This window comes from Zootoca vivipara, chromosome 2 (assembly GCF_963506605.1).
Source record: "Zootoca vivipara chromosome 2, rZooViv1.1, whole genome shotgun sequence".
In the NCBI taxonomy this organism is placed as follows: Eukaryota; Metazoa; Chordata; class Lepidosauria; order Squamata; family Lacertidae; genus Zootoca; species Zootoca vivipara.
Window position 1 is genome coordinate 61259406 of NC_083277.1, and position 144179 is coordinate 61403584.

The following is a 144179-nucleotide window of genomic DNA, read 5'->3' on the forward strand; positions in this document are numbered from 1 at the left end:
GCTCACACACAAATACAGTCAAACCTCGGTTCTTGAATGGCTGTTTTTGAACGTTTCGGCTCCTGAATGCCTAAAACTCGGAAATATAATCTAAAAGATCATACACTGCATTATGAACACTAACCAAATAAAACATATTCTCCCATTTTTTCTTTAAGGAGTTATTTCTTCCTTGGAGAAATAGGTTTCAGTTGGGTTGTGACAGTTATGGTCTAACCTGTGGCCTACTCATAGGGCAACATTTGAGATTCTGCCAGGCTAAATATCCTGTGCTCATCAAGTTGTAATTGTTCCATCACTTGTATAATAGATTTGCTGAAGGTTAATTACACATTTCCCCTTTTAAAAATCCATTGTTCTGTACAGAATTGAATTTTATGAAAACTAAATAAAGAACTTCTGTAAGCTCAGCAAAGGAAAGGGGCATTTTGTTGCTAGGATATATTAGCTGTAGCACAGTTATTTCACAACAACAGATCTCCGGACCTGGCATGAATTGTTTTAGATGGTCACAGGGCCATCAACACGACAAGCCAAATATTTTATTATATGACCTGAAACTCAAATACTCTAGCAAACGTTCTTTGATTATAGGATAGGTTTGCTGCAAGGTTTATTGCAATTAGCGAAAGCCAGCTCTCCAAAACCTATATTGGACAGCTCATTTTCCTGTCATTTTCTGGCAGGGAGACATGCAAAAATCAGGGAAAAAACAGTCCAAACTTTTAATAATGGATTTTATTCTGGGGGGGAAACCCACCACCTTATTTTTATATGAAAGTATGAAATCCTGTGCTGTTACAGAAAATTGACACTGCCCCCTCCAGAATGCAAATTACAATATCGTTTTAAATACTATTTCAGTAGATCGTTATGATTGCCACAAAATTCAGAGGCTAAGGAAACAAGACAAGACAACTTCATGATTGACAAGAGACATTAGTTTAAGTCAAGCATCGGTATAATTTATACTCAGTGAGTCAGTGGGCATTCTGCAAGTGACTCTTGCCTTTTGTTGGCCATCTGAGTAATCTTACATCCATTTTTAGTTAGCTGCATCAAACAAATGCAAACACAATCAATCTTCTCCATATAAATTAACAATATCACAAGAACATTTTGCAAAGCTTATCCACGCTCAACAACAAATTTATCATGCATCCAGTTTTAATACTTTTCTTTTTACTTAGTCTTGAAAATATACTGTATGTTTCTGTTGCGCCTTTGTTGCACAGGCGGGGTCCTATGCCTGTGTCATAAATGTAAATTATTTACAGAAGATTCCAGAGAAAATAAACCTCACAGTTTCTATCCTGGAACAGAACAAATATGGACTGTCTACCAGCAATGAGAGTGCGGGTTGGTGATCATGTTCTAGGTTTCAGAGGAACTGCTTTTCCCATTGCCCACCCCCTTACTCCTGGTAGAGGATATCAGTTCAAAATATTTCAACGGTATACCTGAATGTACATTATATTTTCATACACAGAAATTGAAAAACAGAAATAAGTATTATTGTCTTGCGCAGATCTTATACCCAGGTTCCAGTGTCATATGATTTGGAATTTTCCAACGACTTTTCTATGGAAACGTCAGACATTGCTATATTGTACCTGCTGGGTTGGAAGCCCCAAATTTTCTAGTTGTGCCTCCATATTATACGTAGAACATCATGTTCTACAGATACACAAGGACAATTATGATAATCTGACTTGACTATTAGGCCTACAAATCCATTCAGCAATTACTCTGTTGCCATGTAAGCATTGCAGTGCTAACTGGGCACAGTGGAATCCATATCCTGTAGAATTTACTGCTGTAAACAGTAACTGTAGGAATAAATTGTTGGGATTGAAAACATTTAATCACTTGTTTCCAGAGTTAGAAGAGCCTACGCTTCTAAATTATTAAACACCATCTCCTCTCAATCAAAACAGTGAACTGTGTGCTTCAACATTCAAGGATGGGGCTGCTGATAAATGCTTACTTGCAGTATTCAGCACGATGCAGGGGCCACATTCTAATTTCTTCCTGCAGACTTTCTTCATCTAACAGACACACTGAAAATAAATTGACCTGTTCTTATGATCTAGGACAGAGTGGAATCCCAGAGGAATACATTTATCAGCCAAGCCTGCCAAAGTAATTTCACTCATTGCTGCCAGATTAGCTTACGTAAGTGAAGCTATTATGCATCAGTCCACAGATTCTATCTTTAGGATAGAGCCAGGTAGTACAGGAAACATTGTGGAAAGCCCAGGAGTCAACAGATGAATACTGCAGCTTTATTTACATGTAGGACAGGCATGTCCAACAGGTCGATCACGAGCTACCGGTCGATCGCAGGGAGTCCCTGGTCGATTGCGTGATCCTTGCCCTCCCCCCCCAACAAAGCTCAACAACTTTGGTCAATCCAATGGGTAGATCACTGCCAGTTTTTTTATAGTGGGAGTAGATTGCAGTCTCTTGGGAGTTGGACATGCCTGATGTAGGACACAGCTGTGTTTCCTTGAAGTAGGGTATATGTTTTTAGCCCTGCCCCCCGTGATGTCACACCTCCTTCCTCAAACAACCAAGTTGCCCACTACTGAACAGAAGCTATAACATGTGACCTCCTGCTTGTCTGCAATAGTTTGAGGAAGGAGGCATGATATGGGTGGGGCAGGGCAAAAAGCACAGCCCTGCTACATGGAAACACAATTACACCCTACATGCGAGTAATGAATGAACAGGGCCTGGGTGGAGTGTAGATGTGCTAGCTCCTGACCCAGAGGTTCTACCTGTTATTTGCATTCCCAAGCAGGTGTCTAGCTTATGCTTCACAGCAAGCAGCAGTCAAGTGGAGAATGGGCCACTTGAGCATGAAGCAAGGGCCAGAAGCAAGCAACTTAATTTGAAGAGCACTTTTGGAGGTTAGGGGAAACTCAGATATATCCCACTGGCAAGTTAGTGTCTGCACCATCTCTATTTTGCTTTAGGAACTTTTGTCAGAAGAAATTGAAGCAAAATTCTGACAGGTAAATATCACTTACTCATTGTATGAGTTACACAGCAAGCATTACTGCCAATGACTCCCATTTCCTAGGTAGAATTACTGTTGCTGTTTGCCATCCACTTCTACTGCTATAGACGTAACACTAAATCTGCCTGAAAATTGTGTTTATTCCCCTTCAGCGATTGCTAGTTCAAATGAGATTCCATGAATAAAACAGCAGAAGAAGAGCTGTAGGAAATTAATGGGAACTCCCGTTGCCCAACTGTTGAAACGATATGGCATTATGTTTTAAGTAGTGAAAAAATGTAGGCAAGCTTTCTATGTGTTAAAGCAAAACTGAATATAAGATGCAATTAAAGTGAAACACTCTTAAAGTATAAAAGGGGGGGGGAAACAAGCACCAAATAGCGAAAGCTAGAGTCTGCCTTTATTTGAGCTTAATGAGCAGCTAGCAGAGGCACATTTCTATCACAAAATTGGGTTTGCACATCTATGGCCACATGAAAGACAAAAAAGAACATGGGCCAAGTAGGAAGCCAACCAGCTACATTATTCAGAGTATTTAGCCTTTGTTGCATTCATCAGATTTTACTAAAGTGCCAAAGAATGTCATACAGCATATGTTCATGCAAAAGCCGGCCACAACCTCCTCATCCACCTGCACATTTCCTATACCCCAATCATTCTCCACCCATGGCTGCATTTCATCAAACACAAATGTACATTAGGAGACCAACACAGCTACCTACCTGAATCACTAGGAGAGTGTTAGGCATGTCCACTGGGTGATGACTAGTTCCAAAGACTCTGGCCCCACACATTTGCCTCCTATAAATATTGTTCAGAAACAACTGCCTGAGAAACCCAAGAGGTTTTATTTCCCTTTTAAATGTGAGAGTTTACTGCAAACTCTTCAACAAGATCATAACTGTTTAAGTTGTCACTGCTTTCCTCCTAGCAATACTGATGGCACTAGAACACATTGGAATTTCAGCAGTGTCAGAGAAGAGAGAATACTTGAAATGCTGACATCTGGAGCTTTACTAAAAAAAAACCCAAACAGACAGGGCCTTTTTTGAACTGCTTGGCAAGCAGCAGCACATTTAAAACAACCAAATTACCACTTCTTGGCTGCTATGAGAAATTCAGATGCCAAATTTTGCATTTGGTTTCCATTTTCTAGTTCAAGTATTGCATGTGATTGCAACGTACGCGAACATGAACAACATGACAAACTGGCAGCTCTGGTAATTTCATAGCTAACTGACATAAGGCTGGGCTCAGGATAACTTAAGTCACTGATTGCAATAGGTCTACTCTAAACATGAGTCAGTCTGGATCCAACTCTTCATTTTAAAAGTGTAATAACCCCATTTGTAACAAATGCTAAAAGGTATGTTTCTTACAAACTCAGATAAGCTTGATCAGATATTATAAATTCAGACAAGCAAGACACAAGCACTATTCTAGTGAACTATGCCTTCACACTATGAAATCACCACTGGACATATTCAGGAATTCAAGCTTCCCTGTAAGAATGGCAAAAACAGTTTATGCCAATGTATTCTTGCTTTTTTGTTGATGTTAACTGGAGTTCCCAAAAACTGGGAGAAACTATCCCCTCTGTAAAATGCCCCCAGCAGCATTCCTACCAAGGAGAATGTTTTAAAATGTTTAAAAAGCATGATTTAAGCTGTTTTCCTAATTGGTTGGTGAACACTGAGATATGTTACAAAAGAAAAATCCATACTTTTGCTAAATGTTCAGCACCTTATAGCCACTGGAGTTTTTAAAAAGAGATAAGGTTTTGTGCATTTGTGACTCCAGCTGCATTTTTTTTTGCTTCCCCTTTTTTCTTGAAGTTTCCAGATGAAGCTTTCATACACCTGCCTTTGCTGCTGTACTGGATTCAGCACCTGCATCATCTTCAGAAGGTATGGAGGGAACACTGTCGTTGGAAACAGTGTCAATGCTTTGTGCTTCTGACTGAAGGTGGATGGATACCTCAACAGCTATTTCTTTACCATGGTCATTTATAGAACCATCATCCGAGTCTGCGGTCGGTGAATTACTGCGCTTAATTTCTGGGTTTAAGGGATAGAGTCCGTCTTGGACACCGAGGGCTTGTGTCTGTTTGACTCCATCTCCAATTTCATCAGGGTCATCGACTCTCACTGCTTCAAATATCTCTTCCATAAAGGCCCTACAGTTAAGGATTAGTGGCGGAAGAGGGATACTTCTGGCTAGCTCTTCAATGTATCGAGCCAATTCCATAGTCTTAAACTGGGTGACTTTGGCCAGTTCCAGCGTTTTGGCAGAGGTAATGATTGGAATGCGTTTGGCAATTTCAAAGGCCTTCTGTAGTTTCTCGGCCCCTTCAGTCCTGAAGAATTCATTGATGGCCTTCTCTGTCTTGCGGAGGTGGCTGCTCATCATGCACAGACGTGTTATATTTAAGATCAGGGTGATAGTAAAGGCAACCAGGCAGACAATCATGTAGTAAATGCCCATGTCCCCAGATGTGGAGACCACCCTGAGGGTGACTGAGTAATAGAAAGAGCCATTTTGGGTAGTGACAACACAACTGTATCGCCCCCGGTCACCAAAGGTTACACTTGTGATATTAAGGGTACTGTTAGAGATCAGCCATCTTCCATCTAAAACACAAATACAAAAAAGATTTCAACATTGGAGTTACAGCGCATACTTGCATCTTTTCTGATATATATAGGCATGCCCCGTGAACTGTATTACGAAACCAGCAACACTGGATTGGGAATATGGATAACAACATATGTCCGATCATTTGCCAACCTACTAGTCAAGAAGGGTTGAATACTGGTCTTCAACTGGTGGGTTGAGACCCACTTCTGGGTCACTGCCTGATCTAAGGTGGGTCACACAGCAGTACTCCCAACATACAAATACAGTCGTACCTTTGCTTATGTATCCCTCTGGATACGTAAACTTTGGGTTGCGAACGTGGGAAATCTGGAAGTGTATACTTCTGGGTTTTGCCGTGTGTGCGCGCAGAAGCGCTCAATCACGCCGCGTGCTTGCGCAGAAGGGTGCCTCCAGTTACAATGTTTTTGGGATGCGGCCGGGCCTCCAAACGGATCCCGTTCGTAACCAGATGCACTACTGTATATGGTAAAAAGGAAGAAATAGATCTACAAATGCATGTTTGGGTTAGAGCTGGGCCCTGGGCCTGATTTGGACTGTTGTTTACATTATAATGTTGCTATCCATTTGCAAAGGCACTCATCCCTACAGGGTGGCCCTTCCACCCAACTCCAGTGCTACTTGTGAAAATTATATTGTTAAACTGCAAATGTTTCTATTAACAAATGTAGCAAGATCCACTGGATTGTGACAGCAGGCAAATGTGTACTTAAAAGCTTGGTGGGCTATAATCTGCGTACAGTGCTATCTCACTTTTTCATGCAATGTTTCTGCTTTCCCAATACCCTATTCTGGCAACAGCAGCAACAAAAAAGAAAAGAAAAGAAGGGTAAATGTATTGCTGGATTGGACAGAGCCCAGTGCCATGATGGGGATGCAAACCACTCCCTTCCCCAGTCACCATTTGATGACTGCAGAATGGACAATAACTCCCTCTCCCCAGCTGATCCGCATGGCTCAGATGAGGTGACTGCCTGCCCATATGAGATGGTCACATCTTCTGCTGGCATGCAGCCCCTAGAGGGTTGGGTCACAAAAAAATATTGTTGCACTATCTCTCCCCCCCCCCCCCAAAATCTAAATGTAAATCTGGGTTTGATGAGGTGAGCACTCTCCCCTTAGAAGAACCATGCAATCAGCACATGGATTTGGATTAAAATATCAAGTAGCTATACAGTGGAACCTCGGTTTATGAACACCTCGGTTTACAAATTTTCGGTTTATGAACGCCGCGGACCCATCTGGAACGGATTAATTCACTTTCCATTACTTTCAATGGGAAAGTTCGCTTCAGTTTATGAACAGACTTCCGGAACCAATTGTGTTCATAAACTCCTAAAGCAACTAATTCTGAATTAGAACTACTAGCTTCTAGAATATTACGTAACAGTACCTAGATTGCAAGTTGTGTTTTAATGTAGGTATGTTTGGGCAGAGGTGACGAACCTAGGGAGAGTGGCTTTCCCTTCAACGTCTCCTAAAAAGTGTGACATTCAAGAGAACTTCTGTGATCATTACAGCACACCTGGTACATTGTGTAAAGCAAGTCAAACAGTTGTCTCTTACCCTCTCCATCCTGCTTCAGTAGATGCCCTTTTGAGTTGAACCAAAGGATGGTGTTATGCTGACTGATGTTCAGCTTACATTCAATGAAAGCACCGTTACCTTCTTTCACTATGATATCTTGAGGTACTGCCGATTTTGTGAAGGCTTGTAGGGTGGGAAGAAATGATGCAAGAGGAAGGAACCTTGACCCAGTAGCAGCTGTCAGGTTGGAGGCCACATTTTCTAGTGCAGAAACACTAGCACTGAGAATCAAAGTCAATAGGCAGCAGCTGAGCTTCATGAAAGCTTGAAGTATAAAGCACGTTGCAAAAAGTTAAGCAGTCTGTATTGCACCAGTCACCGTGGAAGATATTGATGGATTTGTCAACTTTGAAAGGGTTTTGGGTTTTTCTTTACAAGTAAAGGAGCAATCCAACTGAAATGTAAAAACAAAACAAAAACAATGCAAGTCAGGATTCTTAACAACACAAAGCTTTCTGGCTTTCAAACTCAAATAATTAACAATACAATTCTACCATGGAATTTGAAATAGGAAAAATTCCATATTTATTTATTTTATTATTTATTATGGCATATAACAGGGAAGGCAAACCCACAGGCCAGATTCAGCTTGCCAAGCCACTTACACTGGCTTTCTTGTCCTCTGTCAAAATCTGCCTCTTCTTACATTGGAAAAGTCCCTTTCCCCCCTTAAGCAGAAGAAAAAGGCTTCCGGAAATAGGAAGGAACACTTTTTTTCCTTCGCATATAAGTGCTGGGTAAGAAAGAGGGGAACTACTTCCAACCCAGTGATGTGATGAGAAGGAAACCACCTGATCCTCTACTGACTGGCAGAAGAGCGTGCAGGGGGTGGGCTGTTTGAATGTGTCTGCATGTCTGCCTGCCTATCAAAATGTGTGATAAGTGCACATGCAATTGAGTATGCACTGGTGACTTTAGCCATGCCAGCCACTGGTATGCAGTCCCCAGAGAGCTGTCACCCATCAAAGCAGCCAAAAGGTTAGCCACCCCTAGTATAAAATGTTAGTTGTCTAGAGCTGAAAGGAGCTTAACGTAAATACAGTGGTACCTCTACTTACGAATAACTCTACTTATGAATGTTTCTACTTACGAACGGAGCTCCGCCCGCCATCTTGGATGCAGTTTAGATAGGATTTTTTCTACTTACGAACTTTTAGATAGGGTTGCTTCGACTTGCGAATTTTTTCTCCCATTGCATTCCTATGGGATTCGACTTGCAATTTTTTTTGACTTACGAATGTGTGTTTGGAATGCATTAAATTCGTAAGTAGAGGTACCAATGTAGGCACAAATACCCTGTTTCTCATATTTTAAGACATACCCATAAAATAAGCCATAGCAGGATTTTTAAGCATTCAAGGAATATAAGCCATACCCCGAAAATAAGACATAGTGATAGGCACAGCAGCAATGCCGGCCGCAGCAGGAGGAGGAGGAAAAAAATAAGACATCCCTTGAAAATAAGCCATAGTGTGTTTTTTTGAGGAAAAAATAAATATAAGACATGTCTTATAATATGAGAAACACGGTAGCAACTTTCCAGGAAGGAATGGGACCTAAAAACTAAGTATTCTTTCCTTTGGCAGGCTCCAATTATAAACAGAAACAAAATTAATAGGTCCACTGCATACAACATTCAAGGTTTTGTTCACCATTGGGTTGAAACTGAAAAAGGCAGAGCAACCAAAGGAGCAGCTGCCAAGAAGCACAGCTTCTTCTTCGCCTGCAGAAGGTTGATCACCAAGTAGGGTGGGGAGAGGCCAGAAACCCTGGAAAGCCATTGCCAGTCAGTGTAGACAATACTCTTTAAACTGAGCCCTTAATGCATTTCTACCCTTATCCAAGCTGCTTCCTTCCTAACTCCACCTCTTCCTGCAATGCTATCTAATTTCCCAGTAATTCAGAGTACAAAACAGGGCAACTCACAGTGCTACTACATGGCAGCGTTCTCAACAAAACTTCAAAGTGCTCTAAAAACCTAGAGTGAACTAATTCTATCCTGAAATATATGCGTCTAAACTACAGCAATATAAATTTAATGAGATTTGGTTCCACTTTTTTTTAAAAAAATATTTTAAATATATATTAAGTTTAACCCTGCTGGCCTCCTCCATCACTATTCTGCTAGGGCAGAGCTCTCTGTTCTGCACACCAAACAGGTGGGTGGGCAGAGGTGGTATCAGTTCCAAGCAGGGGTGCTACTGAGATGCCTTGGGAGCTGTTGGATCTCAAGTACAGACGTACCTTGGAAGTCAAACGGAATCCATTCTGGAAGTCCGTTTGACTTCCAAGGCGCAGCTTCCGATTGGCGGCAGGAGTGTCCTGCAGCCAATCAGAAGCTGTGCTAGACTTCTGGCTTCAGAAAATCATTCGGAAACCGGAACAATCACTTCCGGTTTTCAATTGTTCAGGAGTCGAAACATTCGAGTTTATAGGTGTTCAGCTTCCGAGGTTCCACTATAATACCAACTACCATCATATAACAGCATCGACTCAGATTTGGGTGGTGGCTGCAGACTCACAGCTTTGTACCTACCTGCCTTATGCCACAACTAGGGCATGCAGTAGGACTGAGATGGCCCTGCCACTCTGTTACGCCTGACCAGGCACCACCTAGGGCTTGGATAGCACTCTGAGGCTGTTATTTGCAACTGGAAAAAAATCCAGTTACATTGTCCTTCAAAGACCTGAGATAATTATCAACAGTAATTGCATATGCTTTCTACTACATTGTATACTGTTTGCATAATGCACAGCAGCAGTTGTGATGGGTCATTGGATTTTGCCATTAAATCATTCAGTGTTTGATTTATTAAACTGTTTATCCCATTTTATTTTATGCAAACCCATTACTCTAAGCAAAGATCTTCCGCTGCAGGGTTTTTTTTTCCTTTTGAGGAAAAGAGGTTACATTTTTTTATGACAGAGCCATCATATTTATATAAAACAGCTTCTGTGGCTGATAAAACACCAGGAAGATAAGACAATATAATGTCCTAAATTCTTCAAGAAAAGCACAACCATGCATATCATATAGTAGCTGTTATGAATGAACATTAACATAGGTTCAACATGCTCCATCTGAGCCACAGATGCACTATACCTGAAGACAGATTCAATCCAGAGTAAATGTGCAGTACTGAGAAGCAGAACAGATGTCTTTCATTTTCATCTGCACACTTAAAAGCTAACATATGCTCAATTTTATGCAGTGTACAATCATCAGGACTATCAGAGAACAGAAGGAAGCATATGCTCATGTTTCTGCAGCACTTTAAAAATACCTACAACATTGCTGCCTAAATAGATAGTGGGAAAGCAAAAAGTTTAGACTACGGTTCCAAGAAAACAAAAAAACAAATGTTTCCTATGTTTACTGGATGGCAACATTTTATCAAATTGCGGTTATCCTTCCAGAGAGTTTCACTTTTATCAACTTCAGCAACTCCAGTATGCACAGAACTATTTCAAGAGCAAGAATTTCACTTAAACACTTAACTTCACTTGAACACGGAGATCACTGCAAAAACTTACCGGTTGCTAATATTCCAATGAACAGCAAAGGATCTTACAGATATTTGAATCACCATGTTTCAACCCACCCTGCTTTAAGAGCCCTTAAGAATCACTCGCCACATTTGCTAGTTTACATTTCTTTTTAAGAATGAAAATGTCAAAACTGATATATCACAGAGAGTTGGGTGCTGCTTCATTTTATTGCAGTGATCCGGAGAGACAATATTTACAAAGGTGAAACTAGGGGAAAGAGCATACCCATACTTTTGGAATTTATATTTCTTTTCTTTTTTAAAAAAGAAGCTCACACACCAAATTTCCAAGGTGTTTTAAAGCTGAGAGTAGATTCTTCAGGAGGAGCTCCTGAAACAGCCCAATGATATGCAGAATTGTGCTTACATATGTACAGAATCTGGTCCATAGGGTCACAAAGAGTCGGACACGACTAAACAACAACAACAATGTACAAAATCAGGCTTGAACTCCAATAAACATTTTAGGTATACATAAGAAGGACTGAGAGGGATGTGGTCTAAACCACAGAGCCTAGGGCTTGCCGATCAGAAGGTTGGTGGTTCGAATCCCTGCAACGGGGTGAACTCCCGTTGTTCAGTCCCAGCTCCTGCCCACCTAGCAGTTCGAAAGCACGTCAAAGTGCAAGTGGCGGGAAGGTAAATGGCGTTTCCAAGCGCTGCTCTGGTTCGCCAGAAGCGGCTTAGTCATACTGGCCACATGACCCGGAAGCTGTCTGCGGACAAATGCTGGGTCCCTCGGCTTACAGAGTGAGATGAGCGCGCAACCCCAGAGTCGTCCGAGACTGGACCTAATGGTCAGAGGTACCTTTACCTTTATGAAGGACTGACAGTGTTCAACTTTAGACTTTGCAGCTTTCTGAGTGTTTCCAAGACTCCAAGTGACAGGGGCAAGCTGTTTATTTAAGTTCTAAGAGTAATTTAATGAACTTAAGTGATCACCACACTGATATTATTTATTAGATAAAATATATATTTTCTAGTTCTACATAATATGGAGGATAGTCCCTGCAATTAAAGCAAAAAGGGAATCTTGCTGGACTACAATTCCCACCATTCCAAACCACTGGTCGTGTTATTTGTTACCGATGGGGGTTGGGGGTCCAACAACATCTGGAGTATATTTTCCCACCCCTGTTTTAAAGGCCTAGACAAAGAGCCCCAAATACCGGTACTATTCCCCCACCATCGTGCAGAAAACTCTATCCTAATAAACTCTCTACTGTACCTAAAATATGCTGTTGATCCTACATACCTGTAATTTTTTTCAACCATGTCAGAGACTTTTTAGAATGCAATGCTTATATCTAAGCACTTCAGATGTTTCTACACAAGCCTGACACAGATGCAGATTACACCACAGGAATATGATGCTGAGAAGATGGAATAACACAAAGAAAAACGCTGAAGGTTGATTCCAGATTATCTCTTTGTTGACCATTCATCCTGATTTGTTTGCACACTTTGCAGGAGTGGAGGGTGTTTGTGTTATACAACACTGGTTGTTTATTAGGCATTCTTTCTTTTTTGTTTGTGGGGAGGTTACACAACATCACATCAAGCAATGGTTACCCCAGACTTTCTCTCTTCCTATCAGTTTTCTTATCAAGTGTTATTTTCGGGAAAGTGGGTTTGTTGAGGAAGACCACCAAATCCAGGATCAGCTCAAACCGTCTTGCCCTGGTGAGCAACCTGGCTGCTGAATTCTGCAGCTGTTGAAGTTTCCAAAGCATCTTCAGAGGCAGCCCCATGTATAATGTATTGCAGTAATCTAACCTAGAGGTTACCAGAGGATAGAAACAGAAGTTAAGCTACCCTTGTCTAGATGGGGTACAGCTTGGCCACCAGCTGAAGCTGATGGAAGGCACTCCAGATTAGAAGCCACCTGAGCCAGAAGTACCCCTGAGCTATGTACCTGCTCCTTCAGAGGGAGCCTAATTCCATCAAGAGCAGGCAACCTCCCATGCATCTGATCTAGGGAACCACACTCTAACAATGTCTTAATCTGGATTGAGCTTCAGTTTGTTGGCTTTCCCCAATCCAAGGCAAGACAATGGTTCAGCACCTCCTGCAAATGCAAATGAGTAGTACAGTTGTGTGTCCTTTGCCTCAGCAGAGGGGGAAAGGTGCTGAAAGCCTGAATCTCAGTAGAAGTGATTTGACCATGACAAGGGAATGATGTAAATACCCCCCCACTTTCAGATCACCTGCACAGTTGGGAAAACAAGGTCCAGAGTGTGGCCTGTGCCATGCGTTGTGTCAGTAACATATTAGGTTAGCCCCATGGTCATCATGGCAGTCATGAAGTCCTGAGCCATCCCAGAGCCAATCGCCTTGGCATGGATGTTAAAGTCCGCCAGAACCAGCAGTCTGGGGTTCCTCAACACTGCCTTCAAGACCAGCTCCATCACCTCAGGCAGGCAGAGTGCTGGGTAGGGAGACAGGCAGCAAACCAGCAGAATCCCTAATCTTTCCCAATTGCCCAGTGCCAGAAACACACACTCTAGATCCCCACACAACTGGACAGAGAACTTGGAGACAGAGACGGAATGTTTTGGAACTGCAACTCCCATGATCCCTAGCTAACAGGGCAGTGGTCAGGGATCATGGGAGTTGTAGTTCCAAAACATCTCGAGAGCCAAGGTTGCCTATGCCTGCTCTATAGACTGCAACAACTCTCCCCCCTCAAGTCTGCCCTGATGCTGCCAGAGGTGGGCACAGCTGGGTAAGACCAACTCCACCCTGTTTGCCCACCCAATTTCAGTGTTACAGACCAGATCAGCCTCCTCATTTGTAATCAGATCATGTCACAGTTTGCATCTAGCTTTTAAAAAGGAAGCCCAATACAACTAGCAATACAAACTCTATTTATGGTAGGCACTTGGATTATCAAACAGTCACATTTTCACTGGTCCAACTAGTAAAATTGTGTTCAGCGGAAAAACCAACACTGGAGCCTGAAAAACTAGTAATGCTTCATGGACTTCTCTCCACCATAGATGCCACCAGGCTCTGCTCTTGGACCACAAGTTTCCACTAGCTCCACCCCAAACTACGAGATCTGAACCTGCTCTCTCTCTCCTCTCCCCCCCCCCCCAACTTGTCTAACTCTGTCCTAACCCATTAGGGAACCATCGGGGTCTGCCTTAACCTGCCAGGTACTGTTCTGACTTAACCGCTTTCTACTGAGTCCATGTCACCTCCAAGCCTATGCAAGCTTTATCTGATAGCGCTGCTAAGGGAGTAAATATGTGTGATATTATTAACACGCATTAAGTGCCTGTGTTGTTGTTGTTTTTTCCTGAGCAGCAAGGTCTGCAACCTAATAGGCAAGAGGAAAAGGGGGAAAAGGAATAGGGAGGGACGATTAAAGGAAGTACTGTAGAACCTACATCCTGACTAGCTTATGACTTGGGGCCGATTTGGTCTTTCCTTTGCCCTGCGAGAGAGCAGGCGCAGGTTCCCAGGAGCTGGTGGCGCAAGTGCACGCTTCCTTTCAACTCTGCATGCATGCATATACATGTACACACACGATTTAGAATAGGTATGCGCGAATACACCACCCTGCGGGCATTGCATAGCTCCCGGCAGCTCACCCCCGAGGCCAACGCCCGCGACGTCATAAATGCGCCCACTAAAACACCGGCGCGTCGCTCCGGGTCCTACGACACGGCCTTGAACTCCGAGCGGGAGCGGCGCCCGTGACGAGTTACCTTGGCAACGCCCTGTCATCCCTCGCTGGGCCCGTTCAGTCCGCCTCCCGGTTCCCTCCGCTGACGGGCCCCCGCGCACGGCTCCAACCAAGACTCCGGACCTTCCGCCTTCCCTTCCTCTCAGCAGCCTCTTCTGCTCCTGCGCGAGGTCCACCGAGGGAACGGGAGGAGAGACGCGACTTCCGCCCGTCGGGCGTGTTTTTTCCTGGAATGATTCCTCCACCCCCACCCCCACGCGCCGCCGTTCTTTCCCGCTGCCTCTATGGTTCGGAGGACCGTCCGTCGGTGTTTGTGCTGGGGGAGCGGCGCGTGTGCCTGACTTGCTGAGACGGGGCTGCGGCTTTTAAGGGAGGCTGCGGTGGGGACGGGGAAGGCCTCTAGCGGGTGGAAACCGACGAGGCGGAGGCGGCGGACCGAGAGTTGCCCGGTGGTTTGTTTGTGTGGCATGTAAGTTGTGCGACTCTTCTACGTGTCTCTGCAACGCCGCCCTAGTGAGCAGCAGCAATGCCTGGCCGAAACATTCGCAGGAGATGTTTGGGGGCGGAGGACGCCTGTCCATAGCTGTCAAGTTTTCCCTTTTCTCACGAAGAAGCCTATTCAGCATAAGGGAATTTCCCTTAAAAAGGGGGGAGAACTTGACAGCTACGCGCCTGTCACCGTCCCCCAAACCAAAGGGCGGGGTCAGGCTTCCCCTTCAGGGGTGGGGTGGTGTCTCTGTTGGGGTCCGTCCCTGTCGTGGGGATTTCCCGTCCCGACCTCTTGAAGCAGCCGTGGGCCTGCCTGTTGAGCATCCGAGGGAGGGAGGAGCGAGAGCCCCGGTGCGAAATCCCTGACCCACTTACGGGTTTCCAGAGGCGCTGCGGGTTTTGGGGGTCCCTCCTCTCTCTTCCCCCCCCACTAACCCACCCGCACGGTTCTCCATTTGAAAGCAACTCCATAAAGCGGGTGTTTTCTCTTAAGTGTGGAAAAAGCAACCTCTCTCGCTCTGTTTGCCAGCTGTAGCTCAGGTTGATCAATTTACAGTATCGACACAGATCTCCGGCTGCATTTCCAGTACAGTACTTGCTGTCCGCCACTTTCCGGTAACAATTGTACTTTTTTGGATACTTTTGTTTTGCTTTGTTTTTAATGGTTCTAAGACATAGCTCTTAGAAAGTCCTTTTTGATTCACGTTTAGCTTAGCCTTGCAAATAAGCGCATGAAAGTTATCAGCCTGCCAAAAAAGGAGGTTTTTTTTAGTAGCCTGCTGGGTGGGGCAGAGATCTCTAGCCCTCCTGCAGCAGCACCTTGTGTTTCTGTGCTAGACACGGGGGGGGAGGAGAAGGCAGCATCCCTGGTTTCTCTACAAGGTGCAAAGTTCCTCCTCCACCAGCTCCCTCACTCATCCATATGGTATTCTGTGCACTTGCCTATATGTCCTTTCTTGCCACCTGTATAGCTACTACCAGCTACCAAGCTAGTGTTTAAGCAGAAGGCTATTTTAGCTGCTGCCTAATACCCTCACCCTGAATAAAGCCAGTTTTTCTCCCTTCATTTTTATTATTCACAACAGTGTTGCATACAACTGAACACACTGATGTCATTCAGTTAAACTGTACAATGTTAAACTGTACAATGTTAAACTGTAATAGAAGGCTGACAGGTCACTTGGAGGTAAGTGACATGACCCGAGAAGAGCAAATGTTTGGGAAATGGGCTGTCTGCCCTATGTCATGAACATGGACAGAGAGGAAGAGACATATTTGTGGTTGTGCGTACCGGTATGTGAAGTGTGTGTTTTTAAAATGTAGAAATAAGTATGAGTAGGGAAAACACTAATACATTTCTCTCTGCGCTATAGAATACACCTTGGAATGTACAATAACCTTAAGAAAAATGTTTTGAGTAGCTAATGTTACTAACTGGGCCATGTAATTTCATTATGTAGAATTTCACACCTGGACGTAAGCTGGATTTTAGATCCCCTATATGCTGGGACTAGTAGTGAGCAAAATGAAATTAACTCATTAACTCCCACATTCCCACGACTGTCCTTGCTAGGGAAACACATACTAGGATTATTTTTTTTGTAAGGAGTGTAGATTGACACCAAAAGTATATATTACTTTTATAATATGTATATATTACATATTAAATCACTCCACAACCTATGTAGTCCACTGGGGAATACTCCAGTAAAGTTTATTCCTGAAAAAAATGCTGTTTATCTTGTTAAACTTCTTTTATGTGTTTTAACAATAATTCTTTATAAATCTAGGGTATGCTGTGGTCATGTCTCAAAAGGATAATGAACCCTTGAATGAAGATGCTTGTGAACTAGAGGGAAATGTTCAGAAAACAGAGGAGGCAGAACCCACTGAGACTAATGGAGAGGAAGCTGAGCTTGTGGCTATGACACGGAAAAGGCCTGAAGCGAAAATCTGTGAGCCCAGTATTGCACAACAGCCACTGGGTCAGAATGTACAGGTATTGGTGCTATCAGTAAATTCTCATTTACCCCAACAACATTCACATTTTAATATTATACATTCCTTAGCAGGATTTGGGGGCCAAGAAGATCCATTTGAATGAAGTGTGGAACTGATAGATGTGGATATCTATGTTCTACATTTGTCCTGTGTGCTAAATAGTAAGGTGCATTGTTAACATTCATCTTGTTGGACCTGTTTGAGACATAGGGAAAGCAGGAGTCAGACTTGTGTAACTTACGATGGGCTAAGAAGATGTGGATGGATGTAGCAGCGGACAGCACAATGGCAAATGCCTGTTGTTCATTTTGCTAGCTTACTCTGTTGGTACTGTGACAGTCTGTTAAGGCTAAGACAAACGGGAGTGCTTTATGGAAGACAGAACCTGTCAAAAGGGATACAAGCAATGACATGCGTTCTTCTTTGCTTAATTTTTGCTTTAATTAATTCATTGTTTTTAAAAATTATTTAATAAAACGATATATGGTGGAATCTAACACTGCATGAACGGGTTCCTGCTAGTGCAATGAGACTTCACCTTTCTCTCCTCCCCATACACACCCACAATCTGCTCTGGATGGTACCCAAACCCCCTAGAGCCATGGTTGCTAACGTACAGGGGGGCAATTTTGTTTTTAAGGGGGACAATTCTAGAATGACTTATTAGCAGTTAATGGCCTTTTAGGCTTCCTCCACATGAATAGGAGTTCACATTTTGAATAAGAAGAATTATATGTCATGGGGGGCATCAGGATTTTAGAGTTGCTTAGGTGGGGCATGGCCAAAAAAAGTTGGGAATCACTGCCCTAGCCCCCATATTTTGAGGGCATGTGCTTTTTACCAGCTTTGCCTGGTTTGCCAGCCATGACCGTGTCTGGATTGGGATAACTTGGCCGCTGTAGACCATGCATTGGTAAGTAGCTAGTGCAGAATGCAGCAGCTAGACTGCTGATGGGATTCCAAGAGCTCTGGCCAGGTAAAGGAATAATTTTTAGAAAGTTTTAAGTTGAGAATAATAAGACAAATTCCAGTAGCAATCCAGTTTTTAGAAATCCAGGACAAGGCCCTGTTTTGGTTTATTCTTCATCAGCTGGAATGACAAAGAGTCTTACATTAAAAATGTGTCCTAGAGTATTATATTACATTTTGTCTTCTTTATATATACAGTTATATACAGACAATTCCAACAGACAGAGACAGCACACCTTTTGTCATCTTTACATAGGAGATATATAGAAAATTATATATAGACGTATAACAATCAAAGAATGCTTACCTCTAGTTTCATAGTTTCAAGGTCAAAGCGTACCATTCATGTTTTTCTAACCAACTCAATCTGTTTGCAGTATTTAAATAGAAAACTAGGTGTAGTCTACTATCTACTTAAAGGAACAGTACTACATTTGCAGATGCTGACTAGGGCTGCAACAATTTAAAGTTGCATTGGCATGATTTAAATACAGGCTGTATAAAAACACAATATTGATTATAAGAATGCTGTAAAGTCAAGACTGTTATTCAACCCCTGCGTATGTAACGTGTTAAAAAGATGTATGAACTCTTGTTAAAGGAGAAGTCTGTTGTTGTTCTTCCGGTGAAAGCGGGCTGGAGGTAGTTTCCATATTATGAAGAATAAAAAATCATCCTCTGTGTGTTTGTGTTGAGTGTAATGTTCAACCAATGGTGCCTCCATGATCTGATTACGAGCGGTGTTTGCTAATTCTAAGTTTTATGGGTCTGGAACATTTTCCAATGTACATTTTTTGGCATGGACAAATCCATGCATATATGCAATTTTTAGAGTTACAGTTACTGAAGTGTCTTAAAGTAAACTTGAACTTAGATAAGACATCAGAAAACTCACTCACCTGTAAAGAACATTTGCATACATTGCATCCTCCTGGCCACCCATATGGCAAGGTTCAAGACTCTTGTGCTGCTATAAAAAATCCAGAATGACTTGGTTTTCTTGTCTGGAAATGAATTTTGGTTAAGCTGGATGTTTAATTTCAATAGTACAGTTGGCAACGTCCTTTCGTTTCTTCCCCAGAGTTCCAGTTCCATGGAAGAGTCACAAACAGGATGGGGTTACTGGGGGAGCTGGGGGAAATCATTGCTCTCGACTGCTTCTGCTACAGTGGCTACCGTAGGTGAGGCTGCCCGAAACCTAAGCTGTGCAATCTGAATTGAATAAATTGGGTCTGTTCAAATTTGTTTTTCTTTTTCTTTTTTTCTTTTAGAAGTTAAAAGTGACAAATGCAAAATGTTCTAAACAGAAAACAACAGAAGAAAAATAATTAGAGGCAGATTAAACATGGTAAAAATGTAAGCAGCAGCACAGAAGTTGAGAGATTACAATGTGTGCTGTCTCTTAAACAGAGAGGAAAAAGAGGGAGATATTAAGCTACTGGCTTAATTTTCAACTGCAGCATACTGCCTGGAGCAGTTCATCTTGCTGACTTGGCCTCTGCTTGCTTGGTGAAGTAATTTATTTTTCCTTTGGACTAAAGTAATATCTTTGCTTTCTTTAGGACACGGAATCTCAAATGTCATTGAAAAAGCAGAGACATCCCTTGGGATCCCCAGCCCTACTGAATTATCTTCTGAGGATAAAGATGTTGGGGAAGGTTGGTTTCTATTAAAATATATGTAAACTATTTGAAGTTTACCACCTGTGGTACTATGATGGATGTTGTTGTTTTAACGCTACTACTTCTTGTACAAGGGAATCTGATATATATTTCCATAGAAGCTGCTATCTTGCTGTCACTAGTTTACTTACAGGTTGTGAGGCTCTTCATAAGTCTCATCTTTCCCTTCCTCCATTTATCCAAGACATACACACAAGGAATGGGAGCTACAGCCCATAGCCTATGAGTCTTATCTAGCACTGGCACCTCCTGTATGGCTGTGGGAGATGCCTTTGCACCTGAGGATTCTTTGCTGTATGGTATAAATGACTACTGGTCCCAATCAAATTGAATGCATATTTCTCAGCTTATTGCATGTGAAACTACTGTCGTAGATTGGCTGGGATCCAAATAATTGCATTACTATTTCCATGTACTTTGAGCTTGTTTGAAAGAGCAGTTCCCCATGGCAAGCTATTGAAAATTAAGGGGACTTTCAAGTTAGCTTGTGATGATGAAATATGTGTCTGCTTTTGGGTGGGAAGGGAGTGTCACGCTACACCGGCCTTGCCCAAATTCTTGAGTGCACCTAAAGAAGCTCTTTTGATTCCAGGTATTGTCCTTTTGCAGATGAATATCTCTGCGTCAAGCCCTAGATACATTGCAACGCTAAGCCAAAGCATGGCTAAACATTGGCGTGTTGGTGTGCAGGTACTAACAGTAAAAACTGCAACCCGCTTCACTCTTCCTGTGATCTTCATGTTGCTGGAGCTCAGCCATGGTCTGGCTTGCTGGTATGTCCAAATCCAGACGTGGTTTGTCTCACTCCAAGGTTTGTTCTTGCGTTGCCGCTTATGGTTTGGCTGGAAAAGACAAACCATGACTATGGATTTGGTTGTAACACTAAGCCAAACCATCTCTCTCTCTCTCTCTCTCTCTCTCTCTCTCTCTCTCTCTCTCTCTCTCTCTCTCTCTCTGTGTGTGTGTGTGTGTGTGTGTGTGTGTGTGTGTGTCAAAGCAGACCTTCTTTTTACTTTTAGTACTTGCACACTCATTCATGGTTTGGCTTAGCATTATGTGCAACCTGAGTCCTTGCCTAGGATGGTGCTGTTACCATAACACTGGATTCCTTCATTGTAGAACATCAATTGTAAAAAGTAGACATGGAGGCAGAGGGCAGAATCCAATATTTGCATTAGGGGACTTTCACTTCCTCTCATCCCCACTGCAACTTCCTATGCACACCCCAGTTCTATTCTTGAGGTTCCCCCAACCCTCTGGAACAGAATTGGAGCTCGTGGCAAGGACTGTTTGACTCATGAACTCAAGCTTTGGATTCAACCCAAAATAAAAATAGAACTACTTGGCCATATTCAGAAAACGTCATTTGGGAAACAGAAATAAAGCAAAGATCTGCTGTTTCTTAAAGACACATGCTTATCCAAGTCAGTTTTCAAATTATGACCTCATGGGTCACAAAATGTTGAACTGCCTTTTAATCACAAGTGTCTGACACAAGACTACAACTCACTTCAGAATTCCTAGATTTCTATCAAGTACCTGTTTTAACGCTGACCTGACGTCAACTATGGATTTTGTCACACGAAGATCAGATTGGCAACAGGTTTTTGATATAAAGCGCTACATCTGTGATGTTCTACATCCATGTTGGCACTACATCTATGATATTGCATGAGTTTTATGTGGCATTATCACAAATATATTAAAAAAGATGCTTGGGGCCTTATTTGCTGCCTCTTTTTCATAGGAGCATCAATTTTATGCAATTCAGCGAGAGAGAGATCTTAGATTTGGTATACACCTTTATTTATTTATTTAATGAATCGCTTACTTTAAAGCATCTTGCAGCAATTTCACAATGCTATAGAAACAATTACATATATTAAAACGGGTAAATTAATTGCCCAGCAGACATTTTTACATTTCTCCTTCCCTTTTTTTTGTTCTAAACCAGGGTGGAGAACAATTTTGGCTCTTTGACCAAAGCCTTATCAAATTAGACAGGTAGGTGGTGGTAACCACCTGTCAATCACTTGACATCACAGTGATGTCAGCTGTTTGTGTGCTTTGAAGTAGGGACTTCAAATCACCACGCACAGCCCTAGGAGTAAGGAGTGCAAGGGAACTTGTTCACCTGACCTAGCAGCCTTTGGCTCTACTGCTCACCAGTTGATGGGCAGCAGAATCAGTCTGCTTTCCTTTGCCAATGAACAATGGGGGGGGTCAATTAAGGAGCTTGATTCTGCATTGGCAGCTGCTGCATCTCTGCTTGCCCCACACCTGGCACCACAAATGAAGTCAGGTGTGGAGAGGTGTGCACGGTTTGGGGAAAATGGCCTAGTAGGTCAAATTTAAATCCCTCACAGGCTAAGTTTGGCCCACACACCACTTAAATCCTATTCCCTTCCCCTTGTTTCAGAAATCCAAAACTCTGAAGAAGGCAATGATGGCAAAGAAGAGACTGAAAATCCCTCGCCTATTACTGGTGCATTTGGAATGTTTTCTACCATCTCAGCTGCTGTTCAGAGCACAGTGAGTGAGACTGCAAGGAATATCAATTAACATCAGCTTATTTTATTATTATTTATTTATTTATTAAATTTATTTATTGAAAGCTTGTCTTTCATTTTGAATTCTGGGTAGTGGAAAACTTGATTTAAGCGGTTGGTTGATGCTGCACAATGGCTCATTAAAACACCAAATGATTCTGTAGTGCTGTGTAATATGCATTATCATAACTTATTTGTTGATAATTAGTAAGATGCTTGTGACCTGTCTAGCAGCTGTATATGTCAAGAAAAAGTTTTTGATTGGCGTCTGAGTAGAAGTGGGCATTCTATCCTTGAGATGTAAAATCTGGAGTGTCTTGATGGCATTCCTTCATAAAGGAAGATTTCCTGCTGCGTGCTTAAGACCTGGGCAGCAATCTCGGTGAATTCCTTAGTCTAGAATTGATGTTTAATTGGGGTGGAGTGAAATATCCTGAAAGTATACAAGTACATTAGCAAAAGGTACAACATATGGTGCTTTGTAGTGGTAAGGACCTTTGGCTAAGCAATAAAGATTTGGATTTGTAGTATCCCGTGGACTTTGCTAGCAATTAGTGATGTTGCTGAACTTTGTAACGCTTTATTTCATTTAGAGAAGTGATGTATTCCTAACATGCTGGTATTCTGAAGTAGCCTATATTTTCTCCCCTAATAGCTTTTTCCCACTACAGTCTACAGTCTGAGCCAGAAACCACAAAGAATAAAGGGGAGGAGAGAGGGAACATCCATCCCTGTCATTGCTGCTGCTGGGTAGCGGGAGTGGTGTGTGTGTGTGTGTGTGTGTGTGTGTGTGTGTGTGTGTGCTTCTCAAGGTTGGCTTATAATCTAACCTGAGAAAAGACTGTAAGGTGTTAGGTGTTAGGCCTGGTTTGGACTAATGGAGCACATAGTAGTTTTCTAGTTTAATATCTTCACCTTCCACCTCAATGTACTATATGGAGTTCAGTGTAAAAATAGCAGGGGGACCTATACCTGGTCAATGCAACCTAACATGGCTTCTTAATCATCTGGGTGTTTTTTTTTGGGGGGAGCATTATTTGGTCACATTCACATCATACATTTAAAGCACATTCAGTGCACATTTAAAGTGCATGGGTTCCCTCAAAGCATTATGGGAACTGTCGTTTACCACCCACAGAGCTGCAATTCCCAGCACCTTTAACAAGTTACAGCTCCCAGAATTCTTTGGGGGAAGCCATGTGCTTCAGATGTGTGTTGAATGTGCTTTAATATATGATGTGGATGCGACTTTTGATTTATTTTCGAACGATGTGGAATAAGCAGAAAAAATGCGTCTCACTGTGTTTGTAAAACAAAATGAGAAACAGTCAATGCGAACTTATCCACTTCTTACAGCATATAAATTATATGCTTTTGAAAATTTGTTTGTTGTGCTTATGATTGTTCCAGCATCAAGATAAAGTCATGTTAGGCTGTGTTGTTCCTTCTTATCGCCACCTATTATCATTCTTCCCTAAGACAGTACTTAAAAACCCACTCTGCACTTTGAACACTTGACTCCCAGAGCTCTCATCATGTGATTTATATTTCTGACTTGAGTTTTGATCTCTTTTCCTTTAAATTTTTGAATGTACTGACATGCTCTGTGTTTTGTATACAGTTGTACCTCGGAAGTCGAACGGAATCCATTCCGGAATTCCGTTCGACTTCCAAAACATTCGGAAACCAAAGCACGGCTTCTGATTGGCTGCAGGAGCTTCCTGCAGCCAATCAGAAACCACGGAAGCCTCATCGGATATTCGGCTTCTAAAAGTAGGTTCCGCGTTTGTGGCGTTTGGGAGCCAAAACGTTCGAGAACTAAGCTGTTCGAAAACAACAAGGTACGACTGTATTTGTATTTCCAATGCTCTGTATTTTGATATTTTAAATATGTGCTGTAAGCCTCTTTGGGTGCAGGTCAGTGTGGAAACGCAGCACATAAGTAAACTCCATCAATCAAATGTTTATTCTCTTTCTCTCTCACTCTCCCACCCCCGCCCCACTTTAGGGGAAGACTGTTATTAGTGGAAGTTTGGATGCATTAGAATTCATTGGTAAGAAGACCATGGATGTGATAGCTGAAGGTGACCCTGGTTTTAAGAAAACAAAAGGCCTGATGATCAGAAATTCCACACTTTCTCAGGTATTGGCTTCCTTCAAGCTTCCACACAGCAACAAAGAGTAGTTTCTTTTTGGATTCCCTGAATGGCAAATTAGCAGTCCCTAGAGCCGTTCACAGCAGAACACCAGATATTTCAGGATGAACCTTTCCTTTGTGTATGTTTCTATATACATGCAGCAGTGTTGATGCTTCAACCTTTCCATTTGTAGATCTTGCGAGAGGCAAAGGAGAGAGAAGAACAGCGGACAGCTACTGAGGTTTCCATGGCTACAGAGAAGAAAGCCCATTATGGGCTACTCTTTGATGAGTTTCAGGGTCTTTCTCATTTGGAAGCTTTAGAGATGCTTTCCAGAGAGAGTGAATCAAAGGTAATGGCCCTGAGCAATTTCCTTTTTTTACAGTTGAGGAGGAATAAAAATGAATATTTCTTTAAACTCTGGCAGATGAGCCCTTTTATAGATTCCACACAAGCACCAGTAAATGAAAGCCAATAAATGCAGGAAAAGCACCCCTCCCTGCCCTCTCCTGCTGTTTCTTTACCCCTTGTGTAGTGTTTTTTATTAAAATAAGAGCTTTCTCAATCTTTGTTGCTCTGAATGAGCCGTTTCTAGTAAAAAATCAATGGCATTGCGAGGTATAGCAAGTTTGATATTTTTACACACCCACCCTCTCTCTCTGCTGTGAGGGAATATGCCGAACACAGAGCTCCCCTTCTCAAAGAGTGAATTGCTTTCCATAGTCAGCTTGTCATTAGTGCTGCCACCTTAACTTTTCACACCAAATATCAAGCATTTATGGCTGGTGGGTTTACAGTTCTCTTTGTGGCTTTCTTTCCTTTTAAATCAGGTGAAGTCGGTGATAAGCGCCCTCTCCGGAGATGAGTTAGATACTTTGAAGGCCGAATTGGAACAGCTCAAAGAAGCGTTTTCGTTAGCTGAATTTTATGATGATGAAGAGGAAGAAAAGAAGGGTAATTACAAGAATTCCCACTTGCAAAAGTAACAGTAGACTGAATAGCAAAGTAAAATGACCGAATGGTGAGTTCAGTCATTCCGTTACGAGTGTGGTGCAATAACACATGAAAGATGGAAAACTAAGCACATGAACCAGTCTACTAAGTCCTATCAATGGTCCATCTTGCATTATTCTGTTTCTGACAGTGGACAGATCTCGGGAAGCTTTGCAGGAGATGCAGACAACACAGGTTGTTAATTGAGTACAGTACTCTGTGCACTTCCAACGTCTTCAAGTGAATGCCTTTGGCAAGATTATCTATGTTATCAGCCTCTTGGTTAATCATTACTGGTATTCTGACTCACTCACTCTTTGAGTCTGTGATCCAAAACTTAAATGGACATTGCAGTTGATCAGTGGGATCATGAAAACCACAGCAGAAGTCTTGTGGACCTGCGCAAGAGAAGTACTGCTAAACTCCACAGGATAATCTCCTTCATCATTCCTGACTTAAAGGGGAAGAAGACCATTATAATACAAGTCCTTGATCAGGAGGCTGTCCCTCTTGGTAGATTTTATGGAGACTAAGATATTTGTAAAGCAAAGCTATTTATACATAAGGACAAAAATGAGTACAAATGCAAAATTCAAATGCAACTTAGTAAGTTTTAATGTCGATGATTAGATGTAGCATTCAGCACCTGTCATCTCTTGCTTTCAGAGGAGGAAGACTTCACAAAGGAAGTAGAAGATCTCTTTTCACAATTACGAGTCTCTACAACGCCAGCCAAATTAACCCAAGTGAGTGAATGTGTTTTTGTCATCTTTTGGCTGTTAGGGTTATCTCTAGCATAGTTCTAGTTGTATGGAGGTGATTTTTTTGTCAAAAAGAACCCCATACATACAATGCGCTAGAAAATAGATAAAGTTAATTTGATTATTTAATTTTTATATCACTTAAAATATTAAAAATATCTCTAAATGGGGTACAAAAAACTGAAGCAATAGTAGAGAATTTATACAAAATATTACAAAAATAAAGAGTTACATATAAAAATGTTACATTAATGCAAAGTTACTACTATATAGAATCATTATCAGTTCATTTTCCTTCTGACACACCCTCCCTCTCAAGGTCCAAACAAACTCTCAACTCACCCACAAAAGTCTCACAACAAGTTCCAGGAAATAGTGAACATCACCCTAGTATCTCAATCTAGACTTGCTTTTTAGGGGCAGGCTATCCAAGGTGGATAGTACTTCCTCAGGCTGCCCACAGCTGTGTCCCATTCAGCTGCTGAATAGGCTTCCTCGTGAGAAAAGGGAAAACTTGGCAGCTATGGCTACCACTGTACTTCTATGGGGATAAAGTGAAGTGTTGCAATGAGAGCATAGCTTCCTTTTGTGGGCATGGGTTTTGCTGTGTTTCTGAAAGGTGTTAGATCTGCCTTGGTCAAATCTGTAGAATAAGAGAAGCATTTGGCAAAAAACAAAAACAAAAAAACCCCAAAACCAAAAACCCCAACCTTGGCTGCTTTGTAGTTTGCTGTGAAGTTTTGAAGGCTTTTGCCTTTTTCTCTCTCTTCACAAGGTAAGGACAATCATGGTATGCAGGCTGAGACCGTATCTGCCCATGGACTGTCTCGCTAGAGTGGTGCATGCTCTAGTTATCTCTCGCTTGGATTACTGCAATGCGCTCTTATGTGGAGCTACGTTTGAAAGTGACCCGGAAACTACAACTAATCCAGAATGCGGCAAGCTAGACTGGTGACTGGGAGCGGCCGCTGAGACCACGTAACACTGGTCTTGAAAGATCTACACTGGCTCCCAGTACGTTTCCGAGCACAATTCAAAGTGTTGGTGCTGACCTTTAAAGCTCTAAATGGCTTCGGTCCAGTATACCTGAAGGAGCGTCTCCACCCCCATCATTCTGCCTGGACACTGAGGTCCAGCACCTACGGCCTTCTGGCGGTGCCCTCACTGCGAGAAGCAAAGCCAAAGGGAACCAGGCAGAGGGCCTTCTTGGTAGTGGCACCCGCCCTGTGGAACGCCCTCCCATCAGATGTCGAAGAGAAAAACTATCTGCCAGACTTTTAGAAGACATCTGAAGGCAGCCCTGTTTAGGGAAGCTTTTAATTTTTAACAGACCATTGTATTTTAATATTTTGTTGGAAGCCGCCCAGAGTGGCTGGGGAAACCCAGCCAGATGGGTGGAGTATTATTTATTTATTTATTTATTTATTTATTTATTTATTTATTTATTTATTATTTCATTGCACTGCCTCCATGTGCAGCATGATCAGGATAGTCCTGCCTCTCGTTTTGGTGATGTGTTGGTGTGTTTCTGCTTCCTCTTGGACAGGCAAGGAACTCCGCTCATGAATTGACGAAAAGCCTCAGCGTGCAAGCTGCAAAACAAGAAACGCCGAATGAAGGAGACCAGCAAGTGGGCTCCGGGGATGCTGAGCAAGAGGATAAAAAATCAGTAGAGGTAATCATTTTAACCGAAGGAATGTTGCACTGCTGTCTAGCTGTCAATGCGCTTATATAATCTAAGCTCACAGCTGACAGCATGCTGCTTCATGCTTGCAGTTGCAATCTCTGCATGAAGCCTGTGGGATGGAATTGGATGGGAAAGTAGCATATTTTTTTATTTATTTAAAGCCAGGAGACTGACATCTTTTTCTAACTTCTGCAGGAAGTTCACGCATGTGCGATCAGGAGCCTGGCTGAATTGACAGCTTATTCTATCGAAGCATTCCACAAAACTGCAGCTCTGGTTCTTCACGGGCAGGAGCAAGAGGTGTTAGCCCTAGATCGGGCCAAAGCCCTTTCACAGTAAGGTTGATTGCTCTTGGCCACTCAGGGCCGTCTTAAGTATATTTGGCGCCGTGGTGCGACGGATCCCTCCGGCGCCCCTGCCCCGCCCCGTTTCCCAGCACGGCGGGCGGGCGGAGCTGCACGGGCGGGGCGGCAGGCACAGCGCAGCTGCCGGGGGTGCAGCTCCGCGGCGGGTGAGCAGGCGCAGCTCCGCAACGCCCCCCTGGTGGGCGGGCGCCCTGGTGCCCTGCGCCACCCAGCCTGGCTGTAGGGCCGGCCCTGTGGCCACTCCACTGTGTATAAGATGATAAGTATAATCCTTCTTGCTGGCTTTGATACTACAGTTCCATTTCTCTTGATTTTGATATTAGAGAACTATTAGGCCAAACTATACTGAGAGTTGTATCCAAAGTAGCTCCACACCACTCATTCTGTTGATGCAAATATTTTTGCTTGTGTAATGGAACTCCCACCCTCTCCTCCTCCCATGCACCCCTTTAATCTGTTCCAGTGCAGATTTGGGGAGCGGAGGAAAGTTCCCTGTGCATGCATAAATTTTTATGCCAATGGAATAAGTACATTGGATACTGCCCTCAGTTATATGTCATTTTCCTCTGCATTTTCAAAAATCAAACGCAGCCATGGATGCTGCAGTCTGGAGCAGAGAACTAGGGGTGGGGGAAACAGGGAAGAGGCAGATTGCTTAATACTTCCATCTATTTCATTTGTGAATCGCTTCTCACAACACATCTAGAAACAATTAACAACAAAAACATACACAAAAATAATTTCAAATCCAGTAAGTAGCAACCAGTGCAATGGTGTAGATGGAGTTGTGTCTCTGCTGCAATGGTGGCAAAGTTCTGACTTGTCTTCCTGCTTGCTTGTGGAGCCAGGGGATCATATCACTCCTTTGGTGCCATTTCACTCTACAGGGGACTTTTTACTTATCTCACCACCCAAAGTGGTGGATCGATGAGACAGAACAGTGATGTCCAGATCAGCCCCCACTGAGGGGAGGTAAGAGTGTGATGCTGAGAGATTATTCGAAATATTCCTGTTCTCTCCACCTTCTGTCTACAGGCATGAATTAAGCTTGAAGGAGGCGGATTCTTTCATATCTTTTTACAAAAAGAATGTTAATTCATCAAATCACTTTTGTTTTTAAAGAACAGCTATTGAAAAGCATTTCTTTCAATTTGTGTTTACTATGTGCTATTTGTTTTTTCTTAGAATGACCATTGTGTTGTGCAAAGAACTATCGGCTGTATCTAAAGGCTTTGTGATGTGCTTAACAGCTGCTGGGGTAAGAAATCAAGTTTAAAGGGTTGCTAGACAATGGTATGATCTTATGGCAATCATCTGAAAAGCTGGCTTTCCCTTTGCTTTGCTTTTTTAAAAGAAGAGGCACCCTATGGTCCCTTGTAGCTGCAGCAGTCAGTTCTAGACTTTACTCTCTATTAAAAGGTATTTTAAAAAAAAGAAAAGAAGGGGGGAAATCCATTGGGTGATAATCTAGTTAGTCATAGAGTAGACTAACTAAAATCATTGGATTCAAGTCCATTAATTTCATAATATGACTTAGTGAGGTAACAGTATTTTACAAACTGTTGTTTGGCAACATCTGTGGAAAATGTCCATTTTGCACTATGCTTATTTTAGAGATATCTTCTTGATTTCTATGCCCCCCCCTCCCTTGGCGGCTGACATTGATTGCATATTATGAACTTGCTATTCATAATTTCTGGTAGCCCCCTCAGTATTCTTGGTTCATACCAACCTTTTTTTCTCTCAAGTAGCATGATGCCCCAGTTGTTGTTTTAATTGTTGCAAGCTGATCTGAGAAACTGACTTTACTTTGTATGTAACACGTTCTTTATGTGAAATACATCAGAGATGCATTTTTCGACAATGTGAGATGGATCAGCTGATCTAATCAGTGTAACTTTATTAAATAATTTTTGGACTGGAGATCAGATAATATTCAAGAGGTTTTGTGCTGTGTTTGGTAATGCAACCTAAAATATCCAATCTTTCCAGGTGGAAGAGAAGGCAGATGTCCTTAACCCTTTAATCACTGGGGTCTTTTTGGAGGTCAGTTGCAATGCATACTTGCAAATTTTAGCTAGTTAAAGAATGTATATTTTTACTGGCTATGACTTTGTCTGAAGTGGGCTGGCTGATGACTGGAGTGAAGAAAGAATAAGTTGAGAAATCTTGTGTGTGTGAATATTGTCATAAAGTTACAGCATCTGGTTCATATTATGTAACTAGTTTCTGAAATCTCATTACTGAAAGAGCTAAGTGTGGTGTAATCTTTCTGTTGTGCTGATTGGGTGGCAAGTGGAGGATAAGATGTTGAGAAATATTTCTGACTGCTCATTTTGACTGCGGGAGGTTATGCTGTAAAACTTTAATCTGGATTTTTGGAACAGAAATAATCTTTAATACTCCCCAGATTTATAGATTGCAGATGAAGAAAGTATATGAACTATGACAGTTGGTGGAGGGTGGGTATAGCTCTTCAATGAACATGGTATGTAGGCTACCAGATGGGACATGGCTATATCTCAACCCTTTCTCTTAGATGCCTTTTGTTGCATAATGTCCCATTATTCCATTGAAGTGGTTGATTTGGGGAGTGGTGGTTTTGAGATGCTGAACAAATGCTAACCTCTGGGATTAGCAGGCACTCTTTATGGAAAGGGCCCCCCAGCGTGATTGCCCTTTTATGTTCTTCTTTGCAGGCTTCAAACAGCGCCTCTTACATCCAAGATGCCTTCCAGCTACTCCTGCCTGTTCTACAGATTTCTCACATCAAGGCTCGAACAGAGTTAACACAGCAATAAATCAAATCTCTGCACCTAGAGCAGCACCCCAGCCAGCATAAACGCACCTCCCCGGTTCAGCAAAATAATAGGAGCTTGTAACAAAAGACAAACGTTTTGACTGTGTTTCACTGACCAGTAATAACTTGCTCAATGGCCATCATTTATCTGCCTAGGCTAGCAAGGAGGATAAAGTGCAGACAACGCTGCAAGTTCAAGGCTTTGTCACTGTGCTGGTTAATGTTTTCCCCCCAGAGGTTCCTGGAGAAAGAATCATTAAGGTTGCAATACTGTGCACAGTTACACAGGAGTAAGTTCCATAAGACACAGTGTGACTTTGTTCCAAGTGAACAAACATGAGGTTACACTACAAGTATGTGTGTTTTAAAGAGATTTCATTAAAGGCCTGGATCAGCCCCTTATCTTCCTAGCCTTGTCTCTTTTATTAATGAAACCTTAAAGACCAATTGGGAATTCTAAAAAAAACCCCACTCTTCAAGTGACACTGTTTCTTTGAGCTTACTTGTTTGGCTAGAGCAAAACTTAGACCAGATTTGGCCAATATACTTGGAACATCTAGCTTTCCAGTGATCGATGAAAAGTAGCTCAAAGAGAACTAGCTAATGAAAAGCTAATATAGGCTAAATGTACATAGTTGGTGGCAGTATTTTGTTCCTCTTGGCCCTATCTCAAGTGGCTGAATGCTCTTGTGTTATTGTATTCAGGAGTGTGGGATCCCTGCCTAGGTGCCCAGGCAAAGGTTTGGTGGTGATTCATATGGACAGACCCCAAGACTTTCAGGACAGAATTTCTTTTTTTATAGAATTACTACTTTGCATTGTTTATATCCTGCACGGCTATGGGAAAGTTCCCCCCTCCCCCTTTGTGCTTGCAATCTAAGTTTGGGAGGAATACCCTGAATATTTTTGTATTAAACAACCAAGCAACTTGCTATGATTTGCCCCACTTAGAGAATAAAACAAATGCTTGACTAGTATGGGAAAAGGCTTGGGTTGCATCCAATTAAGTTTTTCTCATTGAAATTAATGAACGTAAGTTAACATATCTGTTAACTTTAATGGGTCTACTCTGAGTAGAACTAGCATTGGATACAGGCCTTTGAAATGGTATCATGGAGTTGTAGAGTTGGAAGGGTCATCTAGTCCAACCCCCAACTTTTCTGTTATTTTAAGAGTGCATTTTTCACCATCTTTATCAGGATTGGTCTGTTGCCAGGGTAGTGAAAATGGTGCCCTCTAGATGTTGTTGAGCGACTCCCTCCAGTCCCAGCCCGCATGGTCAGGGATGATAGGAGTTGCAGCAGCCCAACCACATCTGGAGGGCCCCATGTTGCTTATCCCTGGTTTGTTGTAATACTTTTAGCATCTTTTTCAGCCTTCAAACTGCTCTGATTTCTAAATCCTCTGACTACTGGCATACCTTGTTACTCAGAAAAGCAAGGTTGCAGCAGCACACTCAAAACCGTGGCAACAAACATACGCACTTACGCCGCCTTGTACATCAGGGCAAATGTCTTTCAGCTTTCGATAAATGTTCTATTGTTTGGGACAGATTCTTTTTCTACCAAAGAATCTATATTTTAAATATGTATGTTTGTGAAATCTGCACTATTATTATATAAAGAGAATAAATGTTGTTCTGTGATTCAATAAAGAGAAGGTTTTCCATTAAAACCAGGCTATTTATCCATTGTCTGTAGGATGCAGGCATGCTTACTCCAGGATGGGTCAGCAAAAGGTGAATCACACTTCTTGCTGCTGCTCTAAAGCTTGCTTCCTTGCATGTGCTTTATCCTGCAAAGGAGTAGCGGGTAACAGTTTTATGTATCATAATCTGGCAGTCCTGCATATGGTGTTTTGAAATATAAAGAGAGGTGAGAGTATATATGCTCGATAAACTGACTCTGGAACCTGCGAACAGAGAATTTTGCAGAAATTGACAGCTTCTGCGTAAACCATGACTCACAGCAACACAAATACACTCAAAATGTGTTGGGAAATCATGTTGTTAAGTGATTTATAATTTCTTGAACAACCAGCAAGGCTCATCACACTACAGATCTTGGATGTTGCTTGAATATTTTTCCACTAAAATTATCAATGCCTCTTGGGAATTGTTTTCCCTTTCCTGCAATTTAACAATACACCCCCCTTTGTTTGTGTTTATAAGGCTTCTCCCAAGGCACCAGGAGGGGGGGAAATAGTTGTCACCCCCTCTTCTCTCCTCCATCCCCTGCACATTAGATGTAATTCTGCAGTCACTTAACAACATGATTTCCCAACACATTTTGAGTGTTTTCCTCTTGCGTTTTTAATAGTGGGAACATGCAACAGCAGGCCTCTAAAACTCTTACTTCATGATACAGAAAATATGTTTCTAACTGGGGGATCTTCTCAACCTCTTTGGGATTTCCCAGTCCCAAACTGGGCTGCTTCGCTCTTCCAAGTTCAGACTATTTATTAACTAGCTATTCCGTAGCAGTAATACTAATTTATTTCTTTGGTGCACTCTACTGTTTGTTTCCTGCTGTTGTGAAGTACCCAATTATTGCTACCATCTGCTTCCCACACAATTTTGCATTCCCACCTACTCCTTTTTCATGGCTATCCTTCCGCAGTGTAAAAGTAGAACTGTAAATCGGTGCCAAGAAAAGGAGATAGCAGTGGCAGTTGTGAATAAACATCAACAAGATCAAATCATTTTTCTTCTCTTCCTGTGTGGAATTGTATTATGCTCTGGCTTAGCAAGCACCATCCCTCCTGCTGCTGCACTCATGAAGAAAAGAGAGAGAATTTATTCAAATGGAATAATGGTGTGTTCTCTCCAGCAGTTTTCCCTGTTAAATCTTGTTCGAATAAAATATAGAGCACTAGAAAATGTTTTGCACCCCCAGGGAAGAGTGGTCAGTATCCTGCTGCCTTCAAGAATTAAAAACAAATCCTTGCTTGGACACAGTAGGAGGGAAATTGCACTGCCAAATGTATTCGGATTAAATGAGTGTGGAGTCAAAGTTATATAAGTAGCAGGAAGGAAATATGATAGACTAGCTTCATTCCCAGATTTGGAAGGGCATGAGCAGGGGCTAGGTGAGGATGGTGTTGCCAAGGTCTCCTGCTAACTCAGGAGATGGTCCTAAGGGTATCTTTCCCCTAAAGAAAAATGGTTATAGATTTCCATCCTTCAGCATGTTCAGTAAAAGCTAGTCGCAAAGAAAGTTAAGTTGCACATGTTGCGTTGTGCAATCCTGTGCATTTGGAGAAAAGTCCAAACGAAGTGTGCTCTTGAGAAACTTTGTATGAGATTGAAGTTTGGACCTGACTTATGCTAGCTGGTGTTATTGGGTGGTCGGGGCTCTTTTTTGTATAAGGATACTCACAGAAAAGAATTGTAATGGTCTGCCACCACAGGCTAATCCTAGACTGAATATTCTAGCTGTCAAGTCCTACTCCAGCCCAGCTCTAGAAATGTTAAAACAGTAAGGAGCTTTTACTATATTTCCTAATGCCCAGAGGACACAGGACGTAAGAAAGCTTTGTAAAATTCTAGCTTAACAATCAACCTTTAAACCTTCTTCTATTTATATTTTACTTGCTTCAGCAGAGTATTGGGTTTCAGAGTAGAAGAGATTCTAAGAGTGACTTTGATGATTATAGGAAGAAAAGAAATACTGAGATGAGGCTTCATCTATTTATGGGGATTTGAGAGCAGTAAAAGCTGGCCCCTTGATGGAGAGGGACAGTTATTTTGTCCAATTGTGAGAGGTGCTGCATCTCTGATTACAGGTAGGTAGCCGTGTTGGTCTGACATAGTCAAAACAAAATAAAAAAATTCCTTTCCAGTAGCACCTTAGAGACCAAATAAGTTTGTCATTGGTATGAGCTTTCGTGTGCATGCACACTTCTTCAGATAGATCTCTGATGTCAGTCTCTGTGGCCAATCAGGATTTACTTTAAAGGCTGTTCCCACAATCTTAATGCCTTTACTGGGGGAGTAGTTCAATTCCATTCACACTTAAAGGTGAACTTTACCTGATTTGCACCAATCCAAACCAATATGTGAACCAAAAAACAGACAGTCTCCAAATTCACACTTCTCTGTGTTTTGCAAGGCCAAGTGATGTGTACAAACATACGTATACTAGGATAAATTCACACATTAGTGAAAATAACGCAGAGAGGGTTTTTTATATTAAAAAGATAAGTGAAAGTAAGCTGCATTTTAAGACCATGGGTTAAAAAACAACAACTCCCCTAAGAGGAAAAGATGCATTATTTGGGGACTTGTTAGTAGAGAAAAGGTGAGTAAGAGGGTGACATGACATGGGATGGAGAAAGTGGATAGAGAAATATTTTTGCTCCCTCACAACACCAGAACTTGTGGACATTGAAGCTGAATGTCAGAAGATTCAGCACCGATAAAAGAAAGGATTTATTTATACATTGCGTAGTCGAACTATGGAACTCGCTCCCCGCAAGAGGCACTGAGGACCACCACTTGGATGGCTTTAGAAGAGGATTAACCCAGTTCATGGAGGACAAGGCTATGCATGGCTACTAGCCACAAGGGCTGTGTTCTACCTCCACTGCCAGAAGCAGTGTGCCTCTGAATACTGGTGGCTGGGAATCACAGGTAGGTGAGCAGAGTTCCTGTGAGCTGAGAGGGTTAATAGCTCAGCAGTCGTCCTGTATCACGAGGGGCCCTGTGACGTGTCATGTAAACAGGAAACAGGAAGTAGTACCTGTTGCTGTTGTGTTCTGTAATATATGACACCATATGTTTCTGTTCTGCTGTTGTGTGTCGCAGCTTTCAGCCGGGATGCAGCAAAATACTCAGGGCTGTTAGCCTTAATAAATCTTCTTTGTTTTAATGAACAAGGAGTCGACGCGAGTTATTTTTCACAGGCACGGGAAGCTAGATAAGTTTCCGCTGCTACGGACTGCTACAGATTGTTATCTGAACTTGGAAGGAAAATTCCTGGACCGTTTAGAAACAAGGCTTGATATTTGGAAGCGTACTGGGCTGAGTTTTTGCAACGCTTCTACAACACAGCTAATAGTTGTCGTAGGCAGATCGATTCTCTGCTATCCTTCTGTCTCACAAAGTTGTGTTTATTGTTGTTTCCCAATTGGATAATTGGACAACATTCTACAGTTCCATTGTGCCTCATGTCCTGCTTCTCACAGGTCTTCCCCCTGTGAGAACAGGATGCTGGACTGGATTGGCCATTGGCCTGATTCAGCACGGTCTTGTGTTCATTAAAGTAAGGGTAAATACTTTGCATTTGTATATATTCTCAGTTGCCAGTATTAACAAATTGTGTCTGTTTCTAGCCATTCCCTCCATAGCTACAATCTAATAGAGAGTTAAGCATGCTTAAATTTACTGTAATCCATCATCTGTGTCTAGGAAGTGGCCCTAAGCCTCTACATTTAAGTAGTTGAACCTGCTCGTACCTGCCTATTAAAAAGTGGATTATTGTCATCCCTGGAGACATGGAGACTTGCTGGAGGGCTGGAGTTTGCCTATGTTACAGTCATACCACGGGTTAAGTATGCTTCAGGTTGAGTACTCCGCAGATCCGGAAGTGTTTACTTTCAGGTTCTGCCCTGCGCACATGTGCAGAAACAATCTGCGCGCTTCGCGCATGCGCAGAAGCGCTCTATCGGCGCTTCACGCATGCGCGCTATCGCTGCTCAGGTTAAGTACCTTTCGGGGTGCGAATGACACCCCGTAACCAATTAAGTACTGAACCCAAGGTACCACTGTAAATGTTAATTTTTTTCATCTACAATACTGTCTTATTTGTTTTATAGTACAGTACATTGATTATTGCCTTCATTTTATGGATCAATGGTCTCGTTAGACAGTAAAATTCATGTTAAACTGCTGTTTTAGGGGGTGTTTTTCATTGTCTGGAACGGATTAATCCACTTTCCATTACTTTCAATGGGAAAGTTCGCTTCAGGTTAAGTAGGCTTCAGTTTAAGTACAGACTTCTTGAACCAATTAAGTACTTAACCTGAGGTACCACTGTATAGAAGTAGTAAGGTGGTTCCATAAAACAGGAAACCTGATTTATGTTGAACAGGGATTCAGCAAACATAGGCTTGTGTATGTCTGCGATACCAACCATGCAAATTTGAATTTAAGAAGACAGAACATGCTATTCTAAAGCAGGGACAGGGAACCTGTGGTTGGACTCGAGCTCCTATCACCCCTGACCATTAGCCATATTTGCTTGGGTTGATGGGAGTTGGAGTCCAACATCATCTGGAGCAGGCATCCCCAAACTGCAGCCCTCCAGATGTTTTGGCCTACAACTCCCATGATCCCTAGCTAACAGGACCAGTAGTCAGGGATGATGGGAATTGTAGTCTAAAACATCTGGAGGGCCGAAGTTTGGGGATGCCTGATCTGGAGGGTCAAAAGTTACCCGCTGCTGTTTTAAAGGCAGGAAATATCTCCCCAATGCAAATATAATTGAACCATTTGTAGGCCACATAACATCTCTTTTCTATTATGCAGCTAATAAAAGCAATTCCATAGCACTATTTGCTTGTAGCTTCTGTGCATTCGTACACCCATCCTATCCCTGTTGGAGGTCTGGTACCGCCTGAAACAACAATGGCTTCTGACGTGGTCAGCTCTGCACAGTCTTCCCCCAAGCCTTGCTGTTATGTAGGCTCTTCTCCTACCTGTACACACCTAATCACACCAGAGTGGGGAGAGGGGAGCAAGCCCATTCCCTTTTGTTTTAACGACTGCTCCAAAATTAATGGGGCAGCTTGGTATGTTTAGTATGCGACTTACTAAGTACAACATGTAATACTTAAAGAAAAAAGGGCAGAAGTGCTAAGCAGGACCAGATGCATCAGATTTAATAAGCCTGTTAAGTAGATTCCATGGAAATCTATCCACTGTCAACAGCTGAGAAAAATTTGAATTCATGTCATATTACGGAGCTGTCAAAAATGTTAAGTGATTTTTCTAACCTGAAACAGAAATTGTGTGTGAAGTGTTGTGAATGATTGGCCCCTCAAACAATATGGCTACTGGCCACATTTTCTACGATGAATGACATGAATGTTGTCAGTTATGAACATCTGCTGACAGCGTGGGCTTCATCAGCCAGGCAAGCAACTGGCAACACTCAAGAGTGTCGAGAACAAATGGTAAGACTAGAAGCACTTTCTAAAAGTAAAATGTAGTGAAAGTGAAACACAAAGGTGGATTTAGGGCAGTGCAATGGGTTCTGCCCTGGGTGCTGAGCCTAGGGGGTGCTGCAGGATGTCAAAAATATGACATAGTGAATTGAGCAGAATGGAAGGCGGAAGGGTGCCGAGTTTTAGTCTTGCACAGGGTGCCATTGAAATTTGAAAGACCAAAGTCTGCCCCTGTGAAACACATGTGTTACATGTGCTTGTGGTTAGGTTGATGCATTTTATGATGGTCAAATTAGATGAGGTGATGGAGATGTGCAAGTGGGCCTCCATTCTCCCTAAACGTATTTCCCTCCCCCCCCAAAAGCACCTTCAGTTGGAAGAGGAGAGAATTGAGATTGGCAGCCTGGTGCCCGGGAAGGAGGAGAGGGTAGTTTTCTGATGCAAATGTCATCTAAGCAACTGTCTGCCCCACAAGGGGAAATATACAGGTGATTGTGTTTTCCCTAATGTGACAAAAGGCATCTTTGGGGTGTGGATTTTTATGCAGTAGTATTACTATCCCTATGGGACCCAGGTGGCGCTGTGGTTAAACCACTGAGCCTAGGGCTTGCTGATCAGAAGGTCGGCGGTTCGAATCCCTATGACGGGGTGAGCTCCCGTTGCTTGTCCCAGCTCCTGCCAACCTAGCAGTTCGAAAGCACATAAAAATGCAAGTAGATAAATAGGAACCGCTACAGCGGGAAGGTAAACGGTGTTTCCATGTGCTGCTCTGGTTTGCCAGAAGCGGCTTTGTCATGCTGGCCACATGACCTGGAAGCTATACGCCGGCTCCCTCGGCCAATAATGCGAGATGAGCGCGCAACCCCAGAGTCGGTCACGACTGGACCTAATGGTCAGGGGTCCCTTTACCTTATTACTATCCCTAGAATGACCTCATTCAAAACCACAAACTGTAGTTAACACACCCATTCCTTTTCAGTATCACACCCACCACCTTTTTCCCGGGGTCACTATTTATCTGATGATCTGCCTTTCCATGCAGATAAATAGGTGATGTGTTGCCCACTGCTAGCATGGAGGGAAGTTTTGATTATACACCAACTTCTGTTGTTAATAATAATAATAAAAAGTATACTAGATTATTCCTACAGTAGTTCTCCATCCTAACATTTCATAATGAAGTGGTATTTCTGGGCAGAAAGAAACATAATGGCTTCTTCCTCTAGCTCAGGCATAGGCAAACTCTAGTCCTCCAGATATTTGGGACTACAATTCCCATCACCCCATAGCTAACAGGACCAGTGGTCAGGGATTATGGGAGGGATAATCTGGAGGGATCCCTGGGGCAGCAGCCACCTAGAGCAGACAACAAAGTCCAGAGTGAAGTTGCCTAGCTCAGAATATTTGTTTGTTTGTGGCCTGCAGGAACAATCCTTTAAAGTCATATCTTGGATCTTGAACGCCTTGGCTCCTGAACAAATCGGCTCCTGAACGATCAAAACCTGGAAGTGAGTGTTCCAGTTTTCAAATGTTCTTTTGGAAGCTGAACATCCAATGGGGCTTCAGCAGCTTCCGATTGGCTGCAGGAACTTCATTTCCGAACATTTTGGAAGTCAAACGGACTTCCAGAATGGATTCTGTTCAACTTCCAAGGTACAACTGTATTACATGCCCCAGAGATGTGTCTATCCTTAGTTCAGATCTTGGACCAGCTGTTCTCATCCTGACCTACCTTGCAGGATTGTTGTGAGGATCAAAGAGGGGGGGAATATCTTATATGTTACCCTGAGTTCTTAGGGGAAGGGTGGGATAAGAATGAAATGAGTGAATAAACTCTATGAGCCAGGAGAGAACTCTGGGACATTCTTTTCCCAAAAGGGATTTCACCCATCACAGCCTTATTATTAGGCAGAGTGAGGAAGCCAATGCTGAGACTTGCAGCTAATAATAATAATAATAATAATAATAATAATAATAATAATAATAATAATTTAATATTTATACCCCGCCCATCTGGCCGGGTTCCCCCAGCCACTCTGGGCAGCTTCCAACAAAACATTAAAATACAGAAATCAAACATTAAAAGCTTCCCTAAACAGGGCTGCCTTGAGATGCCTTCTAAAGGTCTGGTAATTGTTCTCTTTTTGTTGTTGTTCTCGCTTACACTACACTCCTTCAACCAGCCTGCTGACCTTAGGAGATTGGGATCTCTAAGGTTAGCAAGATTCAACAATCACTGCAATCAGCTCTTGTATGTGGAATGGGGAGATGCAAGATTGTCCTTTGCCTCAGGCGGCAAACAGTATTGGGCTGCCCTGCAGCTGACCACCATTTGATTCAGTGGCTTAATTCTAACTGTGGAGTGATAATGGAGATATCTCAAATGTGATGCAGGATTGTACTAACTGCTTTAAACCAGAGCTTTCTAGTAGATAGAAGATATGTCAGGATTACTGAATGAGGTTTGCCTGAGCAAAGACAGCATCTACGAAAAGGACACTCCCTGATTGTGTGCGGTGCCTGGGGTGGGTGGAACAAGTTTTTCCTCTTGTCCATGTTGCAATATGGGTGGAGAGAGCACAAATGACAAGGCGGAAGGGACTGAGGTTCCACAGGTCAAAAGAACATTGTTGAAGAGGCAAGGCTGCTTTTCTGTCTTCCCTACCAGGTAAGGTTGCTTTCTTTAACCAGCTTTCCTTTTCCCCCATTAAGAAAATTTAATTTGATTCTCGTTCTGTGCTTATAGAAGACACTGTATTTTGAATGTGCACTTTGGAGGAGTCTATTGATTTTAGGCTGTTTGCATTACATATCACTTACTGAACTAAGGTTTGGGACATTTTGCCTTGTGGCATAGGTTCTTCACCATTTAGGGGGAGAAAGATGCTGTCTCAGGTGTGGATTAAGACTTCACCCAGAGACAAATCTACAGCAGGAGTAAAAGTTAGGGCTTGCCAGATTTACATAGGAAAATAAGCATATGCAGGATGGTGAAATTTGCATTGACTTTATGTGCCTGAGTTCCTCTATAGTGGTTTGGCTGGTTTATTCGGCCTTAGCTGGGGAACTGGGATGAACTAAACTTTTCCTCTTTTGCTACACAAAATTAGCCAATTTGCTTACCCAATGCTGGCTAATCTGTCCGTGTATGTTATATCGTGGTGGAGGTGAGTGAGGCTAAACAGGGCCGGCCCTACGGCCAGGCTGGGTAGCGCAGGGCACCACGGCGCTGGCCCGCCAGGGAGGCGCCACGAGCTGCGCCTGCCTGCCCCCTGGCCGGTCTGCCGCGCAGCTGCGCCCACAGCAGCCGTGCTGTGCCTGCCCGCCGCGCAGCGCCTGTGGCAGCCGCGCTGCGCCCGCCCGCCCACTGCGATGGGAAACAGGGCAGGAGGCGCCGGAGGGATCCGTCGTACCACGGTGCCAGGGGCGCTTAAGACGGCCCTGAGGCCAAATCACAACAGGCAAAACCAGATTCTTTTGTATGTGCTAGGATATATACTCTCTCAGGGCAAGTGTCCTGAAGACAATTTAAATCAGGGTGTTTGGAGCAACCCCCATGCCAGAAATATTTTGTATCCCATGTAAAAATCCCCTTTCCTCCAATAACCTTTTCACAGTCTTTTTCTCCTACCCCTTCCAAATCCTTACCAGTCCCCTTGATATACAGGGAATGTGGATTGTGTGGTCTTAGGAAACAGGTTTAAATACTAATACATCTACATTTCCTCCTGGCAAGAGCTGCTTCACGACTGAAGAATGTCTTCCATTTTAAAAGGTGGGTCACTTTTGCTTTCCATCTATACTGAGAATACTTCTGTTAACAAAGAAGTTACATGAGGCTGGGTGAGGCAGTTGCCTCAGGTGGCACCTCTCAAGGACCATTACCCTATTCTGTTGCCCAGCTTTGCCGTTGGTCTTCCCAGCCTCTAGGGCAGGCATCCCCAAACTTCGGCCCTCCAGATGTTTTGGACTAAAATTCCCATCTTCCCAGACCACAGGTCCTGTTAGCTAGGGATCATGGGAGTTGTAGGCCAAAACATCTGGAGGGCCGCAGTTTGGGGGTGCCTGCTCTAGGGGCAGAGACGGTCTAGTGGCAAAGCTACGCGGAATGCCTCCCCTCCTACTGAGTCAGCGAGGAGGGTTCCACCACCTGGTAGTGTGGTGGGGCTTTGCACTGGCTTCACCTGAAAGGAGATGTCTTGGCTGGTGAGAGGGAGGGGATCTGGAATGGATTTCCCCCACCGCCTAGCAGCGGAGACTTCTTACCAAGCTTGTTCCCCCATCATGTGGGCAGCAGCAGGATGTTTCACCTCAACAGTTAGAATCCCTTGTGCTGCCCTGAGAAGTTAACATACCGGTAATAAAACATCTCTCATATCACCATCACCTATTTCCACTTGTGCAGCATTCTGCAGGTCCAATTGCTATGTTCTACACACCCACTGTCAGAGTCTGTTGCTGTGAACCACAAGTGGGAAGTGCTTTCAGGCTGATTGGCCACTATGATGAGTCACTGCACTGGATGGGCCTTTGGCCTGATCCAGCAGGGCTTTCTTATATTCTTATGGACAAAAGGCTGATGTTTGGCATTCTGAAATACACCTGATCCCTGCATCTCAATAGAGCAGAAAGTGTCATGAACAGCAGTTACGATACTGAAGTCCTCAAATAAAAGGTAAAGGTGCCCCTGACCATCAGGTCCAGTCGTGTCTGACTCTGGGGTTGCGTGCTCATCTCGCTCTATAGGCTGAGGGAGCCGGCGTTTGTCCGCAGACAGCTTCCGGGTCATGTGGCCAGCATGACAAAGCTGCTTCTGGCGAACCAGAGCAGCCACGGAAATGCTGTTTACCTTCCCGCCGGAGCGGTCCCTATTTATCTACTTGCACTTTGACGTGCTTTCGAACTGCTAGGTGGGCAGGAGCTGGGACCGAGCAACAGGAGCTCACCCCATTGCAGGGATTCGAACCGCCGACCTTCTGATCAGCAAGCCCTAGGCTCAGTGGTTTAACCCAAAGCGCCACCTGGGTCCCTGAAGTCCTCAAATACTCAGTGCCATATCTGAGTTGCCCCTGTAGTTTCTAATCTTGGGAAATGAGCCTATAATGCCATTCATAAACTAAAGCAGGCTATTTTCTGGCAAGACTAATATGCCCAGCTGGTCTGTTCTTTGTTTCCTCTTGACTTCCTGAAGGCTCAAGGCTGACAGAGATAGCCATCTACTTGATTATAGATCCTCTGTGAAAAATCCAGACAGCAGAATTAGTCTCTTGTAAAATGTACAGCTAATTTCTTGCTTGTTTCCCGCCCCCCCCCCCCTTACTGGTACACTATCAAGGGTTAGCCAACATGGTGCCCACCAGATGCTGTGAACTCCAGTTCCCATCAGGCCCAGTCAGAATGGCCCACAGCCAGTGGTGATGGAAGGTGTTGTTCAGAACATCTGGAGGACGCTAGTAACTACACCTGGACTATCCACTAAAGCAAGGGTGGAAACTTGTTGCTCTCCAGATATTGTTGGAGTACCGCTCCCATCATCTCTGACCATTGGCCATACTGGCTGAAGCATCCAATAGCATATGGTGAGCTATAGGCTCCTTTTCTTTGTAATAAGCATGGATGACTAAGTTGTGGCATATGCAACGGTGGTTTGTGGCATTCCTAGACTGAAGGCTGAAGGGCCTTTGGTAAAGTGCCTATAGCAGAGAAGCAGACCTGCAAAGCCTATGGACTTGGCGAAAGCAAGGATAGCCACCATTGCAATAGTGTTTGGAAGTTTTCTTCGCTGGGGAACGCAGACGAAGGTGATGGATCTTTGACGGCACTTTGTAAATGTCACAGCATCCCTGCTTCCCGTTTCTCTGTTTTCTTTCATCTCATAACCATTAGTGTTTGGGAGAGACGAGAAGGAAAAGGAAAAGGAAAAGGAAAAAAGCAAGAAAGAGGGTGAGAAGAAAGACAAGAAAAAGAAAAAGGAGAAAAAGGTAAGAAAAGGGATGCTGAATTAGAGGTGGCTTTTCTTACAGCTGGCAGGCATGTCTCCACCCAATGCACATTTACTTGCTTGGTTCCCTTCAACTGAAGTCCCTCAACTGAAGTTGTCATCTGTTCATGAGTTGTCATCTGCGAATGTCTCAAAGGCACACACCTCAGCTTAACTCTGAAATTTGATGTAAGCTGGTTTCAGGGAAAACACATCAAACTACAGAACAGGTACAGACTGTGGTGATTGTCAGGGTGCACATGGCTTCAAACATCAGTGGTGAGAGAGCACTGGAGTTGGAGTGAATGTCTCTTTCATTCGTTGAGACAGATGATTCCTCAGTTCAACATCCTGAAAGTCTTTGAGTAGTTTTCAAGTAAGTTTTACTTAGAGTAGACCCACTGAGAGTAATGGACCCAACTTAGTCATGTTCATTAATTTCAGTGGGTCTTAGTCATGTTCATTAATTTCAAGGGACCCAGGTGGCGCTGTGGTTAAACCACTGAGCCTAGGGCTTGCTGATCAGAAGGTCGGTGGTTTGAATCCCTGTGGCGGGGTGAGCTCCCGTTGCTTGGTCCCAGCTCCTGCCAACCTAGCAGTTCGAAAGCACGTCAAAATGCAAGTAGATAATGCAGTAAACACATTCCAATTTTATGAAGTAGCATGGAAATCTTTAATAGCTCATTCACTGTCTGTGCCATATGAAATCATCACATCGGAGCTACTGCAAGCTCATTTGTTCTGCTCAGATGGCAGAACTATTTATCACTTTGCGGCAGCAGCTGCTCCTGTAAAGCTGCATTGATCCAACTAATTGCATGATGTTGCAGTTTGTGAGAATTTGTCCTACAATGGGAGTTCAAATTATAGGTGATGTCAGTGGCTACAAAGGACTGACCACATTCTACCAACATCCTCCATGAGGAATACATTTACGCAGATCAGGAAATTCATTTATTTGTGCAACACTTCAAAAAGATATATGCAGTAGTTGCTTCAAATTTATATTCTCTGTGCCAGTGTGAGTCTAGCTGGCAAGAAGAAAGAGGAATGTGAAGGGTAGTGATAGTTTGGAATAAAGGCCTATGACTGGAGGCTATGAAAGAAGGCTTAAAATTCAGAATCTTTTACAGACACTGGCTCAGATTGTGCATCTTGGTAAACCACTGTTGAGAAGAAGTGTTTATCTAACTGTGAGGCTCCCACACAGTGGGTCTGCAAGACATGACATGCCACAATCACTATTTGGCTATGATTCACCGCTTGTTTTCTTAAGACCTTTGAAAGCAATGCAGTAGTTGGCTGTTTCCTCCCTGCTCTGTATGCGAGTCAACCTGGGCCCAGCTTGGATAACTAAAGGGGAATTTTTAATCAGGAAAATGCCTACATAACTCAGCATTTAAAAGGGAGATAGAAAGACGCTGTTGTGAAATGTAGGGAAAAAACAGCTGGATGGGTGTGTAGCATCTTTAAAAGGGCACATGATGAGTGAGCTTTTAAGCTAGAATGAAAGTGCAGCGATCCCCCCCCCTTTAGAATCCACTTTCATGTTCCCACATCATAGCATAGAAGTCCAAGACTGGCACAAAGTGCATCAACATGCATTGAAGTCAAGATGCTAATTCGGCCCCAGGTGCCTTCTTTCAGTTACCTGCTCATCCTGCAAGATGCAGTAGGCTTTGTTCATTTCTGTACGCTTTGGCAAATGTCGAGGATTCAAAATCTCAGAAGATTCCCATCCATTTATCTGCCACATTAAAAAAAAACATTCCCCAAATTTGCCGTATGTCTTGTGATGGTAGCGATGGATGGATCTGTCAATTTAGGTTCTCTGGTCTCTCATTTTCCCCATTTTGACTGCATCCACCCAATCCATGACACTGTATAGCTTTCGGCATAGGCTGAAAATACTTCTCTTTACCCTGACCTCTGACAGCGGAGGAATGTTGTTTTTATGACCTGCCTGAAAAGCATTAATTTCTGTATGGCTGTTTGGGGTTGGTGGTTTTTAAATGGTTGCTTTTGTTTATATTATTGTTGTTGTTGTTGTTGATGATGATGATGATGATGATGTGACCTTACAGAGAAGGGTGGGTAAGAAATTGAAGAAACAAATATACCGACTAGCTGTAGCTCTCCATGAGTTCCCAGCCTTTCTAGAGATACTAGGATTGAATCTGATACCTTCTATATATAAAGCTGGGTGTCCCCCCCCTAAGTAATGGGGGTGGTTGTGTCTCAGAGGCAGAGCAGAAGCTTTGTATGCCAAAGGTTGCCGATCCGATCCCTGGCATGTCCAGGGTAGGGCTGGGAGAGACCCCTGTCTCAAACTTTGAAGAGCTGCTGCAAGTCAGGGTAGATGATGCAAGCCAGGTGGACCAATGGTATGTTCCCGTGACTGCCATGTTCTGTGTTCTGTACCACCACTAGACTAATTGCTTGGTTTTTGCTCCCTAGCATGATGGGAAAGATGATGGCGGCAGCAGCAGCAGCTCAGACAGCGATTCTGAAAAGGTAATTAGATGCTTGGTAGACTGAATGGGAAGGGGTTCAGCTGCTGGCAGGTAGGTAGGGATGCTGATTTTTATTTTTATTATTTGGTCCCATATTATTTTAGTGGTCAACACTTTCCGCTCCACCTTTTATCCAAGCTAAAGAGCGACTTTCTAAATGTTTGCCTTTCAGTAGGCCTGCTAGAAAGCTAGTTGACAATCCTGTCTGTATTCACTGCCAATGTACTAGCAGCAGACACTGTCTAGTCAAGGCGTCCCCAAACTGCGGCCCTCCAGATGTTTTGGCCTACAACTCCCATGATCCCTAGCTAAGAGGACCAGTGGTCAAGGAAGATGGGAATTGTAGTCTAAAACATCTGGAGGGCCGAAGTTTGGGGATGCCTGGTCTAGTCCTTCACAGAGGTGGTAAACCTTTGTCTGGGCTGTACCACTTCAGACTTCAATTGGGGACTTGCATGTTGCAAGGCACTCCATGGTATCAACAACCATCCATCTCCTTGACATGCCAGTTTATGATGTGGGGGTTTCATTGTACAGTGGTACCTTGGTTTACGAACTTAATCCGTTCCTGAAGTCCGTTCTTAAACAAAAGCTGTTCTTAAACCGAGGCGTGCTTTCCCTAATGAGGCCTCCCGCCACCGGTGCCCTTCCACTGTTCGGCTTCCGTTTGTAGTTCACAAACTGGAACACTACTTCTGGTTTTGCAGAGTTCGTAAACAGGGCTGTTTGTAAACCGAGGTACCACTGTATGGAGAATCATACAATCACATAACACCCCCATCCACACCCAATGGCAGTCCTAAGTGGTACAAACCAAGGTTTTAATACCCCTGTGAGAAGTATTGGAATATTTATATCCCACCTTAAGACTGGATGACCGTTAAGGCAACTTACAGTAGACTGCAATAACATATGGACATTTACAAGCCTGAAACCCACACCACACTTTTAAGTCCTGTTGCCAATGGATGGTCAGTCGGCAGATGATTCCTTTGAAGTCCCAGTGCAATTGGCGGCTGAAGTTGAATGTTCTTTTTTTTTTTTTTAGCAGGGAAGGGGGTAAGCAGCTTCCTATAATTGCTCCTTCTTTGGCTGGTGGATGGGCCAGACTGCCCTTCTTTTTGCTATCATCACCCTGTATTTGCATGCTTTGGGCATAAACAGTGAGAAACTGTATGGTCTTAGGTGCAAAAGCACTTGTGTCTCTGAAGAAAAGAGAAGCAATGGCAGCGAGGATGAAAACTGTCCCTGATAAAAGATATCCCTGCTTGAACAGACAGAAGCTGCTGCTTTTTGGAATGTGGTTATCATAATGAAAGGCGAAAGAGGGTTGGGGGATTGTGAAATGATCCTTGGCTCCAAATTACATTCTCTCTTCTTGTATGCCGCAGGCTCGCAGTGGTGACAAGAAGAAAAAGAAGGAAAAGGATTAAATTTGGGGCAGCCAACAACTAGCAGAGGACATGAGCCGAGTTGCCTAAGAATGTCTTCAGGGCATTCGGAAAGGAAGGAAGAAGTGTCTGGGTTTAATGCATGTAAAACAAAGTGTATTTGTTTTGTTTTCCATTAAAACATAATACTATCAAGCCTTAGTGAAAGGTGATAATAATGAAATACCATTGTGGTAGGATTCACATTGTGGAATACCCTGTTGCAGGAAGGATGGTGTAATCAGCTCTATAAAAGTCACCAGCCACTATGGATGTGGAATCTCTGTATACCAACATCCCACACAATGGTTTACAAGCCATAAGGAACACAATTTCAGAAAAAATCACAGCAGACTTTGCTACCAAGCTCTGCCATTTTGTCCTTACCCGCAACCACTTCAAATTTGGTGATCACCTGTTCCTCCAGATCAGCGGCACAGCAATGGGCACCCGCATGGCCCCACAGTATGCCAACATCTTCATGGCAGATTTAGAACAACATTTCCTAAACTCCTACCCACTCAAACCTCTCTTGTACTGTGATACATTGACAATATTTTTATTATCTGGACACATGGTCAACAGACCCCGGACACCTTCCACCAGACATTCAATGAATTTCACCCCACCATCAACCTAACAATGAACCAATCTATGCAAGAAATACATTTTTTGGACACTACTATAAAAATACAGGATGGGCGTATAGACACCACCTTATACTGTAAACCAACTGACTGACAAACATATCTACATGCTTCTAGCTACCATCCCAAACATACCAAACAATCCATTGTATATAGCCAGGCCCTACGTTACAGCTGCATCTGTTCCAACTCTACAGACAGAGACTCTCACCTAAGAGATCTACAGCAAACCTTTTTAGAACTAAAATATCCACCTGATGAAGTTAAACAACAGATCAACAGAGCCAGACTGATACCCAGAGAGAACTTGCTGCAAGACAGATTCCCCCCTCCAAAATAACAGAACACCACTAGTAATCACATACAGCTCCCAAGTTAAAACAGTCCAATGCATCATCAGAGATCTACAACCTCTCCTAGACAATGACAGCTCTCTTTCTCAAACTCTGGGAGGAAGACCTTTCATTTCCTACAGACAGCCACCCAATCTTAAACAACTCTTCTCCCACAATAATACAACCACCAGACTTAACATGGACACTGGTACCAGAGCCTGCAATAAACCCAGATGCCAACTTTGCTGCCACATACACCCAGACAACACCATTACTGGCCCCAACAACATCCAACATACCATCTCAGGACTATTTAATTGCTCATCTTCTAACATTGTGTATGCCATCAAATGCCAACAGTGCCCTTCAGCTCTCTATATTGGACAAACAGGCCAAACCCTACGCCAAAGGTTAAATGGACATAAATCTGACATCAGGAACCACAAGACAGTGAAACCAGTAGGGGAACACTTCAGTCTCCCATGACATTCTGTACAAGATCTCAAAGTAGCTGTCTTATTACAAAAGAATTTCAGAAATAGACTAGAAAGCATGGGTGTAGGCAGGGGGGCAGGAGGGGGCAACTGCCCCCCTAGAAGCAAAGGCTGAGGGGCGCAGTGTGGCAGCCCCAGGCTCCCGCTCCCGGCGCGAAGCTCCAGAGTCGCGCAGGGAACGCGAGCCTGTGGCTGCGTCCTCCGCGCCTCCCAGGTCTTCGGAGGAGGCAGCCCCAGGCTCGCGTTCCCTGCGTGACTCTGGAGCTTCGCGCCGGGAGCGGGAGCCTGGGGCCGCCTCCTCCGAAGACCTGGGAGGCGCAGGCCACGTGGCCCCGCCCACATTTCCACTGTGGCCCCTCCCCTCCCACCCCTTGCCCCCGCCCCTTGCCCCCCCAATTTTGATCCTGGCTACGCCCCTGCTAGAAAGAGAAGTTGCTGAAACTTAAAACCATGGAGAGACCTGGTCCGAATAGAGACATTGGATTCTTATCTCATTATACATGATAAAGCTATTTTTAGCCATCTCACCCCTTGCTTTTTCCTGCAAGACCAATTGCAGTCGTTAACAGTCGTCAACAGGTTTACCACACCTATCAGCCAATCACCCATTCCCACCACCCTTCTGAGTAATACCCCTCCCCGCCCTCTCACTATATATAAGGGTCTGGTGACTTCTGTTTCAGTGCATCTGAAGAAGTGTGCATGCACACGAAAGCTCATACCAATGACAAACTTAGTTGGTCTCTAAGGTGCTACTGGAAGGATTTTTTTATTCTATAAAAGTGAAGTAGCAGTGCCACCAGCTGGTGGTACAAAACTGCTGCATCTATACTCTAAATCTTATCTAACGGATGCTTTGTCAAGCCTTTTTCAGCATGACTCCACAGTGCCCAATGGAAAACAAAAATGCATTAAACATGCAGGCTAGGCTTCTGGGACTGGTTAAGTAATTACGGAACATGGTCCAATCGTGCAATGGGACTTTCCCACCCACCCCACGTCTCCCACCCCAGAGTCCTTAAATCTGCTCTGGCAGGTTGGGGGGGGGGAACCCCAGAACAGAGGACAAGAGAGGACACAGATTTTGCATATGCTAATGGTTATCTGCACATGTAGAAACAATTACTGGATCCCAGGCAAGGTTTTCTTTATATTTGTATTCTTATCTTGAAACCCAATTAGAGAAAATGTTGTTTTTTAAGTCATGTGGGTTGACAGTAGAAAGACAATTTGGAGAGAAGCTCTTTGTGCTTTTAGGCGTAGATTCATTTATCATATTTATATCCTGCCCTTTTTCCTGCAATGGGATTGGATTGAGCTAGATGACCTTCAAGTCCCTTGCAACTTAATGGCTCTATGGCTCTGGGGTCTGGACAGCAGAACTATTCAAGTCAGGGGTAGCCAATGATGTTGGACTCTCATCAGCCCCAGCCAGCAAGATCATGGATGATGGGAGTTGGAGTCCAGCAACCTCAGGAGGTCACCATACTGGCTAACCCCAGCTTAACCTACCAAAGGAGCCTGTTTTTTGCTACAGTGGTACCTCTGGTTAAGAACTTAATTCGTTCTGGAGGTCCGTTCTTAACCTGAAACTGTTCTTAACCTGCAGTACCGCTTGGGGCCTCCTGCTGCCGCCGCGCTGCTGGAGCCCGATTTCTGTTGTCATCCTGAAGCAAAGTTCTTCATCTGAAGGCAGCCCTGTTTAGGGAAGCTTTTAATCTTTAAGAAATTAGTGTGTTTTAATATTTCTGTTGGAAGCCGCCCAGAGTGGCTGAGGAAATCCAGCCAGATGGGCGGGGTATAAAAAATAAATTATTATTATTATTATTATTATTATTATTATTATTAACCTGAGGTACTATTTCTGGGTTAGAGGAGTTTTTAACCTGAAGCGTTTGTAACCTGAAGCGTTTGTAACCCGAGGTACCACTGTATTTAAATTGGCCAAGTGTAGGTGATTGGTTGCTGTATAACCTGGCTGTATAATATAACACCCTTTCCAGGGTTCTAGCCAACCAGCCAATCCCTTTACTAGGACTGAAAAACGCCCCCATGTATTTCATTACTCCCTTTGACACACAACCTTGCAGAAAATAATCAGTATATATAAACCAAATGCCTGTTATATAAGGCATCAAAGGGTGGAGCAGAGAAAGCAAGAGAGCCAGTAATGATTACTTAAGAGATATCTTGTTTACATGCATCCACTCATATTTATATAACCATGTCATCACACACAGGTTTCCTTTAGGAGTCCCTGAACAGAACATCTGAACAACAACCATAGCAGCATCTTACTTAATTATAAGAAATACTCAGGCGAGCTCATGCATAGAGGAATAATTACAGGGTCTCTGCATCAGGCACTGTCTGAAAAACAAAGTCCATATTGTTGGTTTGCGTCTATGCGTGCATGTCATGATGATCGAAAACTCTAAAAAAAACACACACATTTCAAATAACATCTGGGTAGCAATGTTGTGATTGTATTCTAATGGATTTCTGTTCCACTCAGAGGAATGTTATGGTAGGGCACCCTTATGGAAGGGAAGATATCTGTGGTTTTGGCATTTGGATAGCTATCATGTAGCTGCAGCTAGTTGTGAAATGGGATGATTAATAGTAGCAGCAACAGAAGCACATGGGCCTATTTGGTTTGCAGCAATCGTAATCAGTGTGTATAAAATTTGTCAGCTGGCCAGAAAGCTAAGTTCCCATGAGGAAGAAGAATCAGGGAGATTCTAGTGGCTGGCATCCTTGGGCATCCGAAAGCCCATGACCCTAGCAAGAGGGTCCAGCACTGATCGCCAGTAATTTTCTGTATGACATGGAGAGAGCCAGACAGATGATTTTTTTCCCTTCAAAATTAAATGCATCTATGCTTTGCTATTTCAAGGGATTGAAAAGGCACACGGTCAGAGGCAAGGGTTTGAACCAAAGGACAGAGAGAGGGAGAAAGAGGACCTCAAAGAAAGCGCATGGCTTCCTTCAAAGTATCTTGGGGAGTATAGTTTGTTATGAGTGCTGAGAATCGCATCTCTGTGAGGGGTGAACTACAATTCCCAGCATTCTTTGGGAGAAGTCATGTGCTTCAAATGGATGGTGTGAGTGTGACCAAAGCCACATGATGAGCCATAAAGAGCTGCACTACAAGCCAGGTCAACCTGACCTGACTGTCATATCTTTGCTGAATCGGTCGTCGCCTGCACTTGCACAATGCACATAATGATTAGAAACTATGGTGATGGTTTTCATGCCAGAAGCGAGTTCTCACAGCTCTAATGCTAAAAAGAAAAACAATCAAAATCCACTTCTGCTAGCAACAGAGATCTTGATTCCCCCCACCTTTTAATGGGCAACATTACCTGCAAGAATTCCTTTTCCAAAATCGATCAGATCTGTAGAAACATTTCTGTCTTGTGAAAAGGCTGCATGGTTCCCCCCATATTGGTGCATCAATTGCATTCTTTCCCAGAAAGGTTTCATTTTTCTACAATTGGAACCTGGCTTTTAAATGCACATGAAGGTACACGTTGGGGAAGGCCACAGGGTGAGTCACGGGTCTCTAGGCTTGACCAAAGTGCTTTGGAAGGACATAGAACTCCATAAACCTTTTGTTCTCCCCTTGCTGAGATAGTAGGCTTCGCTGTGACATAACTTGAAAGCTCCTGTTATGTAGCAACCTCCCAACGTGTGCAAAAGCTGGTGTTCAGACTCCCTGTGATTGCTGAATCATTAAAGCAAGTATGATTCACTCAGTGCCTTGAGTACATGACGGGGATGGTGGTGAGGAGAACCCCACAGATTACATATTTGTCCCAATTTAAGAGCTGGTTAGCATCTCTGTCTACATTGAGTTCTTCTAAATAGCAGTCCACCCACCTGCAGGCTTTGGAAAGATGAGGATTTTGCACAGATGATTGAGTCTCATCAACAATTCCCCACGATTCCCTCATGTTTTGGCTTGATGGAAGCCTGCTTCCACTCCCACAAGTGGCGAAACAGACAGGGCAAGGCTGATGTGTCATGTAATCCCAAGTATTTTATTCTAAGCCAGGACTGCATATGCTTACCTCTATTGAATTCAATGGGACTTCCTTCCAGGCATGGTGGATAAAAATCAGTGATTTAAAAAAAATAAATTGGATTTTTTAAAATTTAAATTGGATTTTTAAAATAAAATGCTTTTGGAGAAAAAAAATCTTTCTAAAGATAGTGTTCTGTTTAAGTTGCATCGTAGTCCAAAGGCAATGCATCAGGAAATAAGGATTTGTTTCAAGTTTTTCATGTGTGTTAAAACTCAGTCTAAGTCAGGCATAGGCAAACTCCGGCCCTCCAGGACCAGTGGTCAGGGATGATAGGAACTGTAGTCTCAAAACATCTGGAGGGCTGGAGTTTTCCTATGCCTGGTCTAAGTTTTCTTTTTAAAAAATTGTTTAACCACATCAGTTAACAAACATGGATACATATGCTATAATGCTATTCTTTTAGTTATATAAATTGTTTAATTGTTATTAAGGAAATGATTATTTTTCTCCTTCCAATAAAGTACAGCAGAAAAATTGTCCAAATATAAACAGTTAACTTATTAAACCTCACAATAATTTCATAATGATCTGTCTATGTATTTCTAATAGTATAACCAAATCAGTATTTTTTTATTTAAATCAAGTCTTACTGACTAGTAATTTAAATTGTGATTTAAATCAATTTGATTTAAATCAAATCCACCCTGCTTCCAGGTATGTGTCCCGCTGAGAACTGCAGCTTTAGTTTCATTTTGTTGCAAGAACTCTGGGACTTAAGATGCCATTGCAACAAGCAGACCAGAAGCATACAGACTCCTGTAAAGCGACATCAAAGCCGTTGATCTGTTATCAGATTCCAAGAGGTGCTTTACTTTCAACCAGACTCTTTCTCTCTCAATCTCTCCCCCCTCTTGGAGGTCACTTACACATCATCCCCCACCCACCCACCCAAGGACAGAAGAGGAGACAGACTTGCATAAAATCTGCATACAGTATTCTAATTTATATATAAAAATGCAAACTTTAGAATGAATTACGATAATTTAGATGGGGTGAGGATCCTCTGGCCCATGGGCCAAATTAAACCCACCTGGGATCATCAACTTGCCCCACAAAACCATTTCCACCAAAACATGCCCCCTACCCCTCATCTGACATCATCAGGTATGGGGCAGCAAAGGATGTGGCCACAAACTTAACCATGAGTTTAAAGTTACACGTAGGTAGCCGTGTTGGTCTGAGTCGAAGCAAAATAAAAAAATTCCTTCAGTAGCACCTTAAAGACCAACTAAGTTTTTATTTTGGTATGAGCTTTCGTGTGCATGCACACTTCGTCAGATACACTGAAACAGAATCCACCAGACCCTTATGTATATTCAGAGGGTGGGGGTGATGGGAATGGACTGATGGGAGTGGTAAACCTGTAGATGGCTTTAACGACTGTTGATGACTGCAATTGGTCCTGGGGAAAAAAAGCAAGGGCTGAGGCGCTAAAGAAAGCTTGATCATGCATAATGAGATAAGAATCCAATGTCTTTATTCATCCCAGGTGGCTCCATGGTTTTAAGCTTGGTAATGAGTTCCAATTCAGAAACTTCTCTTTCCAGTCTGTTCCTGAATTTTTTCTGTAATAAAACAGCTGCTTTGAGATCTTGTATAGAATGTCCTGGGAGATTGAAGGACCAGGAACTTTCTATCTTCTACCTAAAATACACAAACCAGGAAATCCAGGACGCTCCATCATCTCAGGTATTGGCACCATTACAGTGGGTGTTTCCGGCTATAGGGACTCTGTTCTGAAACCATATGCTATCAGTGCTCCCAGCTACGTACGTGACACCACAGATTTTCTGAGGAAAATACAATCTTTGAACAATCTTCCTAACAATATTATACTAGCCACTATGGATGTGGAATCTCTATACACCAACATCCCACACAATGATGGTTTACAAGCCATAAGGAACACCATTTCAGATAAAACCACAGCGGACTTTGCTACCAAACTCTGCTACTTTGTCCTTACCCACAACCACTTCAAATTTGGTGATGACCTGTTCCTCCAGATCAGCAGCACAGCCATGGGAACCCGCATGGCCCCACAGTGAGTTTAAAGTGAGCTTGAAGAATCCTACTGCTCCTACTGCAGTAGCAATTAGAATGATGGAAGATGGTACCGTCGAGAATGAATTATCCACCCTGAATTTTGCTCTGAGCAAACTTTCGTCAGTTGCACTTTTTAAAAGAACCCCATAATAAATCCTTTTGATTTCAGTCACACAATCAGGGTTGCGACTGTATCTGAACATGGATATTCTGAGTATTTCCTGAGGCCCCTTGACTTAACTGAATGAAGGTGGGTGTGTCTGTGAAAAGGAACAAAAGAGAAATTGCTCCTTGAGACTCAAGCCTGGAGTTGTAAGCAAAAATCTGATGTGGGGCAGTGAAGATGCTGATTTGGGCATGTTTAGTTTGTCTCCATCCATGTTCTACATGCATATTTGTAAAGAAACTCAAATATTCAAAAATATCATGTCTCCTGTATTCTCTGCTCCAAAGGAAACCAAACCCAGGTAAGTAGTGCCACTGCTCTTATTCACACAGATTCCTCCTTTTCCACCTCATCCATCCATTGCTTGTACTTACAAGTCCCTTGACACTAGTCGATTCTATCCACACATGGCATTCAGCAACTGCAGACCAGCACAACTTGCACCCCAAATGGAAAGCAGGAAAGTTCAATGAAACCTGACATTATATCAACTAATTAAGAAAGTAGAAGACTTTCCCAAAAAAACATGTGCCCATTTTAGAGATGGAAACGTAACATTTAAGCTTGATGGATGCAGCCGAAGATTCTTATTTAAAAAACAAACAAACTCTAAGAGACTATTACAGTTTTATTGCATTCTGAATTCAAGATGGTAGATACTCCTCACCCTCTCAACTTTGGCAGGAGAGTGGGACCACCTACCTGCCAATCACCTTATGTTCTAATCACATTGGACTGAACTTTAACAGCTGACAAAGGAGATCCCCGTAACTGACCATCAGGGCCTACAGCAACTTCCTCTGACTGCCCCATTAACTGGAGCATTTTTTCTTTCTTTCCAAAGCGAAACTCTCTAGTGCCACCCATCTTCAAGCAATTACAATCAGCTGATCGTTGGTGCTTGCAATTGGCACTTTAAAGCTCAATCTGCTCGTTGGGGCTTCAAAAAATCTTCCAATTCTCTCCCCCCTTTGGCCCAGCCCTGTGTTTACGTGTCCCACACCTGATGTCAGGGTTGTGCCTTGGCCAAAATGGTCTGGTGGGCCAAATGGGGAGGCCTGGGGGACCTAAACAGGCCTATGGATTGGCCATTCCACTCCTGGGATGGGGGACAAACAGCAGGGGAACTGAATTATCCTGATGGCTCACCAGATACATGTTATTTAAAGGTAAAGGGACCCCTGACCATTAGGTCCAGTCACGGATTACTCTGGGGTTGTGGCGCTCATCTCACTTTACTGGCTGAGGGAGCCGGCGTACAGCTTCCGGGTCATGTGGCCAGCATGACTAAGCCGCTTCTGGAGAACCAGAGCAGTGCACGGAAACTCTGTTTACCTTCCCGCAGGAGTGGTACCTATTTATCTACTTGCACTTTGTGCTTTTGAGCTGCTAGGTTGGCAGGAGCAGGGACCAAGCAACGGGAGCTCACCCTGTCGCGGGGATTCAAACTGCCAACCTTCTGATCGGTAAGCCCTAGGCTCTGTGGTTTAACCCACAACGCTACCCGCGTCCCTCACATGTTTCTTTAGTGCATTTCTACTCTGGCCATTTGTGCAAACATTTGAGGCAGTGTTCTTTCCTCCATGTCCATTTTAGCCTCCTCAGAACAACCCTATGAAATTGTTTGGGTCACAAGGGGAAGGCTGCCCCATGGACTCCCCAGTAAATTATGCCGCCGTTGTCCCCTACTGCTGCGTTGCAGACGCCACACCCAAAAGGCCACTTCCACCAGGTTCTTCCATGGGGCCTGCTCCCTATAAGTAAGGGAACAGCTCACCTACCAGCTACGCCTTTCCCTGGCACTTTGGTCCTTCCGAGAAAACTTGCTAGGGATTGCTCGCGCTGCTCATTTCATGAGCAATCATTTCAGATCCAGAACATTTTGTACTCTGCATGCAAATGCTTTCCGGGAGCGTCATTTCACCGGGAGAAGCATAACGACGAAGAGGCAACGCCGAGCTAAAGGGTCATAGGTTGCCTAAAGGCTGCCTGCGAGTACATGCAGAGCTGACCCAGGCGACTTAGCCTCTTGCAATGCATCAACTGCGCTTCGCAAGCAATCGCCACTTCCTCCTCCTGGTTAGGGATGAGAGCTATGGGGACTTCAAAACACATCGCAGCCCCCTGAAAAAGTAGGGTGTTGTCTCTCTCTTTCGTCTTCCCTTCCCGCCCCCACCTCCAAACTCCGAACTGCCCATTTCAGAGGTTATGAAACGCGCTCCGCAATGGCTGTTTCACAACAGGGGCGGGCCGAAGCCGGCAGCCAATGGAGCAGCTCTCCGGCTCCATCACATGGGGCTACTCCACATTTTATGTAATATTCGGACCTTTTGTTGTTGTTGTTCTTTCGTGTTTGTGCGCGCGTGTGTGTTCAGAAGGTAACCAAAGGGGTCGGTGGGGGTTGGGGGGAGCAATCTAGCGAGGGAGCAGGAAAAGAAAAGTGACCGATCGTGCTTTTTCTGTTTGAAAATCCTGCCTCCGCGCTTCTCCCCTCCTTCCTCTCTTCTCCTGCTAACTCGCCCCAAGTTGACGCACGCGGAGAGGCTGCCGGTGCGCCGTGCATGAATCCAGAGGCAAGGGAGGAAATCGGATGCTTTTCGCTTCTCTCCCAGCCTCTTGGAAAGGGGAGCGGATGGGCAGCGCGTCGGCGAAGTGGCACGATCGCAGCAGGACCCGTCAGAAGAGTTTGAAGAGAAGGGGGCGGGTGGAGCTCGCACTTACACAAGCAACCTCCACTCCGCCCCGGCCGGCACCTCTCCAAAAAGTAACCTGCTCGCTTAGTTTCCGCGCAGACGCGGCAAAGGAGCGGCGGGTGGCGCGCTGCGAGCGAGCTTGACTTTTCCCCGGTCGTGGTGGGGACAAAGGGTCATTCTCCCCTGCGCCGCCGCCTCCCTCTGCTGTTTTTCTTTTGGTGTCTTTTCTGGATGCATTTGAAAGCTTCTATGTCTCGGGCGACGAGGCTGAGCAGGCACCTCTTGGGTGAAAAGGGATGAAATAGGGGCAATTAAAAAGGGTGCGAGGACGACCCGCAATAAACAAAGTGAAAGCGGAAAAGTGCTTACATTGCACCAGCTGCAGCTGCTTCTCGATCCGTTGCAAAGTTCTCCGGAGCGCGCTGTGCGTGGGGAACCTCCGGGGAAGAGCGCTGCGCCTTTAAGAGCGAGCGAGCCACTCGGCTCGTGGTCTTGCCCCCATAAAGCAGGAAGGTGAACCTCCGGGCCTTTTTGGGAAAGTGTCCCCGGTTGCTGCAGGAGGCTGCTTCGCCACGCCAAGTTGCTCCCACGGGAGACTCGGTTTTCAAGGGAAATCCTCTCCCCACCCACCCACCCATCCCCGCCCCCGATTCCATCCCCGTCCCTTTTCGATGCCGCTCTTCTTCAGAGGCGATAGCCCTTCGCACGTAACCCTGGGAGGCACCCTTTAACCAGCCCCGCTGCCTGCCTGCCTCCCCTCTCTCTCCGTGGCAGGAGCCATGGAGATTTTCCTGTGCGCCTCTTGCCACCGGGCCCTGTGGGACCCAGTGACCGTGTCGTGCGGCCATACCTTCTGCAGAAGATGCCTCGGAGGAGACGTGCCCTCCAAGTGCCGGCTCTGTGGGGGGAAGCTAGTCCCGCTGGGCTCGCGGACGGTGTCCTGCAACGTCCTGCTGTGTGACTTGTTGGAGAAATGCTTGGACAAAGGCACTCAAGTGGCCAGGCTGAAGACCGACTTGCAGGAGCTGCTGAGAAGCGGAGACTACCGGGGAGCGCTGAGGAGCGTGCAGAAAGGGGTCGCGCTGGGTAAGCATTGCATGCCCCAGAGATGCCTTTTTGGGGACTGGGGACACTGACGGGTCTGGTGGGGGTGGAGGGGCAAGGCAGGTTAACAGGGGGCTTTGACGGATTTCTTTCGGGAGTCTTGCATTTGAAGACACATACACACCCAGCCGTCGCCGGTTATGCAACTTGTCACCGTATCGCATTGTGTAAGCAGCGAGGGACAATCCTCGATAAGTTTGTCGCCGAGTTCCTCGTTTCCTGCTTGTTACAGGCAAGAGACTTTGCGGACACGGAGCCGCCTTCCGCGTACAGCCACATATGCTTGCCGCATTCTGCCCAAACGGCTCTTTGCATAAAAAAATACTTTTTAAAAAAATTAAAAGTTAACTTTTGGGAAGTTAAGTTTGCTTCTTTTGCAGCTTTTTATGCTGCACGTGTGTCAAGGCGAAGAACGCGTCCAGTGGCGATGGTGACATCAGAAAATTACTTATACAATGAGTTTGTTGGTTTGTCTTTTTATAGAAAAAAGCACGGCTTTGCCTTATATGGCAGGCACAGCCCTTTTATAGGGCACCTCGTGGGACCTTTGAAAAGCTGACCAATGCGAATTGTGCTGCCGGAATTGCTGTATCTGTTCAGGGGTGTGGGGGAACATGTGGTCGCCTTTGGCTCCTCTTTGTGGGCACAGAACACAAAAATAAGATAGGGTAGGATATGGGAGCAGCCAGGATTTTTGTTAGGGGGACAGAACCTCAGTTTGCTATGTACTTTTATGGAATTTTATTGATGGGGGGGGGGAAGGCTGCTGCCCCCCCCCCCGGCTATGCCTATGGGATAGGACTTAGTCCAAGTTCAGGGTTACTGGTCATTTCTGTAGCTGTCCTTTCTGAACAAAGTGCAAGTAGATAAATAGGTACCGCTCCGGCGGGAAGGTAAACGGCGTTTCCGTGCGCCGCTCTGGTTTTGCCAGACGCGGCTTAGTCATGCTGGCCACATGACCCGGAAGCTGTCTTCAGACAAACGCCGGCTCCCTCGGCCTATAGAATGAGATGAGCACCGCAACAGAGTCGTTCGCGACTGGACTTTACCTTTTTAGGCAGTATGACTTGCCCAAGACTGTGCGGGGATTTGAACCCAGTACACGCTCTGCTGTACTAAATAAAAGTGTAGCGGGCAATGCTATTTCTTCCCTGATCATAGAATTGCAGAGTTGGAAGGGACCACAAGGGTCATCTAGTCCAACCCCCTGCCACGCAGGAATCTTTTGCCTAATGTGGGGCTTGAAGCCACAGCCCTGAGATTGAGTCTTAGGCTCTACCGATAGTGCTATCCTTCCCTAGAGAAGACATACACTCCCTCTTTCACCTCATCCTTTACATGCCCACTCCCCAAACTCGATTTCCACCCCCAGACTTTCTTTAAATAGTTGGCTGAAATTCAACAGGCTCCTGGTATAAAGAGGCAGTGAAAGAGAAAGCTGGACCTAATGAATTAGCATGACATTGTCTTGGGGGGTAACCATAAAACTGAAGAGGAGGGAGGAAGTCAAGTGGAGGCTGGATGAGCTTATTCCACTGTGCTAGGCTCACCTGTTTTATGAAACACCTGTGCGTGTTTGAGTCATTGCAGACTCTGAGCTGGTGTTTTATAACAGGCTCTTAACAAATGAAGAATGATGTGAGGGCCTCAGCAATTCTGTAAAGGTCTGAATCAGTGAAGTGATCCAGCTGCTCTTGAATCCCACAAGCTCTAGGTCACCTCAACTTTACCATCCTCAAAGGCAGTCCTAGATTCCTCTTTAGGCTTATTCAGGAGGGAACATGTTGTGGGGTGCAAATAACTCTATGGATAATATAGATTAAAGCTGTAAGTCTATGCATGCTTACCTGGGAGTAAGCCTCATTGAACACAATGACTTGCTTCTGAGTAAACCTGCTTAGGATCTCACTGTTAAATCCTTTAATTTAGCACTTGGTTTTGAGGGGTGTTTATATAACACAGCACAAAGATTTCTGTTTCTGTGACAGTAATCAGCGGTTAGCATAAAAGCTAGCCCTCACTTTGGGTCATGAATTTCTTGTCAGGACTTGCCTGTAAACAGCATGTTATGTTATTTATGTTTTGTAAACTCAGCAAAATATGCATGACCGGCAGTAGTCACAAGGATTCATTTAGGAATTAGTTGAACATTTATTCAGTTTATTATGGAGAGATTTATATTTCTTGTGTAGAAGCCCAACTATATTCCTGGTTTCACAATAAGAAACTGATCTGAAATCAACCTTTAATTCTGCCATGAGCTATAGTAGTGGATTCACTTTTGTGTCTGTAACCATTTAAACCACTCTCCCAAACTGCTTAATGGCTTGTTTGTCACAAAATCCCTTTATTCTTGTATGGTATTTGCATATACTGTAGATCAGGCATCCCCAAACTTCGGCCCTCCAGATGTTTTGGACTACAATTCCCATCATCCCTGACCACGGGTCCTCTTAGCTAGGGATCATGGGAGTTGTAGGCCAAAACATCTGGAGGGCCGCAGTTTGGGGATGCCTGCTGTAGATAGTGTTTGTGTGTGTGTGTGTGTGTGAGAGAGAGAGACTTTCCTGAAAAGGCTGGTCCAGATTAGTGATTTTTTTATTCAGTTGTAAAATCCTCACCCTTTCTGCAAAACTTCTAGCATGAAAAGCTGGCTGTGTAGTTTGTTGGAGTCAGTTTGGGTTATCACATTTTTCTTCTGGAGACTCTGTGCCTTTGACAGCCATGCAGCAGGCAGATATTCAAGAGGTGCAGCTCTCCCAACCACTCTGTCTTTGTGCTAGGAGGGTTTTTGCATGTTGAATTTCTGCCTGTTGCTTTGCTAGTAGCGGTTAGAGACTTGGTCAGGAAAATAAGGCTGCCCTATGTATTTAGTTAATATTGCCTGTGTGATAGAAAGTGCTCTTTTTTCAGCTCACCTCTTAAAGCAATTTAATGCATTTCACAACAGACAATAGTTTCCTAATAGAAACTCACCAAACTATGGCATTCTGTTGTTTTCAGAGCCACATTTATTGCTTGATTCATCTTCACTTCATAATTTCTTTCTATTATTGCTTTGGTTTGCCAAAGAAACAGCATGCAATAAAATTCAGGGAAATTGAAACCTTTTCTTTTTAGGCTAGTTTAATGTTTCTTCTGTTCAAAATTATGATTGCTAGACTCCCACCTCAGTCAAATATTTTCCAGTAGACTCAACTTAAAACAAACCTTTGGGGTCTTCTCTGCCTTAAGCAGCAATCCTTTACCTGCGAGTAAGCTCCATCAAATTTAAGTGGGTTAGAAATCGGTTTCTACCAATCCCATGTTTTTGTGTGATCCTAAACCTGATTTCCGAAGTCTGAAAAGGATTGTGAACGATATTATTTTGATTCGTTAAATTTCCATCTTGCCCTTCCTTGAAAAGGAGCCCAGGGTGGCAAATAGTAATGTAGTAAAATAACTTTTTTTTTTTAAAAAAGAATGTTTGTTTCCTCACTGGGTGTTTAGGAGAGATGGAGATGCATAAGCTATAATTATGTGGGAACACAGGGTAACTGGAGAGAAATAGTATTGGTCTGGGATGTGCTCAGTGCACCCCCTTGTGTTCTTAATAATTCTCAGACACACCGTTTAAGCAATTAAATCTTGGTGCCCATTTTGAACCATGCATCAGTCACCTATCCAGCAACCCACCTTCAATCATATCAAATGATTTAAGACAGTCAAACCTTTATTTACATAGAAGACCTGGATACAAAACAGAGCAGTTGAACATCATAGAATCATACGAGTTGGAAGAGACCACATGGGCCATCCAGTCCAACCCACTGCCAAGCAGGAAACACCATCAAAGTATTCCTGACAGATGGCTGTCAAGCCTCTGCTTAAAGACCTCCATAGAAGGAGACTCCACCACACTCCTTGGCAGCAAGTTCCACTGTCGAACAGCTCTTAATGTCAGGAAGTTCTTCCTAATGTTTAGGTGGAATCTTCTTTCTTGTAGCTTGAATCCATTGCTCCGTGTCCGCTTCTCTGGAGCAGCAGAAAACAACCTTTCTCCCTCCTCTATATGACATCCTTTTATATATTTGAACATGGCTATCATATCCCCCTTAACCTTCTCTTCTCCAGGCTAAACATACCCAGCTCCCTAAGTCCTTCCTCATAAGGCATTGTTTCCAAGCCTTTGACCATTTTGGTTGCCCTCCTCTGGACACGTTCCAGCTTGTCAGTATCCTTATTGAACTGTGGTGCCCAGGAACTGGACACAGTACTCCAGGTGAGGTCTGACCAGAGCAGAATACAGTGGTACTGTTACTTCCCTTGATCTAGATGCTATACTCCTATTGATGCAGCCCAGAATTGCATTGGCTTTTTTAGCTGCTGCATCACACTGTTGACTCATGCCAAGTTTGTGGTCTACCAAGACTCCTAGATCCTTTTCAGGTGTAGATGTTGGGTGGGAGACAGGTGAAGAAACAGTAATTGATTAATTTGACATGTGGCAAGACCCTAAACTCAGGCTGTTTCCCCCCCTTCATATTGCAACCTTCATACAAGCAGAAGGTTGCGATGTCGCATGTGTGACAAGCAGAAGAAAGAGTGCAGCTCCACTTACAAGTTAGATCTATATTTATAATCTTCTTGCCTACAGTAGCTTTAGGATAGGGATGAGGTACCTGTGATCTTCCAGCTGCAAGTGATGCTGGGCTCTATCATCAGCCTCAGCTAGTATAGCTGATGGCCAGGGACCATGGGAGTTGTAGTCCAGCAACATCCCAGGTACCCCATCCCTTCTTTAGGTGGCTTTCACGAGCTTCCCCCCCCATATAATGCCCCTGTAGGAAGGCCTTGGCTTGAAGCTGTACTTCAAACAGGATGCTCTAGCAAAGTGACATATGAGAAATGGCAGAATGTAGCCACTAGAAATGGGAAGGAATCTTGTCCTTCACCTCAAGCAGCAAAATGTCTTGGAAGGGCACCAAAGTTGTACAACTGCTGCTTGTGCCTCCAAGTCACTAAGCATAAGCAATACCATCCACACAAGATACCAAGTCACCTCAGATTGTTTTAACACAATCAAGACTTTACTGTGTCAGAGGCAGAAAGCAAGAACTGAAAGTACACGCAGTTGACCTTGACTATAAACTCACTTCAAATCACCTCTCTTACCTCATGTTTTCAGCATTCTGTCGAGCATTTAGAAGACACCGACCCATTTTACAGATGGAGAGTACAGAGATAGAGATGACTTCCCCAGCACAGCCGGTGAAACTATGGTGGAATACTCAAGCACAACAAACACTAGATCTTGCTGAGCCTGGCTGTGGCATAACTTTTCAGTAGAGCATGTTGTGGATCAAGTCTGTAGGGCTATGTAAGAATAGCCCATAAACTGTCAATGGGCCTGAAGAAGTCTGGCAGTAGTCTGCCAAACTGACAGAGTCCTAAATTCTGTGCATCCGCTCTTGGCATGTGGCTGGTCATCACCAAGGCCCCCGACAGGAGACAATGTGGCAATCTTAAGTAAAAGAGTTGGATTCTGCAAAGCATGGTGCTGCTTGCAGAGGTAAGGTGCAGAGTTGTTTGGGTGGTGATCTCGATTATACTTGACACAAAGCAAGAGTGGGGCTCAGATTTAATTGCTTATTATATACTGTGCTTTTCCCCCTGACGAGACTCAAGGCTGCTTGCAGATTCTGTACCTTGCTACCGGGTTGCCTTTAGGCTGCTTTTTCAGTCAACCAAGTGGGACAAAATGAACGGTCTCTTCACTACTTCCTCTTCCGTCTTATCATCTAGGTTCAAAGACCCAACTGAAAGAAGACATATTTGGGTGCTGTGAAGAAGCAACAATGCACCCCCCACCTTAGCCCGGTCCATACAACCCCTTACAATGTTGCTTGGCTAGGAAATGGCAAAGGCACTTAAATATTTTGTGCAAGGCGGAGGCTTGGCGAAGGCCTTAAAGATACAGGAAAACCACAGGTTAGCCTTCCCTGCTATTATCCCAAAGGGATCTAAGGCAAGGATAAGGATATTATTGTCTGCAGAGTCCAGGGCAAACTTTCTCTTGCTCCCACTAAAAAGTATTTTATGCAACAACATGCCCTCAGGGAACCTGTAGCTGGCCTCTGAAAGGGGAACCTGTGAGCCATGGAAGCTGGGAAAGTGCTGCATGTGTTCGTTATGCTTGTTTTTTTAAAAATCAATTCTTTATAAGAACAGAATGTACAGTCATTGGATAATGCAGACATAAGTGGTGAGCATTAACAAAATAACTAGGGCATATGCCATTAAAAGGTATTTTGATCGGTCAGAAGCTGTAGATTGTTAAAATATTCACGAATGATAGAGGTCTTGGAACACCAAGCATTACAGTATCGAGACAAAGCTTATTGCATTTTCCAAATGACTTCCTCCTCCCTCCTTTTTTACCTCACCCTTGAAGACTGGGCCTGCCTCTAGTCATTTTCACTTGTTCAGTGAACAAGGTCTGAAGGTCTGAACACATTTTTGTGAGCAGGGGGTAGGGAGGGGACTAGCTGTCAGTCTTATCCTTCATGAATTCATCTAATCCCCCTTTAAAGGCATCCAAGATGGCAGCCATCACCATGTCTACACATAATGTGTATTTGCAGAGATCCTGCCTCTTGCAGAATTCCTTATTTTGTTTGAGGAACTATGCACTATACATTCAAAGTGGAATCATTCTGCTTTAAACCGTTGTGACTTCCCCATATGAATGCTAGTTTAAGGGGGCCGAGAGTTGTTAGGCTATCCCTCTTTGTCTCAGAGCTGCAATTCCCTCAATTAAGATTGCTGAACTATTCTTGAGAATCGTAGCTCTGTGAGGAGAATAGGGGTCTCCTAACGATCCTCAGCACCCTTAATGAACTACACTTCCCAGAACTCTTTGGGGGAAGCAATGGCTGTTTTAAAGCGCCATGATACGGCTTTAAATGTTTAGTGCAGGTGGGATTTAAATATGCATACAGCCTTCAGATGCGTAAGGGAGAGGCCAGGAGCTGGGACAGTAGCTGTGATCCTGATTCCCCCTTTCTCCATATGTTCACTAAACACATGAAGGGAACTTCTCTTCAACCTATGACCACGAATAGTGGCAGTTTATACTCTGTTCCCTGCTGTTTGCATTTCTGGCTGGCCTAGGATCGATTGCTTCTTCTACATGGAGTTTGGCATGAGAATGAGATGTGGGCTCTCAGTCCCCATCTCCACACATCATACATTTGTATGAAAGTAGGTCCTCTCCCAGATCATCTGTCCATACATATGCTTACAATGTACATGGCTTTTTTGTGTACCTATTATTTCTGCATGTGCTGCGTAATCAAAGCTTGCCCCACCCAACTCTAAAATATACATTAGGAGCCCATGGCAACACTTGATGAGATCTGTGGGTTCCACAGTGGGGTAGTGTGATAAGTTCTTAGAAGCCCTGGCAATTCATGGCTTACTCTAAGGATATTTGTCATCTTGCGATCGTTGGGTTCTGCCAGAAAAGGGTTGATCGTGATGAATGCCAACCTTCCAGCTCTAAAAGCATTCCAGCCCACTCTGTTTAGCAACTGACTCTGGGATGATTTCATTGCAGGTTTCCAGATTTAAAGTTAGACACGAGGGTCAGAGTTTAGCTAATTTATGTAAGGGGGCAATGTGACCCGCAGCACACAGCAAGCAGGCTCCCCGTGCTCCGTGGTTCTCATTCTTTCAACATCTCTGCAATGGAAACTGTTGTTGTGTAATCACTTTTCTGCAGCACTGATAGATGAATCACTGCTGCAGTACTGATAGGTGAATCACTACAGCAAAGGCAGCCCTGTGGTGTGTGTTTTTTTAATTGTGGAAATGTACTGGATGGGGACGGAGGGGTGGGCGGGCCATTGTCAGTCCAAGAACCATGTAGGCTACCAGTTTTAATTCCTTCCCTCCGAGGTAAAACAAGCACAGCTGCATCACTCTATCTCAAAAGCCAGCAGGTCCTGTCATTAAACAAACTGAATTGAGTTTGAATTGAGTGACCGTGTCGGATTCTGCTGAACTGCACAAGAGCATGCTTTTCAAATGAGGGTTCGAATGTTTATTTTTGGGCATGAATCTGAACAAAGAGAAGATGATCTGAGATGCAGTTCAGATGTCTTATTCTAAATAAGGCTGAAACATGGAATCTTAGAGTTGGAAGAGACCCAAGGGTAATCTAGTCCAACCCTCTGCAATGCAGAGACCTCAGCTAAAGCAAACGTAATGATTGGGGGGGGCAAGTAAGGTGCTGCTATAAACTGAGGGGTGTAGACTATAAGAGCTTTTTCCCAACCTTGGTAGAATCCTATGTTCATTAATCATAATAATCAATATTATTTCTATATCATTATCCTTTTTTGAAATCATTTTTATTGTATTTTACGAATGTAAATTGATTACAATACCAAATACATATCCATAAAATGAGATTTCTCTGAATCTTGAGACTTCCACCCATCCCCTCCATGGGTTCTATTGTCAGCATTTCCAACTGCATATTATTTCATGGTCTATGCTTTATATCTATCCATACTGTCCATAGTATTTGTTACATTACAAGTGGGATTAAAATCCTGCTAATCTTTTCATCTGCTTACAGTGGTCTCCTAAATAAATTACAAACTTTCCCAATTCTTTCTTGAATTTCTTGCCTGCTTGTTCTCTGAGTTTTCCAGTCGGCTTTGCCATTTCAGCATAGTCTAACAGCTTAGCTTGCCATTCCTCTCTGGTAGGGAATTTCTATAGCCTTATCAATACACATAGCATCCCCTTTAAAACTTGTGGACTTTCATCTCTCTCTAAATCAGGCATCCCCAAACTTTGGCCCTCCAGATGTTTTGGACTACAGTTCCCATCATCCCTGACCACTGGTCCTGTTAGCTAGGGATCATGGGAGTTGTAGGCGGAAACATCTGGAGGGCCGCAGTTTGGGGATGCCTGCTCTAAATAAATGCTGATTTCCACCCCACACCTCTGGTGTAGATTTGTTTTTTATTTATTTACCTTAAGGCATTTGTAGCCAACTTTTCCCTCCAAGGAGATCAAAGCAGCATCAGTAGCAGAGGTGCTTATCTGACCTCCTGGCAGGTGAGTCAGTGCTACTTACCAGGGTTTTGGAGAAGGCAGTGCAAACACAGCAGCAGGAGACTGGAGTGCTGTATAGGCTCTGCTGGCGCATTTGCCCCACAATGACCTTATAGTGCCTGTGCCTCACCTCCTCCTGTAAGCACCACTGACTCATCTGCCAGGAGGTCAGGGAAGCCCCTCTGCCCCACCATGCCATTTGCTTTGAAAGCAAAACAGTAAAACCTTGAGAGCAAGAAATAAAATAATATGAGTAGCAACCATATTAAAGAGAGACCTCAAACAATACAGAGTGCTGCATCTGTGAGTATAACCACAGAAAGAATCCTGCTTTGCAGGAGGATGGACTAGATGATTCTGAGAAATTGGGGGTGTATATTCCTGTCTTGCATTTGTAGTCCTATACATAAAGGTAAAGGTAAAGGGACCCCTGACCATTAGGTCCAGTCGTGACCGACTCTGGGGTTGCGCGCTCATCTCTCATTATTGGCCGAGGGAGCCGGCGTATAGCTTCCAGGTCATGTGGCCAGCATGACAAAGCCGCTTCTGGCAAACCAGAGCAGCACATGGAAACACCGTTTACCTTCCCGCTGTAGCGGTTCCTATTTATCTACTTGCATTTTGACGTGCTTTCGAACTGCTAGGTTGGCAGGAGCAGGGGCCGAGCAACGGGAGCTCACCCCGTCACAGGGATTCGAACCGCTGACCTTCTGATCAGCAAGCCCTAGGCTCAGTGGTTTAACCACAGCGCCACCTGGGTCCCACTGAGTCCTATACATATGTACTCATAAGTAAGTCCCGTTGAGTTCAGTGAGGCTTTCCCCACGTAAGTATTTTATGCAACAGCCTTAATCTGTGATGGGAATTATTTGGGGCTGCGCCACACAGAACCTTCATCTCCAGTTCTTCATTTCCAGCTTCCCCTCCTCCTGCAACTTCAGATCTGGAAAACGTGTGTGTGTGTTGGAAGGAAACATCACTTATAGATTTTATAGATAGCTGGATTGTATATGTGGTGAACGGGTTTTGGAGATGATGGGATGAAGTCACCCAACAAGCCCATCATCTCAAGCCTTTTGATGTCCGCTTGTGCAGTGGTTTCTAATCCCCAAACCTTGCCCAGATGAACCACAATGCACTGGAAGTTAACACAGTCTAGCTAGTTATTATTATTATTACTACTAATATTTATTAATGAAATTTCTGTACCACCCTTCATCCAAGAACTACAGGGTGGTTTACAAAATAAATACACAAAAAATACATACCATAGTAACAAACAAAAGCAACACACACAGTTAAAAAAACTTTGTCTCCTTACATTAACTTGGGAGCAGGGTGGATAGAAATCAATGATTATTTTTTAAAAATAAAAAAATCAGATTTTTTTATAAAAATTTAAATTGGATTTTTTAAAAATAAAATGCTTTTGGAGGAAACATCTTTTTAAAGATAGTTTTCTATTTGTTACATTATAATCCAAAGGCTATTTATCAGGAAATAAGGATTTGTTTTAAGTTTTTCATGTGAAAATTCAGTGTAAGTCAGGCATAGGCAAACTCCGGTCCTCCAGATGTTTTGGAACTACAATTCCCACCATCCCTAGCTAACAGGACCAGTGGTCAGGGATGATAGGAATTGTAGTCTCAAAACATCTGGAGGGCTGGAGTTTGCCTATGCCTGGTCTAAGTTTTCTTTTTAAAAAATGGTTTAACCACATCAGTTAACAAACATGGATACATATGCTATAATGTTATTCTTTTAGTTAAATAAATTGTTTCAATTGGTATTAAGGAAATGATTGTTTTCCTTCTTCCAATAAAGTACAGCAGAAAAGTTGTCCAAATACAAACAGTTAACTTATTAAACCTACAATAATTTCATAATTATGTGTCTATGTATTTCTAATGGTATAACAAAATCAGTAATTTTTGATATAACTGTAAGAACTTCTTTGAAAATTCATTATTCCAAAAATGAAACCTTCATCTGGTTGTAAATACTAAGATTATGCCAGCAAGAATGAGTCTTTCTGTAAAAAAATGATTTAAATCAAGTCTTACTGACTAGTGATTTAAATTGTGATTTAAGTCAATTTGATTTAAATCAAATCCACCCTGCTTGGGAGTGTAAGAATTCGTGGAGCAGGTGAATAACCTGTGGCTCCCCAGATATTTCTGGACTATAGCTCACATAATCCCTAGCCATTGAGCATGTTGGCAAGGGCTGATGGGAGTTGGGAGTCTAAATAGCCTCTGGAAGATCCCAGGTCCCCCACTTCTGGCACAGAGATTTACCTTGACTACTGCTTCGCTAGCAACAGTTCTGAAGTGTCCTGCTTCTGCCTGTAGCTCCCGATGATCTTATGCTGAGACTATGCCGATCGGAGGTGTATGTGGCTTTGCAGCAATACCCAGATGCCCTGGAGGATTTGGAGGTGCTGAGCAGGCAAGAGCCAGAAGAGAGTGAGGTGAGTTGAATGTGCAGTTTGATGTTGTCCTGGACAAGCTTCTCTCTTGTCTTGCCCACAGGCAAGCCATGAATGCGATGGAACCGTGTTCTGTAATAGGCTGAGTGTGCGCTGAGATAGTATAGCCCTGCGATCAGGTGGAAAGGGAGCAGTTAATTAATGGGTAACCCTTTGCCAAGTTGCCAGGCTTAATGATGTTGAAACTACTAAGCTTATTAGAATGCTTCAAATGATCCTCCTCTCTCTCTTCCTCCCTGGCTCCCGAAAGCAAAAAAAAAAGAAAGAAAGAAAAGAAGAATAAGAAAAAAAAAGATGGATTCCTCACAACGTCTGGAATATTCACAGACTCTGGCGAGATTTTGGAAGGAAGGCATTCTGTACTTGAGGGACAGCCACCAAGATTGCCTCCCAGGGCAAAATTTGGTAGACAGACAGTAAACTTAAGAAAGTGTTGCCAGAATATTTTATGGTGCTTGAATTATTGGGTGCCAGAGAAGAGGAGTGGCATTTCAGTCTATAACAAAACAACAATAACAACCCACACACGAAACCCATCTTGAGCATCTAAGCTCCATGAAATGGCCTCCTTAAAAGATCCATTGTACTGTTTGATGTTTGTATATGTAAGTTTGCTTTGACAACATCTTTGGTAATTTCTCTTTCCCCGGAAGTGTACACGGTCATAAGTTAGATGGCTGAAAACCTCATCAACTGGAGCACTGATTTTTGAGAATGGTATTTTACTATCATTCTATAAAGATTTATTTATTTATTTGTATACATCCCATCCATAGCTCTCAGGGTGCTTCACAACATAAAATACATGAAAAACAAGAACACATACAGTCATACCTTGGAAGTTGAATGGAATCTGTTCTGGAAATCCGTTCGACTTCCAAAATGTTCAGAAACCAAAGCGTGGCTTCTGATTGGCTGCAGGAAGCTCCTGCAGCCAATCAGAAGCTGTGGAAGCCCCGTCGGATTTTCGGTTTCCAAAAATAGTTCGTAAACTGGAACGGTCACTTTTGGGTTTATGGCATTTGGGAGCCAAAACATTCAAGAACTAAGCTTTTCGAAAACCGAGGTACGACACTAAATGCAAACCAATAACTGTCCCTTCCCCTGCAGAAGTAGGCTTGTGCCAGAGTAGGTAGCAGACATGTATCCCATGATAAAGGGAGAACTTCTCTTGTGTCTTTTGCAAGCAAACCTTTGGATCCATGATTGTGACATGGCATCTGTGTAATTGCTGTAAGGTACCTCTGTACTCTGTATTTGCGACAGATTTTTCCTTTGCAGCCCAACTTGAACTGAAGCTACAACGAATAATTTGGAGTACGCAGTGTGCAATGCTAATTCTTCCTTTGAATCACCTGATATCATGTGACTTCATGCGATCTGACAGATGGGTGGAGCTGTTCGTTTGTCAAAGTCGCCCACAGGGGATGAAGAAGTTTAGAATCTGGCCCGTTAGCCAGATCCTGCTTCCCCACTTTTGTGCTAAACCCACAGTATCAAGAAGGGTTAGATAGATCATCCAGGAAATTCTTATTGTCTTCAAATTGCCAGGAGAAAACAGGTAGCACAGGTCTAGCATCGGAGAGCAGAAACAAATGTGTTCACTCGCTGCACTGTGAATCTAACTTCTGAACTTCCAGCACATCGACTGTAGCCATGGTACAGCTGTTCATTGGTAATCCTAAACGTAGACATTCCTGGCGGCTTTGTTGGGTAGATCTTCTTCGGAAACACACTAACCAAATCTGTCAATGAAGCATTAGTGAAATGTACTCGGAGTCGAGAGTGAATTTCATGCTCTTTATTCAGCTCATAGTCATCAAGGAGAAGAGGAGAAGAAGAATGGCTCTTTTCCCAAAACCATCTGCTTATATACATTATTTACACAATGGGCCTTGCGTGATTGGCTACTTCAGGGCTACACCTGTGGGCCAATTATATTGTGGATTGACTTCTGCCTGCAGCCTGATTGGCTGCTCCTACAGGCCAATCAGGTAGCAGATTCGCTTCTGCCAGCCGCCTGATTGGCTGCTCCAGCAGGCCAATCAGGTTGCGGATTCACTTCCACCTGGAGTTGGATTGGGTAGCTCCCGCTGATTCTGAATCCTATTGTTCTAGGATTCAGCTCAGTACATAACAATTAGGTTTCAAGGATAGAATGTAAACACTGCATTATGCTAATTGGTTCATCTGTCAATCCTCGTTAAGCTCGGTGTGCCTAGACAACTCTATTGGGTTAAAAGAAAAACAGCACCCCACCCCGAGAACTTGTCTGGCTTCCTGTCATACACAATCTTCATTCATTCATTCAGTCAGTCTCATAGCTTGTCTGCCAGCAAATTAATAGGGCAGAAGCTATGAAGAAGCTGGAATTCCTGCAGTGAGCACAAGTTGCGGTGGTGAGCTGAACTGATGAAGCTGGCCAGGTAAAGGTGTTCGGTTTCTTTAATTGAAACAATACACAGATCAGAAGCACCAGGACTACTTTCAGAGAGAGAAGCAACGGTTAGCATGAAATGGCATTAGAGTAAAATAATTCATCTGTTGGTTGGGGGTAGGTGAGATTTTCCATGGTCTCGGAATGGGTGACAAGGCTTGTAAAAGTTGATAAGAATTAAAATGGTCTGGAAGTAGAATTGCCTTCTCCCATATGAGTCTGCCCTGCTGACTTCAGAAACCCTACCATGGCTTGACCACACAGCCTTTTCAGTGGTGGCATCCTGTCTTTGAACTATCTTTCCTAGATAGATTTATGTGGCACAAATACTACCATCATTTAGGCCAGTATTTCTCAACCTTTTTTGGGCCACGGCACACTTGTTCTGTGAAAAAAATCACGAGGCACACCACCATTTAAAAAGTTTAAAAAATTAACTCTGTGCCGCCCTATATTATAATTATGACTGTAAGAAACACTTGCCAAATATTGCTTTCCGGCGGGTCAGCGCTGCCAAGTTCTTAAAAGATCCGGGTTTCTGATCCACCCCACCCGACCTCGCCGTCCCGTATCTTACCCTGTGCGTGTTCTCGGACCTGTGAGAGGACGATTTGGTCTTCATGCCTCCGTGAATTAGCAACAAACTACCTTTTGAATGATGGAGATTGAATATTTTAAAAGTAGCTACTTGAAGTCCGCTCGATTTTCCAAAAAAGAGACACACGTGCGGCACTATTAGCTGCTGGGGGCTGCCATCTTGGCTAAAGGATTCTGGGATGATCCTGTCACGTGAGGCATGGGGAAAATGGAAATAATGAAAGCTGATTGGTCTGTGGAAACTAAAAGGGGCGAAGAAATAGGACGCCCAGGGAGGTGGAGTTTGCAGCTGCAAAATCGCCCTTCTCGTTGCCGCACGACGCGGCACACCAGCCAGCGTCTCGCGCCACACTAGTGTGCCGCGGAACAGCGGTTGAGAAATGCTGATTTAGGCATGAGCCTGAGAGATCCAGCGTTACATTTACAAACTGCACTTTTTAAAATCACTATTAAAACTATTTAATCGCTGTTCTATTGGGTTTCCTGACTACTATTCTGTTTATTTTGTTTGCTGTTAATCTCTGTTTTATTTGTCTACCACATTTATTCCAGCTTTTCATTTGACTGTCCGTTGATTTGGAGACATTTCTTGGAACAGTGACTCACAAACACTTAAAATAAATTTATAATATGCAGAATATGTATATGTTTGGACTAAGCAAAGATCTAAGTCCAAACAGAAAAAGGAAATGCATTGATTCCATAAGCTTATTTGGCTTTTGCTTTGAGGAGGTGGGGGTGTACAGCAGCCACAAGAATAGGTTCAGACTAAAATTTTCTGCTTGATTCAGGCTGCACCAATCTGAAGACCACCTGATTCAACTTGGGGCCTTGAGCCTACGTTGTTTTCCCCATTCACTACTGGGAAATAATAATAATAAAGCTATAAATTTTGTTCCATTTTGACAGAAGTGGATGAAGTTTGCAAGCATAATAGCCACTTTGTAGTGGATAAATCCTACCAAATTACAGCCAAATACTGTAAGTCCGGGACGCAGGTGGCGCTGTGGGTTAAACCACTGAGCCTAGGGCTTGCCGATCAGAAGGTCGGCGGTTCGAATCCCCGCGGCGGGGTGAGCTCCCGTTGCTTGGTCCCAGCTCCTGCCAACCTAGCAGTTCGAAAGCACATAAAAAGTGCAAGTAGATACTGGGGTACCTTGAGTTATGAATGACTCGACTTACAAAATATTTGACTTATGAACTAAAATAATTGGCGAGCACTTACAAATTTCTTTCGGGCCTTCGCCGCCGCAGCCGCCAGCCTTTTTTTAAGGCACCGGAACGAATTAATCCATTTCCAATGCATTCCTATGGGAAACATCGTTTCAACTTACGAATGTTTCTACTTATGAATGTGCATTTGGAACGGATTAAATTCGTAAGTAGAGGTTCCACTGTAAATAGGTACCACTACAGCGGGAAGGTAAACGGCGTTTCCGTGCGCTGCTCTGGTTCGCCAGAAACGGCTTTGTCATGCTGGCCACATGACCTGGAAGCTGTATGCCGGCTCCCTTGGCCAATAAAGCGAGATGAGCGCCACAACCCCAGAGTCGGTCATGACTGGACCTAATGGTCAGGGGTCCCTTAACCTTTACCTTTACCAAAGGGCTAAAGGAGCAGATGTTATACTCCGAAGGTCTAAAAGTGGTTTTGTGATTGACAACTTGTTCAACTATTACTACTTTGGGAGGAAGGGCAGCATAAAAATATAATAAATGAAGAAATAAATAAATTCCAGGTTTCCCTTGCAGTATTCAATAGGCTTTGACAGCATCACAAGTATGATTTTGTATTGATGTATCTTGGTCAGCATGTGAATCATAAATAATTCCCAGTCACGGTTAGGAACATAGCATTTTAGACCATTGTTCGATCACATGCAGTGTTGTCTACACTGCCTGACAGAAGGTCTCCAGGCCTGAATTGGAGATGCTTGGGATTAGACTAGTGTCTTCTGAATTATGCCAAAAGCAGCACACTAAGAGAAGAATATGGAAGTTCAGGAAGTCTGAAGGCTTCAAGTTAAAACTCCATGTTGTCTGCTTTTTTTCAGGTCTTCTTTAGGAAGGGAAAGGTCCTCCTGGAAATGGGGAAGCAATCTGAGGCCCTGCTGCAGTTCCAACATTGCCTCACGCTGAATCCCAATTTTCATGCTGCTCAATACGAAACAGAAAAGGTATTTGTTTATTTTAAATTCTTTTAGGTTCCTTCAAGGTAAAACTTTCTCAATGTGGTTTGTAAAACATATAATGTATGTGTGTAATGCGCGTGCACACACGCACACATGTATATTATAGTTTACCTAAACAACAGCATTATAATGCACAATGGCCATTTGAATTAGCTTCAGCTTAAATTTTGGGAATAAAAAATGTTAGTTTTGCCATGTCTGACACTTTAGATTCCAGCCTCCCAGCAAAATAATATGAGATTTTTCATCTGTTTGATCATGCAGCATTTCATCCTCATGGTTGTGCCTACTCAGACTGCCCAAAAACAAAAGATGGGGTATTCATTTTGATTGGCCGCAAAACGAAAGCTAAACTGGAGCTTCCATGTTTACACTGCATACTTCCCTCCCTTTGATGGCTTGAGCATGACATTAATAATGCTTTGAACGAAAATATTTCAATAATGGCATGCTCAAATGAGCCAGACATTAGTATTGCTAGGTGTTAAGAGTGTACAGTAATCTAGGCAACAGGTGCTGTGAGCATCAGTCATACTGTTTAAAACAGCTTAGCTCCTGCCATTATTATGGGTTAGGAGTAAAACACTCAGGTGAGGTAGTGTGACTGTTCATTTCAGAACAGTACACCCATTATGCTGACAGGGGACTTTAGTTCCTGGAGTGGAAATCCTCAAAGAATTTGATTTCAGGTGGGTTCTTTAACTATAGTACTACAGTCAAATATATTAGTTAATGCATTGTGATATAAGAATAAGCTTCTGCCTTTACATCTAGTCTCATTGCATGCATATTTTTTTAAGGCATGTTGTTAATGATTTTTTGGGAGCTGCAGGAAACAGTTTGTCTGTCCAGTGAAAGGGAAGGACTAAAAGAAAAAACGGTGAAGAAAGTGGCTTGAGGTCTTGTTTTAGTTGTGGCACCAAAGGCCATTTCAATTGGCATTTAGCTAGCTTAGCAATTTTTGACTTATGAAACTCTTAGTAAGAGACATACCTGTACTGGTATTTAAAAGCAAATTGTACCTTGAAGTTTCTTTTCCTTTCAGAAATACAGTAACCTGTTTTCTTCTTGCCAGATTCTCACGAATGACGCCTCCCCTCTTCCAGGCACTGTTATGGAGCTGCAGAGTGATGCCAGTCAGAACTTGAAAGGGTCTAATTCAGGGGAAAAGCTAACTGCCCTAGTGTCTTTTGAAGGACAACCCCTACAGGTAAGCAACATGGAGTGGCAGTACCAAGTACAAGGCTAGCAGTAGCACGAAAGGGAGGTATGCATTTGAAGATAACTGTGGATGGGTGTGCACATCATAGAGACCACCTAACCAGCATACATACTGTGTTTTAATAATTTGCTCTTAGAAATTTTATTCCTGCTTTCTAAATCTGCCTCTTGAATGAGATTCAACCTTTTTGGAGAATTGAGGGTCTTATTAATAGTGGAAAGAAGTAGGTAACTGTTGTTTCAGACAACTTTTAGATTTCAATAAAGCAAAACATTAGTCAAGAAATGTGGGGTTGGCATGCATGTGTGCTTTGCAGAATACAACTGTCTTTTCATGTCTTTCCTTGCCCATAGTCTTTTTGCTTGGTCTGCTATGGAAAGGAGGTGTTTAAGAGAATGCTTTTCTTTGTGAAATAGGATTTGAAGGGAAGAAAGGAAGTTTGGCTGGGAGAAGATGCTTCTGATCACAGCCAAGCAGCACTTTCCATACCAGAATGGTTGAGGAAGAAGTCAACTTCAGGTTTTTCAGCAGAGAAGGAAAGGGGTAAGGGTATTAAAAAAAACCAATAACAATATTTAGAAGTCAATATTATCTGGGCAAAACAAGAGGCGGCTACTTGAATCTTCATGGGAGTATGGTATCTTAACCACTATTCTCTAAACTGCACCAGTCAATTTTTATAGCTTATATTAGGGTGCAAGGTCCTAATGGAGGAGCAGAGGTCATGTCTACACAACATATGGCAGTGTTTGGATCTCATGATAAGCCATTGTTTGTTGTGATAGGAATAACCCTAGCCTTGCCTGGGGCTCACACACTCCCACAGGTTTGCCAGAAGTCCTACTTAACACAGATTGCAGCAACTACTGGGTTCAGGGGTGGCTGTGTCGCGAATTCCTTCACGGCGCTTTAGCAGAGATGTTAAGAGTTCCAGTTTCTTTAGTGCAGTATATTTATTGTGAGCTATATACAAATATCTACAGGCAGTTCATACACACTCTCTAAACCTCTCACTGACCACACCCTTCTACAACACCACCACAAACACTGCTGCATAGGTTTCCCTTTTAAACCACTGACAGCCAATCAACTGACAGCTCATTACTGCTGAGTCATTCTGACCCAGCACTCCTATAGAAAGTATTTCATCAGCCAGTTTCACTTTACTAGTACACTCAGGCCTGCAGACTTACTATTTCACACAGCATTCTGTGGATCCCAACAGGCTGGTGTGGTGATGCTATGGAGGTGGCCCGGCAGTGATGGTGCTATGTGGAGCAGGGCAGGATGGCAGTGAGTTGGGGGTAATTGTGTGCATCGGTGGGAAGGCCAGACTGGCTCTGCCCTTGCCACTCTGCCCTTTCTGCCACGGTGCCCTGCCCCACCACCGCGAGTGTCAGTGATGCTGCTTCCAGGAGGCTGCCTCCACAGTCCATGGTGCCTGCTCTTGACTGGGTCTGATGACACAGCATCCTATTTGGCGTTGTTGCAGGGAAGGGGGGCATCAGGTTAAGTGTTGCAATTATGAGATGTCAGACACTGTGCAGGGCAAGTTTGCAAAATGCTGTCAGGTTGCCTCTGAAAATCCCATAAGGCCATTTCACACCTTATAGTGAGGCATGAATTCATTCCTTTTATTTGCATGCTGCTTTTCCACACAAAAAAGTCATGCTCAAAGCAGGTTGTAACAAAGAAATAGGAATGCATTTGAAACAAACAATCCAAAACCAGTTTCAAAATAACATAATAAAACAATGGTTCTAGATTCAGGTAGGTAGCCATGTTGGTCTGATGCAGTTGAAATATACTGCAGTGGTACCTCGACTTACAAACGACTCGACAACTGAATTTTTCAACTTATGAGCTGGGCAAATGGCCGCACACTTACGAATTTCTCGACATCCGAACGGAAACCACGGTGGTTTTAGATAGGGTTTTTTCGACTTACGAATTTTTAGATGGGGTTGCTTCGACTTACAAATTTGTCCTTTTCCAATGCATTCCTATGGGAAATCGCGTTTCCAATGGCGCTTTTCGACTTATGAATTTTTCAGACTACGAAGGTGCCTTCGGAACGGATTAAATTCGTAAGTCGAGGCACCACTGTAAAAATAAAAAAATTGTCCAGTAGTGCCTTAGAGACCAACTAAGTTTGTTCTTGGTATAAGCTTTCGTGTGCATGCTTTCATGGTATCTGAAGAAGTGTGCATGCACACGAACGCTTATACCAAGAACAAACTTAGGTGCTACTGGACATTTTTTTTAAAATAATAAAACAATATCAAATATAACATACCAAAAACCACATTCCAACACTATAAATATAACAACATGCAGCATCCAATAGCAACATAACAAGGGAGCTTCGCAGTTTCAGCTTAGTCCTAGAAACACCCCTTCCATGATTTTACTCATGGTCCCTCTCCTGCGGAAGCTTCTTATAAGCCTTCAAAGGCAAATGGTAGGATAGCTGGAAAAACCCCTCCCATGATGTTACTAGCTTCAGGTGTAGCATGAGACCACTGGTGGTCTGTGGAGGTACAAAGGCATGGGTTGTTCCAGTATGCCTGTGATCATCATGCGCAAAGGAAAGGTGATGAAGCTTCCCTATGGACTTGAGGTGGGGTAATGTGTGGCATTCAACATTTCTCTCTTGCTCTTTCTTTCACTAACAAAGATTTTGAAGAAGGGGCATCGGCAATGGGAACCAAGCCCACCCAGGAGCATAAACCAGACTTTGCGGATCTCTTGAGTACATCAGACTTGGAATGTTCTCTTTGCATACGGTCAGTTTCTAGAGTTGCTGGATAAAGGATCATCTGTGTACTTTGATGAGAGAACTTTGTGATCTGCTTCCCATTCTAGCCAAAGCTTAAAAGGCGGAGAGTGGAATGCAATATATATAATGGGAGGTGTGAAAATGACTTTATAATAGCATTTGAGAATTCAGTGCTTTTCATCATTGCAGATGAAAGTGTTGATAGTCATTTATTTAACAATTTATTAAAATACTTACCGTGGCCTCCGTATACACGGGCAATGCTCAACTAGGTTTTATTCAGAGTAGACCCATTAAATGGACCTGACTTTAGCATGTTCATAAATTTCAGGGGGTCTGCTATGAGTAAAACTTAATTGAATATCACCCATGATTTTGAGTTGGGATACATACTTCATATAAAGCAACACACACAAAAATAATATACTGTAAAATTAGCCACCCTTATTTATTTATTTATTATTTCTAGATTTATACAGTGGTACCTCGGGTTACAAATACTTTGGGTTACAGACTCCACTAACCCGGAAGTAGTACCTCTGTGAGCATTAAACGCCCATTTGCAGATAGTAAACTTAGTCCTTTACAGCTCAGAATGCAGCAGAAGCAACTGTGGTTGGAATAGTAACATCAAAGGTTTTATTTATAAATCAAATAAAACAACAAGAGGACTCTCACATCCATCTTCTTCAGCAGAGGAGCAGGGAGAACAGAGAGAGGGAGGAGACATTTAAATAGTTCCCATACTCATACATCAATTAGAATCATAGAATCATAGAATCATAGAATCATAGAGTTAGAAGAGACCACAAGGGCCATCCAGTCCAACCCCCTGCCAAACAGGAAACACCATCAAAGCATTCTTGACATATGGCTGCCAAGCCTCTGCTTAAAGACCTCCAAAGAAGGAGACTCTACCACACTTCTTGGCAGCAAATTCCACTGTCGAACAGCTCTTACTGTCAGGAAGTTCTTCCTAATGTTTAGGTGGAATCTTCTTTCCTGTACAGTAGCTTGAATCCATTGCTCCGTGTCCGCTTCTCTGGAGCAGCAGAAAACAACCTTTCATCCTCCTCTATATGACATCCTTTTATAGATTTGAACATGGCTATCCTATCACCCCTTAACCTTCTCTTCTCCAGGCTAAACATACCCAGCTCCCTAAGCCGTTCCTCATAAGGCATCATTTCCAGGCCTTTGACCATTTTGGTTGCCCTCCTCTGGACACGTTCCAGCTTGTCAGTATCCTTCTTGAACTGTGGTTCCCAGAACTGGACACAGTACTCCAGATGAGGTCTGACCAGAGCAGAATACAGTGGTACTATTACTTCCCTTGATCTAGATGCTATACTCCTATTGATGCAGCCCAGAATCGCATTGGCTTTTTTTAGCTGCTGCATCACACTGCTGACTTATATTAAGTTTGTGGTCTACCAGGACTCCTAGATCCTTTTCACATGTACTGCTCTCAAGCCAGGTGTCTCCCATCCTGTATTTGTGCCTTTCATTTTTTTTGCCCAAGTGTAGTACTTTACATTTCTCCTTGTTAAAATTCATCTTGTTTGCTTTGGCCCATTTGTCTAATCTGTTAAGGTCATTCTGGTGTGATCCTGTCCTCTGGGGTATTAGCCACCCCTCCCAATTTGGTGTCATCTGCAAAATTGCTCAGGATGCCCTCAAGCCCATCATCCAAGTCATTGATAAAGATGTTGAATAAGACTGGGCCCAAGACAGAACCCTGTGGCACCCCACTAGTCACTACTCTCCAGGATGAAGAGGAGGCATTGATGAGCACCCTTTGGGTTCGGTCAGTCAGCCAGTTACAAATCCACTGAATGGTAGCATAGTCTAGCCCACATTTTACCAGCTTCTTTACAAGAATATCATGGGGCACCTTGTCAAAGGCCTTGCTGAAATCAAGATAGGCTATATCTCAGGTTAAGAACACTTTCAGGTTAAGAAAGGACCTTTGGAACGAATTAAGTTCGTAACCAGAGGTACCACTGTATCTTGTTCTCTCTCAATAGATAGCGTTTTAGACTGTAAACTGCCCTGTGATCATTAGATGAAGGGTGATATAGAAATTTAATAAAAAAATACAGAGAAACTGAGCAAAGCTGATCCCCTTCATCTCTGCCTCCTTCTGCTGAGTTGTATGGAAGCATGAGGTTGGGCTCTGTGCTGGAGCTTTGTGAGATTGGGAGATTTGAGTTCCCTTGGATGTCCAGTTAAACACATACCTTGACTGCCCTGTTGTTGTCTTTTTATGAACTCTTTCCAGACTTTCCTTTCCTCATTCATCAAGGAAATGACAGGGAGAAACCGATGTGAATGATGCCTCAGTGCTGATCTCTTTCTCTCTCAGGATTAAAAAGCTTAATTCTCCCAAGCTTTGCCAAAAGGCTCATGGCCTGGGGGATTTATGCCTGTAATTAGGCAATATCCTTATTGAATTAGCAACTTTGTCACCCAGGCTTATCCACTTGAACTTTAGTTAAGGGAAATGAGATGACCACCTGCCAATGCAGTCGAGGTGAGGCTTGGTGATGCTCCCTTCAAAATGGAAGAAGGACCAGTGGAAAATGCCAAATGCTGTCGATGGAAAAATCAGTGGCTCCTTGTGATGGCCTACAGTGCCTGATTCTCCTTGTTTCGTAACAAAGCAATTTCTTCTCATGAATGAGGGTGATGTTGCGCCCTATGAACTTCTGAAAAATTGACAATGAGAACATGGTTGGATTGATACCAGGCCATGGACAGACAGACAGCAAGCTTTTCTCAGTTAGCTGCCCCATGTCACTTTGGAACATTCTTGGATTGCCATCTTACCACATAAATGAGAAAGTCCATGATCTGTTGGGTGCACCACTGACTGGAACAGTCTGTGTCACAGTTAAAGTCTGTGACATTTATTTTTACTTATTTAATAAATTAGCATACTGCCCTTCACCTGCAGATCTCAGGGCAGTTCACAACATAAAAATACAATAGGAAAACACCAAATACCATATTGGCCTGAATATAAGCTGCACTTTATTCCCAAATTCCGACCGTGAAAAGTTAAAGTACGACTTATATTCACAACCTTACGGTATGCAGCCAGGAGTGTGGGGCAAACAGGGCCAGGAGTGCAGTGAAGCGGCGCCCGCCCCGTATGTAGTTCCCCATCCTCTCCCCCAAGGCCGGGAAGGGAGAGAGTGAGGAAGGAAAGGCTGCTGGCAATGCAGTGCGGCTCCCCCCCCCCCAGTATGCAGCTAGGAGCAGCGAGGAAGGGAGCGGCTTGTATTGGGGTATTTTTTCTCCCCCCCCACAATTTTAAAGTTGCAGCTTATATTTGGGTGTGGCTTATATTCAGACCAATACGGTACATGATAAAATCAAGAACATAAAACAATAACCTCACCCCCTCCCACAGACACATTTAAAAGAGTGTGATGTGTTAATGGCCTGGTTAAAGAGAAACATTTTTGCCTGACGCCTAAATGTGTATAATGAAGGTGCCAGCTGAACCTCCCTGGGGAGGGCATTCCAAAAGCAGGGAGCCACTATGGAAAAGGCCTGTTCTTGTGTTGCCACCCTCTGGACCTGTCATGGAGGAGGCACACGAAGAAGGGCCTCAGAGGATGATCTGAAGGTCTGGGTAGATTCATATGGGGAGAGGCGATCCTTGAGGTAATTTGATGATATGAGCAATTCAGTAGGTTATCATTGCCAATCCTAGTGCCATCAGTTCTGATTATTCCTCTTTGATCAGGTGCTTAAAAAAAAAAGGACAATTCGTTCCATGTTGGAACTGGTGCAAGTTACCACTTTATATACAGCCTTGCTCAGTCTAGCTCTACCTCTTTCATTGCCTAAGCTTCTTCAGTCCTGACCTTCTAATATGCCTCCCAAGGCTCCCCCACCATGACTTGAAAATCTGTCTTGTTCTTTTCCTGGCTCATACAAAGAAAAGTCTGGTGGTGTTTATGCATTGTGCCTGTGCACTAGATACATCAGAGGACTCCTCTGTAAACCAAAATGATTGGTCACCCTACTCCAGAGACATTTTTTTCAACTGGGCCATGTGACGTCACTTAACCTACAGCACAACGATCAAATCAGAGGCATCGTTTGTGCAAAGCATGCATGTTGCATCCCCATGGGTTATTATATATTAAATATATTGCCAGTCAAACAAGGATAAACTGTTTTTGTAAGCCAAGATATTGAATGCTTTTCAAGTGCTGGCATGTTTTATGAATTGCCCAAGCAAGTTTTATATAAGTGCTTGGGATTTTCAGCAAACAGCAGATTTGTGTGTGTGCGCGCGCACTCACACACACACACACACACAAACATGACTCTTGGAAGACAGTGAAGTCTTCCTTCACACAGTACTCCTCTCCCCATAACAATGTAATGATCTGTACTAGAGATTTTTCATTGTTAAGAAACAAGTCCCTATATACTTTACCATCAGCCATCAAAAATTAGCAATGTGGCTTCAACTACCAAACTTTCTGCAAATGGACATATTTTTTTGGTACATTAAAAAAATAATAATACTTAGCCTTGTCTGTGATGCTGCTTGGGAATTCTCTTGCCACCTGAATTTTTCACGTTCCCTTTACTTCCTCTGGTTTTTCTGCAGAATGTTCTTTGAGCCTGTGACCACACCTTGTGGCCATACCTTCTGCAAAGAATGCTTGGAGCGTTGCCTAGATCATAGACCCAACTGTCCACTTTGCAAACAGAGCCTCAGAGAGGTAAGAGGAATCTTGCAGGATGCGTGCATGATGGAGGAGAAGGAAGGTCTGAATTTGTGTTTAATTTGACCTGAATTGCCTAGAGCTTTTCTTTCTGCTTGATGGGAAAAGATCATTGTGGATTCTATCACTGTGAGTAGGTGATGGCATTTATTTAATTCCATTGTTGACCTGCATAATTGTTAGAAAAAGCAGCAGGTTACTTAAGTGAAATTATGACAGGTGCAGTGCTATGGTAGAAATCGCTGCACCTGCTTTCTTGCTAGGATCATCAGACCAAAAGGTACTTGTTTCTTCCCCAAGTGCTAAATCAATGCAGATTCGTTAAATATTGCCAGGTATGACTTGCATAGATAATTATGAGGGGGGGGGTTGTTGATTAAATGGAAACATTACATTTGCATTAGATGTGGAAATGATTAAATAATGCTTTCAGCCTCCAATTAAGAGGGTACTCTGAGCCACAGTTCTATTGCTAGAAGATGACATTATTGAAATGGGAAATCACATAACACATCCCAGATGTGTTTGCAGACACAAGCAAACTGGCCTCCTGTGAACAGGTAGCATTTCTTCTCCAAAGCAAAGTAATGGAATAGGAAAGCTAATTTACAGACACAAGGCAAATACAGTCTGCTCCCCCCCCCAACCTTGGAAACATTAGCTTAAGTTGAATATGTGGATAATTCCATATCCTGCATAGGTAGAGGTCCCCCCCCCATGTGATTTTGCAGGCAACAGGATTCACATGAAGAAAAGAAGCAGTTGACATGATGAGTGAACAATAGCTGTAATTTCCTGCTTAAAGGAACCAAATAATAATAATAATAATAATAATAATAATAATAATAATAATATATTATTATTTATACCCCGCCCATCTGGCCGGGTTCCCCCAGCCACTATGGGCAGCTTCCAACAAAATATTAAAATACAGAAATCCATCAAACATTAAAAGCTTCCCTAAACAGGGCTGCCTTCAGATGCCTTCTAAAGGTCTGGTAATTGTTATTCTCTTTGACCTCTGGTGGGAGGGCATTCCACAGGGTGGGTGTCACTACCGAGAAGGCCCTCTGCCTGGTTCCCTGTAACTTGGCTTCTTGTAGCGAGGGAACCGCCAGAAGGCCCTCGACGCTGGACCTCAGTGTCCGGGCAGAACAATGGGGGTGGAGACGCTCCTTCAGGTATACTGGACCGAGGCCGTTTAGGGCTTTAAAGGTCAGCACCAACACTTTGAATTTGTGCTCGGAAACGTACTGGGAGCCAATGTAGGTCTTTCAGGACCGGTGTTATGTGGTCTAGGCGGCCACTCCCAGCCACCAGTGTAGCTGGTGGAATTAAGGAAGACATTGTCATATTACTTCAGAAGTAGGCTGCCTTATACTGGTGAGACCATTTGCCTACCTTGACTCATAGAATTGTAGAATAGTAGAGTTGGAAGGAACCCCGATTATCATGTCCAACCCCAGCAATGCAGAACTATGCAGCTGTCCCATACAGGGTTTAAGCCTTCAACCTTGGCATTATTAGCACTAACCAACTGAGCTATCCAGCACCAGTATTGTCTACAGTGGCTGGCAGTGGTTCTCCAGGTAGGAGAGACTACTACCTGACAACCTAGAGATTATAGGGGTTGCAGATGCTTTGGCCCTGAGCTACAGCCTTTCCCTGATTTTCTCCCTGCACCGCAGAGTAAATGCTCCCGCACCTCAGTTTCCATATTCTCTCCTTCCTCTCCCTGAGTTTTGCGCTTTCTAGACTTACAATTCAATAATAGACAGGAGCAGCTCACCCTGTGGACTTGGAACCACAGCACTAGCCTCTTGGCAGCAGCGCCACTGCTGTTTACTAGGAGGGGTGAGTTGATATCCATGTCAGATTTGCTCTGCTGCTGTAGCCATGCAGCCCTGACCTTTCCACCACGTTGCCCCTCCCAGTAAGTGGCAGTGCCAGGAGGTTATTGCTGCAGCTCTGCCCCCCTTGCTTGGGCGAGGCCCTCCTGATAGTAGATACTGGTTTGTTCATCATGAAAGCAAGAAGAAAGCAGGCTGCAATGTGTGTTGACTCTAAGTTGTTGTGGTATTTTTTTAAAAAAAAAATTCTGGGTAGCACAACATAGACACTGATAAATAAGTGGGAACTGATCTCAAATAGTAGGAATATCAAACATGAAAAAGGCACATGCCTTTCTCCTTCAAATTGTGTTTGGAAGCCCTGTAGATCTTTGTTTGAAAACATGCTAACCTGGAATTCGGTTTCTGGTGTTGGGATATATCTGATTTGTGGTCTTGGCTGTCAAAACTAGATAATGACCTTTTGCTAAAAAAAAAAGGAAAATCATTCTGTTGTCTAGAAAAACACACAAGGACCTATACCTCTCAAAAAAAGAGGCCTCCCCCAACCTTGTTTCACCCATCATCCCCAGCCAGTATGGCCAATGGTCAGGGATGATGGTGGTTGCTGTCCATGGACATCTAGGGACCCAAGGTTGGGAGAGGCTACTTGAAATGGCGAATCCTTAATACATGCTATGATGGTTTTTCTTCCTCATAAAATGAAAGAGATGCCTTTGGGAATCAGATGTGGGGAGCAGGTCCTCTTTGTGGGCTTGCCATAGGCATCTGGTTAGCCCCTGTGAGAGCTGGATGCTGGACTAAATAGGCCTTTGCCGTGTTCCAGCCGGACTCTTCTTACAATGTTATGGTTTCTTCCAGTACCTGAGAGCTGGGAAATACAACACCACTCTTCTGCTGGAGGAGCTCATGATGGCTGTCTTCCCTTTACAACTTGCAGACAGGAAACGCGTCCACCAGGCTGAAATGGCAGAACTTTCAAAGTAAACAGAGACTTTTGCTTTCTGTTTTGTAGTGTCAGGGCTCGGGTCAGGCGTAGGTGAGCAATAAAACAGCAGATCTTCAGAAGTCAGTAAAGTTAACTCTTTATTCCAAGTGAAACGGAAGCACTCCGGCCTAGTACTCCCAGCAACCCTTCTCTGCAGGTCTTTCCCAATTGAGGCAAGTGTGAGGAGGACTGAAGGATCCCGCTTTCCCTGTGTCCACTAATGCTGCTCTTCCCCAGGGTCTTTTCCTAAGCAGTCTCAAACTGCACATGCACACGACTGATTTCTGCTCAGCCTGCTTCATTTCCCCACAGGTCCTAGGAGATCAAGGGGAGCTGTGTGGAGCTAGAATCTCCTGGGCTTCTTCAGTGTCCTGGCCCCACACCTCTCCAACCCCCTCTTCTGTCTCAGAGTCTGAACTGTCCTCTGCCCCCAACTCTTCCTGCTCAGTAACCTCTGTTACCTCCCCAGCATATGGCCCTTCCTCTTCCCAGGCTGCTCTTCCTCTGACCACTGATCGTTGTCCCACCACCATTCCCCTGGCTCTGAGCGGTCTTCCCATGAGGGGTTCCCCATGGTGGCCCTGCAGCTGCCTGCATTCATCCACTTCTCTGGTTGGTCTTAAACAATTGCTTCCATCCGCAAAGTGCCAATGCTGCTGGGTAGGCCCATTTAGTGGGAGGAGGAGGGAGGAGAGCAGTGGCTCCATGGCTGTAGCCTCAAGCTGCGCCCCGTGGTTTGGGGCCTCAAGTGGTGTTGGGCTCTGGCAGCAATGCTTTGTGTCTCAGGAATGAGATAAGATAGGTAGCAGTTCCAGTGGGCCCTGCCAATGCAACTAGACCCCAGCAAATGTTGAAGCTGTGAAAAGGATGTGGAAGTGAAGAGTAAGGGAGAGGACCAGTCTTCCCCATTCAGTTATTGTCCTTTGGCAGGGACTGCCCTTCACAGCTGCCTAGATTCATTTTGTGTGAGAGAGCTTGTGCCGCATCTCTAAGTTTCATAATTTTACATGTGGTGCATACACCAATTTGGCACTCCCCAGATGTTTTGGACTACAACTCCCAGCATCCCTGACCACTGGCAGTGCGAGCCAGGGCTGATGGGAATTGTTGTCTGAAACATCTGGAGTGCTCCAGTTTGGCGAATTATTCACATGTGCACAAGTAGAATTTATTTTAGCCACACTGAGAGCATGTAATTATGCTTCTTTCTCCTTCCTTCTGCAGCTTGACTAAGAATATCCCAATCTTTGTGTGCACAATGTCCTTTCCAGGCATTGTGTGTCCCCTTCATGTGTTTGAGCCTCGCTACCGCCTCATGATGCGAAGGTGTCAGGAAACTGGCACAAAGATGTTTGGCATGTGCATGTATGAGCATGGGAAGAGGTAAGTGGCAGAGAGAGCCAGTGGCTCTGATCTCTCTAATCCCTTTTCCTTTATTGAACTTTAGTTGAGATTCCCGTATTGCAAGGGGTTGGACTAGATGACCCAAATGTCCCTTCCGACTCTACAATTCTATGGTTCTTTTATTCTATGAAACCCTCTCAATATTGTTTTCCTTCTCTTCAGTTTTGCTGATTATGGCTGCATGCTGGAGATACAGAAGATAGCATTTCTACCCGACGGACGCTCTTTAGTGGATACCATGGGCAAACGGAGGTTCCAGGTTTTGAGACGCGGGCATAGAGATGGCTACCACACTGCTGATATTGAGTATCTGGATGATGAGAAGGTGAGTGGGGTGCCCCATGTAGCTTATGGGTACAGCAGTCGTAACACGGAATAGGACAGAGGCAATGGAATGGCGTCTCCTCCATTGGCCGTATAACTTATGCGCCAGTTCATCTTATTGAGTTACTAAATCATTGCAATGACAGGTGCACTTTGTTGATTGAAAGTTCTGTGCAGGAGAAATGCAAAACTAGTAGGGCTGTCAACCAATTAAGGAACTTGAGCTGATGTGTTAATCTGCCTTTCAACTGATTAATCAAATTAAAATTTCAGACACACAAACGTGCCCTGATGGATGTGGGAGAGCCAATTTATTGTTAGAAGGAAAGGCCACCTTTCAGTGCAGTTAATAGGAGACATATTTGAAAACCAAAATAACCTCAATAAGGAGAGAAGAAAGCATGGCATTAACTCTCAGCTTCACCAGTTAAAATTTGCCCACTGTCCATTAGTTGCCTAAAGCTTTAGTTGGCATCCCGTTAAATCAAGGCCTTGTGTTGGTACAGAGCTTTTCTCCCTCTTCCCCCCTTCTGATCCTTCCCCTTCTCCATCACCTCCACTTCTTTTGTTCTTCCATCTGCTGCTCTCTCTGCAAAGGTGGAAGGAGAAGAACTGGCTGAGCTTCAAAATCTTCATGACTGCACATACCAGCTAACTCAGAGATTTTATGAATATGGAGACACCGCCTTCAGACAGTTTTTGATGCATCATGGACCTCTTCCTGAGAAAGAGGAAGATATACAGGTATTGGCACTTTCTCTCTCCAGGCACCTAGAAATGGGAGCTGTCCAGATTCAAAAGCACAATGTACTAGTGAAACAGAGGGTAAGGGTCCAAATAGGAGAAAAGTACCTAATGATACGGACACTCTCGCAGCCCATTCTGTTTCTCATGTTGCTGAAAAATCATGGGAGATCCAGTCTTGTTAGATCTGGATGGCTCCAACAAGGTGGAGAGTGACTTGCTTTGGCATGGATGCTGTTTCCTGAAAACCCATCCTAAGAGCCTAATAGAGCATATAAACGGTAGGTTTGCACTGGCCTAGCTGCCTTCCCAGTGGGCAAAATGCTCACAGGATTCTACATACAAGATGTGTGGACCATTTATTACAGTGATGGCGAACCTATGACATGCGTGTCAGACGTGACACGCAGAGCCCTCACTGCTGGCACGTGCCCCATCGACCCATTCGTGCTGCTGTTGTTGTCCCCCCTCCCCATTTGTTCTCCCGCTCGCTCCTCCTCACGCTACAGCTTGTCTTCGCTGTTAAAACCCAGATCCTTTTTTGTTGTTGTTGCTGGTAGCCAGAGATTGTTTTTTAACCCTTTCTGTGCTGTTTTCTCTGGCACTTTGGCAGACAATGATTGGGTGTAACAGCGTTCATTTTTAACCCGTTCTGTGCTGGTTTTTTTGGCGCTTTGGCAGACTATGTCGGTGTTGCGTGTTAGTTCCAGTGAAGGTATTATTGGTCATTTATTTCTGTTCTCTTTCCCTCCCAAAAAGCGCAGCAGCTTTGGGGCATCCCCCCCAAAAAGCACAGCAACTTTTGCACCCCCCCAAAAAACCTCCAAAACATTGGTCAGCAGCTCCCCCCAAAAATCTCAACAACTCTGGGCACTTTGTGATAAATAAGGGGTTCTTGGTTTGGTTTGGTTAAATAATTAGTTTTTGGTTTATTAAATAGTTATATATTACAATTATAGATTTTTGTTATTTAAACTATAAATATCGTGAAATTATAGGTTTTTTTCTCAAAGTGACACACCACCCGAGTTATGCTCGGTTTTTTGGCGAATTTTGACACACCAAGCTCAAAAGGTTGCCCATCACTGATTTATTAGATACATAATAAGGTGAGGAACCAGTAAATAGTAAATACATGGCACTTGTGGATAAAAGCAGCATTGATTCACATTACTACAAGGCTAGTTTTAAAAGCATTGGAAAAAATTGCCGCAGTTCATAGAGCATGGGCGTACCCAGGATCAAAACTAGGGGGGGGGCAAGGGGAGGGGCCAAGGCATGGAAGGGGAGGGGCCACAAAGTGGGCGGGAACGGCGCTCCGCCGGGCTGTGCCCCTCCCTAGCAGCAGGGCTGGTAGGCGGAGGCGGAGCCCAGCCCAGCGGAGCGCGAGTTCAGCGTTCCCGCCCGCCGCGCCGCGCTCTCTGGTTCCCCGCCGCGCTTGGCCTTGCCAGAGGGCGCGACGGGGAGCTGGAGGGAGGGCGCAGCGCGGCGGGTGGGAACGGCGAACTCGCGCTCTGCCGGGCTGTGCCCCTCCCTAGCAGCAGGGCTGGTAGGCGGAGGCAGAGCCCAGCCCAGCGCGAGTTCGGCGTTCCCGCCCGCCGCGCCGCGCTCCCTGGTTCCCCGCCGCGCTTGGCCTTGCCTGAGGGCGCGCCGGGGAGCTGGAGGGAGGGTGCGGCGCGGTGCGGCGGGAATGGCGAACTCGCGCTCCGCCGGGCTGTGCTCCGCCTCTGCCCACCAGCCCTGCTTCTAGAGTAGGGCAGCTGCCCTAACTTGCCGCATGGTGGGTACGCCCTTGTCATAGAGGTGTGTTGGTTTTGGCCCCTCATCTCAAACTCCCCTTTAGTGAAGTGACAGCTCATTGACTCAGCCTAACGGGGATACTAATAGCCCAGGCCGTTGTTAATGTTATGCTTTTCACACTGTTGAACTGGCTGTGCCTATGGCGATGCAAATGGCCTGCTGCCAAGTTTAGCAACAGCCTTGTTTTGAAAGAGCTCAGGAACAGTGCAATCATTTGCATCCTGTGATTAATCTGTTCCATCTTCTTGCTGGCTTGCTGAGGCGCAAGAAGTTATGAATAGCCTTACTGAGATCAGTGGACTGTCTCAAAGACCTGTAGCCAATCTCTACAGGTGCCTGCCAATCTTGGCCAAAATGTGCGGGGAAAGAATGCTGTAATACTGAAGGAATGAGGTGAAGATAGGACTTGATCCAGCGTGATCAAGTGTTGAATTTCTGTTTGTATACCAAATAAGACTTGGCTATATATTAAAGCACCAAACAGCTCCAAACCAGTTCCTTTAGAATCATAGAGTTGGAAGAGACCACAAGGGCCATCCAGTCCAACCCCCTGCCAAGCAGGAAACACCATCAAAGCATTCCTGACAGATGGCTGTCAAGCCTCTGCTTAAAGACCTCCAAAGAAGGAGACACCACCACACTCCTTGGCAGCAAATTCCACTTTACATCAGCCTTTTCCAGTGTCGTCCTCCAGGTGTTGTTGAACAACAACTTCCATCAGTCCCAGCTTTACATCATAAGATTTTCAGAGCGACATGCCATTATGGATAAATTGATGCTTTGCTGTATGCACCTTAACTGTGGGAATGGAAAATTTGGTCCACTTGTTGACTTGCTGCCCAAGGCCACTAAAGTAACTTTTGACCCCAACCTTGAACTTTAGACCACAATATGTAATCTTCAGGCATATTTGATCAGCCAAGAACAATTTTACAGAAAACTAAGCTCTCTCAAGGGGCATGGCATGAATCGAAATATTTGTTTTCTTTCCCAAATTTATTTCTGGAGCATACCTGTATGTTTAAAATATGTGCACACTGCTAAATAGATAAATGGGTCTATTTACAAGCTTTTCTTATGGCTTCCCAAGAGACATTGCCTAAATTTATTGCCTGGGAACTAAGCAGGTTTTTTAAATTACAAAAAAGGAAAAAGGAACTATTATGGTATTTTCTTTTTTGAGCATGTGGTTCATTGTTTTGTTACTACCGTATTTTTTCCGTGTATAAGATGCCCCCATGTATAAGACCCCCCTATTTAAAGTATGGCAAGTAAATTGGATGTGGCCTAAGTAGTTTAAGATTGTGTACTGTTTAAATTCATGTGAAGTTTTAAAAAGTAAACTTTTAAAATGCAATACATCCATTAAATATGAACTTTTAATGCATATTTCCCATGTAAGTACTCTTTAATTCTTTTGATGGGAAATGCAGATTGCAGTATTGGTTGTGTGATTCCCTAGAGAAAGGCTGCTTAATATTTGGTCAATGGACTGTGGTTGGAGGGCTTCTGTTTCCATATCCATGGAACCAATACATTGTCATCCCTAATCATTCATTTTCCACAAGATGCTTCATCTACCTGATGTATTTTTTAAAATCCTGGAAGTGAAGGACTTTCCAAATCAGTCCTGCAGCTATTTTCTAATACATGGTGGTAAAGGGTGGGCTTCTTTGCCCTGCTAGTTTTACTTATTAAATGAGTGTACAATCTATGTACCTGTGTACACAAATAGTTGAGCTGTACCAATCAACTTGCACATTTTTTCATACAAACACTTGTACATGTGTAGAGACAGTTTGTTCCTGCATTCAGTATAGCATGTGAAGAAGCCTATTAATTTGGGTAGATTCTTTTGTCCTATTCTACCCAGTTGGTTGGTTAATTAATTAAAGTACAGGAATTATTATCTTGTTGAACAGCACAAAACCTGCATATCTTTATTCTGAAGCAATATGGAAGTAGGAATTACAGCTCTGAAAGAAGGAACACTTTTCTATCCTCAGGAGTTCTCAGCCCTTACCCTGATTTTAAGTGGAGAAGGGGCACATATCCCAGTGGGGTTTGGTTCTGGTCGTTATTTTCTTCCTTACTGTTCTTATTTAGATAATTTCTAGGCAACCTTTCTAGTACTCCCAGAGCAGCATACAACATGTGAGATGCTTACGTTAAAAAGGCATAAGAACGAAACGAAGATAAAAAGCACAGAAACTACAGCCGTGTGTTCTTGAAGAGCAATATCATAAAATTAATGGAAGGATTCTATTTATTCAAGAAATTTATGTCAGAAGCTCACAGGGTGGGCTTACAACTTTGTAACATGATAAACAAGACAAGATGCATACATCGGCCATCCATGTTGCAGGTGGGGAATGCAGACTAATTAGCCGAAGAAGGAACGATCCCTTTGTGCTACTTAACATAATCTTGGTATTGTCAGATTTGTTGCCCTCAGTTACAGTGACAGAACAGGCCATAACTGATTTCTCCATGAAGTGATATGGAACCCCTGGCACAATGAGTTAATGTGTTTTTCCTTGTTTTCCTCACAAGGCATCTCCAGATGGGCCAGTTTGGTGTTGGTGGCTTATCTCCATCGTGCCCCTTGACTTGACCCGCAAATTGGCGATCTTTTCTGAGACCTCCCTGAAGTCTCGTCTCACTCAACTGAAGCATATTCTGAATGTCATTCTGGAAACTCGTGACTAAAACAGCTAATTCTCAAGCCTCATTCCCAAGAGAAGTTGTGTGCATATGTGTATCTCCCTCTATATATATATCTATATGCAGAAACAAATTGGGTTTTTGCTGTATTCGCCTACCAGTTTTCTTTCTGGGGTTGGGGTAAAGCCTTAACCTGTTCTTGTATTTCTTTATTTCTTCTCTGTGTTTCAGTTACTTCTTTTCATTGTAGAGCTGACCAGCAATAGGCCATGAACCAGTTAACTGAAACTGTTGTGCAATAGTAGCAAGATTCAATAGCAAAGATGTACCGTCCACAGGAAATATCTCTCGAAAGACTTTTTGTTGGCCTTGTTGGGTCTAAAAGAATGCAGCGATCTAGATGTGAAATCTGTCCAAGAAACCAGACTACCATGCCTATATTGTGCTAAGTGAAGAAACTTCTGAGCAACTACATCCCTTGAAAGCAAAAACCAAAACCCCACCACGAATGCTAGGACTTCCTGGGCTTTGTCCTCTTATGTCATTTAATGATGCTTGTGTACAATTACTCAAAGTTCTACAAAATGTATATTGTGTACATGGTGCCATTTCTTCAACTTAAACTTAAGCAATCTGCTTTAAGTTATGAAGTAGGATAGAGAAAGACAGGAAAAATACAGATATCTGTATTTTATTTTCGTCTGTTGTTGCCTCAGAGGGGAGCGACTTTCCTCAAGGCCACAATGCAGGAGCACCTCGGCTTCAATCCAAATTGCACCCTTTCCCCTGCTAGCTGCATTTTAATTAAAGAAAAATACTGTGGGAGAATACACCACAGGAGTCATGTGTGGCTTGGCCCTTAAAACATTGTGAAGAGAATAAAACTCTGGAAAATAAGGGTCTAGCCAGGGATGGAGAAATTGTGGACCTCCCAATGTTGTTGGACTGGAACTCCCATTAACTGTAGCTAGTGTGGCCAATGGTCAGGGAATATTAGCAACATTAGCCAAAGATCCCCCACCCCTGCTTGTAGTCATGTGATTAAAAAAACCCCAACTACTTCTACATAATGTGGAAGTAACACTCCAAAGCGGTATAATTAGGGAAAGGCTGTTCATGAATAAAACAATGTAACTTCCAAAAGATGACTGCAGAGAGATTTGATGAAGAAAATTCAAATTCTGGAAATCACTGCTACGGAATGGAGCAAAGAGCTAAAACAGTCGCTGTGGTCTAACATGTATTGGCCAAGAATCACCCTACATTTCAGTGCGTCAACCAACAAGGCTAAGGCCTCAGCTCTGTTGCGCTGCCTAATTATTGTGTGCCTGGCTAGGCAATTACGTGTGACACCTTGAAATGCCAGCTGATTATGAGTTTCTGTAACCAAGGCACTGCTTCATCTGATGTGGTAGGAGATGGTCACATAAATGTATCCAGTATAGGAATCTGCTTTGCAAGCTATGAATGGTCATGCATTTTGTTGGTCTTTTAAGGTGCTACAGGCCTCTTAACTACATAGAAGATGGGAATGTTGTGGTGATGATAATATCAAGGTTGCAGGTTGGATACCTGTATGGGACAGTTGCATATTCCTTCATGGCAGGGGTTTGGACTAAATGATTTTCATGGTCCCTTCGATCGCTACCATTCCATGATTCTATGTTTAACAATTATTAGGCCAAATCAGTGCTTTTCTTCTAGAAAAGAAAGGTGCTGATGCTGCATACCAGGGCCGTCTCAAGCATGTTGGGCGCCCTGGTGCCGTGTTGCGGAGATCGCTCCGGCGCCCCCGCCCCATTTCTTGCCGCGGCTGGTGGGCTTCCGCGCGGTGCCCCCCTGCCAGCCCGGCGCCCTGGCGCCCTGCGCCACCCAGCCTACCCCTAGAGCCGGCCCTGCTGCATACCCTTGAGTACCTTCAGAAAAAAAGCACTTTGCAGAATGACCTCAACTGCCACCCAATTGAAGGACATAGATGTGAGGAATGAGGAACAAAGCATGGTGTGCTTGATTACAACTTTTCTGTTATAAACACCTCCAGATATCTAGCTCTGTTGCCTTTTGGTTGACCTGAAATTCTTTCCCAATGACATCGAATAATAGTGTTAGTTACAGGTCCTCTTATTTAGAAAGAAGAATTAAGGCTTTATTGTAGGCAGGTGAACCTTCTATTCAGAAACCCCCAGCAAATTATTTTGACAGATTGTCCAATAATTGCCACATTACAATTAGCGATGCACATGTTCACCATTTCCTGGGCAACCACAAACCTTCCTACTAGGTTCATCTGCCCAACCACCTGGTAATAGGATAGGAATGGTTCAGAGAGAAAGGAGGGAACTGAAAATCACCCAAGCAAATCAGTATTATGACAACATGGAAATGGTTGCCATCTTGAGTCAAGTTGAGGACACTGTTATGCAAATAAAAAGGGTGGTGTAAGTCAAATTCTATTTTATTAGTTCATTTCCCCTCTGCCAGGCTTATTCTGGGTCAACGGGCAGTAGCCCTGCTCCTAAATGGAATTTAGCTTCCTTTATTTAGGATTGCTCTGCCTATCAGATAACCTAGGGAGTGCCAAGCTACCAAAATGGCTATGGGTGCGAGTTTGGGGCCTTGTCTAGCTTTTCTCCATATTTGTAACCTCTGCTTTCTCACAGGCTGCAAGTGTCTCGCAGTCTGAAAGCTTCTGAATCTGGAATCTGCACTGTGTCTGAAAGGTTTAGTATACAGCAGGCATCCCCAAACTTCAGCCCTTCAGATGTTTTGGACTACAATTCCCATCTTCCCCAACCACTGGTCTTGTTAGCTAGGGATGTTGTAGGCCAAAACATCTGGAGGGCCACAGTTTGGGGATGCCTGGTATACAGCCTTGTAAGGTCACCATGCTAGCTCCTAGAAAGCACAGGTCTGAGCAGTTCTCTGCTTATCCTGCACTTTGTATGAACGAGTCAAAGTGGTTTTGCCTTTGCCTGGCTGCTTTCCCCTGGAAAACCTGCTCTTTAGTGCTAAATTGGAGCAAATAGCAATCCACAGAAAACCTGATTGCCGTTTGTTCCAATCCATTGCTAATCCGTAGGTTATCCCAGGGGAAAGGGGACATAAGTGTGAATGAGGTGAATGAGCCCTCTGTTCTTAAAAAACACAAGGAGAAGAAAACCAGTACTTTAAGTTGCCAATGTAATTATTTATTTTTTCTTTGCCTGCTTAAACTTCTCTGCAAATGTTGTTTTCTTTCATGGATTGCAAAGGAACAGAGGACATCAACATCGTCTAGAGTCCTGAATTTTTCTGTGGCTAGGCTGGTTTTGTCCAAGTTCTTTTTTTATCTTGAATTTCATTCTGTATTTATTAGGAAGCATCTGGAGAGATATTATTTACATTATAAGCCGTGCAGCGCTTTTGACATGGTTCTCTAGCCAATCACAGTATCTGTCCCATTAGCTAAAAGTCCTAAGTCAGTATAAGTGATACTTATTTATAGAATATAATTGAGATTCCGCAGCCTCGCTGCCTGTTTTGTCATGCTGGCACCAGCTGTTTATTTCTTCCAAATGTCTTGTTCTAAAGCATTTGAGTCGAGCCCATTCTTCCGTACAATGTGCCTCATTAAGGGGAATAATAAGCTTCTGCAACCAAAGATGTTAAATGATGCTTAAAAAGGGATGGGGCAAAGTTGGATCGTTGAAATCAGAACTAGTTTCCTTTCAACATGTAAAAGTAAAATAAAATTCTCTGGTTCATTTCGAGTATCTAGGAAGTTTGTATGATAGACACTTTAAATCTGACTTCCCAGAGGCATTTTCATACACGGAGGTGTCGTCAGTGTAACAGCTTGGTAGCATCAACCTCCAGTCTTTTTGCACATGGCAAGCCAGTCTGTGTGGGGAACTGCTGTCCATCCTGCCCCATGTGGAGCAGTCTCTTGTTCAAAGTTGGCTGCTTGGCCTTTGCAAGGGGAGAAAAAGGGAGCCAATTAGCACTGGAGTCTTATGGGTGCTAGGCCTGTTCACATGGCCTTGGAATTATGAGCAAGGAGAAGGGAGGCTATCCCAGCAATGGAGTGGGAATAGGGCGAATGCCTCTTTTGTATATATATCCCTGTTATGGAAGGGATTTGCTGCTGCTGCTGCTTGCTTCACATGCTATAGAAAATGGAAATATGAAGGGAGTGTTTCAAGCCACTGACAAACGCACAGGTTATTTCTTAATAGGAAAGTGCCTTTTTTTTTTCCAGGGTGGAGCTACTTCAGAGCCAGGCCAGGTTGCAGGAAGAGAAGGTGGCAGCGGTTGTTCTACTGGCCCTCTGGCTGTTAGGATTTCTCGAACTGCGTAGTCAACCAGCAGATATACTCATCCTGCTTTTGTGTGTGTGTGTGTGTGTGTATGTGTGTGTGTTAACCCCACATGGACTTCCTTGCTTCCCTCTTTTCCCCGAGTCTGTAAATGTGGGTGTGGATAGTATTTAAAATGTGTTTGTGTGCTCTCTCTTCATTGCAAGATTATTACTTAGAGAAACTGAGGCTGTGGTCCTATATACAGTTACCCAGCAGTAAACCTCACTTAATTCAGTGAGACTTGCTGCTTGGAGAGTGCGTTTCGGATTCCACTGTAAATGAGCTGTTTATTTTACCTGGTAGAAAATGTGTTTGGGAATTATTCCACTCCGAATTCATTTGAATTCGTATCTTTTTATTCCCTGCTGGTCTAATTATTATTATTATTATTTTCTTATCAAACTAATAAACTTTTCTGTTTTTGAGCACAGCGTTTGTGTCTACTTGGATCTATCCGAGGTTTATATATTTCACAGGAATTGCCTTAAGGATTCTCTAGCTTTCAGCTGTAAAGAGATCCAAAAAGATCCCTCCTCCTTGCAGTTCCAATCACTTGGGTATTCAGGGGCATAGCGAGGCACCGCGACACCCGGCTTGGCAAATTGCCATGCACCCGGGGGCGTGCATCTACGTAGTCGTTACGTGGTGGGGTATCGCTGCCCCTCCGCGCCTCCAGCTACAAACTCTGGGTAGAAAGCCCGCCATGCTGAGTGGGCTTTCTACCTGGAGTTTTGTAGCTGGAGGTGTGCGGCTTTGGAGGCGCGGGGGGCGGCGGCGATACCTTACTACGTAACACACATGTGCAGCGGAATGAAGCGCATGTGTGTTACGTAGCGGGGTATCGCCGCCCCCAGTGACTCCAATCTGTGTGGTGCGGCGGGGTGTGTGTGTGCCACTTGGCGCCCCCCCTGCGATTCCCAAGCCGAGCCTCTAGCCTCCCGGTAAAAAGTCCGATTGGCACAAGTGGCACCCCCCTCTAGAGTGGGACCCGGGGCGTACCGCCCCCATTGCGACGCCCCTGTGGGTATTTATGCTCTCATAATTGGGGAGGCAGTACACAGATACATGGAAAAAGTTGTAACTGGCTTGAAGTATTTTCAAGTGAAGCATGGTCAAAGCTAACAGAGTAATGTGGTAAACAGGAAAGCAGTGGGCAGGATTCATCCATCCAGCTCTGAGCAAGGACTTCAACTTGTGCAATGGGACAACCCCCCCCCATTCTCTCCCCTGCAGCCTCTGAAACTGGCTTGGGGGATAGTGACTCTTCCACCCCCACCCCCCACATATTCCCTGTTGGCCAAGTCTCTAGGGCAAGGGTAGTTAATATGATGCACATGTTAGTGGATTACAGCTCCCTTCCCTCTGATTTTTGGCCACAGTAATAGGGGCTGATGAGTGTTGCAGTCCATCAAAATCTGGAAGGCATTATGTTGTCTACCCTTGCTCTCTAGGGGGTTGCATATCAGTGGTGGGTGGGCTTGCCATGCGTCAGGAAAATTTCTGACATGCCCTGTTTTTCGGGTGTAAAAATGGCTTCGGGGGAATTTTGCCGAATTGGCAAAATGTCAGGGGAAACCCAGATGTATGGCAACACGACGGAAAAAGCAGAGGAAACGGCTTAAAATCACCATTTGGAGGCACGCAGGTGATAGAAGGCCTTTTCCGAGACTAATTGTAACTTGGTATGTGCCGCACACAGGGAGAAGAGGGTTCCTTTCCCCAGTTGTGACTTCTCTGAAAATGCACCTTCCTGTTGCAATCGGGCTTGCAAAAAGCATTCTATTGGGTACGATAAAGGGGTTCTCCCCCAAGTCTGATGGGGGGGAGGGGTTACTATATGCCATATGGCACAAGTGCCAGCAGTTCATATGGGTTGTATATTACTTCTTGGGTTACATGTGTCTCTTGATGGCACAGTGTATTGAGTGCATTGGGATGTACTTTTGCAATGAAGCCTCTTTCCACTAGGTGTCATTATAGATCAGAGGACTTCACAGACAAAGGAAGAAAAATTAAGCACTCTGGTGGTTATCAACAGAAAGAGACTGTTTCCTCCAGCATCCAAGCTTTTCAACTCCCAAATCAAGTGTCCCATTTCCGAATGCACCAAAGCACTCTGTTTATGTGCAAGTATTTGTAGGAGGTGGTACACGATGCACAGAGCGAACCGTTAATTTTGCTGTTTCCGTTCAGGTTCAGTTGCAAGTTTCTGTGGCCTGGTTCCAGTTCGGGCCAGCAAAGCTTCAGTAGCTGGTCTGGGACATATAACTAACTACAGTAGCTCGGGCTGCATAGACACTCATGGGTAGCACAAAAATGTAGTTTTTCTTGATCTGGAATTGTTCATGCTCATCCCCAATACGCTGCTTTCAATGTAGATTGATTCCAGATACTGCCACCCGCAAGGCTGGGTGTCCTTACTTGATACACATTTGAAACCTCCCCTAGATTAGGTTATTTGCACCTTTCCCCCAGCTGAATGAAGAAGGAAGCCTGCAAGTGCCAAGACTGCCCACATCTGTGTTTGAACGGACACACTGCAGGTTAACGCAGAATTAATCGGCAGTGAGCTTTTGCTTTCTGAATGAAAGCAGTTTCTCCATCATTGCTTTTCAGGAGCAAAAAAATATATGTCAATAGATCTACATGTGTGTGGACTATGTAGGGAAAAAAAGTACTCAGTCTCCACTGATTCTAGGATAAAATGTGAGACAGTAGTTCAAAGATTGTTGTTGATGTTGTTATAGTTGTTAATTGAATTTATATACCACCCTATACCCGCTAATTCCCACACAGGGTCAGCGTAAAAAGAAGGGAAGCTCTGAAGAATCATCACTGGCACCTCCCACCAGATGTTCTACAGTGATGTGTGTGTGCTTCTTAGACATGGATCTCTCGATGCATTGAGGCACATATAGAATTAGAAGGCACCTCAAAGATCATATTGTCCAACCCCTCCAGCAAGACCCCTGGTAAATGGCTGCCCAGCCTCTACTTAAAAACCTCTAACAAAGGAAAGCTATTCTTTTTCATGGCAACCTCTTCCATTCCCCAGCTGCTTATACTGTCAGGACATTATTCTTAGTGACTAGTGAAATCCCCTTTCTTGCAATTTGAATCTTTCTGGGGCAACGGGGGTGGGGTGGGGAGGTGATCTATCATATTTGTGACAGCCCTTCACAAAGACGTAGCAGTTAAAGTGAGCAAAATAACCTAGGAAACTGTTATACTATTTAGTTAATCCAGCATTGCCTACGCTGACTGGCAGTCACTCTCCAGGACTTCAGAAAGGAGCTCTTCTCTGTCCTATCTGGAGATGCCAGTGATTCTCTGCCACTGAGTTATGGCCTTTCCCCTTGTACAGATGGAACGGCAATGGAGGAGATCATAGCCCTTGTTACCTTCTCTTTTCTGAGACATGCATCGAGCAGGATCTTGTGCTTGCTTTGCCCCCACTGCCATGGCTGTAGCGCATGTTTCTAGTTATGGTGGTTGAATGCAAATGCCTACCTGCTTCCGCAGTGACTAGCACCACTCCACTGTGTTTCTGACAAGTTCCTTTTAGGATTTGGGTGGCTGTGCCTCTCCAAAGACCTTGAAGCCATCACACGCGCCTTTCATATATGAAAGGGCCAATAGCCACTGCTTCAAATCCATGGGTGGAAGGAACATGAAAAGGTAGAATCCACAGGCTGCCCAGGGGCTGGTGCTTTGTTCTTCCATTTGAACTTGACTCTCAGCTCCATTCCACTGAGGTCAACAGAAACTAGAGCAATGGTGGCTTTTTTTTAATGCCACAGGCTTGAAAAATGCCTGTTAAAAGAATTAAAATAGGGGAGGGGTAATGCAGATTCCTATTCTTTCTCCGTATTAGAACCAAGCAGACATTAATAGCATGGCATGCTTGGTTGCTTATCTATAATTACTGTGAGGCCTCTTCTCCTTCCCTCTTCTCACACTCCAAATAAATTACTTATGCTTCCCCCCTCCCCTTCATTTCAGGTAGAACAAAACAACCAGGTTTTCTGTGGGCTAAGCTGCAGAGACGGACGAGGATTTTTCTTGCCTTTTATGGACTTGGTGATGTTAAAGCCAGAACTCCCACCACATCTGGAATACTGTGTCCAATTCTGGGCACCACAGTTTAAGAAGGATGTTGACAAGCTGGAACATGTGCAGAGGAGGGCGACCAAGATGATCAAGGGTCTGGAAACTAAGCCTTATGAGGAGTATTTGAAGGAGCCTGGAGAAAAGGAGACATGATAGCCATATTCAAATATCTTAAAGGCTGTCATATGGAAGAGGGAGCATGCTTGTTTTCTCCTGCTCTGGAGGGTAGGACTCAAACGAATGGCTTCAAGCTACAGGAAATGAGATTCTGACTAGACATATGGAAAAACCTTCTGACAGGAAGAGCTGTTCGACAGCGGAACAGACTCCCATGAGAGGTGGTGGACTCTCCTTCCTTGGAGGTTTTTAAGCAAAGGTTGGATGGCCATCTGTCATGGATGCTTCAGCTGAGATGCCTGCATTGCAGGGGGTTGGGCTAGAAGACCCTTGGGGGGTCCCTTCCTACTCTAAGATTCTATGAGAATAATGCAGGATTGTCTGTAAGGATTTCTTAAGCCCCCACCACCCCACACTCCATGCCATAAGGCACCTAAATTTCTAAAATTTACTTAGAAATTAGTTAGAAATTAACAGCAGTCATGCTTCAAAACGATGCCTGGAAACAAACTGTCTGGAGCTCTGCTGCTTCATCCTTCATGTAAGATGGGAGAGGGCTGGCAGTGATGACACACAGTGGTGAAGAATTTGTTTCTAAAGAAAGCCATCTGGTACCATGCCAAGCTTATTTGTCCATCTAGCCTAGAACTGTTTACTCTGACTGGCTGGGACTCCCCAAAGTCTCAGGCAGATGAATCTTTCCCATCTCCTGCTCCTTGATCCTTTTAACTGGAAGGGCCACTGGGAATCATTTGCATACAAAAGAAGCCTATTCACTAGCACCGAGCAATTCTCAAGGTCAATGGTTCTTCCCTTTGAGCGATGCCCGCTCCCTCGATGAGAAGTGTACTACTTTACGTATTGCAGGGCTTATCGGTGGCATCGAAAGCAGCCAGATCAGCCCTAAGCCCCAATGCAAGTGAAGTCCTGGAGGAGATTGGGCTGAAGAGCCTTCCTGTCAGCATTCCACAGAATGTCATGGAGACCCAACATCCATGTTTCATATTTCATATCCCCAGGGTGCTGCTTCGTTTTGAAATGTTAACACACAAATAACAAACCACAGTCCTAGAGAGGAGGATGGCAGGAAGAAGATTTGTTATTATTCTGGGCATGCCTTATTTGTCTATATTTTTGATTCTGCTCCATTATAGGAATTTGAAATACAAATATTAGGAAGATGGTTCTGTCTCACAGAGGCTCGCCCTTTTACATAGACAAAGGAGAGGCAACAAAAGAAAGAAATGGAACAGCACTAAAAGCCTGATTTTTATGAATGGTTTTGCTAAGCAACTAGGTTGCTAGGAGCTCAAAAGAGCTGGGGTTGACTGTGGGAAGTAAAATATGGCTCTGTGTGCAAGTCTTTCTATGTGTAAATGCACACTAGGTGCACTGGATATTCTATGACTGTGTCTTCTTTGACTCAACAGAGGCCTAAAGGGCTCTCCAGCCACCATTCTTCAAGCTGACCACCTCCAAAGTATGTGATCATGCTATTCTTGGGGCAGAGGTGTGCCACCCTTATATACCCATAGAATCATAGAACTGTAGAGTTGGAAGTGACCCCAAGGGTCAACTAGTCCAACCACCTGCAATGCGTCCCAGACAGTTGGCCACCCAACCTCACTGCATTGCAGGAATGGCTAATGTTTAGTAGGCTACTGAGGGCCACATGGTTAACCCTGGAGAGGGTGGCCAAAGAGTAAGCTAATGTGACAAGAACCACAGTTTTCAAGGCTGCTTCCAAAATAATTTCTCACCAGCTATTCTACATTGTTTAAAAAACTTTTTAAAACCATTCACTACTCAATAAAAATAACAGAAAAGAACCATGGCCCCCTTTTAATTGACAGATTGAATTAAAGATTAACGAGAAGACTTATAAATCAAACAAATAAGGGTGGATTTAGGAGGAATTCTCATTGCAGTATAAATTTGTGCAAACAAACCGGTATGAATGCTCAATAGTGACTGAACTGGACTCTTGGATAGCTCCCTTGACCTTTTAAAAGCATGCTCAATTCATCCTGTGCTGGCTCACTCAGAAATAAGTCCTAGTTGTCCAGTGAAAGCAGTGCTTACAAGACTGAGAAAAATGACAAAAAAAGGTTTTCCTTCTTTTCTTTTTTTAATAAAAAAGTAGAATTGATATAAACAGAACACTATTATGTGATACCCCCCAATAAATTAATAAACAAATAAAGCAATGACGCTGCTTCTTTGTTTACCTTAACTGTTTTCTTTTCATTCATTATCATTTGAGAGGAAATTTTGTGCAAATTGAAATAAATTAATCAAATTTGTTTAAACCTTTGTGTTGATAGTGGCGTATGAGGGTTTCAATTAAGTGAGTTCATTTGGATGATGAGATTATGTTTCCTAGATTGCCTTTCTCTGAGAGAGAGAGAGAGAGAGAGAGAGAGAGAGAGAGAGAGAGAGAGCTGGGAGCACAGTCCTGCAGGAATGAATGAGAATCAGCTGTCAGAAAAGCATTTTGATCAATGATGTTTTTGTTCCTTTGTTTGTCACTATAAATCAGCATTGCAGGGGACAAGAAACAGCATCCATTCACTGTGAAACTCAGCCAAAGGATACATGCTGAAAGAGTTTGGAAGTAGCAGCAGTCCTAGTTGTGGTGAAATGTGATGCTGAATAGACACGCAATGACTTATTATGGTATGGCATGTACCCTGGAACTAGAACTAGGACTGAAGTGCTTCAGCCCAAGCAAGGTCAGCGTTAGTTTGTTAGGGCTGTCATACCATCACTTTTAGAGAATAAAATATATACTGCTAATATACAGCAGTTTCTGGCATTCATTAAACACTAGTGCCCAAAATGTTGATTGTTTGATTATTTGATTTCTATACTGCTTAATATACATTAATATACAGTCATACCTCAGTTTAAGTACGCCTCGGTTTGAGTATTTTCAGTTTGAGTACTCCGCGGACCTGTCTGGAACGGATTAATCCATTTTCCATTACTTTCAATGGGAAAATTCGCTTCAGGTTAAGTACGCTTCAGGTTAAGTACGGACTTCCGGAACCAATTACACTCATACCTCGGGTTAAGTACGCTTCAGGTTGAGTACTCCGTGGACCCGTCTGGAACAGATTAATCCACTTTCCATTACTTTCAATGGGAAAGTTTGCTTCAGGTTAAGTATGCTTCAGGTTAAGTACAGACTTCCGGAACCAATTGTGTTTGTAAACCGAGGTACCACTGTATTTAAAATATTTCTAAACAGTGTACTGAAGCAACGACAGACAACTTATCATTTTACAAAAACACACAGTTACATTAATACAAAGTTACTAATATATTTATATATAATGCCCCCCATGTGCAATTTGGGGTGCCGTGTGAGATCACGACTCCCCAAAAGTGCTTTTTTCGAGGCAAATTGCGTGAGATCATTATGCCTAAAATGGCCACTATGCTCTCACAGGGAAAAAACAGGGTGTCCTAGTTCTCCCCGGACACTTGTGGGGAATGCCCTTATTTGGCTGGATGCCACATCTTCACAGAAAGGAGAGCAATAGGCCAGAGGGTTTGGGCTGCTGCTGGAAGCTGGAGAGACAGAGACTTGTCTTGCTCTGTGCTGGGTCCTGAGCTATAGCAAGATCTGTTGGAGTATTAATGCTGTAAGCCAGGGGTGTCAAACTCAAATTCATCGGGGGCCGCATCAGCAGTTTGGTCACCCTCAAAGGGCCGGTTCTATCTGTAGGACTATGTGTCCACTCTTTATTATCATAAATTATTGTCACTGCATTCAATAATTACTGTTTTTTGTAATAATGTAAGTAATAACTAGCTCTGAAAGCAGAAACATAGTCAGAATAATGCCAAGTAGATATTCAAATGTACAATTATTGTACAATTTATTGAAAAATGATTTTTGGTAACAGACAGTAATTATTTTTTAAAAACATACAAATATTGCCAAACACTGTTTATTACACATATGGCAAACACAAGGCATTAACTTTTTAAAAAACTTTTCTGACTAGATGGCTGACATCGTTTTCCTGAGGTCAGTCCATCGATGTCTGGCGTTAGGTCTTGTGCTGTAGCAATCTGCAAAACAGCATCTGATGTCAAACAAATAAACAACTACCTGACTTTTAGAAGACACCTGAAGGCATCCCTGTATTGGGAAGTTTTTTAATGTTTGATGTTTTATTGTGCTTTTAATTCTGTTGGGAGCCGCCCAGAGTGACTGGAGAAACCCAGCCAGATGGGGGGAGTATAAATAATAAATTGTTATTGTTGTTGTTGTTGTTGTCATATATACTCCAGTCTGGAACGAACAAATTCAAAGGTTGGATGTCCGTCTATCAGAGATGCTTTAGCTGAGACTCCTGCTGCCTTGCAGGGGTGGGTTCGACTGGATGGCCCCTGAGGGACCCCTTCCCACTTCAGAACGCTATGATTGTGTGACTCTCCTTCCTTGGGGTTTTTAAAGCAGAGGATGTATGCCCGTCTATCAGGGATGCTTTAGCTGAGACTCCTGCCTGGTGGGGGGGGTTTGACTGGATGACCTCTGGGGGTATCCCTCCCCACTGCACACAAAGCTGCGATATTCCCCCCTGCTGCCTGCCTCCCGAGTGGACAATGGGCCTTGTGGAGTGAGGGAAGCCCTCCTCTCCCCCGGTCCCTGAGGCCCTGCGCCCCTTCCTCCTCCTCCGCCCCGGGACCCACCTGGCACTGGTTCAGCTCCTCCGTCAGGCCCCGCACTTCTTACTCCAGGGCCGAGACCTGCGATGCTGCTGAGGGGCCGGAGCAGGACTCTTCCTCCCCCCTTTGGAAGCAGAAGCCATGCTGAGAGGAAACCCTTCCTTAGGGGGTGGGTGGCAGTTGGGGGGAGGTGGGCGCGCGGAGAAGCTATAATGCTGAACCTTCGCCTCGCGCGCCACTGAAAATCGAAAGCGCGCCTGCGAACCAATGAGACGAAGGGCTCCGCCAAAGCCCCGCCTCCTCCTCCTCGTCCCGCCTCCCTCTCGCGTCCTTCTTCTGCCCGCTTTTGCTTGCTTTTGCGGCCGTGCGGGCGAGCGGCCGTGCGGGCGGGTGAGCGGCGGGCGAGCGGGGCGGCGGGCAGCGAGCGGTGAGAGGCGGGCCACATTGCGAGGGCGGGCGGGCCGGATTAGGCCCGGGGGCCTTGTCTCTGACACCCGTGCTGTAAGCCCTTCCATTCTAGGGCTAGGTTGTATATAAGTGTAAACAAACATGTATATACCCTAAAGACACCACAGTCTCTATTCACCTTCATTCCAAGGCAACTGAACTCTGGATAGCTGTAGGCACCCTTGAAGTTTCTCATTGCTCAGAGACTGGGGTGCACACAAAAATATTCTTCTAGCAAAACAGTAAGCATTGTTTTTTGTTTAATGTGTGTATTCACTGGTTTGAAGGACAACAGCGTGCCCACTCTGGAGAATAGAGAGCTCCCACTGGCTAGAAAATGGAGGCTGAGCAGAGAATCTGTGCTGCTTCTGGATATATAGGTTTCAAGGAGAATATATTGGTTGTAGAATTAGTGAAGAAATAGTTATGCTTAAGCAGGAAAGGGGTTGCTAGCTGGTAATAAGGAGAGAATGAAAAATAGGCAGGCCTTCACCTAACAAAATGCAGACTTAAGGAAAACACAGCCAGCTATCAGCTGACCCAGCAAAACATAATAAGGTGTGTATTTAGTTCCCTGCTGTCTCCCTCATTCCTTAAATGAAATGTCAGCAGAATGCATGTAGGTGCAAATGTGTGTCTTAAGCTGTACCACAACACTGAGAAAACAAAAGTGTCTGTATTTCCACACACCTTCAGTTGCTCCCACTTTGTGTCAGCCATACTTTGTTGTGGGTGCCTTGTGTGAAATACACCCCAGTAAGGTGTGCAATACTACAGGTAAACATATTCCTTCCACTTTATGACAACATACTATGCAAAAGCTCCTTCATGGATCATATAATCAGATTGATTATATTCTCTGCAGCCAAAGATGGAGAAGCTCTATAAAGTCAGCAAAAACAAGACCTGGAGCTGACTGTGGCTCAGATCAACAGCTTCTTATAGCAAAATTCCAACTTAAACTGAAGAAAGTAGGAAAAACCACTGGGCCAGTAAGACACAATCTAAATCAAATCCCTTATTAATACATAGTGAAAGTGAGGAGCAGGTTTAAGAATTTAGATTTGGTGGACAGAGTGCCTGAAGAACTATGGATGGAGGCTCGTAACATTATAGAGGAGGCACCAACGAAAACCATCCCAATGAAAAGAAAATGCAAGAAAGCAAAGTGGCTGTCCAATGAGGCCTTACAAATAGCGAGGGAGAGAAGGCAAGCAAAATGCGAGGGAGATAGTGAAAGATACAGGAAATTGAATGCAGATTTCAAAAAAATAGCAAGGAAATACAAGAGGGCCTTCTTAAATGAGCAATGCAAAGAAATAGAGGAAAACAACAGAATGGGAAAAAACCAGAGATCTGTTCAAGAAAATTATAGATATGAAAACATTTTGTACAAAGATTATCATAATAAAAGACAAAATTGGAAAGGACCTAACAGAAGCAGAAGACTTCAAGAAGAGGTGGCAAGAATACACAGAGGAATTATACCAGAAAGATATGGAGGTCTCATACACCCCAGGTAGTGTGGTTGCTGACCTTGAGCCAGACACCCTGGAGAGTGAAGTCAAATGAGCCTTAGAAAGCACTGCTAATAACAAGGCCAGTGGAAGTGATGATATTCCAACTGAACTATTTAAAATTTTAAAAGATGATGCTGTTAAGGTGCTACACCCAATATGCCAGCAAGTTTGGAAAACTCAGCAGTGGCCAGAGGATTGGAGAAGATCAGTCTACATCCCAATCCCAAAGTAGGGCAGTGCGAAAGAATGCTCCTACTACCGCACAATTGCGCTCATTTCACACGCTAGCAAGGTTATGTTTAAAATTCTACAAGGCAGGCTTAAGCAGTATGTGGACCGAGAACTCCCAGAAGTGCAAGCTGGAAGGAAATCAGCCCTGAGTGCTCACTGGAAGGACAGATCCTGAAGCTGAGGCTCCAATACTTTGGCCACCTCATGAGAAGAGAAAACTCCCTGGAAAATACCCTGATGTTGGGAAAGATTGAGGGCACAAGGAGAAGGGGACAACAGAGGGCGAGATAGTTGGACAGTGTTCTCAAAGTTACCAACATGAGTCTGATCAAATTGCGGGAGGCAGTGGAAGACAGGACTGCCTGGCATGCTCTGGTCCATGGGGTCACAAAGAGTCAGACACAACTAAATGACTAAACAACAAACTAATATGTAAAAGAAATGTAGATGGATGAGAGGCACACATAAATCAAAGCAACTACAAGTGCCAACTCACACTGCTCTGCTAACAGTGGCATTTAGAGATGGCAAGGATGGAGAAGTTGAATTCCATTCATGTTCAAAGGTGAACCTATCTAATTCACACTTTCTCTGAAACAAAACGCAAACTGAAACACAGCTAGCCTTCGAAATTTGCACTTCTCTGAATTTTGCAAAGCAGTTCTACAGTTGTATCTTTTGTGGCCAAAAATGCATCTACTAGCATGAAATGTGTATTTATAAAAACATATATATGCAATAATAACATTGGATTGTATTGCGAAAAATTGCTTTACAAATGTATATTTTGCATACAAAAATGTGCATATTAAGGGAAATCTGCACTACAATGCTAATGAACTTTTATGGGTTTTTCATATATATATATATATATATATATATATATATATATATATATATATGAGCTGATGTGTAAAGGAGGAAAACTGAAAAGTGAGAAACCAGAGCCTTGTGCAGAAGATATATAATCAGAATTAAAGAAATCCAAACCCAAGAATTTGTCCTAAGCTCACAATCCTTCCATGCTATATATATATAATTATAGCAGTGATAGTTGTTTCTCAATGTCTCTCTTAAAATATATAGTTATATAGTTGGAGATGTATTTTAGAAATAATTAAAAGATTGATTTTTAAAAAAACGGGTGGGGTGATAAATTGCAACATTCCACTATAGGGAATGTGCAAGGAGCTTTGAATGGCTCAATCTACAGCAACTCTGGTGTGGGTGGAACGTTAGATTGATGCATTTTGCATATGCAGTTTTAGGTCTTTGGTATCAACCACTGCTAATGGTATAATTTTAAGTGCATAATGTTTGGGCTTGGGTTTACTTCAGGGCAAACCGATCCAATTAGAGACACAGTTCTCTGCATCTGAAGCCAGGTGAGACTTTTCAGGGTCCAATACATTGTCTGCTTGAAGTTGGAGGTAGAAAATTAGAGCTGCCCTAGGCATTCCCCTGAAACTGCAGCATTCAATATCTGGGCTGATTGATTATTCTGCACTGAATTTCCCTTTGAGAAAGCTGAGAGGAAACTGGCAGTGCATTAAAAGCTGCCTGAGCTCCTTTTAAAAAAGCGCCTTGGCAGGCAAAAGCTACCCTTGAGGAACCCATTTTTCAAATTTGCGACACTGACGCCTTCTGTCGTGAGGACCCTGTTATCCAACAATTCTGACTTTCAGTCTGACCGCATTGTAATATAAGTGACAGGCCCAACCTGGAAAGAGCAATAAAAGTTTGCACATTGAAGGAAAACAGAGCTCGCTTCTGTCAGAGTGGCGTGGAGGTGGTAATTAATTTAGTCTTGTATAACAGAGCAACAGAGTTTTCCGGTGCAGTTTCCACATCTCCTTCTGCCATACAACCTTCTGGTTGCAGCTTTTTGTTTCAGAAAAATATAATTAGGCCTGCCAAGTTTCCCCATTTGGCCCGTGAGGGTATTTCAGCCAAGCCACACCCATTTGCTTGACATCTCATGCAGGGCCGGATTTAGATTTGATGAGGCCCTAAGCTACTGAAGGTAATGAGGCCCTTTATATGTCCAGCTGTCTTTTGCCAACAACAATTTGTCACTGAATATATGCTGCATGGTAATTTATGGACCTAATAGGTATCTCAAGCCATTTGCACATAACAAAATATGTATTTTATCAGTGTTGAACTGAAATACAATTAAGAAGAAGTATATTGATAGTGAAATACAATTAAGAAGAAGTAGTGAAATAATTATTAAGCTCTAACTATATGTAGGTTTTATTTTATTTGTTTTTTATCTTATATTTTGGAAATGTACATCCAGTTGTTTTTTCTTTAATTTTTTTTGGGTCCCCCAAGAGAGTGGGGCCCTAAGCTATAGCTTGTTTAGCTTATACGTAAATCCAGCACTGATCTCATGTCTTCTTATAAAATGCAGCTGAACGGAAATGGGCTTTGCAGGCCCCATCAAAGCATTGTGAACAGAGGTTTGCAAGCCCCGATGACCAGCCGATCACCAAGAGTTTCAAAGCCCAGTGAGTAGCACTTTGCAGAGTGCCAACAAGTGAGGCACTGTGCACAGGGTACCACATCCACTGACAGCCACTGTGCACGATCAGTGACTCTATAAGTCTCCTTGGTAGCTGCTCTGCCTAGCTGGAAAAGAAGCTAGACCTATACAGGTTCAGAGCTTTACCTGCCCTGGAACAAAAGATCCAGCAGGAGGTGGCAAAACAGCAGAGAATCTGATGACAGGAGAGGAGGAGGGAAGCTGGAGTCGAGATGTCAAAATGTTGCCCAATGATGACCCCTTTTCCACAGGCGGCGAGCATCTGACCAGCTTGGGTTGCGAGTCCTTTCATCCCATTCCAGTCTCGGAAGGCATCATGGAAAACTGATTTGAAGCCCAAACCGTTACTGCTGCCTCTGCTTAGAATAAAATAAAAAAAGGGGGCATTTAAGAAAACTGCAGTGAACTCGCTTCAAGCAGCAGAATAGCTTTCCTTTCTTTGGAATGCATTGCTATGAAGATTACGGAGCAAGGTCATGCTTTTCAATTCATGTACAGAATCTATAGGCTCTTGGCAGCTCCTCTCCTCCCATGCCTGAAGAGGTGGAGGAAATCCAGAGACGGAATATAGAGAATCTCTCCCCGCACCCACCGAATATATGTGTTTGATTGAAATCTGAATATTTACCTAGTATGAGCTTTGGATTTGTACATTTAAATAGGACACAGTGCCAGGTGCACTGGAATAGATAAGGGAGTTAGGAGGTGCATTTTCAAGTTAAAATACAGCCAGATTAATCTAAAGCAGTTCTTTAACAGCTCAATGCTTAACACGTTATTGCATTGCTATGATGATGCCTGTCCATCACTCTCTATGAAAAGAAAAACACTTGTTTTGCTTAAAACAAAAGGCTTTCTGATTTCTGGTGTTCCCTGCTGTGCCATTATATGTGTTCTTCTTTAATAAAGAAAGAAAGAGTAAAGATACTGTAACCTTGCAGGCTGAAGGTCAGTTTTAATGAATACCAGATTAAAGAAAACGGAGATTGAAACATGGGAGGGAAGGCAGATGCAAGAAGCTTGGTTAAACATGTAACAGAGACTTAAGACCCCTTGGCTCTTCAGAAAGAAGTGTGTGAGGGAGGAATAAGGATCTGATTTATTTAAGATAATTAAAATGCTTTCCAAAAGGTATGTTTTAGAGATGGGGGTGATGGTCTAGAAACATTCAGAAATGCCCACCGCTTCCCCCTCCTGTTAAAGACAGATCTGCAGCTAAGCTTAAATGTGACATCCCCTTTCTATTAAATGGAAATGCATGGCATTAAAATTTACATTCAGCTTCCTAGATCAAGAAGCTGGAACACCTTTCCTATGAAGAAAGACTTAAACCGCTTGAAGATTTGTATTAAAAAAAACTTTTAAAAGAGGATGGCTAAGTGGGGGGTGTCAAAGGTTTTTGAAATGATGAATTATGTGGGGAAGAAGGGCTCCAAGAAGGCCGTCACCAAGACGCAGAAGAAGGGCGACAAAAAGCGCAAGAAGACCCGCAAGGAGAGCTACTCCATCTACGTTTACAAGGTGCTCAAGCAAGTGCACCCGGACACTGGCATCTCGTCCAAGGCCATGAGCATCATGAACTCCTTCGTCAACGACATCTTCGAGCGCATCGCGGCCGAGGCTTCCCGCCTGGCGCACTACAACAAGCGCTCCACCATCACCTCCCGGGAGATCCAGACCGCCGTGAGGCTCCTGCTGCCCGGAGAGCTGGCCAAGCACGCCGTCTCCGAGGGCACCAAGGCCGTCACCAAGTACACCAGCTCCAAGTAATTTTGACCCGTTCCCAAATACGTACTCCCATCTCTCCTAAGACTAGAACTCAGAAGGTCACGCAGTGAAATAGATTGGCAGTGGATTCAATATATAATCATAGAATTATGGAGTCAAAGGGACTTTTTTTGCAGAGGGTGATGAACAAGGTTAGTCCTAATAGCAGCAATTTGACAATGTTTCAAGTACTGAGCTGTTAGGGGATTCTAGTTCAACCTTGTGCTCAAAGCAGGATCTGCAATGCAGGATGCAGTTCTCGCATCTCTGACAGATGGCCTTACAGTTTCTGCTTAAATGTCTCTGGCAAAGGAGAGCCCGCCATCTCCCAAGACAGTCTGTTCCACTCTTGCAGAGCTCTCCCACATTTCCCCCAATGCCATGCCAAAATCAGTTTCCCACCCATCGCTTTTAGTCCTTCCTTCAAGTTTGGTCCTCTAGACAAACCAAGGCACTGAGCCTCTTGGACTTGCTGATCAGAAGGTAGGTGGTTCAAATCCACACAGCGGGGTGAGCTCCGTTGCTATGTCCCAGCTTCTGCCAACCTAGCAGTTCTGCCAACCTAGCAGTTTGAAAGCATACCAATGCAAGTAGATAAATAGGTCCTGCTGCAGTGGGACTGTCCCTGAATAAGTTTGGCCCAACTCATAGCTGCGGACATACCTTAGACCTGATGTTCACCTCTATGGATGTTGGTGATTAAGTAAAAGTGCCATGGTCAGATCACTTCCTGGTTCAACTGGACTTCTCCACGACCCTTCCCCTCTGCAGGGAGGTGGGACTGATTCGGATGGTCCGTCCCCACCACTTAGAATAATAGAATCATAGAGTTGGAAGAGACCACAAGGGCCACCCAGTCCAACCCCCCTGCCAAGCAGGAAACACCATCAAAGCATTCTTGACATATGGCTGTCAAGCCTCTGCTTAAAGACCTCCAAAGAAGGAGACTCCACCACACTTCTTGGCAGCAAATTCCACTGTCGAACAGCTCTTACTGTCAGGAAGTTCTTCCTAATGTTTAGGTGGAACCTTCTTTCTTGTAGTTTGAATCCATTGCTCCGTGTCCGCTTCTCTGGAGCAGCAGAAAACAACCTTTCTCCCTCCTCTATATGACATCCTTTTATATATTTGAACATGGCTAACATATCACCCCTTAACCTTCTCTTCTCCAGGCTAAACATACCCAGCTCCCTAAGCCTTCCTCATAAGGCATCATTCCCAGGCCTTTGACCATTTTGGTTGCCCTCTTCTGGACACGTTCCAGCTTGTCAGTATCCTTCTTGAACTGTGGTGCCCAGAACTGGACACAGTACTCCAGGTGAGGTCTGACCAGAGCAGAATACAGTGGTACCATTACTTCCCTTGATCTAATGGATCTAAATTGTTTCCAGAGAGTGGTAGGGGATGTTTTATTTCATGTTGATGGCCTTTCAGCTGATTCCCTGGTGACCCGTTGGAATACAGAATTAACCAGGGCTATTGACTATCTGGCTCCGAAGCGTCCCAGCAGATGTCAAGGCAATAAGCAACTATTTTACTTTTAAAATACAACTGAAGGTGGCCCTGTTTAGGCAAGTTTTTAATGTTTAATGTTTTTAATATTTGGTTGGAAGCTGCCCAGAGTGTCTGGGGAAACCCAGCCAGATGGGAGGGGTATAAATAAATTATTATTATTACCTACCTTTTACCTTTACTTCTTCTCAGAATACGTAATCAACTTGCAAAATTTGCTGCTATGAATTGTGCTCATGGCCACTGAGATTGGACAATTCTTGTGGGAGTAAGCTCCATAGTTTAACAATGAACTGATGGTACCAAATTCTTCAGGGTGGTGAAAGCAAACAGGGGTTGAAATATCTCTCCAAATTTGGTGAATGGCCACAAAAACTGATTCAATGTAAACAACTTTGAAGTGATACACATTGGTGAGCATGCCCACATTTGAGCATTATTCAGCTGTTGGTCTATGTTTCCTTATTTGAATTAAACTGGAGGAGTCCACACTCACACATATTTTAATTTGTACAAGAAGAGCAACTTTGGTCTTTCCCATTTATACCAGCAAGTGGTTCCCTTTTGTGTTTGTCCCTGCCTTCTAATTTGTTGATTCTATTATACTGCTTAAGTACCAAAAGGGTTGGTATGCAGAAAGCTGCATGCACACCCTATTTGTTTTTGGTTTTTTAAATTTCCTGCCAGGAAGTACGCAAAAACACACTGTCAGGCAATTGTACATTCTAAACACACACTTTGGTGGTTTTCTGGTTTTGTGCAAATCTGATGGATCCATACTCTGAGAAGCCAAGATACAGCCTGTGGAAGCAAGTTCCAAGGGGTGTGTTTGTCTGTGTATCGGCTGGCATCCTTCTTCCTGGATGCAGGTGGGGGTGGTCAAGGCTTTTGGCTGTTGTGAAGCTCTTTATTAGGAAAGATTAGAAGACAAAGAAAACAAAAAGGCAATGAGAATTAGAAGATGCCCCCCCTTTTGCTATCCATCTGCTCCTGACATGGCTGTTGGCTAGCTTGACTGGCAGAATGAAGACAGCTGCTTGTCTTGTCAAAGACAAAATCGACAGGAACATAATAGGGATTCAGTGTGTCACAGAGCATGGGAAATCAAGCTGCTAAGCATAGAAAGTGATGGCAAATTGAAGAGGTGTCAATTTTTGAAACGGAAGAATTGGCTGTGTGGCCTCGCATTCTGGAAGTAGTTTGTAAGGGCTGATTGGGAAATGAAGAAATCGGTATATAGAATCTGTGACTTAGCCAACAGGAGAAGGAAGGCAATAATTTTACCCATCAAACTGCCAGCAGCTGTGTTCATAGTGTTTTCAAAAGCTTCCATTTATGGAGCATTCATGTCGAATCAACAAATGTCTTCTTTTTTATTCAATGAAGAAGTTGGAGGGCAGCTGTGGGGAGAAATGTATGCTGCAGTTCTAAGCTCACTGAGATGAAGTCCCACAGAACTCATTGTGGGACTCACGTCTGCATAGACAAGTATAGGTTTGCACTGTCAGACACATGAACCACACCCCCTTGGAGTTCATATTATTTTATTGTAAAACCCCACCCATCAAGAATATTTTCTCCCAGAACATTGTGACTTGTACCTCTGTAGACTGGTGATAGGTCTGAAAGCTCTCCAACACACATAAAACATCCCTTCACATAAGAAACTAGATGATGGGGAAAGGAGTTGTAGGAGAAGAGAACCGCTGAACTGCTCAACTCAGTCTCTTTGTTAACATAATGGCTGTAGTGGGTCCTGTAAGCATCCTGCATGTTCAGGATTAAAGAGTTGCCATGTCGCCAGAGACAAATTGGTGGGCCTTCATCCCCATTTTATCTGGCTGAATGCTATGTCATCCTAGAGGTAGAAGAACAAGCATTTTGAGAGAGAGAGAGAGAGAGAGAGAGAGAGAGAGAGAGAGAGAGAGAGAGAGAGAGATTGTCCCTGGAAACCTAACAGAGTGTTAATGCTGTGACCTCCTCTATCTTGTGCTCCAGTTGTGTATAAGTGATAAAGCCATATATCCTGAAGATGTCACAGTGCCCAGTGACCTTCATTCCAAGAAAACCAAACCTTTAGGACATGTTGGGACAACTGGGAGATTGGAGTGTGTGCAGCCATGGTTTGCAGGTGGTAGCAAGCTGTAGTCTAACGTTGTGTGTATGTAAAACACTTTCCTGCAACACGTACAACAAAATGCGCAGCAAATTGCTCACAAAACAATGGGGTAGGAGGGAATCCCTTTCAAAAGCAGCCCATATCTGGTATTATATAGTGTGCACAGTATACATTTCCATATATATTCTCAATAAAGTGTCACCCATCTGCTAAAGGAAGGATAAAGCATTTTCTGTGACTTTAGTGCCAACTGAGGAGAAAACAAATGAACAAAACCTGAAATCCTTTTTCATTCATAGCATCTCCCTAGGGCCCTAGATCAATCCTCCTGAATTCTTTGGGGAATTTGCAAAAGGAAACCTCTACATTGTGTGACGTGGCTGTCCAAACAGCCCACAAAACTCCAGAAAAGGTAGGGGATCCCACCTTTTAAAACACAAACTTTAAAGGTCTGTCCATTTCCCCTTGTAATTCGTAATAGCACATTGTCAGCATTGAACACACAGTTGTCGAGAAACCTAAACCATCGAAAGCTTCATGCAAGACTCAACTCTGAGTAGGAAGATGGGTGCTAAATCCATTACTGCACAGTTCAGAGTTTGAAAAATGACCCATGGATTCCGCTTTCACACCCCTTCCGCCACTGCTGCCATTCTTACTTCAGTGCCAGTCTTACAATAGCTGATGTGTTTTGGCTAGCTAAGCATGCAGAGACAAATAAGACTGAAATTGCTGCGACAGAGTGTGACTCTTTCATTAGCTGTGCAGTGCATGGGCTTGCAGCCTTTAGGGGTAAATCCAAGTGGCAGCTTTATGGAGAAACCATATGTCAGCTGGTCGATTGGGCTAGGGTAATAAATAATGGGCTGTTTTAAAAGGCACCCTCCTTCTGTTGCAAATCTGGTTTGCTTTGGTTTGATGTCCTAGGCTGAGTATACACCAGAGTGTTAATGCGTACATGAGCCCATGCCTATTTTTGTATATGTGAAATGCTTTCAATCAAACTCTATCTCAGTGTTTCCTTCCTACACCAGTGGCTGGTGCAATGCATGATCAGGTGCAGCCATACTGTATGCTGTTGCTCTTTCCGCTCAATTAGTCCTTTCCCACCTATCCTGATTTCTGGAAACCTGAGCTCCATTGTGGAAATGCATGCAGGAATTTGCAGAGGAGAAGCTGGGTGCTCTGGCACCTGGAGTGGCATGCATGCTGTGCACCTGGGGACGGGGCTAGCTGTGCCTGTCCCAGGGGGGCTAGCCACCTGCCCGCGACTCTCCCCTGATTCCTGAGCTGTCAAAACAACACCTCCCCCTTTCCCCGATGGGGTAGAGTCCCAAGCCGTCGGGGGAAGGGGGAGCTGCACCACTTTGCTGGCAGCCTTCCCTCTTCATTTTGACAGCTCGGAAGTCGGAGAAGGTTTGGGAGTTGTGGGCGAGCGCGCCGAATGTCACTCCCCCCCTTAGGATGACCCCTGGGGCGGGCCAGCCCCACTGCACCCCCTTTCTCCACTACTGGGAATATGTTTACCTCTGCATGCAACCATTTCTTTTCATTTCAAGTTCATAAGTTTATTGCTCTACCAAAGGCCATGACAAACTTGTATTGGCAATTTTTGTTGGCATCTGTCTGTCTCAAGAGACAATGGAGTGCATCTCCAGGGGTGAAGTCAAAGCACTGCATTTGTAGCAGCGAAGCGATTCTATCCAGAACAGCCAATCCCTTAGTTGATATTATTCAAGGTCAAAGCAAAGCTCAGTTTATTTACTTTTGAGATACAAGTTTCCCTATATACATACTTACACAAAACATTGGCAAAAATAAATAAATATGTGTGTGTTGCGCCTCTCTCTGCACCACCAATCCACCAAAGAGCACCTTGCCACTAGAAGTAGGGGTAGGAGTGATAAATGCACTAGAGACGGTGAGGAAATTTGATTCAGTTTTCATTTAAAGGTGAACTTGCCTAATTTGTACTTTCCAAAACAAGATGTGAACTGAAGTGCAGCCGCCCTTTGAAGTTTGCATTTTTCTGAATTTTGCAGTGCAGTTCTCCAGCCAAGTAATATATGCAAAAATGCACATAGGGTAAAGTACGCATATAAATATATGTAGGGGCATACAGAATATAACATACAGAAACAGATTACATTAGGGAAATTGCTTTGGAAAAAGCAATATTGGAAGGCATTGGAAGGAATTCACTCTAAAATGCTGGTAAATTTTCATGAGTACACACACACACACACACACACACACACACACACACAGCCAGTAGTAGTTCTGCCTCCCTGAACTTTTAGCATGAGAAGGCACTGTTTTAGGCTGGGTCAAGGGAGAGCTCTGCCTCTTCTGACTGCAACAGCCTGTAGCACAGCAGATCAGGGGTTTGGATTGCAGTCTTCCATTTCCATTCTAGCCATGAAAATTACTTTAAACACCTCCTATTCAACACTTACTTGATAACTTCTAAAAGGAGAAGCATTCTCTTAACATTGCCAATATACCAAATGGCAGAGCCTGTTGGCATGAGAACATGAAAAAGCATGGACACTTTGGAGAGCATTGCAACAAATGATAGGAGTCTTGTGTTCCAATTATTATTCACACTTAACTGACAAAAGCTGCTCCCTTGTGAGTTGCTTGACAAGCAATTTGCTGTTGGCAGGGATGAAAATCACCAAGTGTTTTGTTCCATCAGAAACTCAGAAAGTTCTTTCCTTCCCCCTCTCAGCCTCTCACTCCCACTCCCTCATCTTCTCCGTTCCTGTTGCTTCTTTGTGAAGTTCAGCTGAAATGAGCATATAATGGGGAAATCTGAAAGCCAATAGTACCAATCAAATAAATATTATACAAAATAAAAATAAAAATAAAAATGGACATACAGTATCTCTTCCCACCATCTGGCAATATATGGGAGAACACTCCCTTGTGGAAATTCTTTCTGCATTTGAGTTCTCCATGCAGAATGCATAATTTTTGGAAGTGGACTTTTGGAAGCAGTCTAAGGCCTTTTAATTTGGCCTGGTTTTGGGTGGCAAAGATTTAACAAGCTGATGCTGGGATTTGGATATATTTTAAACTGTTGGCATTTTGATGAACAGATATCTGCCCAACTGGCTGTCTACAGAGAACCACTGACTCCAATCTGATTCCATCTATCAAACAGGAGTGTTTGGGTTGAAAACTGCAGTAAACCCAACTTCTAGTCTGGAAGTGCTGCCAGTGACATAGTTTGGTCTGCGTGGAGGGGTGTATGGGAGGGAGGGAATGGATGGAGTACACATGCGGATTCAACTGTCCAACTGTGTCACCCAGGAGATCGCAACCACAGAGATAAGAAAAGAAGAGTCCTTCCGTTATCTGGAGAGGTCACTTCCTGGTTCGTATGGAGAAGGCATTTTCAATGGAGCCCAGCAACGGAAGCATGCAGCTGTGTTGAGGCAGGAGTGGATGTTGAAATTTTGTGCCCCTAATCATTTTGCTCCCCATTGCTACACCACTGAGTGCTGATGACCATATCAAGCTTCATTGTGTTTTGATATTAATGCTTGATTGATAAATTTTCTTTATTATAATTGTTGTGACGTGGGGTTCGTGATTTCAGCTCTCTTGACATACCGTAATACGCTAGTAACACTTCTTTATTAAAGCAAACAAGACTAAGCTCTGAGGAGAGGAAAGCTACATTTATAGGGACGGGGGACTAGCTAGAAAGGGATACATTTTGGAGGGAACAATATCAGGCAATCACAGTGCTGCCTTTTGGAGGAAACCAATAAGACAGAGGATCCAAATACAGCAGCTTAAATGAACCAATAGTAGCTGTACCTTCTGGAACCAAAAGGCAGTTACTTTACCGTAATGCAAATACAGACAATAGTATTAAATCCTTTGACTCAATACACAACAATAATTGCACCAAGCATTATATGCACATGTGATATCTGCATTCTTGCACTTTTTGATCCTTGCAAGCCAAGTTGCAGGGAAACAATCAGTTTCCAAAGTCAGTTACAGAGGTACAAGCCATTTTGTTTAGGTACTTCTATTGCTAGAAATGAGTGCTGATAACATGTTTGCCAAATTTAAGGTTAAAACAAGATGGGTCATTTTAAGTTCATTTTCCGTCGCTAGAATAAATTTGCTTCCGAAGCAGAAATAATTTTTCAATGACAAGTCATGCCGCTGAAATTAGCAAATTTTAATGGGTGCAACATTTGCTGCAAATATTCAGTTGTGTTAGAAGCTGGTCGATGCAGCCAAGTTTCTGAGTGCTAATGTCCATAGCAATAGCAGTGGGAGCTGCGCAGTGTTCCAGCAGACCACTTTTAGAACAAGAGTATATAATTTAATTTGCTAAGCCTTTCAATACAACTGCTGTGCACTTATAATGCCTCTATGTTCTTACATGACTACCATTTACCACAATCACTACTTACAGTGAATGCTAATTTTAAATATAGGAAGACTATAAAGAGATGTTTCTGAGTGGGGACTGTGGTTTAATCCCTGGAGAAGAGGAACAGGAGGGTCAGGTCCAGTTCAGGGCAGGCTGCTTTCTCCCATTGAAGACGTATCACAAAAAAAAAGAAAACCTACCTGTTGCTGCTTCAAGAGCAGTGGACCAAGTGCTCTATGTGGGGCTACCTTTGAAGGTGACCCGGAAACTACAATTAATCCAGAATGCGGCAGCTAGACTGGTGACTGGGAGCAGCCGCCGAGACCACATAACACCGGTCCTGAGAGATCTACATTGGCTCCCAGTATGTTTCCGAGCACAATTCAAAGTGTTGGTGCTGACCTTTAAAGCCCTAAACGGCCTCGGTCCAGTATACCTGAAGGAGCATCTCCACCTCCATCGTTCTGCCCGGACACTGAGGTCCAGCACCGAGGGCCTTCTGGCGGTTCCCTCGTTGCGAGAAGTTACAAGGAACCAGGCAGAGGGCCTTCTCGGTAGTGGCACCCGGCCTGTGGAACGCCCTCCTACCAGCTGTCAAAGAGAAAAACAACTACCAGACTTTTAGAGGACATCTGAAGGCAGCCCTGTTTAGGGAAGCTTTTAATGTTTAATAAATTATTGTATTTTAATACTTCTGTAGGAAGCTGCCCAGAGTGGCTGGGGAAACCCAGCCAGATGGGCGGGGTATAAATAATATATTATTATTATTATTATTATTATTATTATTATTATTATTATTATTATTATTACATGTGGCCTCCAGCTTTATTTCATGTGGATAGGGGGAGCTTGGAAGAAGATAAGGGGGATGAAGGGGAAAACCCAGGGGAAAATGGAAAAAGTGATGGAAAGAGGGGTGGGAAACCCCTCTAAACAGCTGAGACCTTTGGCATGAGCATCTTTTCCCATGCTGCCAGGCCGGCAGGTGCGGAATCAGGGAGTGAGATAAGAGTTGAAAACCCTGGTGAGCCACTGCCAGCAGAGGCACCAACAGGCGCGTAGCAAGGGAGGGGCGTAGGGGGTGGGCCGCTCCTAGCTCCACTCTGGCCCCTGGCCCGCCCCTCGCCTCGTCCGCCCGAGCAGGAAGAAGCAGAGCGTTTAAACGGCTGCTGCTTTCTTTCCGTACAAGGAGAAGGGAGGAGGGAGCCGCGAAAGCCCAGTGCGTCCCTTCTCCCTGCACGGAAAGAAAGCGGCAGCCGCTTGCTTACATGGTGTCAAATACCTACTATCATATGTGCATCGCTTATCTGAACATCCGAACAACCCCAACTCCCAGACACTGCAGCCGTATTAATTCACATTTCATCCCCCACCCACCCACCTTCTCTCTCACAGTCCCCAGCTGTCCCCGTCTTCACCTCTTCCACATTTTGGTTATTTCACATTCCCAGACATCATCTAAGAAACCCCACGAAAAGCTTATACCATAATTAAGGCACCATAAAACGATGCGCCCCATCCCCCTGCAGCAGATTAACATGTCTACCCCCCTGGAAATGATCGTGTTGTGGTGAATGCTGACGGGGAGGTATCTTTCGTCGGACTTTTATGGAGGAAAACATAATGTGCAATGCTAACACTGGCAGCCATTCCAACAGGCTGTGACAGAGGGATAGCAGCACCAGCTCTGCTGAAAGACCTGCGCCGTCATGCCATCCCTCCCTCAACTATCCCCTGGAGGAATATATATCTTACTGGGCTACAACAGAGGGAAATATGGTAAGCAAGGACACTCCTTTGTCTCTGCTGAGAGGCTGGTTCCATTCAGTTCTCCTTGCAGGGGCGTAGGAAGATAGGGGTGGTGGGGGCGGTGCGCCCCGAGTGACGTGATCCCAGGGACGCCATTGCCGCTGCCCGCCCCGCCCCAAAATGTGTGCTACGTCACTGCACACGGTGCACCCCACCCCCAAAACGTGTGCCACATCACTGCACATGGTGTGCCCCGCCTCCAGAACGTGCACCATGTCACTGGGGGGCATCGTGCCTGCTCTCTGCCCCCGGTGGCAGAGCATGAAGCTCCACCGCTGTCTCCTTGAAAGGTTCCTATTCCAGCTGGCCCTTGTAAGAACTTGTAACTAAGAAGTCATCTCTGAGTTTGCTTGTTTCATCTGCTCCCCCCTTTTCCCCTCCTTTTTGTGTTTTGCCTCTTGGGTTATAAGCCTGAGGGTAGAGACTGTCTTATTACTGGTCTTTCTTACAGATCTTTATTGTGGATCTTTGGGAGCTACGCTGGGAGCCTTTTTTAGCTGAAGAGCAGGGTAAAAAAAAATGCTTCAAATAAATAAATACGTTTCCTCGGGGGAATTGCCTGGTAATGACTGAGGAAGTTCAAGGGATGTGTCTTCATGGGAATTCATTAGGAGAGGATGGCTCGGAATGTGAAAACACCAAAACTAGGGGGAGTTGGAAAGGAGAGAGAGAGAGAGAGAACAATAGAATTAGTTTTGGGACAGAGAAAGGGAGCAGGTTTTGTGAGACTGAAAAAGGAGCTGCAGTATATGGCAGATTTTGAGCTGAAGACTCAAAGGCATATTGGGGTGTGGATATGAGATCCTTGATTTGCTGCTTTTAGATGTGGCTTGGTTGGTGTTTTTTTTTTTTTGCCACATATTTATTTACTGTAAATATAGCCTGCCCTTCACCAAATGGTCCCAGGGCAAGTTACACAAAAAAGAGAAAGAAGCAGCAAATAATGAAATGAAATAAAAACCCATAAAAACAACCAACATCAGAGCCACAAAACAGTAGCACAGAGCTGCAGTACCCAGCAACATGTCATCCTGGAGGAGGAGGAGGCGGCAGGAAGAGATCCACTCAACCAAAGGCCATCAAAAATTGCCATTGAAAAGCATACAGTGATGGTGAAAGGCACACTTAAGAGAGAAGGCCATTCCACAACCTCTATGCCCAATTTTCTATGTATGTAAATAAATAAAATACTATAATATGATAAAAGTTTCCTGAGAAAACCCAATTCAGGTATTCATACTGGCTCTGCAATGCCTAAGGGATAGGGGAGCAATGCAATAATATTATGCCCTGAGAAATGGCAGGGGCAGAAAATACTTCCGAAGCCACAATTATTTCTGCTGATTCTAAAGAGGCACGCAATACTAGGTATGCTTATTATTTATTTTTATCTATTTATAGATAAGTTCACAACCAGAGCCTACAGAAGCAGCATACAGTGAGCTAAAGAGATGCCTGTTTACTCAGAAATAAGCCCCGCTGAGTTTCATGGGGCTTCCTCCCGAGGAAGTGTGCTGAGGACTGCAGCCTTCACTTCATTTTCCAGAGGAATTGTGAGCCAGTGCAAAAGCGAAACGGAAAGAAAATGCTGTCCGTTTGTCATTGATGTGGGGGGTTATGCAACTCGTCCCCAGGTCTGCATAACAACAGCTCTCCCTGCTTATTGAGCCAGTGAGATATCTCTGCAAAGCACAATAAGTTTGGTAAAATGTCACTTCATTTTCTAGGAAGTGATCCTAATCTCTTTGAATTCTCTTGCCGGCAGGTGGTGCCCCCTCCTGAGCTCTGCCCTGCCTGCCTTCTCCAAGCCCAGTGGATTGATCACAAGCGCCAGAAGAGCAATCTGTTGGAAACAGGTTTGTTCCTCCTGCAACTCCCTCCCCCCCCACGGCTGCCGCCTCTGGTCTGAAGAGGTTTGTTTTCCAAACATCTGTGATTACTGCTGTGTGTTGAGAAAGGAGATTGCTCCATTCCGTACTTCATCTGTTTTCTTGCCGCTTTTGCATGGTGCCAACTCCACACAAAGCCTGGGGCATGGATGGAGAAGAAAGCCACTTCTGACCTGAAGTGAAACATTGCCAGGAAAGTTAAAGTACAGTGGTGCCTCGGGTTACAAACTTAATTCGTTCCGGTGGTCCGTTCTTAACCCGAGGCGCGCTTTCGCTAATGGGGCCTCCCGCTGCTGCTGCGTCGCTGCCACACGATTTCTGTTCTCATCCTGGGGCAAATTTCGCAAACCGGAGCAACTACTTCCGGGTTAGCAGAGTTTGTAACCCGAAGTGTTTGTAATCTGAGGTACCACTGTAATTGACTGGAGAACAGACTTCAGGCAACCCTGAAGTCAATTCTAGTATTTGCCTGACATGCACTCCTGCAGCACTGAAGTGAGCTACCTGCAGCCCAAGTGTTGTATGCTACCCTCGGCTAAATTTTACATGGGAGGAAATAAAAATGGGGGCAGGGGTGGGGAAAGGATGGTAGAAAGAAAGAGAGAAAATGAGGTGGCAGACGGAGAGAGACAGATAAAAGGGATGCCCAACCCCTTTTGACTCTGGCTCCGCCTACTGCTGCCATGCATCCCCCAAGATATTATGCCTCGGGGGACAGAAAGAGAAGGGGTTTCCCACTCCTGGCAACATCTTAAAACCAATGAGCTGGGATGGCAGTGGAGGCATGAATTTAATGGCATCTCTGTCCCACCCACATACAGAGTAGAGGGAACTGACTTTCATATCAAATCTAAGAGGAGCCCTAGTGGAGCTCAGACCAGAGGCCCATCTAATTAAGTGTTTCCCACAACACGCCAACTTGGGGCCGGCCCAATATATTTTGGCACCTGAGGTGAATCACAAAATGGTGCTCTCCCATGCCAGGGAAGTTGGGGTGAGTGAAGATCTATATCAGGAACAAGGGTGGTGTCACGGTCCGGTCAGCGGGCGTCAGGACCAGAGGCAAGATGGTGGTGAAGAAGCAGGGTCGAGGAGCAAGGCAGAGGTGAAGGTCCACGGGGCACGAAGCAAGGCGAAGGCAAAGTGAGGGTCCAGGAACAAGAAGCAAGGCGAAGGTCCACGGGGCAAGAGCAAGGCGAAGGTGAAGGCGAAGCAAGGTCCAAGGAGCAAGGAGCAAGGTGAAGGATCCAGGAACAAGAAGCAAGGCGAAGGTCCACGGGGCAAGGGCAAGGCGAAGGCGAAGGCGAAGCAAGGTCCAAGGAGCAAGGAGCAAGGCGAAGGATCCAGGAACAAGAAGCAAGGCGGCAGCAAGGCAAGGGTCCAAGGAGCAGGAGGCCAGATGCAACCAGGCAGGGATAGCGTTGCTGTGGCAAAGAGCTGAAGGGAAATGCTGGGCTTTTATCCCTCCCAGCTCCTGCCACCAGGTGCAGTGAGATCTCAAGTGGCCTTACCTGGGTGACTACTCCTTGCCTCTCCAGCACAAGCTGAGGACTTCACCTGTGTTGCCACGCCTTGCTTCTCCAGCACAAGCTGAGGCATGCCCCAGTCCTGCAAAGCACTACAGGCCCCAGAGCCTGACTCCTGCCCATACTCCTGACATAGGGGAAACTGCTGAGGAGGCAGCAGATTTAGCCTCCAAGGAGCATGCCATAGCCATTGCTGCCCTGAAGGCAGCAGTGGCAGCAGTTGGTAATACATTCCTTGGAGGCTGGATCTGCTGCTCCTGTGGATCTGCTGCCTGAGGCAGTTGCCTCACCTTGCCTCATAGGCGGGCTGCCCTGAGTCCACCAGATGCTTCTAGAAAGACCACTGGTCATACATGAAGCTTATTTTCATCCCCTGCTGTTGCTCTCCAGAAACTGGTACCCTGAGGTTACCTGGAATGTGTATAGAGCTGTTATGACCAGCTGAATGCTCATCTTCCCATTGTTGGCCACACAAAGATTCCCCTTTCCCCTCAGCCTGATTCTGATACCAGAAGTGATCCAGGCTGGGACAAAAGTAGATGGGGCAGCTGTCTACAGAGCTCTCCTCATCCAGACACCCCGTTTTGTTGCTAAAATCACACACACAAACCACCACCACCCCCCCCATTTTACACATGAACAAGGCAGACCTGTGATGTCACATCTTGTGGTTGAGACCCTAAAGGCCCCAATTCACTGAAGCAGTGTCAAAATCTCCCTGCAGACCGCTGCCCTGTTCACCTTTCTCTCATACTTCTTGTATCAGAATCAGGTGGGGGAGGGGAATGAAATTAAAAGGAAAACTGGTTGGCCAGGTGATGAAAGATAATGCTCATTAGCATGAAATCCCCTTTTAAGGGGAAGTTCTGTGACATTTGTCTTCCTTGCAAATTATGATAAACGTTGAGAAACAAATAATTAGGGAGTTGCCACAGCTAAGTGTAAACTCCATTGATGATTATAACTTCCCACATGGACTTGATGCTGACCTGCAACTTGTGAACGCATAGGAAAGTGTCATGTGCACAGAGTATTGCTCTGGAGGCATTTATTTGCAGGTACCGGTAGCTATCCATGAATTTCCACATGACATTGGTCATGATACATTGGTCACAGTTTATTTGTCAGAAAACTCCCCTCCCCCCAGTTTCCAATAAACATTGCCATAAGCTTGACACTTACCCATAAAACATCAGCTCAATGTTTTTTGCTGCACATGAAAAAATGATTCATATTTTTAGAGAGAACATGTATCCAAGTTACAGGTAAATTCTTATGGTTACAAAACTGTTAAATTGGTCACACCTTTTGAAAATACAATAAAAAGAAAGCATTTACATGTTGCATACTTCTTGATTATTTTTATAAGGAAGAGCAAGCTAACTAACAAACGAATATGTTTGTTAATAATGTTAATTGGAGTTCAAATAATATCAGCTTAAACAAAAAAAAATTATGTTTAGAAGCTTTCAAATTTTGCATTGGTCACTACGGAATAATCGCTCAGTCTTCATGTTACTGATGAGAGAAAATATGTGTGCGCGCGTGCACACATATATTCACAATAAAATAAAATTGCACTCTAAAAATAATGCAACAAAAACAGTGATTTTGAAAAGGAACGTATCATTTTCTACACACCACCAATTGGCGAAAGCTCTCCAACTCCTTCCCTCGCAAAGTGCTAGGGAACAAAATAATTGCATAATTAGTAATGAATCTCACACGTCATGGAACATGGAGCAAGTACAAAATGTTTCACTTCAGTCTTCTAAAGTGGCAATATACTGTTTTTCCCCTTTTTTTAACACACACACACACACACACACACACACACACACACACACCTGATTTGAATATACCCATAGCCACACTATGAAATCCTTGAAACACACAAAGAGAATCTCTGTGTATATAGCTGACAAGGAGGCATTGTCTTCTTTTTCTAACAAACATAGGCCAGGATCCAAAGAACCATGAAGCTGGTTCCCTGCGGCCAGGGATGCTCTTCCTCTCTGTTTCTCCAGTGGCACATGCCTGTACCAGGTTGCCCCTTAAACCAAGGGGATATTAATAAGCACACTTTGAGATATGGCAGGTGGGGTTTGCTAGGCAAAGAAAGTGGGTCAAAACCTTCACTGGACTTGCCCAGTCCCTGCTTCTCTGAATCTCTACCAAGAAGAAAACTAGATTCTGAGCTGGCTAGCTAGCTAGATATGTACTGGGTGTGTGGTATATATGAAACCGTAAGTCAGTGCATCAGCTGCAGAAATAGCAGGTGTCTTTAACCAGGTTGATTTGTTCACTCACCTGTATCACCAACACCATATTGTTCTGCACACAGAGCAACTAAGGACAGCCGTGTTTCTCAACATTTTAAGAGACCCCTGTTTGCCAGAGGATGCTGCCAAATGGCCCTTGTCCATGGCAGAGGGATCGGAGACTTATATAGAAAGAGGGTGTTTATGAAAAGAGATGTTCCTTGTTGGGGCATGTGCAGAGTGCCAATGGCACAGAAAAATGCCAGCCCCTTTACTGACAGTGTAATGCAGTTATACAGTTTGTAGGTTACATACAGTTCGGCATGAGAATGGCAAAGGCACTTTCCTCTCCTAGAGATGCCTGCCACACTACACCACTGAACTAAGAGCCATGCGGATATGCGAGGATATTGTGCTCTTATTCTGTTGTTGTCAGTGGCCCAGCTGGGTGCCCCTAAGCAGAATAATCTGGCAGCTTTACCCCGCTAACGGAGCTGAAGCATCACCCTATTATAAGAAATGCATCCTGAATGGTGTGCATGGCATAGTGCATGGGTCGGCAAACTAAGGGCCATGGGCCAAATCAGGCCCAATTGCCTTCTGGATCCAGCCTGCGGGGGGTCTGAGAATCGGCGCGTGGATCGCCAGCACACACGTTCTTTCCCTCTCCCTCTCCCTCACATGGCGGCAGCGCCTGTGCCTCCTCCCTCCCTCCCTCCTCCTGGCTTCTCCCTGCCCTGCCTAGAGGAGGAAGGGGGCTGGGTTTTGTTGGTGCCGGAAGCCCCTCTCCAGAGCCCTTTCGCGTGCCGCTCATCGTTCCGCCGCAACCGTCACCAGCCACTGCTGCTCGGAAGACACAGGTAAGCAGCCACTGGGGCTCGTGGTGCTCTTGCATCACCCCCCCCAAATATAGTCCTGCCCCCCACAAGATCTGAGGGACAGTGAAGCAGCCCCCTGCTGAAAAAAGTTTGCTGATGCCAAAGAAAGCTTCGACCTGACTGGTGCACAAGTGACCAAACATTTCTTAACAGGCTTGACACATGGATCAGTGCAACTGATCCAGCGCTAGATACTGGGGGACACACCTCTGCAGGAGTAATGGTCTGCCAGGGAATGGCTTCAGGAGACATGGATGTGGTCCAGTGGCATCTGCACAATGCAGACTGCAAGTTGCTCAGAGAGATGGTGTAATGCAGAAAATGTCTGTATGGGCAACATGAAGGACACACTTTCAGAATGAAAGGGTCTTGGAGTAGGACCCTTCTTTATCTGGCATGCATTTGCATGGATTATGGTTCTTGTTTCATAGGAAACCTGAACAACGGAAAGGAAAAACGCGAGGAGTCTAAAATGTTCATTTTAAAAATCACTTTCAGAAATAGACTGGAAAGAGAAGTTGCTGAACTGCGATTTATCACCAAACTTAAAACCATGGAGAGACCTTGTCTGAATAAAGACATTGGATTCTTATCTCATTATACACGATAAAGCTATCTTTAGCACCCCTTGCTTTTCCTGTGGGACCAATAGCAGTCATAAACAGTCATAAATTCTTCCTGTAAGACCAAATGCAGTCAAAAAGCAGTCCGGTTCCCACCACCCTTCTGAGTAATACCCCTCCCCACCCTCTCACTATATATAAGGGTCTGGTGACTTCTGTTTCAGTGTATCCGAAGAAGTGTGCATGCAAACAAAAGCTCATACCAATGACAAACTTAGTTGGTCTCTAAGGTGCTACTGGAAGGAATTTTTTTAATATTGTTTCAACCTATAGGCAGTAAAGGATCCAGACAACAATTATGCTGATTTTGTATAGTATTCCTCTCATTTGAGGCACCAGATGATGTTGATGAAATCTGTTGCAATTGATGGAGCATGGCCTCAGGAGTTCTGGCAATGAAATTATAATTTCTCTTTGTCTCCTCTGTGAGTGATGCTACATATATATGGTTGTTTAGCTCTTGTTTACCAGGAGGGGGAGTGGGAGGACTACAGAGTAACGGGGAAGTCTTCAGACACCATTTATTCTCTTTTATTGAAACCCTAAGTGCTTGTACTGTCATCACCGAGCTGAGAACACAAAGCAGGCCTGATTGAGTTGAAAGGTAGTTGGCTTGTGTGTGTGCGTGGGGGGGGGGGGGTTGAGCAGGGAAGAAAGAGATTCTGCTACTCATTCGGGAGGGTATGCTAGGCCTTGTATACAATGTATTTATAAAGGGCTCCACATTCCTGCAACGGCACACCTGAACCATAAGAAACACAAGGAAATGCATAGTATATTCCTGCGTAGAAGACTACTTTTTAACCCAGGAAAATCTTCTCAAAAGTCGGGGGTCGTCTTATACGCCGGGTCATATTTCTTATATGGCGAGTATATCCCAAACTCTATATTTTAGCTGGAAAAGTTGGGGGTCGTCTTATACGTCCAGTCGTCTCATACGCCGGAATATACGGCACTATTGTTATTTTTGCTTCAGTTTCTTTTAGGATATTCTACTGAATGGTACAGCTGAGAGGTGTTCAGGAAAAGACTTTACATTGTTACTGGTACAGTGGTACCTCGGGTTAAGAACTTAATTCGTTCTGGAGGTCCGTTCTTAACCTGAAACTGTTCTTAACCTGAGGTACCACTTTAGCTAATGGGGCCTCACGCTGCTGCTGCCGCGCCGCTGGAGCACAATTTCTGTTCTCATCCTGAAGCAAAGTTCTTAACCTGAGGTACTATTTCTGGGTTAGCAGAGTCTGTAACCTGAAGCGTCTGTAACCTGAAGCGTCTGTAACCCGAGGTACCACTGTACAGCCAGTACTGGTTTCAGCCTCTCAGGTGGGCGCCATTGTCATTATAAGAGAACAAGGGAGGCATTCATGGTGAGTTATGGAACCTCATTTTCTAGAAAAATAGCACTGGGTACAGCTGATGTTCACTCCTCTTCCTCCTCTCCCCCCCCCTCTAGGAACTAGAAGTTGCACCCCTGCTCCCTCTGCTCACCAACTCTGCTGCCATGCCCCCCACATTCACTCCCTTCCCCTTCCAACCCCATGCAACTATTAAGCTTGCTTTCCACCTTCCCAACTCCATTTCCAAAGCCACTGCTCTCTTCTGTCCTGCAGTTTCAGTTTCTACCTGTTTACACCTTCACCCCATGCCCATGCCTCCTGTGTTCCATTATTGATTAAATTCCTATAACCACCCTTCATCTGAGGATCACAGGGAGGTTTACAATATAAAAACACAAAAATACATACTGCAATAACAAACAAAAACAACACCTCGCCCCCCCCCCTCCAGTTTAAAAGACCATTGATTCTAAAGGCCTGGGAGAAGAGGAATGTTTTTGCCTGGTGCCTAAACAATGGCTGCAGGCGAGCTTCCCTGGGAAGAGTAGCCCACAAGCAGGGAGCCACCACAGAAAAAGCCTGTTATTGTGTTGCCACCCTCTGGACCTCTCGTGGAAGCACACAAAGAAGGGCTGGCTTGCCTGACAGCGAGAGGCTCAGCAGGTGGAAGGCTAATAGGAGGGACAGGGGAACTGTAGATGGCAAGATTGAAATCTCTCTTCTTACACACACACACCCGTTCATATCCTTACCACAAATAGCAGTCTCAAGGTCCCTCATTGGTCCCCCTTGCATGCAAACCACCCCCACAGGAGCCTCCTGCATCTTCCTCTTCCCACACATTGCAATGACTAAGCAAGGGGAGTTGCACAAAAAGGGGAGGAGGAGAGGGGCACGGCCCCTAATTTGATACACACAGTGGTACCTTGGTTCTCAAACACCTTGGTACTCAAACACCCTTGGTTCCCAAACGCCAAAAACCCGGAAGTGTGTGTTCTGGTTTTCAAACGGTTTTTGGAAGCCGAATGTCCAATGCAGCTGTTGGCTATTGTTTCTGGGGCACCTGCACCAATCATTTTTTTAAATAATATTTTATTAATTTTTTGCATAATAAAAAGAACATACATAAGCAAACATAACATATTTTCCACCTACTTCTGTCCACCCTCCAAGATCCTCTCCTCCCACAAGAGGATCCCCCGAAAGACGGGCAGTCGACAGTGGTTCATTTTATGATTGAATTTCTCCCCACTCCTCCCTCCCACCCCCAGAGCCCCCCCTGCCACCAAGAGGCTCCAGGTTTGCAGGAGAAACGCAAGTGGGTATCCATCCAACCATCTATCCAATCTTAGTACGCACTCAAAAAAGAGGAGCCAAAAAAGAAAAAAGAAAAAAAATAGGAAGAAAAAAGAAAAAGATTATTATTAGCTAATCATTTTTCATGAACATTGTTTTTATGTGGGCTTCCCCGATCCCCCCTCTATCTGATTTTCATTTTTGAATCATATTTAACAGTTTTCTTATCATATTCCTCATTCTATTTTTAATCTTTCCAATCTTATATTAATCTGCTATCCATATTCTTTAATAATTCTCTTTTATTCCCATTTCTCACCCCCCTCCTCCCCCGTCCGCCAGAACCCCTCCTGCCACGAGGAATCCCAGAGGACGGAAAGAGGAAGGGAAGTGGATCTTTTTCCAGTTGGATCCCTCCCCCCTCCCCCTCCCCATCCCCCCCACCCCAGAGGCCCCCCCTGCCACCAGGGGCCCCCAGCCTGGGGACGACCGACAAGAGAGTGAAAGCACCCAACCATCCCAAATCGTCTTGCCAAAACCATTTTTCTAATACTCCCAATTACTATTACATCCTAATTCTACCAAACATACAATCTTGTTCCCTCCCTTACCATAATTTTCTTCCAAGGACCTCCTTATATTTTGAATCTCTTTTTTCTTTTACCTTTCCAATCTTTAATTTATCAATTATTCTCAATTTTCCCTCCCCCTCCCCTGATCACGGCTATTCCCTTCCATTCCAACAAGTTCCAAAATCAGCAATCCAGTTTTCAATCCCTTTTTATCCATCCTAGTAAACAGTATATATTCCATCCTCCTTCAACCCTCCCCTTTCTTGACATGTTTTACAACCCAAATGTCTCTGTCCTCCCCCCAGTATTCCCATCTTGTTTGCACATTGTTTTTCTTGTGGGTTTCCTGCCCCTCAAACAGCACTTGTTCCACCCCCTCCAAAGGGGGGGTATTTCAGATCTGAATTTGGTCTTTCTCCTCTTGTATATCCAAATCATCCTCGTCTTCTTTGATTGAATTATGGTTCGATTCATATGTCCTATCATCTTCTTTCACTGTTAATTCACTTATGTCCTGTTTCTGTACATCCTGATTTATTTTTTCCATTTGCTGTTGAATCTTATCCATTCTGATTTTTATTTCCCACAAGAGTCCCATGACTTTTCTCTGGAAACCAGGTGCATAGTCCATTGTTGACATTTTTTCCAGCTCTTCAAGGCCAGAGCAGAACTTGAATAACAGGAAGTGGTCACCAATAATAACTATTCCGATTTCAGCCAACTGGATGCATTGAGTCCATTCCAACTATTATTACCTTGCTTTTTATTTCAATCTGGCTACAACAAATCCGATTTAAACAGTCCAATCTCTACTTTCCCTCAGTTCAGCCTTTTATTCGCTTAAAAGTCTCTAAAAATCCATTCCAATATTTGTTTTATCTCCTCCCCATCCGCTTGCTGTTCTGTCCGGGTTGCCGCTTTCGGGAGGGGGGAGGGGCTTCTCTCTTAAATTTCCACTGTTTGCAGGGGTTTCCAACCTTTATATATACAGCACTCCCCCTTTGCCCTGCCTCTGGGGGAGAATCCTCTTTTTTTCGATCCTTGGAATTGTTTAAGCTACAAACTTCCTTTCCCTGGCATCGGGTAATACTCCTTTTACTGCTTCTTCTTTTCATCAGTGGGGGGAGATCGGCTTCCGTTTTTAAATCACACCCCCGTTCCGAATTTGAGATCCATTAAAATTTTTAAGTCCTTTTACTCACGGTTCCTGATCTTTTCAATCCTTCTTTAGAAAGTATCTAGCGCTCTCCGCCTCCGGTTCGGAGCTTCTCTCCGCAAGGGCAACGATCGTGCTCAAAATGGCCCCCACGACTTCAACCCTTCCTTTTTTTTTAAAAAAAATTCATTTTTATTAAAATTTTTCCAATATTTAAATACAAGAAAATACAAAAAAAAGAAAAGATCACAACAACATCGACAACATCAGAAAAAGAACACAATAATAAATTTATTTATACCCCGCCCTCCCCAGTCAAAAACCGGGCTCAGGGCGGCTGACACCAACAGAACCACAATAAAACATAAAAACAATTAATTAAAATACAGATTAAAATACAGTATTAAAATTTAAAGTGCAGCCTCATTTCAAGTAGGCCATAAGTGGCTGACACCAACAGAACCACAATAAAACATAAAAACAATTAGTTAAAATACAGATTAAAATACAGTATTAAAATTTAAAGTGCAGCCTCATTTCAAGTAGGCCATAAATCCAAGCCATGAGGGAGAAAAACACAGGGGTCAGGCTGAGTCTAACCCAAAGGCCAGGCGGAACAGCTCTGTCTTGCAGGCCCTGCGGAAAGATGACAAATCCCGCAGGGCCCTGGTCTCCTGGGAAAGAGCGTTCCACCAGGTTGGGGCCAGTACTGAAAAGGCCCTGGCTCTAGCAGAGGCCAATTTAGCCATCTTATGACTCGGGATCTCCAGAATATTATTGTTTGTGGACCTTAAGGTCCTCCGCGGGGCATACCAGGAGAGGCGGTCCCGTAGGTACGAGGGTCCCAAGTCGCATAGGGCTTTAAAGGTCAAAACCAGCACCTTAAACCTGATCCTGTACTCCACCGGGAGCCAGTGCAGCTGGTAAAGCACTGGATGAATGTGATCCCACGGCCGGGACCCTGTAAGGAGCCTCGCCGCGGCATTCTGCACCCGCTGGAGTTTCTGGGTCAGCTTTAAGGGCAACCCTGCGTAGAGCGAGTTACAATAGTCAAGCCTGGAGGTGATCGTCGCATGGATCACTGTGGCCAGATCGGGGCGAGAGAGGTAAGGGACCAACTGCTTGATGCGGCGGAGATGGAAAAATGCCACCTTTGCTGTGGATGCAACCTGCGCCTCCATGGAAAGGGAGGCGTCAAAGGTTACACCCAAACTCTTGACAGAAGGCGCTGGTACCAATTGAGCCCCTGCAAAAGATGGGAGTTGGCCCCCCAACCCCATGTCGCCCCGACCTAGCCAGAGGACCTCTGTCTTCGAAGGATTTAACTTCAGTCGGCTCCCACGTAGCCATCCAGCCACAGCTTCCAAGCACCTGGTGAGTGTGTCCGGGGCCGAGGCAGGGCAGCCGTCCATCAACAGATAGATCTGGGTGTCATCAGCATATTGATGACAACCCAGCCCAAAACTCCGGACAATCTGGGCAAGGGGGCGCATAAAGATATTAAAAAGCATTGGGGAAAGGATTGCGCCTTGCGGGACTCCACACACCAAGGGGTGCCGCGGCGACAACTCCCTCCCTAGCGCCACTCTCTGTCCCCGACCTGAGATGAAGGAACGCAGCCATTGTTGGACTGTGCCCTGAATCCCCACGTCGGCAAGGCGGTGGTCTAAAAGGTCATGATCGACCATATCGAAGGCTGCTGACAGGTCTAAAAGAATCAGCAGTCCCGACCCACCTCGGTCCAGCTGTCTACGGAGATCATCTGTTAAGGCTACCAGAGCTGTCTCGGTCCCATGACCAGGGCGAAAGCCGGACTGAAATGGATCTAGAGCTGATGTTTCATCCAGAAACCTACCAAGCTGTTCGGCAACCACTCTCTCAATTATCTTACCCAGGTACGGAAGATTCGAAACCGGGCGATAATTGGATAGATCTAAAGGATCTAGAGATGTTTTCTTTAAGAGTGGACGCACCACTGCCTCCTTCAACTCCTCTGGGAAAGTCCCTGTGCCCAGGGACAAGTTGATGATCTCACCCAGGGGGGCCCGTACCTCATCTGGACACGCTCTAATCAGCCAAGACGGGCACGGGTCCAGGGAGCAAGTGGTGGGCCTTCCAGCCCGGAGGAATCTGTCTACATCGGCAGGGAGTATCTGATCGAATTGGTCCAATACTGAACTCGAAGACAGTCGAGGGGCCTCCAGTTCCGTTATTGTATCCAAATTGGCAGGGAGGTCACGGCGGAGTGTCAACAAAGCAAGCAAGAAAAAAACACTAATCCACACATCATATTTCAAATTTTCTATCTTAACTATAATGGACCTCCTCGAGGCCCCCCTCTATCGGTTCATTGTATATCAAACCTCGCAGGTTCTAATCCTATTTTCTTTTCCTATATACACTTTTCAATTTCCCTTGTGTTTTACTATCAAAGTCCATATATCACTCTAAATTTCCAAAGCAAAAATTTCTAATTCATTAACCTGCAGCATCCATAATTGCTTAAATTACTCCTCAAATGTCAATTTTACAATATTTTTCATAGTAAATTCGGAATTTCTTCCATTCCTCCTCCATCTTCTCTTCTCCCCGGTTGCGTAGTCTTCCGGTCAGATCAGCAAGCTCCATATAATCTATCATCTTCATTTGCCATTCTTCCACTGTAGGTATTTTTGGTGTTTTCCAATACATTGCTAATAATATTCTAGCAGCTGTTGTGGCATACAAAAACAAATTCACATCCTTTAAAGGTATTTCTTTTCCTACCATGCCCAGTAGAAAGGATTCTGGTTTCTTAATAAATGTGTTCCTGAACACTCTCTTCAGTTCATTATAAATCTTTTCCCAGAACGACTTCAACCCTTCCTGCACTGGCGCTCTTATTAGAGCTTACCGGCGAGCTGGGGAGTCGGAGTTGGGGCTCCGCTGAGCATTTGCCCCAGTGACGCTCGACACTGGGTTCTATGGGGTGCAGCGTCGCTCCCGCTGCTTCCCCCCCCCTTCGCGAAGACGGGCTGCCTCGGAGCTCGAAGCAAACCCCACCGGACGGCGCTGGCGCTAGACCGGAAGCACCAATCAGAAGCCGTGTCTTGGTTTTTGAACATTTCGGAAGTCAAATGGACTTCTGGAAGGCATCAAGTTAGAGAATTAAGGACCACTGTATTTGGTGCTTTTGTTTTTGCTACTTATTTTGCGTTTTTGAGGCATTTTCAGTTAATTTGTTTTTGTGACTGTATGGAACCCAGTTCAGCTACTGATTGATCAGCTACTGTAATCAGTACAGTACAGGTGAGATTAAATTTTTTTTAAAATCATCTACAATACTGTCTTATTTATTTTACAGTACAGCACATTGATTATTGCTTTCATTTTGTGGATCAATGGTTTTGTTAGATAGTAAACTTCATGTTAAACTGCTGTTTTAGGGGTCATTTTCAAAGGTCTGGAAATGCTTTACCAAGCGCACCTTGGTTTTGTAATGCTTTGGTTTTGTAATGGACTTCTGTAACGGATTAAGTTTGAGAACCAAGGTACCACTGTATAGAGAAAAAACTGTGTTTCCTTACTTCTTATTGCTCCTGCCTTGTCTGATTCTTGTTAGAGAAAGACACTGCAACACTGCAACAGATGCACAAGCACATCCTTCCATTGCCTCTGTCTCTTGTCACTCGGAGCTTTGAAAGGGTTTTGGCTCTTTTAAAGAGATTAGCAATTGCCTTGGCTAGAGATAGGGATGTGTGAATATGGAATTAGGCAAGGGAGATGCAGCATCAAATAATGGCTGGCATTTGCAGATACACAGCACTGTAATTGGCAGGGTCACTGTGATGAGGTCTACATCTGCACCGTATCCCAGACCCCAAATCTGTTTTTAGTACCAAAGCAGACAAAGTGAGGTGTGAATTTTAAAAAGGTGCCTCTAAGCATAGGAGTAGTACCTTTCTCTCACACAGCCTGTTTGCTCAGAGATTGCTGATTGCTCAGAGAGCTTAGTTTTAAGAAAGTTATGTCACCATTAGAAAGACAAAATAGCAGGGATGGGGAGCTTGCAGTTCTCCCGATATTATTGGACTACACCTCTTATAAGCATGGGCGTACCCAGCATGGGGCAAGGGGGGCAGCTGGCCCCCCCAGAAGCAGGGCAGCTGGAGAGGACAGGCAGGGACGCTGCCTGCTGTGCTCCGCCTCAGCCTGCTTGGTTGAAGCAAAATGGCAGCAGCAACAGCAAAGCTGCCTCCGTTGAAAAAAAACCTGGACCTGGGCTAACTTCAGCCCACACTCCTTCAAGTCACAGCGAGCACAGCACAGAAAGTGCTGCCCCACAATGCTCCGCGGCACCTCATTTGCTTCGCTGCTGCTGCCTTGTTTTAGTCACCGCTGCCATTAAAGGAGCGGGCGAGGCAGGAGTGCAAGCACGGGTGGCTCTGTGTGCTGCCTTGCAAACGGCCCCCTTTCCTCTGGGGGGCGTGGACGTTGACCATGCCTCCTGGGGGGATCCTGGCCATGTCATTGCCAGCTAGCCAATCGGGTGGCTGGGGGCGTGGCTGGTGTGCCCCCCCTAGCTTTGATCCTGGGTACGCCCATGGTCAGTGGTCACAGATGATGGAAGTTGTAGTCTGGGAACATCTGAAGAGCTGCAGGTTCCTCATCCTTCAACTATAGGGACCAGCTTTTGTTGGCGTAGGACTGTGGGTGCTTTTGAGTTATTCACCAAGCAGCTTAAGATAAGAATACAATTCTGCCTAAATAAATGAATCGCTATACACACCAACAGAAAATCTCCCAGAATCATTTCATCTTCAACAGCCATGGAACTCAATTTAGAAAAAAACAAACAAACACCTTTCTTGATGCTGATGAACTAAATAAATGGAAACTCCCAGGTTCAGAGGCAGTAAGCTACTGAATAATACTTGCTGACGGCGACAGCAGGTCTGGGCCATTGCCTTTGTGTTCCACTTGGGCCCCAGTTCAGCAAAGGACTTTTATGAAACATCCTCTTATCCAGAGAATATGGTGCAACTGGGCTTGATTGACACAAGCAAACTTTCCCTGTTTGCAGTTACCTTTTTTGAGTGTCACTCTCCCGTGTATAGGGATTGCTGGTGTCATTAACAGTTTAAAAGCATGTTAGGACAATATTGTTGTAAGCATGCCTTTAGTTATATAAAATGCTTCAATGTCCCCAGGTTTTTGGATACTTGTTAGGGAACCCTACATAGTGGGCTTTGATGGCTGGCAGCTTTACCAGGCAATTAGAATTTGTGTCAAGCTGTTCCGTTGGGGTGAGGGAAATAAATAAGTGAGCAGGTTGAACTGCCCAATGTTGCCAGATCTGCTCATGACTAAAATTGCTTTGCAGCTTGCAGCACTAGAACAGAAAGATAAAACAGCATGATGATTAGTTGTTACTAATTGGACAGGCTACCCAAACCATGTTGCCTGGACCATAAGCTTAAACGGAGACAGGTGGATAAATGCCTTATCTTTGTTGGGTACTAGAGAACCATGAAGAAAACAATGGAGGCCTAAAAGGGGGGAAAGCTTGAATGCAAGTGATTGGAGTTTAGAATTAAATGAGGGTCCAGAGAGCATAAGAGTCTGCTGGATCAGCTGGCCAAAGAACACTCTAGTCCACAGTCCTGTTGTCATAGTGGCCAAGCAGATGCCCATGGGAAGCTTACAAGCATAAACTGAGTACAATAAGACTCTCCTGTTGGGAATCTCAGGTGAGATACCCATGCTATGGAAGTTGCTCCCAGTACCAGTCAACACATGCAAGCAGGTAAAGGTTCAAATAGTTCACTGCTGCAGAAGATAAGGCTCAGTAAAACAGTTCTTATAGGCTTATAAGACTTATACAGCTTATAGACTTTTGAAGTTACAGATATATACAGATACAAACAAGTACAAAGTATCTCTGTTGCTCCAAATAAGTTCAGCAATTCAAGATGTAATGCAGGACAACTAACAGACTCTGCTCCTGAGCTTGCATACATTAATCACAAATATAGTCAGGGCACTGGGCTGTTACCATAGCAGCTGGCTTGGCCGAACTTGTACCTTCAGTTAGCTCATTCATGGGGTGATGTATGCTCATGAAGGAAATTAAACCATTCCTATGTCCAGTTACCCAACATCTCCCACATGGTAGAACATATCTGTCATGGCTAGTTATAATCTAATTTAAAAACCATTCAAAATAAAAGAGACTGATTTAATGATAGTGAGGGAGATACAAGGAGGTTGCAGATTACAAAAGGGTTTTAGAATAACCAATCTTAGAAGATAGAGATATTAATATAAAGACGAAAGTAATAGATTAAGAGTTTAATTGTTAAGAATCACTAGATATGGTATTATGATAATATTTAAGCAAATTTAGAAGTATGTAAGATTAAGAATTTACTAAGCTAGATATGTAAAGAAGCGTAGCGGGAGGAGGGAGAGGAAGTCAACAGATTAGATTAGTAATAAGGATATCAAATATGAATTTTTGTTTTTGTAAAATTTTCTTCTTTTTGTGTGTTTTTGTATTCTTTTTTCTTTTTGCTGTATGTCATTTTTGTTTCTTGTTTTTATATACAAATGTTATTTTCTCTTTTTTTAAAAAAAAACTTTAATAAATACATTATAAAAAAACAAAATAAAAGAGGCAGAGAGAGATACTAATAATTCCCTTCCCAAGAAAGGGGGGGGGAGAGGGTGGTCTTCTGAATTTCACCATGATCTGTGGGTGCATGGCAATGGCAGAACCCAGGGTTGCTGGCAGGAATTGAGCACAGATTCTTAAGCAGCTTGTACTCTCTGAGATCTGTGGCAGTGTGCCTATAAGTTGTTAAAACACAAGTGATGCTCAAGTGATGATGCAGTGGCCAGAGGTAGGCTAGCCTTTGTAGTTTGTTCTTGAGCTAAGCCTTATCCCCACAAGAAGAGCCTAATGAATCAGGCCATTGGTCCATCTAGTGCAGCTAGAATACCATCTAGTGTTCTCCCAGTGGTTGACCAGATGTCAACCATACAGGATTCTAAAAACTAATCCAATGAAGTTTAAAGATAGAGAATAGTTTACTTTAGAGATAACTCTAGTTTCTGCTCTGTAGAGATCAGCACGGCCCCTCTGCCCCGTGTGTTGTCCTGCTCTGCTTGCATATTTTCAGACAAATAGATATATGAGAGTGACACCATAAAACTCTTGTTCATTCGCTTTGTAGGAAAGGTTCTTTCCTTATTTTCTTCCACAGCTTTCTCTTGTATAAAATACTGCCCTTGAAATTTCCCTACCACTCAGTGAAGAAAGCAAGATCTCAGACAGCTGGTTTATTGAGTACAAAGTTGTGTATTCCATAGCCATAAAACCGTGGCTGTCTTCTTTTTTAAAAACACGAATGCCTCAATTTCCTGGGGCCTAGCCTTTTGTGGCCTTCATGAAACAACCAAATATGTTTAACTTTCTTGTGTTCTTTAGGTTGTCAGCAAAGGTGACCATCCAGCAATTGTTCGGTGATATAGCCAAGGCTGACACAAATGGTAGTGTTAGAACTTCATCATGTTTGTGAGGTTTTAAGAAAGTGTGTGTGAGAGAGCTGTAGCTCGGTGGCAGAGGATCTGACTTTCATGTGAACAGTCCCAGGTTTAATTCCTTGTAACTCTGCAGAGGGCTGGGAATGTCTGTTGTCGAAAATCTTGGAGAGCCACTGCCAGTCAGAGCAGACGATGCTGAGCTGGATAGACCAGTGGCTCTCACTCAGTATAGGGCAGCTTCGTCTGTTCCAAAGTCTGCTCCCAGGACAGCAAATCCTTTCTGACCAACCATACCTGGAATCATTGGTCCCAAGACACTCGTCCCTTTAGCTGAGTTTTGGTTTTGGAGAGTGGAAAGGTGCCTTCTTAATGTATGCAGTCAACATGCTAATGACGTGAGCCCAGAAGAAACTAGACTGACAAAAGCCAGCAGGGGTGGGATTGAGTAAAGAGAGAGACTGCTTATCAGCGTGAAGCAGGAAAAGACTCTGTGGAGAAAGAAGCCGCTGAATAAATAAAACAAAACATATCCAGCAAACAACCTTCTCCCACCCGCTTTCATTTTAGCCTTCCCGCT

The 144179-nt window shown here is 44.1% G+C and overlaps 4 protein-coding genes and 1 long non-coding RNA gene across 9 annotated transcripts; 4 read left to right on the forward strand and 1 right to left on the reverse strand.

The window, feature by feature from the left end:
• Window positions 1–720: 720 nt before the first annotated feature.
• MFAP3 (microfibril associated protein 3) lies at window positions 721–14670 on the reverse strand. The gene is made up of 3 exons (XM_035105723.2): window positions 14526–14670; window positions 7244–7658; window positions 721–5652 (listed from the first exon to the last, which is right to left on the reverse strand). The coding sequence occupies exons 2-3, from the start codon at window positions 7521–7523 to the stop codon at window positions 4874–4876; spliced, it is 1059 nt and encodes a 352-aa protein (XP_034961614.1). The 5' UTR covers window positions 7524–7658; window positions 14526–14670; the 3' UTR covers window positions 721–4873.
• Window positions 14671–14677: 7 nt separating this feature from the next.
• Window positions 14678–32344, forward strand: FAM114A2 (family with sequence similarity 114 member A2). Its single transcript, XM_035105721.2, has 14 exons — window positions 14678–14972; window positions 16783–16991; window positions 19044–19143; window positions 19525–19620; window positions 22064–22176; window positions 24202–24336; window positions 24525–24683; window positions 25162–25285; window positions 25991–26070; window positions 27632–27760; window positions 27968–28107; window positions 29323–29395; window positions 30130–30183; window positions 30837–32344. The coding sequence occupies exons 2-14, from the start codon at window positions 16797–16799 to the stop codon at window positions 30936–30938; spliced, it is 1500 nt and encodes a 499-aa protein (XP_034961612.2). The 5' UTR covers window positions 14678–14972; window positions 16783–16796; the 3' UTR covers window positions 30939–32344.
• Window positions 32345–40489: 8145 nt separating this feature from the next.
• On the forward strand, window positions 40490–48178 carry LOC132591721 (uncharacterized). Of its 4 annotated transcripts, none has more exons than XR_009557135.1 (5): window positions 40490–40769; window positions 41719–41876; window positions 43988–44082; window positions 46539–46595; window positions 47986–48178. It is a non-coding gene; the product is annotated as an uncharacterized LOC132591721 (long non-coding RNA). The 4 variants fall into 4 exon arrangements; XR_009557136.1 differs by having other exon boundaries at window positions 40515–40769; window positions 41753–41876; XR_009557137.1 differs by having other exon boundaries at window positions 40522–40769; window positions 41769–41876.
• Window positions 48179–58034: 9856 nt separating this feature from the next.
• On the forward strand, window positions 58035–96087 carry LOC118080450 (LON peptidase N-terminal domain and RING finger protein 1). Of its 2 annotated transcripts, XM_035105718.2 has the most exons (12): window positions 58051–59579; window positions 71057–71175; window positions 76281–76403; window positions 77494–77628; window positions 78057–78183; window positions 80318–80426; window positions 85053–85167; window positions 87882–88003; window positions 89233–89391; window positions 89575–89737; window positions 90334–90480; window positions 94834–96087. In XM_035105718.2, exons 1-12 carry the CDS (start codon window positions 59273–59275, stop codon window positions 94987–94989), a joined length of 1782 nt encoding a protein of 593 aa, XP_034961609.2. In that variant the 5' UTR covers window positions 58051–59272; the 3' UTR covers window positions 94990–96087. The 2 variants fall into 2 exon arrangements, with proteins under 2 accessions (XP_034961610.2, XP_034961609.2); XM_035105719.2 differs by lacking the exon at window positions 90334–90480 and having other exon boundaries at window positions 58035–59579.
• An 18254-nt stretch (window positions 96088–114341) lies between these two features.
• LOC132591649 (histone H2B 8-like) lies at window positions 114342–114723 on the forward strand. The gene has a single exon (XM_060271041.1). The coding sequence runs from the start codon at window positions 114342–114344 to the stop codon at window positions 114702–114704; it is 363 nt and encodes a 120-aa protein (XP_060127024.1). The 3' UTR covers window positions 114705–114723.
• Window positions 114724–144179: the final 29456 nt, after the last annotated feature.

Bases quoted from the DNA above. Each gene is read 5' to 3' on its own strand.
- MFAP3 (XM_035105723.2), bottom strand. From the start codon at position 7,523: ATGAAGCTCAGCTGCTGCCTATTGACTTTGATTCTCAGTGCTAGTGTT. The intron at 5,653-7,243 runs GTAAGAGACAAC...TTTGTGTTTTAG, and splicing joins ACTGAAGCAGGATGGAGAGG to ATGGAAGATGGCTGATCTCT.
- FAM114A2 (XM_035105721.2), top strand. From the start codon at position 16,797: ATGTCTCAAAAGGATAATGAACCCTTGAATGAAGATGCTTGTGAACTA. The intron at 16,992-19,043 runs GTATTGGTGCTA...TTTCTTCCCCAG, and splicing joins CACTGGGTCAGAATGTACAG to AGTTCCAGTTCCATGGAAGA. The intron at 24,337-24,524 runs GTATTGGCTTCC...TTCCATTTGTAG, and splicing joins GAAATTCCACACTTTCTCAG to ATCTTGCGAGAGGCAAAGGA.
- LOC118080450 (XM_035105718.2), top strand. From the start codon at position 59,273: ATGGAGATTTTCCTGTGCGCCTCTTGCCACCGGGCCCTGTGGGACCCA. The intron at 71,176-76,280 runs GTGAGTTGAATG...GCTTTTTTTCAG, and splicing joins AAGAGCCAGAAGAGAGTGAG to GTCTTCTTTAGGAAGGGAAA. The intron at 76,404-77,493 runs GTATTTGTTTAT...TCTTCTTGCCAG, and splicing joins CTCAATACGAAACAGAAAAG to ATTCTCACGAATGACGCCTC.
- LOC132591649 (XM_060271041.1), top strand. From the start codon at position 114,342: ATGAATTATGTGGGGAAGAAGGGCTCCAAGAAGGCCGTCACCAAGACG.